Here is a 144179-nt window from a genome sequence, read left to right on the forward strand (position 1 = left end):
CATTCATTGTTATATATTTTTAAGAAAATTTTTATTATAACTACCATGTGATATAAGAATATAATATATTATATTATATGACGCTATAATTTAATTTGTTTTCATTTTTAGTCTGTAATACTGTAGTGTTATACAATTTGAATACCTTTAAATTAGTTATCGTTGTTATAACTAATTGCTTTTAAATCGATGTTTTACTTAATCAAGTAGCCTTTTTGTAAATAAGCTGTGCCGCTTAGGAGTATGAAAAATTAATCTAAAATCGTTTATATAGTACAGTGCGTGTAATTAAGTTACGTGTTGTTATAATATATTACCTATAACCATTGCAAACATTATCTTCAAAGGGAAAATGTTTACGGACTAACCGATTTACCAATTATAAAAGGGTTCGAAAAGCACATAGTCAAGGGAAATCGGAAGTTCGTTTTAATTACAACCCGTACTAAATACGTTGGCCCCAGTGAGACTTGTAAAGCTGTTTTAAAAACCAATAAAACGACACGGAGTATAAATTTGATTGTTAACGTACCGAATCGAAAAGTCTCTATCTACGTTGAGGGTATGCAACGGTCGATCACACACTGGAAAAACGAGTAAAAGTTGCACATGCAGTGTTGTAAAAACTACGATGGCGTTACTCACTTGTCACATTATTTAACAAACTTCACTGTACTCAGTGTTTATTCCGAACTCCGAACTTCATTCCGCTTTTTGTATTTATAATACTATTAATGCTATTACTGTGATTTATATAGAATATTTTGTACAATTTGTATTTAATAAAAATTTGAATTAGTTTTGATAATTCTATATAGTCTTTACTTATCTACTTAGAAATATGAACTACGGTGTAATTAATAAATGTCATTTAAAGAAATATTATTAAGCTATTATTAGGTACCTATGAATGTTATTACTTATAAAGCACATACTAGTTTATTTTCTTTCTTATATAACTATATCGTACCATATTATACTCGTTTACGCTTCATTTAAGTCCGTACCATCTTAAGTACAGGGTATTTTTATTTTAAATTTTTATTTTACTGTCAACATTTTCATCATTCATCATATTATTAATATTTTTTCTTCCTTCTTATGTTAATTATCAATGTTCTCCCCACTACCCCAATTCAGAACGACTGCCTTTTTTCATTCGCTGACTGAGCGTTTTATACACCACGTCTAATGTTAAGCACTAGTCTCTAGTTGACGTTGATGGATAACCAACGGTGAAAAAAAATTCACAAAAGAAACCTTTTGAGTCTTTTGTTGTGCTGAGTTATAACGTAGTCTAGTAGAAGCATTTTGGCCGGTCATTCCAAATAAAAACGTCGATCACGCGTTAGAAACCACAGTTATAAATCCAAAGTTCTGTGTAGATGTGAGAGGTGCATGGTTCTGAAGTTAAAATAGTTAGGCGCGTAAACATTATAGAGGCGTTTTATCACGATTTTTTACAGCATTTACGTGCTTTTTGGACAATAGCCAGATAAAAAAAATAAATACGTTTCAGCAAGAAAAGGAAACAATGTAGACGGCAAAAGAAACCGGTAAAAGGGTTGTGATGTATTTTGTTTTTTTTTACAAAGGGTAGTTTTTTGTAATTAACAAAAAGAACAAGGGTGTCTCTGGTCTGATATCGATATCTGATATTACGTCTACCCTTTTCACTGATGTTCGTTTAGACTTGTGGTTTGGCACCTTATCACCAAAACAGCATATATTTTTTTGACTTAGTTTTACCCTTTTTCATTTTTTCATGTCCTATTTTCATTCTGACCATTCATATACATTAGTTGTATTATGTAAGTATATATACATTTTAATCATCGAAAATTTTGTACATACGTACAATTATATTTATATATTTTTACAGTTTAAGTACGATTGAATTAGAAAAAAGTTTTACTTCGAAATAAATAATAAATATTTTAGATTTTGCTCAAATAGGATTTATATGGAATTAAAATCGATTGACATACACATAATATTATAATGTATTGAGATTAAAATGTGAATTTTTCACATTTGTGTGATTGATGAATTATCATTTTTGCCTCCCTGAGTACAAAATACTTTTAATAGTAAAGTATAATATATTTTTAGGGTTCTTTGGACTAAGTGTCACAAACGGTTGAAGAGGGCTTGACATTTAACTAAGTATCTTGTGCGCATAATAAGGGTAGGTTACCTATCTTAAAGTATGCGCTGATTTCCCTCGTGTCCAGTGCACGGTGAAAAATAACTTACGTCCATGTTTCGAAATCATTTGGTCGTGCGCTGTTTTTACTCAAAGACTAAATAGAAAATCACATTTCTCTAACCCTTGGTTATGAGAATTATAAAATTCGTGTGCAGCTTTTACGTTCGGCTGGTCTTTTTGATAATTCCAGGAGGTTTTAACCTTTAAGCGCGTGAGCCCTAACTGACATTTAACCATATAATAATAGTATCACGTCTAATTGACATTTAACTTTAGTTGCGCTACGTTGATTTTTCATGTCGATACTACACTTAAATAAAACAACTTTTGAATATTATGAATTACTAAAGGTATATAAAGAACAAACATTGTTTTTTGTACATAAAATATAGTAAACAATGAATATAATTTGTGCACAAGTCGTAAAACCAATTTATTTTTTTGTTAATTGGTATTTTATTATTTTATTTTTCGTTTTAAATTTTTTAAGCGTTTTATTTAAAATCAATATTATTTTGATACTAGATTCATCTACTTATTATATATTTATACATATAATTATTTTTTAATTAAAATGATATTATTTATTTTTTCTAATATCATAGAAATATGATATCTTATGTAAAATACACCAATTCATTAATTTATTTTAGTGACGACTAGTGAACATAAAGTTTATATAAGTCATTCCTGACATAATTCCTTTATTAAAAACACGAGGCATAATACAAAAATATGATTAATTAATTAATATTATAACATCATGAAGACTGGCATACTAAATCGTTCTTAACCATAAAATTAAAACAATTTAATAATAAAAAAACAGCAGTGATACAGAAAAATGTTTTTATTCCCTTATGTGTTCTAGCACTGAAGATAAATAATTAATCAAATAAATTGAATTCATTTTTTTTATGTTATTTAGAAATTTTGTAATATCGTGTATAAAGAAAATGATATATTTTTGTTGTGTTGATGGGCCCAGATTTATTCAAAATAAGTAAAAAAATATATGTTTATGAAAAGTTGGTATTATCAGAATAACAATACAAAATATAGATTGCCATAATACATATTTAAATAGATACTTACTAGATAATATAGATAATATATTTTTGATATTAATTACATTCGATGACTTAAGGATATTTTAGGGATTCTTAATTAAGTAGTATCACACGAGTTTTTTAATTAAAATCTTTTAGTTTTTCTACAATTGCAAATTGTATAAAACACATTTATAATTCATGAGTTGAAAATAAATCTTTCTTCAGAATACTAAACTTAGTGCTTAGGAGTGATTATTTTTGATGTTTTATGCTTGATTGACTCAAATTAAATTTTTTTAGTCAGTCAATTTATTTCAAATGAAATATTTTATGTTATTGATTTGTAATAATTAGGCATTAGAAACACAAACATACCTACCACTCACTTTAAAATAGTTAAATTTGTACAGGATAAATAATTTATATTATAATATATTTTGTTTTTGACAAAGTTAAATAGTTTTAGGATATACGGTTAATGGGTAAAAGAGTACTGGTATAAACATTTGTCGAATTTTGCACTTTCCACATGTAGTGTAGGTAGGTATGTTGTAATGTAACAATCGTTAACTGAAACTTTGTCGGGCTTTGTCCGTGGCCGGCAACTGCGGTACCAAACTAAACAAAAGCGGAATTTCAAAATAGAGAGACGACAGTATAAAATGACGGTGCGGAAAGATGGGTAGAATGGAGATAACTGTTGTGCGTGGAACTAACAGTACAACAAGCATTGTAGAAACTTTGAACGATACCGCCGAACGCGCGTGTGAAAAATGATAATTCGACTGTTTTGGCATTGTCGAATAATTTACACGTTTTGGATTCTAACAATTATTAGCACAATGTACTGTACTAACCGATGATTTAAAACAACTGATTATATTATACAGGGACAACGCAAGATGGGTAATTGATAACATCTGCAGTCCTGCAGCACATTATTTTAGTCGTATAAGTTCGCTCTAATTGGTTTGTACAAAAGGTATTTTTAAATGAACAATATACATAAATTATAATTGTGTAAAATACTTTAATTTCATCTTTTTCACATAAAATATAAATACAAAATATCTTATATTAAAAATGATAAGTAAATGTGCTGATTACAATCAGAGACGAATAAAAAGTTAGATGGCTGGACGGAAAAGTGTCTTTAAAGTTTAAAGAGACTACTTAAAAGTTTAGAATATAATTATTGAATACTATCATCGATTAAAGTGTTTATAATCTATGATATGTAGTATAATACTAAGTTTGCTACTATACGGTAAGAATTCATGTCATATATAAACTACTGTTGAAGATACATACTTTTGTTGTAGAGATGTCTGTATCGAGCAAGTATACGTTTAGCAATATTATTAGGTTTTGAGCGAATCAATGAATGTATTGATTTTACAGTGATGTGTGTGCATTTTTTATTGTATCTGTTATAAACACGGTAAGTAAATAAAATGCTTTGATTTCCGAAATTGTGGGTGGTTTTTGTTAACGAATTGGATTTAGTTGGTACTTTGAAGGGTCAAAATTAAAAAATAAATATTTTTCCTTATATACTAATTGAGTCCCAATGACTGAAGGGGAAAAAAATATTCTAATTGAGTCTTGGGTATAAACGAGAAATGTACCTACTACTTGAGTCCGAGGATTATTTTATTAAAATTAGAAGTATTCATATTATTATTACAAAAAATGTTATAAAAAATAAAGAAAAGAAATTGAAGAACAAATGTAGTTGTTGCATTCAAAGAAAATAACACGATTTGAACTTCATGTATAATGTTTATCACATACATTTTTACCAATATAAAAATGTAATTTTATTATCATTTATATTCATTTAATTATTATACACAAGTAACATTTAAATTATTCATATCATACAATAGCCATACATTATTATATTATAAAATATTAAAAAAAAAAAAAACATTTTTTAACCATATCTGTTGGCTATAACAATATAGAATAGACAGACTTAAGTCTGAAAAAAATGGGAATGAAAATGTTTTATTATAAAGTTTTACGAGTCTTAATAAGTATACCTAGCCTAACCTATACCTTAAAATAATCAGATAAAACATTTTTTTTAAATTAATAATATGTTTTAATATTATCATGTATTTAGATTCTGAGCGATAAATCATAAATGTATTGATTTTCAATGATGAATGTTTTCAATTTTTTTTATATACATCATTTATCACTTTTTAGAGAAGTACACTGATCTTTAACTATTAGCTCAGGTTCTGATAAAATATCGGTTCTATTGGTGCCTATTATGGAGGGTCAGAGTAAAAAATATGAAAAGTAGATATCTATTCTACAGTAGGCGTTGATTATACTTTATCATTGTAATATATGTGTTTAATTTAAATTTAATGATGAATTATTGCATACAAAAAATGATTCTGAGATGAAGACGGTCTATCAAACTATATAATTGAGTATATTTTATGATACATAAAAATGACTAATACCTACTGGTAAATTAATTTATTTTATTTTAAAAAATGTGGTAGATTAAAATAATTTTTAAAAAAAAAATTATTTATTATACCATATTATTTAATTAAGTACTATAATAGTATAATATATAAATATTTATATCATATATTATTATTATTAAGTCAATATATTGACTTACCGTATAACAATGAGAATAGGCTCGTGGTATAAATAGACAATAGCATAAAATTAATCCAAATGTTTTGAAAATTTTATTGTGTAGGTAAATAAATAGTATATAATAATTTACCTAAAAGTTTCAAACCTAAAAAGCGTTAATTTTTATGTTTACATCTAATTTCTTTTACATTTTAACTTAAAATGTTTTTAAAAAAAAATTGTGCTTTTATGTTTTTTAAATTTTTGGTTTCAGAATAAACTAATCATGGGAAACTTTATACACAATTTTTAAATATTAGCTTTACATTTTTAACTACAAATTTACTAGGTTTCTCTTAAATAGCTCATACAAAATTCGTAGTCTAAAATAAAGAAATGCAGATTTAAAAATTTAGTAAATTTAGTTTATGATAATCAACGTTTTTAGTTTTTTTATGCAATTCAAAAAATATTATTATACCTGAGGGTCTAAATTGAAATAAATATTTAAAAAATGTATATGTTTAAATATGTATGTAGTATTGATATATTAAATGAAATGTAGAAAAAATGTAAAGTATAAACATTAAAAAAAAAATAGTTTTATTTTATCGAACAATTGTGATATAAAAGCTGTACAGACGTAAAACCACTACACATAAACCGACACGGATGAATGAGCCACCAACTCGCTTAATGTGTATGTTTTCAAAGTTTGTGAAAAACGCTCGTTTGTTTTTCCGGTAAAAGTGCCAAACAACAGCAGTTATTTATTATTTCGGCACTGAAGGAAAACGAAACACGTGTGCATTTCAAAACAAAAACTCAACCACAAAGCTGCTCCTAAATGATGACTGCCTCTTTATTATCATTATTAAAGTTTATAATTTATATTTTAATACAATTTGTAAAAATCTAAATTAATTAAGTGCAATTAAAACATATGAATCTATGTTTTACATAGTATGAGTGTGATTTTATTTTAATTTTGAAATTTAAACTTTGTAAGCTAGTAAGCTACTCAATATTGTAAAAGAACTTGTAAATTATTATAAGAGGAGTTAAATGTATTATAATAATCAATGTTTTATTTATGTAAGTTGTATAAATAAGTCTTAACAAATTGATTTTTAGTAATACGTTCATTATTATAAAACTTATATATTAACATTTGTATTTAACAACATGATTACTAATCATAATATACTCATACATATTATAAGATAATTATATTTAGTTTTTACAATTATTTTTACATCTATCTTCGATTCTTATAATTAATATTGATAATGAAAATTTTTCTATAAAATATAGTGAGTACCATACATAATTTTGATTAAAAAAGCAGATGTTTCAGGTATAGTATATGAATCTAAAGTATTTTATAATAAAATAGGATATGAATAACATTTTTATTATATATAATATTATATGAATTCTATAACATAAATACCTATATAAGATACATATAACATCAAACATTTTATAAAAATTAACATCGAGGTAGTTATATTCATCGGTTACTACTTAATCATTTATTTAACTTCTTACCCGAAATATGTTTAAATTTTAAAACATTTCGTTTGCGAGACTTTAAGTAAACCTAAAACAAAAACAAACCAAAAATGAGACGCGTTCTCTCTTCATCAGAGACGCTTACTGTGCAGTGAATTATAAACGGTAGAGCAGTTTTTCGAGATTCGTTTTTCGGTTTCCGTGCGTTTTGGATATAATTAGCTGGGACCAAGTGTTCGTGTTCTCACTCAATTTAATTTCTCACTGTGCAGGTTAACCGATGTAGTATATATGATTATATATAGTAAGGACGAGGGGGTGACGGTGGACTCTGTTGTAACTATATGACCCTCGTTATCTTATATCGTTATATCGTCGTGGTCAATTGTCTATAATGTTACAAATGTTTTCCAATTATTTTTTCCCTGCATGTCGAAATTCTTCATTGCGATTTTTACCTCATTCGAGGTTTCAGAAAACAACTGTAATTTTTCAGACCCGTGTTTCGGTTCTCGCCACGATAAAGACATTCTAAAGCGTTTATTTACAACCATTTATCTACGTCGGTTGGGTTTGAAACTGCAAATGCGCGTGTTACAGTATAATACGTTGCGGGGAAAAAGTTTGTGTAATACGATTACTCTACGCAGATTAAAGTAAATGAGTAAATAAAATCTAAAAAATTAAATGTTTTCCAACTTTCATAATATGTCTTTCTATATAAATGATTTTGTGTTTATTAGTTGCTAATCTCTGTGGAACCACGTATCCGATTGTCACCAAATTTTTCACACATACTCGTATTAATTGAGACTCAAGGAGTTATTATAGCTTTGTTTTTTCATCTATACAGGTTCCCTTTCCCACAAGGAATTTGATTTTGGATCATAAACATTGAATACATTTATGTTTTATATTAGAGTCTTATACCCGTTGGTTACAAAAAAGGAAATTTTATAATATAGTATTTTTAAATCCCGATTTGGATAAAAATTTCAAAAATTGTTATTAGATTCTTAGAGATACTTATCAGTAAAGTTTAGAGAGTAGAATTTAAACTACGTTAAAAATAAACCTATAATTTTTTATCCGATCTTCTACGAAAGGTAGACCACCTTGATCGAATAAGTTCATAAGTTCACAATGCCAAGTACACTGATGTCGATTTTCTTGAGAACAAAGAAGCACTAAAATCTGGTTACACAAACAATAGTATATAAATTACATAATACGACTGCCACTATCTTTCAACAGATTCAACATTTTTAGTAAAATATTAGTTGTAGTTTAAATTGTACTTTAAATTAATTATACTTTTTTCTTATTATATTTTTTAGAACTTATTTAGTTTTGATTTATATTTACAATAAAAATAAATCATGAATTATGATTTTAAAATACAATAGACTATAAAGGACTACATTCAATCAAATGTCAAGTTTAATTTCAGGTTAGCAGGTGGATAAATAGCGTGAGCCAAATCGAGTTTACGGGTTTTAATAATTGTTCGTGAGTAGTACTCATCAGGGTTTATCTGTCATAAATATAACGATGAAGTTTATTTTTAAGATTTGCTGCTCTTTTTACTCCAACAATTATTGTTATGTGCATATTCACGCAGTGCAGATATTCTAATTTAATGCGGATTAAGATAGTACCTTATTAGTTATTAGTTATTGTATAAATAATGATATCTTTTATAAATAGTTATCATTGTGAGATGATTTTTTTTTGTGTTTATCAAAATATTATTGATAACTCAATGAGGCTGTCTATGCTATAAATTTTGCGATGAGCCCACCCTCTTCATCCTCTTAGCTATGGCCTCAAGTCATGTACAATTTATACGATTTATATAATAGGATTAGGTGGTTCCCGAGACGCGCTGATACCAATAAGCAATATTTGCATTGTTACGAATTATGAGCGTACGGGATCGGGAGCGGGACCGTCTTGTTTTGTTTAACCGGTAACAAATTATTGCTGGTTTTTGGATACGTAATGTATATATATATATAGTATTTTACTTAACACCGCGCGTGGAAGACGCCGATAGGGCATGGGATATCACAGTCTGTGTAAAGGTCAACTTCGTGTAGGGGGTAGAGGTTGAAATTATTATACATACACAAACGCATTTATATATATTTTACGTGCGATGATAATACGACCGTTTTAGAGCAGAGGGTATGTTTGTGTGTGTGTGTTTTGTAACTAAGAGGATGATGACGGTCGGTAGAAGGGATGTTTTATAAGACGCTCGCGCAGTCGGTTTGCCGCGTCCGAAGGATTGTTGATATTTCATTATAATATATACGCACATATACACATACACATATTATGCTGAGACGACGACGGCATCGGATGAGAGATAGAGGATATTTTCCGAAGATATACACTAGCTATAATCCTCTGGTCGTGTATATACATACTGATATAATGGTGTAAGGTACTTATATATATATTATATGTATATGTATATAAACTGCCTCGGACGCGCATCGTAAGTCGTTATATACACTACACCTGTATAGATATAGAATACCTTTATGTATAATAATATATTACCGCTATATATACACCGCGACCGACGACTTTGAATATTAATTGGTCGGTTGATAATCCGCGGACGCCACCACCGCCACGACCACTTCCGAGCCGCCGCCGCGATCGTTTAAGACTCGCCACTTTGCATTATTTAATTGGTTCCGCACCGACCCCGCCACAGCTAGTTTATGTGGAGGGTTGAATTTGCTTTATAACGGTTATCAGTGTAAATCGCATCGTGAAGTTTACTTATCGACTTAAATATTATACTCGTCGTATACCGGATCCTGTGCAGTGTTCTGTAACGTATATATATATATATTATATAATATAGAATAAATATGATAAAGGTTATTCGCGTCTAGGACGTATCCGAGTTGCATCTGAAAAAAATATATTTCAAACTGAAAAATAGTGTTCGTGATCTCCCACGGTAGATATTAGTTTTTTGACGAAATGTCATCTAATTGTGGCCCAAAGTGACCACCTCTCCTTTTTAAAATCCCAATTGTGGTTCGTACAAAATAGTTAAAAAATACTATTTTTGTTGTTTATTAAAACTAAATACATTTCCGGTTACGTCTTTACGTATTATGATTTAAATAAAATATAGTTCATTTTGAATATTTTATTGATTTGTGTAGTAGATGTATGTAAAATTCAATTATTTTAAGTATGATAATTTAATTTATTTAATATCCTTATATCGATAAAAAAACTTCGCGATTTAAATTTTGTTAATTATTTTGAATGTAACAGTTGTATTTTTTTTTTAGTTTTCTCCTTTTCGCTTATGATATTTTTCTTTTATTAATTATTTGATAACTATTTGTTTTTACATACACATTACACAATTTTAATTTCTATAATATGATAGTCATATAAATAAATTATAAGTACAATATTATATAGTTGAATTTGTATTAAACGTATACGCAGTTGATTTATGTATACTTTATTTTCTTCGAGGGTGGACTCAATTATTACTTTTATTATTTTTTTCCATTGTAGTATGGTGCCTAATATTAGTATGCGCTGATCCGGTGATATTTACTTACTAATCTACAAAAATAGATTTCGAAAATGTTAGGACATCCCATTTGATAATTGATAGTTATAAAACCTAAATTGTTCCCAATGATTTATATTTTGACAAATAATTATCAGTTCAGACTTAGGTATATAGGTATATCTGATAAATTGTGGACACCTAATACATATTATCATAATATTATATATATATATATCATTATTATTATATTAATATTATTAATTTCTTGTTACCATGATGTATACATTTTTTTGAACATGTTTAGTATTAAGTTCTAAAACATATTATAATCATTGTCTTTAAAAAAAAAAAATATATTAAAGTTTAATCTTTAAGAATAATCTTTTCCCCATCTATTTTACCATTATTTTATTACGATCGATTTTTAATATTACCCTTAGCAACATATAACAGACAAATATGAAAAATATTCAATATTTCAATACATTAGTAAATTATCTACTTTCAGACTTTGTTGAACTTTATTTATTTTTATTTATTTTCACCGAGAGAAATTTTTTAACTTAAGTTCTTGCAAATAAACTGCAATAGCACAAACTTATATTAACAAACATTTTTCGAGTAAAGAATGTCTAGCTTGTATAGTTAGATAAAGTTAGAACGAAACTATACTTTATAGTATAGGTAACTATACTTTCCAAGATTTTTTCTTGAACACATTATTTTCGCTTAACCGTATTCAACAAAATTGGATTGCAATTTTTTACTGGTGAAAAATTTTGCTAACATAAAATTGTGCTATTAGTAGCTGAAACTTAAGTTTTACTAGAAAGAATAGAGTCCAATAAAATGACCTCAATATAGTTTATTAACTTTATGATGGTTTTGATATTTTATTTTATTTGAATAGTCTTTTATTTCACAAAAATTATTCTAGGGAAGACTAAAATAGTGAATAATTTTGAAGTATACGTCTTAAGGCGAGACTAAAAATTATGTTTGATTTATAACAATAATAATAATAACAGACCACAACTATATACTATATTTATATAATTCTCTTAAATAATATCTCTATATTTTTCTCTTCTAGCTTTTATTATTTTTTTTTATAACATATATTGATATTAAAACACTATTTATTTTATTATATTTTTATTCAGTTCGTAGTTGAAAAATTATCTACCATTAATTCATTCAGCTATTGCAGCTGTAGTATTGAGTTTTTGAAAATCGTCCATAAGGCAAAAATACATTTATAGCCATATACATTTGCCACGAGTGTATATTTTATAAATAGGTCTAATCTAGTGTTTATCGAAAACTTAATTTAACTTTGATTGTATAACAGCTGAAGGTTTATGCGAATTTCAAATTAAATTAGAACACAACAATTAACTACTAAGAATTGTATAATATATTCTAAAGGGATTATCTCGAAACCACGTTATCTTGTCGCCGTCGTGAGGGAGTGGCAAGGAACAGGGGAACCGTTAAGATGAACGAGTAGTTGTCAAGTATGTCAGTCCCTGTGTGTGTTATCAGCCAGCCGAGGTTCGTTGAAACAATATTCGGTCTATATTATAATATTTCCACCCAGCTGTGTTATATGCGAATGAAGAGCTGACGGCCTGGGAATAATAATTAACAAACTTAATTTCATTGTTTCCTACACACCAAACGCTAATCTTAGAATCACCGCAGCCATATTATAACCTCTATACGGTTTGAAACACTGTTTTCATATCTGAATATTTGTCGGTTCAAGTGGCAAGTTTTAAATTAAATTTATAACCCTCCGGATTTACTTACTATGCTCCTGGAATAAACATGTCTACGTTGTAGGTATGCAAATCAATTTTTGTACCTAAAATATTCCTTACAGCGGATTCATAGATAATATAATTTAAGAACTAAACTTGTGCATGGAGCATTGACGTAAATAAAGAGTGTATAAGTCTTTTATATTTTTTTATCACTCACGATTAATACTTTATTAATCTAAATACATTATTAAACATAGAACAATATATAACATAATTTGTTAAGTCTACTTCATAGCGTAATCCTAAGTGGATTGTATTAGTGAAACAGTAGGTACATACATTTTTTTTTAAGTATCGATGTCGGTTCATATACATCGATATCATACCCGTCATACCACGATACCGGTATTATATTTTGTATGTAATATCATTTTATAAAAAATAAATCTATTTGTATGAGTATGTGTTTTTTACACACAAAATAAAAAGTTGTATACAATTATTATTTTATAATACCTACATCCTAAACAATAATAATAAAAAAAAAACATTATATTAAATAAAAATAATATACGTAGAATAATTTATGTATACATTAAAATAATTAAAATATAAATAATGACAACTTATATATTTTACTTTAGATAACGTTGGTGAAAACTCATTAAATCGTTCAATTTATTTTCTGTCAAAATATAAATCTTAATAATATAAAATATATTGGTTAATTTGTTCGATATTTTTATCAACATCATTCTGCATCATACAATCTTGTATACACGCGCCTATTGCAAATGCCAAATATTATAATATAATTCGAGATACCTTGTATAAGTACATCTGTGAATTTTTATAGATGTAATTCACGGTTATTATATAATTTTGTTTTATTTAAAAAAAAAAAAATTTTATACATAGAGCCATAGAGCCCATAGAGGTATCTTATTTTATTCAATAAGTTGCTAGCTAATTTATATTTATTTTTAAATTACAAGAATTATTCAAAACGTGTCATACTATTAGTTTTAATTTCGTTTTAAGATGGCTGATGAGTTGCGATAGTATAATAATAGAACAAATTATATCGAACTTATCTACGTTGTACTTATATTGTTTTGTGTAGATTGTACTAATGTTATTTAAAGTTATATTCAACCTAACTCAAATATACACATAATTGAGTTAATTTTCTAGGTTTCGTGTTATAGCTATTGTAACCGTTATTGGAAATATTTTCAGTGGGACATGTTTATATAATATTATATACTAAAACTACAGCATGACATTATACATGGTAATAAATATATATTATATATATGTTTGTTTGATTACGATCTAGCTATAGTCCGTTTTATATAATATGTCGGTTAGAAAATCTCAAAACGGACACTATAATATTCAAAACTTAACAATGGAGAATGGAAACTGTGAAAGTCGAAGCAGGGAACCCTTCAACAATAATAAATTGATAAGCTCAGTGTATTGTGTTGTGACAATTAAACGCCGTCGTTGTCGATTGAAGTCCTTTTGTCCTGTCGAACAGGTGACAAGTCTGATGGCTGAGTAGGTCCCCCACTCCTCGTAATTTAATTATCCTTTCCCCACCACCCCAAATACGCGCTTGACGTCTTAATGCGTTTATCTCAAGTTATAACCTTCCTAGCTATTGTTGCACGACGCCGCGATACAATATAATATATAATACACCCGATAACATTATACAAACGCTGCAATGACACAGTCAACAAATGAGTTTCGTGGCATTTTCCACTTAACAACCTACGTTAATGAAATAGGTATGCATACGACTTTTGTATCTACATATTATAATGTGTGAGCGTTTCAGATGTTAAAAACGAGTAATAATTTTAAAATATTAAAAATAACAATAACAATATCAGTATTGTGTGCAAAAATGTATTTTCTGAATATTTTTTGTTAGACACATTCCGTTTTTATTATTTATTGGCCAATAAAATAATTGCGTGAATATTTATTGCGTTATATACTCTATTATACAATAATAATTAATTTGAACCACCATATGAGTATGATATGTCTTTCATGCGTTATAATAATCTGTTTTTTATCGAATAAAATAAAGATTTTCGTTAAACAAATATATTTTGATTAAACTATAAAAGATTAGATCCGCTGATAGGTCCGTTTTAAATCAATTAAATGTGATATTATGAACATAACGAATTGTAATTTGTAAAAGTTAAGTATAAATAGTATAATGAATAGTTTAATTAAATAAATTATTAATCAATAGAGTATAGCGCTAGTGTTCAATTTTGTTTGGTGGAAAACTGTGCTCGTGTTTATCATATAATAACATAATTAATATAAATGTTCGAATAAAATCAAACACTGTCGTCATATTTTTTTTATTTCATATATAGAACTACAGAACTATATGTAATATATGGTATATGGTATAATGGTATATATACAGAGCTGCACGTAAAAACACACGCGTCTTACACATAAATGGAGTACATGTAACATTTGCAGGCACTGGGAACAAAAATAATAACATCATCTGTAAAGAGTTAACAGTGGTTTATTGCCCTGATGTCTTGAAAGGATCGTTAAAATCGCTTGCGTGTGTAATATCCGGAAAGCTCCGCTCTGTCGCGCCGTCAACGTATTTTTTTCGTTCACATTTCCGGTGCGAAAAGAAATTTCCGTATAGTGTTCGCGCATTTGAGAAGTTTTCATGCATTTTTGAACGAGTTCGATTTAGCTCGTATTCTCGTAGACAAACAGAGAAAAAATATGTATAAGGGGTGAGGCATTTGAAGCGACGGGACACGTATAAGCGCAGTACATCACTGGGGTTACTTCTCGGAAGTCACGTAACAATGGGCGGGCGCGATAAACCAGACTATAGTATATGGAACGCTGATAAAAAATAATGTACGGTCGGTTTATCATTTTTACGAGGCCGCAAAAACTTCGATGGTAAACTTATCGTTTTTGTGAGCGGTAAATGGCCTCAAACTCACGTAACAAATCAACTGAGCAAATGGTAATTTTGAATAATGTGCTCACTGCGAGGCAGAATATATATATATATATATATATATGCATGATAGGCACATCCTGTTAAACTTCTTAAACAACCAATGAATAAATTAAGTACATGTTTAACATAATTTACTGTATACGTCATAAAATTAAAATTGTAGATACTTTATATTAAGTTAAGAAAAACAAAGATTTTGTTCATAAACAGTATATTTAGAGATAACGAAGTATTGCTTAAGGTGTTTTTAAAGAGCATATAAGCTTGCTATTCACTTTGTAAACTTGCTTTAAACATTGTATAAGTCACAATATAAACGCATAGAATACTCGTTGTCTCGTTGTATTAAAAAATGGCGACGTTCAAATAAATTGTATAAGTCAGAAAAAATAGATTTTGTTTAACTTAAAGTAATGGATTATGTGTAGGAAATCAAATATTACCTAAATAAATAAATTAAATGACTATATACGATATACGCACATATAATGGTACCAACGAAATAATGTTATATTTGTTTTTAATCACGCACATTATTATTATAATACACATGTACATATTATAAAATATAGGTACCTAGTACCTACTATCAGTGTTTTGACTTATGGTTAAATATTATAATAAAATTGAAAACAATACAAAGGTAACTTAGAACATTATTTAAAACAACGAGAGATCCTTTATATAAGGGTTAAATTAATAATAAATACATACTTACAAGTACTTAACACTAAACTAGTTTAATACTATATTATATAATATAATGTATAGTTTGGTAAAGATTATTTTGTTTTCATATATTTCGATATTTGGACAAAAGGAATAATTTTAAATCATGTTATTGAAATGTTTAACATAATTATTTTTATATAAATATTAAAGACAGTAAATAGACACTATTTAATTGGTGTCATTTAAGCAACAAAATAATAACCATAAAAACATTAATGGGTAATTACTAATTAGGTTAACACCTTATTGTTCTAATTGCACGAAATTTAAGTTGATTTTTGCATTTAAGTTTGTAGACAAATTTGAAACAAAATTATAATTTTGTTCTACGAATAATCTCTTATCGCTGTGACTAGCCAAACAGAAAGATCTGTCTGTAACGATTTTTATTCGTTAAAAAATCTAATAATATTATACTTAATTAAATCAAAATACTTGTGGGCAATTAATAACGAAATAGTTCTAAAATTAAAAGAGAGCGTCTTTTTAAGAAATAACAAATTTTTATGTTATCATTTTACGTCATATAATTGAAGTTGAGACTGATCACCGTTCGTAGTGGCGCTTGATCCACCGTACTGATGTCCATTAGTGGTGGGTGCTCCGTGATGGTGCGCATGATGGTGATGTCCATGGTGGTGTGAATCAGTTGGCGTGGCTCTACGATCTCCAGTACCGTTGCTCCCTGCCGTCATTGGAAGATCTGCTCTACCACCTCCACCAACCTACAACATAATAATCACCATATGAAATTGTTTACACACTTTATCGAAAATAAAAGAAAACGTAGAAAACATAATGCATTTAGTTGACCAATTTCACAAGTTCACAACATACTAGGAAACTACCAATACAATATTATACTCTATTTAAAATAAAAATCTAAACAAAATGTACTAGTATAATGTGTTGACCATATTGTTGTCTAGTTCTAATTGAAAAAATTTCTTTCCACTGTACTTATTATAATTGATTAAGATGCGCAGGAATAAGACTGTACATTTTAGTTAGTTAAGTTAGTGGCAAATAGTATAAAAATAAATAGTATTAATAATATTGTTTATTGTTCTTTTAAATAAATCCCCAAAATAATAGCAATTATGAGTTGAATTACTATTATACAAATTTTAGTGAAGATAGTATATGAGTTTTTGAAATAGGTAATTATAATATAATGTATAACAGTTTTTAAATTTGCATGATAATTATTTCTAGTTTTTAGAAAATATATTTTATTTTGTTCAAGTACAATTTTATTATTTGCTTCTTAAAATTAATCTTTATGTAGGTACATACCGCGGGTGGTATGTGTGTGGCGTGACGTTTCAACTGAGCCAAAGTAGCTGGGTTATAAGCCATGTTTGCAAACACCATTCTCTCCTCGAAATCGTATTCACATAATATTTTGTTTTCACACAAGTAAAAGCGGTCTCCGACACAAAATCTGAAAATCAACATTAAATACAATATTAAACAATATCCAACTGTTTTTATCACGTGTAAGTGCACATAATTTGATTAAAATAATTTGGATTAATCATTAAATAAATCAATTGTAAAATTTCGATGCTAAACATGATGAAAACCTAAAAAGCTAAAAATAATAATTACTGAAAATAAGGCTTAGATAAAAGAGATGATCTTAAAATGTAATATTATGCGTGCATGTTAATGATCAGTTTGTTTAAAATACCTGTACAGATAATACATTAATTAGTAATAGAATAATAGTTTGGAAATTAATTTAAAATCGATTAAGATAAAAGGATTATTGCAATAATATAAATTAAGGGTTATGATTTTGATTAATACTGTATTGAATTATTCGAATTACTATAAATATTTTAAAACATATTGCGTAAACAAATACCAAGTATGTATATATATGCAGTAATTTATGACTGTTTTCATCGTTTTGTTTGAGTTCTATTTAATTCAAATAATATTATTATAACACTTAAAATAATTGACGAAAAAAAAAATCAAACGATATAATAATAAATTTTCTCAGTCTGCAAGTACCATTCAAACTCTAATAATAAAGTTTTGTTTTTAAATTAATGTGTTACAAGTAAATAAAATCGATTCCAGTAGAAATCTTAAATGTAGGGTGTATAATATACGAGAGAAATAACATTTTTTTAATAAATCATATTTGGGGAGTTCGTCTTCTAACGTCCTTCATATACATCATTACTAAGGGTGTACGTTTCCGGCGGATTGTTTATTTGAAGTTATTTGTTTTACCATAGCTTTTGAAAATCTTTAAATCAAGTTTATGAGGAAACAGTTTATGAGTGTAGCTCGATTAGATTTATAAGTCATTTAAAGGTCGTGCCCAGAGCAGTTATGTCACGGTCCGAAGGCGCCCTGGATTATGTCTTTATTGTGTCGATAAATTAAAGAAACTTTGGCTCCCACTTTTTGCTACTTAATAACATTGTTTTCGATGGAAAAAACTTAAGATTAATAACTAATTTATAAAAGTTTTAAAAGATTATTATTACACTAACATCCAAACATTTGTCTCTTGTTTTTTCATTGAATTAGCAGTTAAACTCTTTTATTTTACATAAACCTTGATAGCTGAGAAAGTGATTACATGTCAAAGGAAGTTTTTATATCGGAAATTATAATAAATTTTCAACACATTCAATGAAACAGACTAAAGGAAGTATTATTATAAAAGACATATCATATTTTTTATATAACTAATAGTTAATGGACTGTGATTATCTTGTATACTGATAGTATTTGAGTATTCTGTAAAATTCAATGTAAAAACAGTAATATAACTTTAAATAATAAAAAAAAAAACTATAATAATTTTAAAAAGCTACAAAATTAAGAAAAAAAATATTACGTACTACATAATTATATTTCACGGCATTTTATTTATTTTTAATTTAAACTTGAACATAATACATTTGCAATTTTAAAAATAAACTAATTCAACTGCAATGAGTAGAAGTTCTTTCAGAAAATCTTAAAAAAAACCTTGACCGTTATTCGTGATATATAAGGTCTGACGAACTCTACTTGAGAATAATTATTTAAGCTCGTATACTCGACTCGACTCAAACTATCCACCTGCTGCACTCTCCTGCTATCTTCTCACTACTTCTACAGTTCGACGTCACAGGATACGCGTGTGTTCCTCGCAAAAGCGAGTTTTCCCTCTCACCGCGCCTTATCGTTCGACTTCTCTCACACGGAAATCCTTTCACTCGGATGGCGACAATTTAAAAACAAAAACCTCTCTTCCAGTTTCTCGGCTTGATGCGCGTCTGTACCCGTCGAATAATTAATCAGTATATTATATATACATAATATATATGCGCGTTTTCACGTCCTCCCACCCCTGTATATAATATAATATATACGTATATGCACCATATTATACCCCTCAATCCACTACTGTATAAAATCAAGTTTCGTTCGCATTTAAAGTTGCATGAATAACTTTTAACACATTCGTCCTCCGCTCCACCGACACCGCTCACAGATCGTCGCTCTTTCCCTATATTATATTTAACGTAACTTCTGCTGCTTTTACTACTATAGCTGTTACGTCTAAGGCACTTTACGGTGAATAATCATTAGGTAACAACAGATGACGTTTTGGCTAAACGGAGAATACATTATCCAGAGACGCGTGTTTTAACGAATTCCCAGTGTATACTGTTTATGCATAACACTCAAAAACGGTAAATCCCTGCAGCATCAAATGCGTCATTCTGCGCTCGATTTTGTTTTTATCACGTGGCAACAGCGATTCCGTCGAAATAAATTAGTCCCACGCTAGTCGGTATTAATTATATAGTGTTATGATAATATAATATCGACTTGGAAATTATATGATTTATACCTGTATAGTGTATATAATATAATAAATCTTATACGTCGTATAAGTTTGTGTGGATAAAAATGTTTTTAAGAAATGATTATACCTAAGTGTAGTTATATATTATTAGAATTTTATCAAACAACTAAAGCATTATAAAAGTACTTTTAATATTCGTGTCGTAAGTAAAAAAAATAATAATTTTAATGTTTGGTTTACATAAATATTTTATATCGTAAGCCATTTTTATGTAAATATAAATTATTGAATATTATTAGCCTGTACATAGTTTCTATAGGTATCAATTATATTTTGGAATGACTAGAATGACTAGAATGACTATAAAACCAAATTAAATGTTGATAATTTATGTAATTAATTAAAATTTTTTCTAATGGCACATATTCATGATGGTTATATTATTATGCAGACATGAAATAATCGATAATGTGGTAGAGTATAATATTATAACATGCTTGATATATAGGTATTATATTAATAGGGAAAGATAACTAAAAATTATTTCTCTGTTTTATTCATAGAATTTCTGTTTACGACTTTCAATAATTTTTACTCATGTTCTAGTGACTTTTTAATTGTAATATTAAAGTGTAGTAATAAAAGTTGCTTAAAAAAAAATCAAAATCATAATGATTTGATCGTGTGAAGGACCACTAATGTAATGACGTTACTTAATTAAACCTTCTCGGGTGTTTATTGATGCTGATTTTGTTCACATACTGTAGTATAGAAAAAAGACTGATTATTATATATACATATACACAATGTACCGCAAAAAAAGTTATAATTTTAAATTAGTATATTCCCTTGTGTTAGAGTCAGATTGAGTAAAGTTGCCTCGGAGGGTTTGAGTGAAAACAAAATTAATTCATGTTAGTGTTTAAACTTAAAGTGTGTCTTTAGTTTTTAATAAATTATGAAATATGGCTCAGAAGTACTTATGCATATTTTAGACTATTTATTTTTGGTTACTCAATGACTTTGTATATTAATGTGGTTATACCTACTTAAATGATTTTTTTAGTAACTAAATTTAGAAAATGATTAATTTTAAGCTTATTTTGGTATACAGCTGGTATACAGTATGTTTTACTGGTTTAGTAATTTTTCATAACAATTTATGTAATATAAGTTTTATCTTATTTTTCATTTTTCATTCAACAGTATTTTTTTGAATAGTTAATTTATAAAAAAAAATTTCGCACAAATAAGTCAATAATTGATAATAAATATTGTATTACTTTTATTTACGATAGTATAAAAAACCAATTTAATAGTACAGTTTATAGTTAAAAATCTAAAATTGCTAATAATACCATGACTTAGATTTTAAATATTCTGACCGAGTTTAATTAAATAAAATCTGGGTCCAGCCAGTCTTAAGTTTTATTTTCAAAAGTCTAGCTCTTATAGATTTGTTCAAAATATATTATATAAAATAATATGTCGTATAATATAATGATACTATATTAATGCCAACAATATTGGGAATTGGTATTATGTGATATCTTGAAATCAATAAAAATAGCTTAAATTTTTTTTTTTTAGATTTCAATTTAGATAATTTAATACATTTAGTATCAGTGCAATTGAAATTCATGGAGAATAAAAGATTCAATCACAAAAATAATTACGCGCATAAAAAAAACAATTTTTGATTAGCTATTACTTTTTATGTGATACAAAAAAAAAATAAATTTATATATAATATTAATCCACTACATGAAGTGTTGGTCTTTTGTGGTTCATCAGCGTATACTATATAGGCGTATACATTGGGAAGATTTCAACCCCTGCAACAGTGATAAAACGAAACGATGAACATCATAGAGGAGGGAAAATAAAAAAGAGAAATGTTATCAGTTAAAGACTTTTTTTTCGAATTCTTTTTATGAGTCTCTCACGTTTTCCGTCTTCTCCGTCATGCACAAGAATTATTACCCTTATCTAAACACGCTGTTGTCATTAGTGTGGGTGCAATTTCCGAATTTCATCTCGGTCGTGTTGCTTTTTTTCGATTCTTTTAAATCGAAAGCAATTCTTATAAACTCCTCCTTTTTAGTGTAGTAAAAAAAAACACGGAAAACAATCACTCACGCAAAAAAAATGTATACTACCAATTGTAAATATTTATAATATGTAACGTCAAACTTTGAATCTAATATCATTGTTTTTAAATATATCTGCAATAATAAATTATCATTCCAACAGTTCACTTTAAATTTAATTAATTAAATATGTTTTGTACTTCATTTAAAATAACTAGCATTTTATATTAAAATACAAATATAAATTTTGCTTATTGGTTTATTCTATATTTCATTAGATTTTTATGCACCTACTGTAAAAAATGCACACAAGTTGGAAAAAAACTAATCGAGTACTGTAGTAGTGCTGCAGTAGTTGTATTTATCGGTACCACTGGAGTAATTGTCAAGTCATAAAACGTTTTATAAATGTTTGAAGAGATCAACGTCGTCACTGCACGTGTTAAAGTGTCGTCAAGCAGGGAAATGGAGAAAAACTCAGGGAGGTAACTGGGATATATATATATACAAATGGTGTTAGCCACGTAAAGACGCTTATCGAGAGTTCGGTAATCGCTTTACACTGATTTTTAGTCTTCACCTGCGCTTGTTGCCTTCGCTCGGATTATATGTGCGTCTCAATGGTGTATCAGACCCAGTGGGTACAGCGATAAGCCAAGCAGACATCGAATTAAGAAGACGACACGTGATAAAGTACACAGATTTGGAAGAGACGACGACGAATTAGAACCTTTATTATGCTGCCGGAGTTTGTAATTTAAGTCTTTAATCCTTCGTGTGTATATATATATATATTTATAGGAAGAACGTTCCAGGGGGAGGAAAGGAAGAGCGACTACGCTGCAGAATAAGACCCTTCCGGATTATGACGGCAGTTTTGTAGCCGAATTTGCCCACTCTCTGCCCTGTTTATACCTTGTACGCTATAAGTCTCACGCGAGTTTATTTTAAGTTTCTCTGATAAAAACTGTTTAACTTGTTCTTTTCTTTGTCCTGGAATTCGTTCTATGACGTGCATAATATTAATTAAAATTTCATATTTTGTAAAATAAAAAAAATACAAAATAATTTATATTTTTAAGTATAATATATTTAATTATTTTTAAAACTAGTTAACAATTATGAAATTTCCAAGAAATGAAACATTTACATTGCAAATAAGCTTTATAAAAATTATATTTCTTACTTAAATTTTTAAATATAATATTTTGTTACTATTGTTATGCATTGTATATTGCTATATGTAAAACATTATATGTTGGGTATTATTTATTTATATTTTTAGTAAGTATCATTTTAAGATTGTAATACCATTTTAAATAGAAATAAGAACAAATTATTAGAGATACATTAAAAGTAATTTTTAATAATAATTTTGATACACTTTTAATTAAATAATATATGTATTAATGAAATTATAAAGTCGTACTATAAAACATTTTGATTTTGATTTGTTCACTTTCAAAATTATGAAAAACAAAACTATAAAATTAAAAGTCACTAAAATGTTACAAAATATATCTTAAGAGAGTATTTCGTACGGTTATATGTCTACAATTAATCGTAATAATATGTACGCATAAAATTATATTTCGTATTATTTAATATTTTTTAATAGATATTTAAATGTTTCATGTTGAGCATCTATTATCAATCACCTAAAACCAGCTAAACAAATTAAGTAAATTCTAATTTCCAACATTACACATTTATTATAATTTATAAGAAACGTAGTAAGTGTTCGTAATTAAAAGAATTTAAGTTTCTTTAATTGAACATTGTAACTTATTGGAATTTTAATATCGAGTTTATAAATTGTTCACTTTCTATAAAAACAGTCGATATTTAAAAATAGTATTCATTAAAATACTTTACACATCTATACGTAAATATTATAGCGCTTTCTGATAATTTACAGAAATTTAAAAGTTTAAGTTATTATAACTTATAAGTATAGTTATAGTTATTTGTTTATTAAATGTGTTTATTAAGTTTTTAATTTCAAATTATAATAAAAGTATGGAATCATGGTAATTTTTAATATTGCTGAATTTATTGGTGCTGTTCGTTCATTTGAATTTCATAGTATTAAAATAAACGTTATACTCAATAACCTTAGCGGTGTTAAATATGTTACAAAATGAGTATAGCTCGTGTGTATAGTGCTGACCGAAACAGATTTAATTCACTAGTTTTCAGAAATGAGGCGCCCACGCGGCCGTAAGGATTTCCCCTTTTATGCGTTATAGTGATTGTATACATATTATATCGTCCCTCTTTTGTCGCCCATTCGTGAGTTGTAAGTATAGATAGGATTATATTATCCGTTTTCCCGATACCATTATAAATATATGCATAAAGCTGATTTACATTGGTAAAATATTCATGTAACTTATAAGTTTCTTTTATCGTCACGGAATATGGTTTTTGCGAAAAATCTTTATTGACTTTTGGCACTCGACTGCATTCAGATCGACCGAACAAAGTTTTTAAAGTCCTCCGTATTTTTTGTTTATTTATTTTTTTAACGTTCATAATTACATTAAAGTTAATTTTGCAAATTATGGTTTTATCCATGGGGGTGGATATTTGGATCATTTCAAAAATGTGAAAAATGCTCTTCGACGATAAATATCCACTGTCATACTGACGGAGTTTTCAATGTTTCCATTTATTCATGCAAGTAAGAAAATGAAACTGATGGAGTTTATATTAAACCTTTTCATTATTTTTTGAACAATTCGTTTGTGTACAACGAAAATCGTTGAAAACCCGCCTAACCTTAAGTCCTTAACCTACCAATTTTGATTTGAAAATGATGACTAATTTGCATATAACTATTAAAACTTATTCCCAATTTAGATTAATATTAAACTTTAGTTATCTAATATAAGATAATGATACGATTTATCTTACACATTTAGATACGATATCGTATTAGTTGAATTTAGGTAATCAAATTTAATTTTTAGCGGTAATCATTCGACCTTGTTTGAATTATTATAGATGTCTACACTCTTATTTTAGTTGAACTTGTGATGTTAACGAGACATGAGTTATTATTTTACCCATGATTTAAGCTCTTTATAAGTTTTTTTGAGTTTTGGTTTATTTTTGCTATGATTTGTGTACACAAAAGAGTTCTATACATATTTCTGAGCCATTTAACGCAAGTATTATAAATTCGCGTACGCAATCGAGTTATACATTTATGCTCAAACTGTTTGTAAAAAAGGTAAATGTAAGCAAACAGGTATTGCCCATAATATTGTTAATATTCGATCAAACTCGACTTTTGAAAATAATTTAGAATCAAATAACAAGAGTTTAAAAAATGCGTTTTGTAATTTCATGTTTTCAAAATTTTAATCGTCTAAACAAACGAGCTCGAAATGTTGATTTCGTCATCAATTAATAATACATATTTTACTTGTATCAGAATCATTAATGTTTTAATTATTTTTGTAGTTTTTCATAAACTATTGTGTATATAGGCACATGTTAAATGTTGTACAGTATTAATAAACGCTAGAATAAAACATCAACAAAGCGTTTTAATAATAATACAGTCCGTAGGTATAATATTATAATATTATTATTATTATTATAAAAGAGCATCGAACACACGTTACGATTTTACGATTAAATAATTAATTTTGTGAATAATTACGTAGAAATTTTATTAAATTATTTTGTTTGTAAAATTATTTTAGTCTAATGAATGTTATTATTTCCATTCATACATTTTTTTGATATAGGTTATAGGTAGATACTAATGATTTTATAACCTTTACTGTTGTTTATTGTGAGTTATTATTTATTTATTTTTTAATTACCAGTTGGCGAACGTAATTTGTTTTTAATTGAACCTGTCTGAACATACAGAGGCTAAAATATCTAAATATTCGTATTACACACTTTAAATGAGACACATATTCCATCGTAATACAACCGTTGTTGTCATTAAAAGTACAAGACTGTTATTATTCAAGTTCAAAAATAATAAAGATTGTAGTACATATTATTTCAATATATTGCTAAACAATCATTTAAAACAAAATCAAAACTTTATATAGGTGACTATATTGACTAATCAATAATACCTAGTGAATTACATTTACTAAATTTCATAATTATTTATAACACACTTCTTGATTTTTTTCTGTATAAACTCAATATTTCTTACTACACAAAGTGTGTCGTACTCTCGTATTACTCTTTATAATTTTAGTTTCATCCAATATACGGAGAAATTTTTCCTTTCGTTATGTAATATCATACTACGCTTGCGAAGCGATCGACGAGGATTTGGTCGTCGTACGTCAGTGTGGTTTATTGGTTCTGTCTCTTATATGGAAGAAATGGGTTTCAGATTTAAGACAAAAAACGGAAAACGACATAGTCATGCGGAAAACGAATTGTGTAACGAACGCTGAGTATTTATAAAATATTCGTTAGTGTATTGTTGAGGGTGGCGTAAGGGGTGAATTATTATTATTATTTTTTGTCATACAAACAAACATGAAATTATAGCGAAAAAAATAATAAAATGAGAAGTCTTCTCGGTCGTGCTATTATGCGAGTGGCGGAAAAGGTTATGTGTTTTTTTTTATCGTTTCGTTACTGCATGGAAAACGGTAACATTGCATTTGCCCGATTTGACAATCGTTTCATATCGGCGGTGTGGGGAAATGCCGTAAAATTAGCTCTCACGAGTTGCCAGTGACAATTCAATTATGTATAAACCATCCACCCTGCCATCGTTGCCGCCCCTCGATTATCACTCTTGTCGGTCGGTGGGCTCGTTTTTTCCACCTGTCTGAACCGATTATCACACACACAACGCACACGCGACGAGCGCGCCCGCCGACGACGACGTTTGCACAAGCTTCAGCGAGGGTCCTTTATTTTGTGTCTAGCCCCGGACGGATGGACGCACGCGGAACACCACACCGCACCCGCCTGGCAATTTACGTTATCCGACCGCAACATCTCTACGGTCGTTGGTCGTCGCCACAGCTTCCGTAAATATTCTATTAGCGGCATCCATACGACTCGCGAGCACGCGACACTCTAAATGTAATAGGCGCAGTATAAATTATGTGTCTCACTGCGTCATTTATCAGCCGTAAATAGTTTTTTTTTCTCTTGTTTAGATAAACCAAAGTAGACTACTCATGAGATGTAAAACAACAATAAAAAATGTTCTTTGTGCATGTAGCACGTAATTTTTTCAGAATAGAAAAATTGAATAAGTTTCCCATTCGTTCATAACAGCTAAGTATTTTAAAAATTCAGGGTAATGTAATATTATCATTTGCTGCATAATAATTTACCTCATTGGAATTTCTCACATAACCAAAGGAACCTATTTTTATTTTAGAAGTTACCTGCTGTACAATGTATATAGGTCAGTATTACGGCGATAATAATAAAACAATATTTTATAAGCAACTATAGTTATAAGTAGTGAAAAAAAAATAAATGTTCATATTTTCTAGATAAAGCTTTTTGTTGTCAGTCACATATATATATATATATTTATTTTGCTTAAAATGTAAATTAATATATTAATATTTTTTTGTGGAAAAAATCCATTAGATTTCTACTGAATGACTCATAATGATAATAATAATAATAATGACATTATCGTCAAAATAAAAGGGAGGGTTGAAGACGGTAAAATGATGACTATGTGTGCTTAAGTGTAGGGGAGGAAAAGATAAGTTCTTGATTAATGACATCATCATGAAACTTGAATTTTTTTCAGTTAAAAAACCACCGTTATTTACATTAATTAATAGTATTTAAAAATATTTTTATAACAAAAGAAGATTTTGTAAACAGTTTTCTTTGAATAACATTAGTAGGGTATTTTTAAACCAGCTATAATATTAAAATTTAATGGTTGAAAATGATGATATTTTACATTATTACATACAATTAAAACCACCATCATAGTATTTTAGTATATATTTCTACAAAATATTATTTTTAAGCAAGATTTTTATAAAAAAAAATTTTAATATTGTCAAAAAGGTCCACTATGATAATATTAGGTATTAATAGTATAATATTATTGCTTAATATCTCAATAATAGTAATATAATAATTATACTAAAATATTTTTATTATAATTTATAACTTATAAGAACGACAAACAAACACCTCCGAGTGAAAAATAAAATAATTAATTTTCCAATTATTGGTAAAATTAATAAAAAATTATAGTACGAATATACACAACACACATAGGTATTTTAGTAAAATTACTATGGTATTTACTATTTAATAAATATATTAACGTTTTTTTTTCTGTTTATTTCAATGACAAATAATTAACGTAATGTTATTTTTATGATGATATAGAACACAGACAATGAAAGGAAATAAAAACTTCAACCTTTACGACTATTAGAACTTTCACAATATTGGCTCGATGACGATGATACGAAATTATATTGAAACTAGTACTCAATCGTTTTCGGGCATTTAAAATCTGTTAAACAATCGTACACTCTCCCCACGCCCAAGCCCGCTATACTAAAACTACAGGACGGAGATTGACAAAGAGTGTTTGTACTGTTGATATTAAACGGTAAACTAATAGCTCCGGGGAAATATCATTCGATTTTTATATCACGTTTTAATATATTATATTGTTCCCGGTACGATGTTCGTCCACATATAAGTTCCCTTATTGATATAGCTAAAGCGATAAAAAGTTAGGTAGTTATAGGAGTTTCTAATTTCCGTTATGACGTTTTGTTCAGAGTAGGTGTTATTTACGATAACAGCTGGGATAAAGTTTCATTTTAGTTAAAATATTAGAGAATTCCTATTATTTTATTATACAGACGTTATTAAGTCAACTATGCGATAAGTATACCAACTACTCGTACTTTAAGATTATGTCTAGTGGCATATTTAAGATGATAGTTTCTTAGAAGTGGGCCTTGATTATTTTATGTATTCATAATAATTGTATCTATATAGAGATAAAATCGTTAAATAAACAATATTAAATTAATATAACTTTTAAATTAACAATCAAGTATAATGAGCTAATGAATTTGGGCTTCGAAGGGAGCCCTTCATATCAAGAGTCGTTGTTCATCAATTTCAACAAGGTAACAAACTAATGCGAAGAAGGAGTTAGGTTAACATTTCGTATTTCCGATTATCTATAATTTAAATACCTATTAGATAAAATTAAATAACATAACCGTTCAAAATCCGATTTCAATAAATCGACATTTTAGAATAAAATTCAAGAATAAAAATTAAAAAATATATACTGTCATTAAAAAAAGTGAGAAACTTTAAAAACTAAATCATACAAATTTATTTATTTCATCAAAAATTTGGTTTTGTATAATGACTTCAAATTGTTTAAAAAATGATATTTTCAAAAAGTTTTTATACAAGGTATTCAAGGTACCATTAAAAAATCATCGTGTATTATGATAATATACGAAATGACTGCGCAATCGGTATAACAGATTATACATTTTATCATACAAAATTATGTACCCCTCGTGTACATCAAGAATAGGTAGACGGGCAAAAACGAACAGCAGCAGTATATAACCAATTCGTTCTAAACCTTTTGTTTTTCATTCGAGTACTACGCGCCAAGTGCATTAAATATATTGTAGGAACGTGTGTAGTTAATAATATTACGACTGTAATTTACATCGACACCTATTTACAGGTGCATCGGTGCAGTTGCAAGATTTGTTAACGCTCACTGTTTTCGCGGTGGATTTTTATCACCGGAAGGGTTTTTATATATTATAGGTACCTATATATAGAATAATGTTCGAGTCTCGAGTGGTATGGGTCGGGGGCGACTACGGCAGTGCATCGTCGTTTTGAAATATAATATCCGCCGTGACAAGGTGGTGTATAAATGTATGTGTACAGTGCGAGAGAGGCGAACAGTCGAAGTGGCGGCGAGAGGGTACGAACGGATGTATATATACGGACGGACGGACGAAGCGGTGATGGAATGCCCGCGTGGCGGAATAAAAGGAATCGTTTACACAGGGTTTACCGAATCTGGGGATGAAATTTAATTAATCTGCTGGCAGTGTGCGTGCGTGCGTGTGTGTACGACGAGCACTGCACAGTAGTATGACCGGCCACCCCCGCACGTACATCTGGTGTATGTGTGTGTGTGTGTGTGTGTGTGTATTAATTAATTGGAGTGAAAGGGAATAAAGAGCCGCTGCCTCCGCCGTGACAATGCCGGGCAATGCGAATATTACAATATTGTAGCGCAGCTACCCCTTTAGGCGTTACGGGGTGGAATATCGTTGCGAGTGATGTATATACATATATATATGAGTTATTGTTTTCTCATAATTGCCACTTCCACTGCCGCCGTCACTGTCGCCGCAGTTGTATGCGATTGTTATACGCGCGCTCACATATTGGACGTAAAGTATAATATATATATATATTGAATATTATGTATGTGTCACATGTCAATTAGCCACGCACATGTTGCCATATATCTACCATCGATGTAATAATATGTGTACATGTGCTACGTTCGTATCATCGTGGACGTTATATTTAATTGCTAATTCCGATAACCCTATTGTTAATAATTGTAATCGTCGTACATATTATAATGTGATATGTAGAACGTTGAAGTAGCTTATTATTTTTTTTTTATTCAAATTTATTATTTTTTCTGAAAGTTTTTATAAATTGTTTAAGCAACTATTATAAGCTTATAACCCGTTATTAAATAAAATTAAAAAAAAAAAAACAATAAAATTAAATTTTTAACAATCTTTTATGGTATTTGATATTAGTACATTATATAAATTACTTTTTTTACTAACGCCTAACACTATTACTGTGTACACATAAATATAGGTACCTACATACTATACGTAGGTATAACATACTAGGTAGTTTAGATTTTTCGTACAAAATGTGTGATATACATTAATATTATATTTTGCGATTTTCGAAGTTAAAAATTGTTGTTGTTGTCGTTTTTTTTTTTGGAGAGCGATTTTTCTACTTTGTTATAAATCATTTGAAAGTAAACTTTTTTAGGTTCACGTTGAAAGTTCGAAAACACGCCGAAATATTGTGCTTAAACTATATATAAATATATATATAATATAATATAACATAATATACTCGTTTATCTCTCTTAGTTTTCAACTGCGATGTGTAATAATACATATATTTTATTTGTTATGATAGACATATACTTACTACGATAATAATAATAATATGGGTATTGAAACATTGTATGACTGAAACTTTAAGTTATTCACGAAACCACCAGGAATTATACAATCAGTAAACGTCAAGCATTATATCATTTCGATATATTAAATGTCTAAACGAGCGAATTATAATATGTGGAATGGTATTTTAAGGGTATTAACCCCGGAGATTCGTGTACTAACTACTTGCTCTTGGATTTCGCCAAACATACAGTAATTCTTCAACATTAATATTGTCCGTCCCGCTTAATACGAATAATTCGTTTGTGAGCGGGTTAGAACGTTTAATCATGGATAACCATCACGAGTTCCTTTCCTGTATCGGGTTGTATCCTAGAGCAGTTTGGATAAGTAATTACAGCAGATTAGACGTTAGGCCTGAGGGCGATCGACCCTGTCCCAATAAATATACACTGCTGCTGTTAATGCTGCAGTAAGGGATGCTTTGGTTGGCGAATTTTAAACTCTTCGCTTCATAGGACTTTCACGTTCCAGATGAATAACGAAGAGAGTACGATACGTACAAATAATAATGACATGTAGATACTAATAATAATATAATTTCACAACAAAATAAAACAAAACGGTATTATTGTGGTTTATTACCTGTGATTGCACTGTTGGCACGCAAAACACTCCAAGTGATATACGTTGCTACGGGCCCTCATGACCATCTCGAACGCTGGTATGTCCTTGAAGCAAGCCGCGCACATGCCCTTATTGCCAAACATCCTGTAAAACCTGTCAATCAGTAATAGCATCATACGGTGTGCGACGTGTCCGCCAATAAATACCTGAAGTAATCTTTTTTGCATAATATCATGTTTGCCTTGGTGTAAAGAGTTGATCCAACTTCGCCCAGCCTACATCCGCAGCATCCACACATCAAACAGTCTTCGTGCCAAAATAAATCCAGTGCCTTCAAGAGAAATCTATAAAAAAAAAAAAAAAAAATACATAAAATGTCTATATAGTTATTCGAGCACTGAACGTTTTGTATCGCATCACATATGATATATGTAATCATATTATATAGCCAATACGTTGATAAGAGCAGATATTTGTCCTTTGTAAAAATAAAATACATTGTGATACCTATCAGTTATGTGTTTTCCACAGCCTGCACATTCTTGGCCTCCTGTCGACGCCGAAGCACCAACATTCGCACTCGACTTGGTAGCTGTGCTGGCTGCTACTTGACTGGCTTTGACGTCCATTGTCATTTTACTCCTGAAAATAAGCAAAAACAAAAGCATAATTAAAAAATAGAAATCACATAAAATATTATTCAAAAGAATTGTTAAGGCCTTATGGGTGCGTGATTTTTGTTTTAAAGTATATAATATAATTTTAACTATACTGAGTTTCAACATACAGGTATACGTTACGTACATGCCGCCGCACAAATATACATAGACTTTCTGGTTAGTTTTATGAACAATACCGCGATATTCGAAAATACTACAGGAGACTATGTTCGAATAGCTTGGTTTATGAGTTTTCGAGGCTTAAAATGCAATAACAAACATTATTATATATCCAGTTGGTTGTGGTCGCTATAAAGTTCGACTCGCAGACACCACATAGCGCTTTTTCTTATTCTTTAGAACCTAGACGTAAAGAGGTTTTTTTCGCGTTTTTTTATAGTCTTTATGATATGTATATATTGTGGGGCATGGTGGTTTTTACTTTTCTTTTTATTTTACGATCGGATCAAAAAAACCCAACGTCCCTATTTATTTATTTATTTTTTTTTTGTTTTGCTTAAAGACCGAAAGACATTTGGTATGCCGAGTTTGACGTGAAACATTAAGAACAATATCAAATAACGTTATTTTTCTGAAGGGAAGGGAGACAAAAATATGGAATTTCTTTCGAAAGACAACTTTAATGCGTTTAAGTGTCCTTATTTAGTATTCAGCCGGAAGACCTGTTGTTGCCGGCAAGATAAAAGCTCTGTTCGGAATATCAAAGCACAAATATTGTAAGGGGATGTAAAAAACTTTGTAGTAATGGAGAAGGGGAATTATATTATTTTTCTTATTACGAAAAGTACGATGTGCGATAACTGTGACAAATTAGGGGTTTGTATTTTTATTTTTTAAATAGATGCGATTTGTGTCAAAACATCTTACGAATGTTAAATTCATAATAATGTATATAAACAACAAAAGTCCCTAAAAACGTGCAGGTTAGGCGTGTCAACCTAATAAACAAAACAATATAAATTTCAAAATAAATATAAACAAAATGTGATTTTCAAATGATGACTAGAGAAGGTTATTACTTATTATATTATATAATTGATGGTTATATTTGAGCTTTGTTCACTTTAAATATACTGCATTTATACCATTTTTATGTATTATATCATATACAAGACAAATTCTAAAATACCTGTGTTATTATCAAACATGATAGCAAACATCTTCGTTGAAAATCAATTTATAAAATATTTTATTGATGGGATCGGCGTTGTTTTAGAATAAAATATCATAAAAAAATAAAAATTTAATAATATAATAATATTATACGTATTTTTTTACACGACTATACTATTTATTATATTATATATGAGAGTTTAAAAATTATCAGCTATCACTGTCATTATGTTAATAATTTATCCAAATTAATTATCTAATCGATTGTAATGATACTATGATACTTATAAGTTATATAACGATATTTTAAAGTACTACGTTTTGTATAGAAATTATTTTTGGTGTGAAGTATTATTATCTATTATCAAAGAATAATCCGCTTTTTATGAATATAATTCAACTGTCGTTTTAAATTAAAAACAATTCATCTACAGCTGGATTAATCTATATATTATAATAGCTAAGCGTCGCTTAAATGTGAAAAAAATTTTTTCACTGAGGGAATTGATTTGCTTTCTCCCACAGTTCCCTTAAGGGCGAGTAGAGTTGCAGCGGACGTTTATAACTCCAATGGTCCCGCTCATAAGAGCAGCAACCACTGCAATGCTTGCCGTGCACAGGTGTATTTTGTAACAGCCGCTCTCGGAGTACCTATTGCGGAGCATGACACGATATGTCGTTGATTTATGCACACCGGACGGTTGTCATGTGATGAAATCTGATGGTCATTTTTCACTTAACCTCCGACGCGTGTTATTGACTGAACTTTTATAATATTTCGTTTACTTTTTGATTATATACAAATCCATGCACACATAGGTGTCAGGCGTTTCTGATCGCGATGAATCAATCAAATTTCGTCGAAGAACGCGTGCGGCTCTCTGTACGATTTTATCGCCTCGAAATATTATTGTATAATATATTATTCACGAGGTTTGATTAATTATATTTAAACGGCAGCGAGTCATGGTGTTTGGGTAAATTCTGTTACGAAAACGCGACAGAAATCAGCAACGTGTACACATTGCTGTAGGGATGACGAGCGTGAACAGAAACGGAATGTTTTTGTTTTATCCCTACAGCCACTACAGTGGCGTTTATGGACCAATTTATCAAGCCGATAATAGTATATACACTACTATGGAGCGATGAGAGGTATGGGCGCTACCGCCGACTACTACATATAAATGCATAATAATAATAATAATAATAATATCATCGTTGTTTGTGAGGGTGGTGGTCGTGGTAAAGTGGTGGTGGAGGTTAGGAGTAGGGGTGAAATTGTTAATCCGACGGCCTCGGTCGTAAAGATGATAGCAGTCGTAATGCTATGGAGACGTTTTTAATTAGCTTAAAATAATCGCATGTACTTAACTTGTTTAACCGATCAATACTGCAGTTCTCGACTATGTTAAATGTGCGACGACTTCGAAAGCACTATATACCAATAATAATTTAAACTAGTCATAATGCTGTGATTTAAAATAACTGATTTGGTGTTGAAAGATGTACAGCTATTTTATATTATAGTTTAAAACTAATGATGAGGATGACAAATAATTAGCGAACGTTTTTAAACATTTAATATTGTGTATGTAAATAATGTAATAAATAATAATATTGTAGCATATTATAGTTTTTTTTTTCAATATTATCTAAATCCTTGAAGTATTGGTCGATTGTATCTATCAACATTGCAAGATTAGTTTTAAATATGTATAAAAAAATAAATACACAGACCATAAATATATGAGATAGATATCAAGTACTTTAATTAATTTTTGTATACTTATTTTAATACATTTTAGTAAATTTTTTTTTTTGTTTGGTGATCAGTGGGTGGTGGAATATTTATTTTAATTTTTTTACTTTTTTTGTAATAATTTAGTGAATATTGATTTAAAATTTCAGTTTAATTTAAAAACAACTATGGTATGTATATACTATTATTCAAATGAAAATTTTCAATTTTATAGAATTATTAGTATTTAGTTATAATATAAAAGTATAGTAAGTATGGATGACGATTGGTAAACATTTTGAGCAAATAATGTTAAAGTAATATAAAAGTATAATAATTAATAAAAAAACAGTGGTGTATCGGCATGTTTAACTTCATACGTACCCAAAATCATATGAAAGCATATAACAATAATTTATTTTAATGTTTTCACACATGCATACAAATAAAAATAATGTACTTAATTTATTGGTTTACTATTTAATTATGCCTTTAAGTAAGGAATATCACTAGATTACATTTTGTGTTACAATGATTATTATTATTATTATTATTTTTTTTTTTACAGAATTAATCATTAATTTTACTTTTAAATATAATAGTTATAAACATTAAAAAAATAAGTATGTGATTTTATATTTATTTTTATTTTAAAAAACAGATTAAACAGACAAACAACTAAAACAATATTAAAAGTATAGTTGAAATATACCTTAAAATGTCATTTGTATAAGGTTATTAACCAATTTTCACTATATTATTATTGTTTATATATATATTCTTAAATTATAAATATTTTATTTAAGATAAGTATTATTTAAGAAAAGTAAAAACATTTTTTAAAGTACCTAATTATATTCCTTACAATACTGGATCATAATATATATTGTATCAAAATTGTGAAAAAAATGTATGAACAAATTTATGTCATGAAATCAGTGACGCCGTTAACAAATATGTGAAATTTACGTAAAATGCACCGTGAATTCCAGGAGATAAAACAATATTATGATAGATGGTGGATAATTGTTGTTATACATTTTTAGCTTATAAGTTAATAACGACGTATCATAGAATGATGTGAAAAGATTCATGGTATAGGTAATAAATTATTAACGTATGATAAACATGGCGTTATTGATTTAAAAAAAAAATGAAAACTTTCCTGATCATAACATAAAATTAGTTGGTAATTTCAGAATTCAGTATTCATAAATTTATATTTAAACTTATATTCAAGCGTTTGGTTTACAGTTGTGATCAATGGTTGCGTTTAAACATTAGAACACCTACTTTAAAAACGCGTATGATTATTCACTATGACCATATGAATTCAGTTGGTACTCAACGAGCTTTTCTAATTTATAAAATAGGTACAAATGATTATTTAGAGATCAAAAAAAATAAACGAATCCTTAGGTATAAAAATATATTAATAAATGCGGATTATGCTTATAAGTAATTTAAGCATAACTTCAAATGTAATGATAATAGGTAACGGTAACAGGTATATCATATATATGCTTACACGATAGATATGTAAGTGTGGTTTAAAACATACGTCCAATGATATAACATTATATACTGTACTTATCAATATGAGAAAATTGGGTGTTACGTTGAAATTTTATAATATAATTTTTACATTCGAACACAAACCAATGTCGGGCAATGGTGGTTTTGAACAAAAAGGATAATACATAATTTACAAAAGATTATACGGTAAAGTGAACAGTGCACTGTAGATAAGCCATTGCCCCCGGTTGATTGTCGCACTCGACAGAGCCAAAGGGGTGTAAATGTATAAGTACACAAAAGTGAGCGACGGCACACGACATTCGAACAACGTCGTAATATAATCATAGGTACATGATGTGTATATATACTTATACTAGTTTGAAAACTCTCTCTTGAGTTCAAAAACGTAAATTAAATTACACCCACCGTTTTTGGAACGGTAACAAAAACACTTCATTAACACACACCCTCACTCCATCATCTTTAAGCGTTAATACACGTGATATTATATTTATTTATCAGTATTATATTATACTCACTAACATTTATACACACGAGCATCCGGCCGTTAGCTTAGAATGTAATTAATTAAAACTATATATAGATCAGGTAGGTAGTTTTGAAAGGGTATAATAATATAATATGTATAGGTATGAGTATTGTGTGTTGTGTATATATATTTGTATGCAGTAAATCTTAATTTTTTTTTTCATGTTCGTTAAAAGTGACGAAACTTCGTACGGCACGACTCGTGCGAAGGGGTACGTCGACGTCAGCGCTTTATATGTTATATTATTATCAATTATGATATTATAATTTATAATATTATACAAGAGCGAATTATTAGCTTATTAGATAAAACGTCGGGGATGAATTTTAGCTAGTGGAAAATAATAATAACAAAACAGAGTGTGTGTGAGCGTGTGTTATCCATCGTCTCTCTCTCGACACTGACAGTAGGGTATGGGCCCCATGTTGGCAGAATGGTAGTACGGTGAAGGTAAGTGTGCTCTGAGTACTGCAATATTATACATATATATGTGTGTCTATGTGTGTGTGTGTGTGTGGGTGGGTGTGTGTTTATGAGTATATTGCGTATACCATACGAGCACAAAGAAAATACACGTTTCGCCGCCGGTGTGTTGTTAAAGGCTCAAAAATGTTTTAATTAGCGTTGTAAACGATGTCGACGGCGTGGATGACGCCGGTTCCATCCCCGATAACTATTTGCTACTGCTACAACGATCTTATAACATAACAATCGTTGAGGGTGCAGATACACGCTTGAATATAATAATATGTAGAGTGGAGAAGCGCGTGCTGGAATGGACGATCGAGGTGTACGTTTTCGTTGAATTTTCAGGTTACTTTTTTGTTTATACTCGAATGAAAAATTTTTGTAATGCCAATATTATGATTTACATATATACCCCCTAGAGGCCCTAGATAACATCACCTATTTTTAAAACATTTTTGAGAGTTAATCGATTCAATGTTTATTATTAAGATATTATTATACATTTTCAGTACTACGAAGAGCTGCACATTATCAAATAATTGCTTATTTATAATAAATATTATAGGTACCTTTTTACTGCTATATAATAATCGATGTTCACGCATTCTGCATTTATTATAATACATTATATTATGGTGTCACAAAATACAATGACACCAAATCTCATTGAAGTACACTTGTTTGTCGGCAAGTTTTCGGGCTCGTACGTTGGAAAATTTTAATACATTTATTACCTATAAGTAGCCTGTTGTTCATATTTTTTATTATGTGCAAAAACTAGGAATTTATAATTTATTTTATAATAACAAGTTGATAAGCGTAAAACACTTGCAGTAGAGGCAACCCTAGATTTGCAATTTTTGGTAAGTGATCATATCATAATTATTTACATAATATTATTTATATAACATACAGTAAATAACAGTGTCGTCCCCTAATGAACTATGTCGATTTCGGGGAAAACTTTCTGAACGCATTTAATGAAGAATTCCAGACTGATTTCCAGTAATATTTTAAACTCACAGTTGGCCGCCTGTATCATATTATAATATTATCATGCCGCGGTATATTGTGGATTAGTCAAACACACTATTTTCATTTTTCAGTACCTACTTTCTGTTCAGTTTAAGGAAAATGACATCTAAATGAACTTTACCTCGTCGTCATTCAATATTATTATTATTTTTTATAATATTAATAAATATTAACTTGTGATATACTGTACTGTATAATCCGCCGCCGTTATGGTTTTTGAACGTGTACATAACAGATCATCGTCATCTCCTCCGATACGACGAACTTTCTACAATAAAATTTCACAACATTTTGTTCGTTTTCTGAAGAATAACCTACGCTCCACGTAGCTTGATAAGGTAAGACGCACATCAGATATTTTCTTTATGTACAAACTTATTGTAGGGATAGACAGTTTCATACGCCACATCTTTGATCGTTATTCAGACATTTTTATATTCACATAATATAACATAGTACCTATGTGTTAATTCTCTTATGTAGATTTGTTAATTCTAAGTGGGACCTCGGAAAATAGTATCAAGTATCTGACATTATTTAGTATACCATAATTATAATATACGATAGTTCGTTTTATTTAATAATTATTAAGGGGTTCATGTAATAATTATTCTCGTCCATAAATATACGAATCCATTGATCATCGTCTCAATGTTGAAATTAATAGTGTTATGATCGATCTTCGTTTCATACGTCGGAATAAATTCCGTGTGACATAATACGTAGGTACTACGTAGTACTCCATATGATTATATTATTAATAACTCTTCACTCATTAATTTGCCCAATGTAGCAATACGGTGATATAAACGTATTTTGAGTTCAAACATTACCTCGGCCGCGAGCCATCGTTTGCTGCCAGTCCGAGAAAATTAATCCGAACGGCGAACACCCTGAGGGGGTTAGAAATTCGCGTTCCTCTAAAGACATTGTCGCCGGCGACTACCACTAATAGCAACAATCCTTATCACGTGTATTTACGTTGGTTTAATTATGTGTGGGAGTGTGTGTGTATGTGTATGAAGTTTTGCGACGTGTCCCCCGGGGTTTCTCCTACGGAGAGATTGCTAAACAACAAAGTTATGTGCTCGGGATTTACTTGACCGTGTTCAAAAGCATTATTACATCAGAGAGTATAAATTCCGAAATTCATCGTTCAGAATCATGCAGCAGCAGAACCCTTCACTTCGTCCCCTATATAATCGAGCGCCACACCGCGTGTCTCTGTAACGAAGGCAGCGAGTGACAGCTAACCAACCCCTGTTGCCACCGAGGCCAAGTCACGGTACAGTTTGCATTCTGAATTCTTGGCATTATATAGGACACAAATAATGTCTGTAACTCACGCCTTAGACTATAGGTTGGTATAAAATTTTTTCCCATAACGCTTGCGTATATATTATTATTATGAATATATTATATTTAATTTACTTCTCCGACTAATACAGTAATATACGATACTATAATATAAATATTATGTTTAGTTATTTTTAAAAAAAATAACTTGTATTGTCTAAAGACAACACAAATTAAAGACACCATTTCAAATATGTTTTCATAAATAGTTTTAAACGGAGCCACAATAATTTATCAGAACTTTTATAAAATGTAGTATAAAAAAAAAACAGAAAATAAATGGCATGATATACATTTAAAATGTTAAAAAAGTGTTTTGAGAAAAATATTTCTAATTTAACTTCAGTGTAGAGTGGTTATTATTAAGCCTGAAAGATTAATTAAAAAAAGTTGTTCGTTTAATTTTTACAATCTGTTGTTAAAACAATACTATAAAAAAAAATATTTACTTTATTTGTTAACTAATATAATGTATACATACACTTTTTTTGTTTTTATATAATGCTCTTTTCCAAGTTATTACGTAATTATTTGGAAAAATAAATAATAAAAAAGAAAAATATGCCGTTGTTTACTCTTTAAAAAAAAAAAATATATAAAATTATATTATAATAAACGAAACAGTGTGGTGGAGGGGAAAACATAGACTGCGACTTTAACAGGTAATTAGATTTCTTTGGTGAATTAACTCAACGAGCCAAGATTGCGGGATTCAACCCTCCAAAAAAACTGAAAACTACTTGTGTTGAGGGTGTTGTAGGGTGAAAAAACGGTCGTTTGTCTTGAACGGCTGGTTACGTCGCTAAGTAAAGAACGTTAAAAAAAAAAATGAAAAAAAGATGGAAATCGAAACCTTTTGTTGCGGTGGAGACTTGTTTATATATATTAAATAACCAACGTTGAGGAAAATAGCATTTGGCCACTTTTCCTTGCTTTTTTCCTTCTACCTTTTCCTTGATCTTTACATATAGTGGTGTCAGAGAATGTCTCACATATTATATAATAATATGTAATATCTACTACTTAGCTAGTATTTACAGATAAAGAGATAAAAATGCTGTAATTAAGTGAAATAGCTATTAATTCTAAGAGTAGTGGAGTAGAGTAGTAATTATATATATAATACACATTTCTATGTATAGACGTAGCTATATAAAGTTGCGTAGTTCACTACGCCATACTAAAAGGGACGTAATGCGATGGATTTTTCCTTTGTATAATCGAGTAAAGTTTTTAAAAACTACGCACCGGAAATCCGGTCCATTGCTGCAATGCCTGCAGGGGCTGTTGTTACTTCGCCATTTTCGTCGTAGCCGTAGGTACATGGGTTATAGTACGCGCGTGACCGCCTTCTGTCATTAGATCGTTACACAGTTTTACCGTAGGTATATAATAGGCAGCCACGCCGGTAAACGCGCCCTGGGGAACGATCAAGCAACGATCCTCTTCGTTCTCAGCGACTGTGGCGGACGATTGTAATAAATAATATTATATTCGTCATTGTTACGATCGACAAAAATCTCTAGTGTCTCATCACTCCCGATCATAGAACATACACTACAATAAACGTGGTTATGTCTTGTTTATACAATAAACAGTTCAGCAAAATGAGATACCTGACAAAGTCGTATTAATGTTTTATTGAAAATGTTGGAGGGAAAAAAGTTATTTTAATAAATTTCAATGTCTTGATAACTCATCTAAAATTTTTTCTTCTATAGAATAACTAGTTTTAATTTGAAAAGTGACCTAACCTACTAATATTTGAGATTGAAACACTATTAGGTAATTCATGATATGAAAATTATGTATTTTAAAAATTTAAATGCAAATTCACTGAATATTAATAAATTAATATAAATAATATGTATTAATTAAGTATACGCAAATATTAATGTACATTCACTAAATGATGATCTATATACAAACCATAATTTCACATTATTTCCTGATTTTACAACGAAATCTAATTCGTTAACAATACCATAAATATAATAAAATTATAAATAAAAAAATATATTTTATACGCAATGATACGTAGATGGTAGATATTATGTATTCATAATTGATAATTGTATATTAATGTACTGTGAACAATTGAAACGTATCAAGCTAATATAAATTTATATGAATGTAACTACATTATAAATGTTGTTCCAATTATGTTTTTATATTATATAGCTAGTGTAAATTCAAAATTGTCATTTTTTATTTTAAAACTACATAATATTATATAGTTCATATTGCCCTTTTAGCGTTTAATAATTAATGTTAGTGTTGCCGTACCTATTATATGTATCAAACAACGTTATTTTTTATAAATAATAATTCGACGTTTAATTGTATACACAAAGGAATTCTTAGACATTTATTATTTTCATCAGATGGAAAAGAGAATATTATTATGATATTATAAAAATGTTTGTAACTGGGATACTATGTTATTGATGTATGTGTTAAATCCTCCCTATTCATCACAAAATGTCAACTATGGATATATTATAATTAAATTTGTTCATAGAGACGTTAACAGTGTTTTCAATTTGCATTGGAAATAATATCATCCACTCGTGATGTAATTAAAACATTCGGGAGGGCTTTGATAACCATTTATTAAACCGTATTATTTTATTGTAGCACCGTCGTTGGTAATTTTTGTACAATATTAATAATTAATTTTTGAACTGTCGGTTGCATTGACATATTCTACAATATTATTTTGAATATATATAGTACATCAACGGTTGGTTGTGACATATCCGATTAATTAAAGTCTATAACGGCAATTATAATTATTGTTTTAATCAGTCTATTCATTCGGAAAAAAGTATAATTAAATGGTTTCACAAAGGATTTTAAATTATATTTTATTCGGAAAAATTGAAATATAAATATTAAAATGGCTAGACGTTTTGTTTTTTGTTAGTTTAATATAGGTACATAAATAAATATACGAGTAAAATATGTATAGGTAATACATTGACGTAGTTTTTAATTATATTAATTGTATGTATTATTTCATTATATAATAATGTAATGATATTATTATTTTTATACAAACCATTCGCGTATTAAAAAAATCAAAGCCCATACTCTACTTTTGAAAATAAAATTTGCCTATAAACGTATAGGTATATTATAATATGTTTCAGTACAAGTCCGATTGGACTTTTACCATCATATTGTTGAGACTACTGTCATATTATTATAGTTATACATCACAACTATACCGCATCATCAAATAATAATATAAACAACACGGGTGTTATCGTAATAATAATATATTATGTACATATGCTGTTGGTGTTTATGGTTTAATATTCATATTGTATAAGTTAAATAAATATACCTATATATTGTAATATACTATTACGCGTTACAGTCATCGGCTTACCCTGCACGATGAGTCCCGGTCATAGAACAACTCCGACCACCTCTGCCGCTATTACTTGTACCCTAAACCACGATATATAATATATAGCATTGGGCTAAAGTCAGTTTTGGATTAAGGGTTGAGAGGAAATGGTTATTTGGGCAACGGTCAGCGACAATATAATTGAGTTAGCGCAGCCGGGATGAGTTAGTGAACTGTCCGTCGCAAACGGCCGTCGTCCGTTTTCGGGACACCGCAACAACCGATTAAGCAACAGCCGCACGCGATTTATTACATCGCCAGTGTGAATAATTAAAACGTTACTTGGAGATCGGTATAGTCGTATAGAAGAAGAGAATAACCAGCTGCAGAGGTTGACTGTTAGGGCGGTAGCTGATGGGTCGGGTGAAGGATCCAGTTCCACCACGGACCATATAAATTTTCGAGCAATGGAATGATACACATTATAGCTATGGCATAATTATACACCTGATAAATACAAGTATAATACATATATATTACAGAGTGAGATAGCGATGATGATGATGGTGGATGGTGAAGACGAAAGAAAAACATTTGGTATTCTACTGAAAACTATTTTATAAAATAAAAAATGTTAATATATTTTGCTGGTGTAATTAGCTAGAATTTAAACACAGATCAAATGTGTTTAGAGAATCAAGGGTTCTGTTCAAAATAAATGTTTAACTGTAAGCAAGGTATGTAATCAAAATATTTCCGTTAGGACCGTGTGATTTTGAAGATTCAAAGATAATTAAATAAAATGTTGAAAGCACTTGAATAATCTAACCAAATAGAATACAAACGTTTTTTATAAACCACGTGCAATAAAATTATCTAAATCTTTGGTAAAGCTTAGAAAAAAATGATATAATGTTAAACATGGACCTGTTTTAATAAAGTATAGTTGGTTTCACGCTTCTGTAATTGATGACGCAAACTGTTTTGAAAACTCATTTACGCCCATTTACCACTAATCAAAATCCGATTCTATGTGTTTAAATTTAAAATATACTTTTCAACCGTAAATGCATTGTGTTTACAATGAGTTAAATGTATTATTGTTAAACACATTAATCGTAAACGCTTAAATGTGTACCATTTTACAATAGACGTACGTTTTAATTCGTATATTTAAGTATTTATTTGCTGTAAAGTTATGCACCGTTTGAGCGGGAACTACCTTTTAAAAGTTGTAAATAGTTAACAAAACACACAGTCGTTTAACTACATTATAATATTATAATATTTTACTGCACTATTTACCATCATCAAGTATGCTTACCTCATATTTTTGGACAATACAGTTATTTAAAATTTGATTTTTGAATATTTATTTTAAAATTATTGAAAATGTTTGTACTACTTAAGGGATGCCCTGTGAAGTTATAAACTTTTGTATAATTGCTTTGAAAATTTTGATGAACTGAAAAAAAAAATTGAACGAGTGCAATTTCTTAGTTATTTAATTTTCTGTAAAGATTAAGTGATTAGGTGATAATAAGTTTAGAAGACATTGAAGCTAAATTATTACACGTATGATGATATTGAATATTTTAGTAATAAGTGTTAATCTATTAACATTTATAATCTATAAAATTTAAAAATGTATAAGTATAATAAATACAGACATACATCAATTGCGCCAGAAATCACAGGCAAGGAAAAAAAATTATGAGATTCAAAAATGTACATCGACTGCACTAGATGATATTGAGATACAAAAAAGGTTAGACATTAATTGCGTCAGCAATATTTGAAAAATAAACGATATCGTTTTGACATCATTTGTGCACACCCGTTTTCTATCTGCACGTAATATTTTAATATTTTACAATTTTTGAAATTACAATTTATTTTATATGTTATTATTCTATATGTTTGATTGTATTCATTTTAAGACTTAATAATTTAATTTAATTCTCAATAAGTATTTTTAAGGTTTTTGATAGTCACTTATAATGTTAACGTATACATTTATTATGTACTTTTTTTGTCTATTTAATTAAAATAAAATATCTAAAAATATTATAGTACCTATATAATATTATATTTTGCTGGTGCAATCGATGTACTTATACAGTTATACCTAATTAATTTGTAATAAATCCACAGTGCAAAAAATGTATAGATTTCAGGTAGTCTAGAAAAATCAGCGCAATTGACGAACACCGATAAATACTAAATCAAATATAAAATTTAATTTATATTTTGTAAAACCATTAGTATCTAATGGCAATCAATAGAATTTTTACATAATATGTACATAACAAAAATATTTTAATAACTGAAAAACCACTCATTAAAATTTTGAATTGGTAATATCAACATTAAAAAAAAAAAAAATTATACACAACGTAATTTATAGTAAAAGAGTGATTCTCATTTATAAAAATAGTTTTTAAGTATCTTAAAAAAAAATTTGAATAAATTAATTGTTAAAGAAAAAAATTAGGTGAGTACTATTATACTTGGTGAATCACAAATTTAGTATTAGTTATAGAAATATAGTTAAAAATAGTTTTTAATGGAATGGAATATTTGTATTTTTTATAGTTTTAAAAATAACTTAATTAAATTTGAAACATATTATCGACATAATTTCTCATCAAATAAACAAACTTTTCATTTTTGCGTTTGATTTTTCTTTAAATATAATCTTTTTTTAATATAACTGTTTAAATTGTTTAAAAATGTTATTGAAATGTTTATTTTTAGGCCACTTGTTCGAAAAACTCGATTTTATTTTTCATTTACATACGAAAATTGTTATGCTTAAAAATCAAAAAATATTAAACCCCTAAAATAACTTAAATAGTTTCTGAGCTAATACTATTTTGTTTTTATGTTCAATGAAAAGTTATCTCTTTCGCATCTGTTAGCAAGGCGTTTCAAAAAGGAAATTAACAAGATTATAAACTGCATAATAGTATCCATTTCATCAATAATTATTACTGTTTTGTATATAGTTTTTGAGTCTCTTTCAGATAAATGGGAATATATACTGATAAGACATTACCTACGGTAATTTAAACTGGGAATAGGTTTACATCGAATATTTAAACTTTTTGATTATACCTAATTAAATTGCTACCATAAATAACGTTTAAAATTTTAATACTAGAAGATTAAAATCAATTTTTCCTTAATATAAAAAGGGTACACAATTAGTTTATAATAGTTAAGAAAAATGTATTAAGTGCATATATTATATTGTGGTATTTCAGATAAGATATTATAACATTTTTAAATTGAATCTAAGGATTAGGTATTGATTTTTAAGTACCTATACTTTTCTTAATACCTTTATTTATTTTTAAGAAGTTTCATACCCTTAATACTAATGTCTAATTGTAACTTTTATAGGATATTTAATGTCATTTTAGTTAATAAAACTGTTAAAGTTTTGTAGATAAATGCCTTTGTTATTTTACCATTATATAAATAAATATGTTTATTAGTTTTACATACCTACCAATTGGTAGATATAGAGTATAGAAAATTCAACAAGATCATTCCCATCCGTTGAGTTACAATTTATATTGAACTGGATTTAATTATTATAAGAGTATATATTTTATCAGGCAGATTTACTATGTCTACAAATAATATACATATGTTTATAACGGGGTCACAAAAAGATATTTATCAAAATTTTGAAATCTGACTCGTCAGATGAACGTTGCTTGGCACCCCTCTACTCGTATATAATAATATATACTTTATACATTATACACACATACATACATAATATATAATATTATAATATAATAATATATGAATATGATATTTACCCTCCAGCACATTGTGTTAGATTGGCGTATAAAAGCTAATCTGATTGACTTAACGGGTCGCTATAATAATATTATTGAATAAACCATTATCGTGGTTAAAGTCGACTATATAGCACACATTCATATTTGAATTATTATACAGATGCTATATATATATATACATAACGATAGTGATATTACCTAAATATATATATATATACATAAACGGTATATATATGTCATCATTATCTTTGATCTATTTTTTGGGCGTAAAGGTGCGTGGTGGAATCTCCCTAACCGTCTACTATATACGACGCGTCTCCACTCACGAACAGAAACGAAAAAAAATAAAGCAAAATAAAAATTATAATAATAACGACAACAACAACAGCACTATAGACCGCGAAAATCCGGCAAGCGGTAATTATTACGGAGGCAACACCGCGCGCCGTGGTAATTATTAAAATTTATTACGCCGTTTTTGTATATGTTTAATAATAATAATATCAGTCACGCGTACGAGAGAGAGAGAAAGCGAGTTTAACTAGAGGGGCTTTTAATTAAATACCTTCTATATGAGTGTGTGTGTGTGAGTGTGTTTATGTGTATAAAAGGGTAATCGAGTCGAATTTTTCATTCGTGTCACTATATAGACTGGGACATGAGAAGCGAATGAAGAAAACAGCAGCGGCGTTGGTGGTGTACCGCAGCGACGTGCAAGCGGAGGGGTGGTTTGACGTAACTGGGCGCGTGTCGTGCCCAATGTAGCGGAATGCGTTTAGATAAGCTAGTCGAAACGCACTTTGTCGTTATTGTGCGCACCACTGGCAGTGTTACGTTGTAATAATAATAATCTATATAAGTATATCTTATACATAATAATATTATATATGTGTGTGTTCTCACGGTGAGACGTGTTGTGTGTGTCGTATTGTTGTCGTCATGTCTATATATGTATAACAGTGCCGTGTCAACAAAATTAATCGTCTCACTTTCAGTTTATGACTTCGCGGTTATTTTTACTACCACAGCTGTATAATATATTTTAGGAAAGGGTAATATGACAGCGTTAAAAAAAGATAACAGTCAGTTTTCACCCCCGAAATTTGGTCACTTCCGATTCTGATTTCACATCGCAATGGCCAATGCCGTTTAGTTAAATTTATAATTTTGCACGGTCTTCGATCGTGGTAGTAAGTGGGATGAAGACTGTAACTGATAATTTAAGACCTCATAACATTTCATGGACCTTTAAAAAAGTGACATTATAACATATGATGAAACCTGTCAAAATTTGGCGTTAGGGTGTAGCGACTATATAGCAACACTAATTGACCATGATCTGTGTATCAAATTCTTAAATTAAAGTTCACAAGTTATACCTACACGCATTTAGGAATGAACTACTTATTTATAACCGATCAAAACGTTGTTCAAGTCTCTAAAAGCCTCTAAAAAAATCTCGACCACGCGTCATAACTAACTATAACCTACATTGGCTATATATTAAATATAACATTTTATATTTACCATTTATGTATATAATATATATTTATAATGTATATATATACCATTATAATAATGAATATATTATTATAATATTACCGTCATTATACTACGTGTATTTCGGTCGGAACGAAATAATTACTACATAATAACCGTCTTTTAATATTATTTATACGGCCACTGAAGAAATAATTAGCTGTTTTTATTGCTATATAGGACACGTGCCATTGCATTCCATTCGGATAAAAATTATATATATTTTTTTTTTACAAGTGACTGTTGAGCAATTAACTCTAGTTAATTAAAACGCCAACGGTCTGAATAACGTAGACTTAACCAATTATGGGTTATTTGAAAACAATGTTTTCGACAAATGAAAATTATGTCATATTTTTATTTTGTTTGTAGCTTTGTTAATTCTATGTAATTTATAAAGATTTGTTCTTTTAAGTACTTATTAAGAATAACTCGAGTGTTCTAAAAGTATATTATATAATTTAATGTTTGTAAGTATTAAAGAATACATGCAATGCAATTTTATTTCAGCGGAACGCGAAATAAATTATATTTTTATATTATGTATAATACTATATAATTTGTAATTTGTATTATAATAAACGTTGCTCGGTATAAATTTATGTGAACATTAATGTTTTAAATTCATATTTTTCTTTCAGAAATCGTTTGGTGTTATACATTATTAAATTCAATGCGTCATATCTTTATATCGGACACATCATTACTCTCTCAGGTCTTTAACCATACTCTACATATATACATCACAATGACAATCGACTATATATGTAGTCGCTATCTCTTTTAGGGCGCCATCCCTACAACTAGTTGTCTATATAGATAATACTACCGCAATATCAAATGACCGTTCCCCGCGCACTTGGGTTCATTCATATGGATCGACCACGCGTGGTTATATTATGGTACAGAATATTATGATGATGAGGAGGTGTGATGCGGGGGAAGGTTCCCGGGTTTCCGGGAGTTTAACTCGATTATGATAATAGAAAAACTGATCGCGGTGTGGCCGCGTCGGCGGTCACGAACAAAACAAACTTTGGGTGATTTATCGACACCCCCGCCTTCTCAGCCCACGTCAGTTCATCCCGTATGTGACTATTTTTTTCTCATCTCGCCCCCTTACCCTCTCACATTCAAAACCAACCACCATCCCCCGGCCGTATCGTTTTTCTATTTTTATTTTACCCCGGTAAATATACGTCCTCTTAACGTTTATCTCGTATATGTAATAACCATTTAGAACACGAAAGAAAAACTCTTTTATGTTTTCGGCATTTCCATAATGCGTTTTCTTTCAAAAAGTCACGTTATTCCCTATGCGTTCGATTTGGATCTAGGGGTGGAAAACGTAGTTGGTTACAATATCTCATATACGATATATACTACTGTGTCTACATATATATTCAGAATATAACAGTAGTACATGAATCACCGTAAGATAATATTATACATACATATTATAGCGTGCGGTTAAAATAAAACAGAATAAAAAATCCGCCAAAAGTCATAAATTTTAAAGCGGAACTCAAAATACCTACCTCGTTATACGAATACTGCCGTATCATTTCTATAATTTAGTTGTTTATATTATTGTTGCTATCAAACATATCAGCGTACATGTAATAAAAGCCAATGCCTAATACAATATTGATATAGCTAATAATATATTACAATATTATTATTTGTCATGATGGTAATTGGTAGTTAATTAATAATCAGATAGGTAACTATAATATAAATATAATTGTATAATGATATACCTACTATTTTATCAATAGGTTTTCAAAATCGTTGAGTGTATTTTATTATATAATAAAGTATAACTTATAATCAATTTATAATTTATTAATTTTAAACATTTATCAATGTATAATAATAAAAATAAAAAAAAAAATGTTTGAAAATAATAACTTTAATATGTTCTTTAATATTGTGTTAAAATATATAGACACTTTGCAAGTAAATAAATTATAATAGATTAATTTAACTTACGTATAATATAATATGTCTAAACAATTCGAGTAAAAATAGTTATTTCTGTTTAAAAATTAATTGTCATAACTCATGACGATTTAAAAATAATACGTATCAAACATATTCATAATTAATATTCGTATACCGGCTGACAGTTTTAAGTACTTATTTATTGAATACCTATTACTGTAATAATAAGTATATACAAGTAAGCGTATTTCATTAAACTTGTCGTCTGCTACTCTTTTTTCAATACATATTTACACACTTATAGTTTATAATGATTGATTAAAATAGATGTAGTTGATAGGTATAATGGAAAATATTATATTTAATATAAAATTACATGTGTGTGTTATACATTAAAACGAATAATGGGTCTCTCTGCTAAGTATGTAGGTACTGTCTGTATCCATATTGTTTATATAGTCAGTTTATCAATGCTTTGAAAATGCCAAAAACAATATTTTCTTACGCGACGTCTAATGAATAGTTTACGAGAAACAGTGTTTACAATGGCTACTACAACACATGTCACACGTCGGTTATGTCAACGCCACGTGAATAGACGTGTTTATTGTGTGGCTTTCGTTTTAATTGGATTGTCATTCAGATTCCAAGTTTATAGACATTAAAAATTAAAAAAAAGTACAGATAGGGTTCTCAGGTTCGAGTCATTATTGTACCTATAATAGTCATTTGAAATTACTTAGTAGACAAACATTAAATAATCGCTTTCCAAAAACAATATTGAACCACGGTTTACTAAAAATGTTATTAAACTTATCGCGGAAGAGTTTTCCTGTCCTCTAACAAAATGTGTGATATACAATTTTATTTTTGATTTTATACTAGATATAATAATAAAATAAATAATAAATTACAAAAAGGTATAATATTAGGTAAACTATCTTTATAATTAATTTAACTATTATATTGCCACTTGCACAGTAAAGCATACGATTGAAGATTTGTATTAAATTGTTGGTTTTTCATAGAAAAACTTAAAAATTGTATTATGCCACCAATAATACAGTACTATAATAATTATCACGAAATTTTATTAATATTTTTACAGTTAGTTAAATTATATAAATAAAAATTAAACAAATATAATATTATCCCACATCCATTATACTTTCAGTTGTCATTCAAATGATATGAGGGATACCTTGGATGACTACTGTCATTGTTTATGTTGTTTTATATTAAATACATATAATAAAATTATGTATTATAATCACACGTAGCAACATTTTTGTTTCATGTTTTTGAGTGTTGTCGTTTTTAATGGAGAATTCAACGTATAGGTACTTTAATTTATGGATTTGCTTGTCTCCCAGCTGATAAATACACACTGTTGAAAATAAAATCCCTGATTTGGTAATTGATTATCATGGAAAGATTGAGCGAACAAATATTATTAATGAAGATTAATTATATTTAACAGTTAAAATTAAAAACAATTAAATATTGCAAGATTCATTCCTATAAAAATAAATGTTTAATCAAGCAGTGAAATTAATTTTAATACGAATATGCAATATTTGTGTCATTGTACTCTTTAGATTTGGTTAAATAAGTATATTTAAGAGCTAATAGGTATAATAGGGCTATTAGTATTTTAACATATAATAATTTAATTTTTGGTTTTAGTAACGTTATTAATACAAATAATATACAATTGTTTATAATATATGTATTATTCATTTTAAATACTTTTTAAAATATGTTGTCAAACCTAATTCCATTTTTACTTAAAATTAACGGCTTTGATTTGTTAATGTGAAAATAATAAATAAGTACAATGACAATTTAATTTAGTTCTCAGTTCAATATCCGAAACTATTCGTATTATGTGTATTTTTCTGTTATTTTACAATATGGCATTTTTTCCCTCTGAGACAATTTACGCACGTACAAATAATGAAAAATAATAACATAGATTGTCCGATGGTCACAACACTGCTATTATTCTTGGTTAGACTCTTGATCCTTCTGACGTAAATCCGTTACTCCAAATCCCTTAACATATCCCGTCTAGCAAATCCTATGTCGTTTGTCTGGACATTGTTTTGTATCGTATTTTTGATAAATATTAGAACCAATATATATTCCAAATTCTACGAAAATAATTTCACTTTGCTTTATATAGGCTGGCATATATAATATAGGAAGTAATATTTAACGCATTCTGCTGTAAATAATATTAAATATTTATTTTAAACATATAAAAATAATAAGTAATTCATTTTTATTTTTTTATTTTCTAAATAAACAACCACTGATTAGGCAATGATACTAATTGAAATTATAATAATTCTTAAATTGTTATAATAAATTATGGATTAGTTCCCTAAATAAATAATATTGTAATATTTCATATTCTATTTTTTTTATGTACAAACATATAAAAACAAATAAGATTTTTTTTAATTATATTTTATATTTTTAATCAAAACCACTTTGTTTGTTTTTTCATTTATTAACAAATAATATACTATATGTAGGTATATTTGTAAAGCACTTATTATTTAATTAAAATTCCTACAAGAATGTCGACTATATGAAGACTATATGAGAAGAGGATTTATAAAATACTCGTATGTTCAAGCCGAAAAGTTAAAATGCTAATACTAATGTAAATATGCAATAAGTACCAAACAATATAATTTCTTTTATGATCTCAAAAAGAAAGTATCTTCAATTTGTTTAGCAGTATAAAATCACGGGTACCGTTTATTAAAATGGGGTCTGATTTTCCTATTTCAATTTTTTAGATTGTTACTAGTTGACGTTGGCTGATTCACCGGGTAATAACATCATGGCACATTAAAGGGGAGCGTATGATTAATTAACTTCCAATGTAAACGGAGACAGGAATTTTGGACCAGCTTTGCTCATATCGGATATCACAGGCCGCAACACGAAATCGCCCCAACCTTTTCACGTTGGCGGTGGTTATTTGGACCTCATGTTCCTGCGAAGTAATTAAACAAATCCTCATAAGACCTCATACACTCGACAGGTTTCAAGCACATTGTTATAAAAGGTAAATTAATATTAGTTTATTATATTAACTAGTATGTATAGGATTCGTGTAAATACGGATGTATAATGTTCAATGATTATAATAATATAATAAAATATATGTAAAAATATAATATTGTGATACAAATAGGTAATACAAACTATATTGTTAAATTTTCATATCCATTAAATAGCATTGTTAATAAAATTAAAATATTATTGTATTATTTAAATCAATCATATTGATATTTACTTAGACAAGGAGCAACTATAGTATTAACTTCAAAATAACTCAAAAAACCATTATTGGCAAATTGAATATGCATAAGCTATTCAAGCTAAAAGTATATTTTGATAAGTTCACAGTAGCATAGAATAATTAAGTGTAATCAATTATCTACCAAGACCATTTCCCGATCCCATTTAAATCGCATTAACAACGTAAATGTAAATTAATTGTTTTATAATTGCATCCTTTCTTTATTTAGTAAAATCGTCACTGAATTATTAAACACGGTTATGAAGAGTAAATATATTATATATATATATATAATGTATAAAAATCTGTATTTGCAACAATCAACTAAAAAAAAAAATTGAAAGAACCAAAATAAGGGAAGTTAATACTAATAATACAGTATGCTAGTACTCTTATATATTTATAGCGGTAAATGCTAAATATTGAATGTTGAATCTAAAACAGGAAAATGTTATTAAAATAAACCAATTTTAAGGTTACATAAATACACAATTATGTGATGTTGAACCTCACAAAACATGCTTACACTTACATCAGTTATATTTATTTAGCTTCATAAAATAATTGGCCAAATGAGACGTAAAAGAATGACGTTTGAAAATGTAAATAGCATGAAATATAAATCGCTTTTTGACTGTTGAAAAAAAAGGATTATTTACAAACCCTAAAAACTCAAAAAAAAAAAAAACGCAGATTGGCGTTAACCATGCTCCGGGGGTTAATGAAGGTTTAAACTCGTAATTTATATGCCCATTAAAAACTGCGGTTCGATTAAAACGTAAGTCCATGTATACCATCACGAATTACTGCTTAGTTATCTGTATAATTACACAATTAATCGACACTTCCCTGTTTTCCTCGTTTGCATAATGCCGGACAGCTAAATTGTTCAGTTACTACAATGCACTACCTATAAATAATAAATAGGTATCTGTCTTAAAAGTCTACCTAATAAAATAGATGAGTGTCAGGTTATAAATTGTTAAAATTTATTCAACAACGGCTATGCAGATAGGACGGTGGTATTATAAGTTTTATTTTAATATCAAACATTTATTATATTGCATGAGTATAGTAATATAATTTAATATCATTGATGTTTCGTAATTGTGTATAATAAATTAATGGTAATTACGTTAATTATTTAATCAATTCAAACGAAGAATTAAAAAACAACATAATTTATTTGCAGAAGATAAAAAATAATATGTATCTTTTTTTATACTACTCGTATATTATTATTTTGTATATATTTTCACTGAATCAATTTATTATGTATCTAAACTATTATTAGTTTTTATATTATTCTCTAAATTTTATCTTTGCATTGTATTTATACACCAGTATTATTAATATTATATTACATAATTTTCATATACTGTAGATTTTTATAATATTAAAAAAAAACTCTTTAATCAGTATCTTTTTTTATTAATATCTTACTTCACTAGAAATTGTAAACTAGTGTATTTGACACATTGATTGACAAAAATAAATTGGTCTATTGTATGCACTTCATCGCACATATCTTATTGAATAAACAATTCACTTTCAGATCTTTTCAACAACAGGTTAGAAACGTCCAAATCCTTCTATCTTGTAAAATGTTTTAATATATAATATATGAAATATTATACCCGTTTGATATAGTTTTATAAAAGGTATTTATCTAAAAAATAATCAAATTATGTTTACTATACATAGTATCTACATATATTGTCAGTAATTACAATAGGTATTATTATGAATATTTTTAGAATTTTAGATCCTGTTTCATTCGAAATTGTATTTTAAATATAGTTTTGTTTTGAATTTAAAGAAACTATTTACGTGCCTACCTAAATATGTGTATTAGATAATCTTAATTTGTATGCGAATTAATTTATATTATCCACTGTTGAATAATATTATTTTTATTATGATTACTATTATTCATTAATTAAATATTATACTGTAGGCATGTCTATAAAATATGTCTTCTTAGTAGGCAGTCAAATATAATACGTACAGTTAGTCAAAGTTTGATATCTGAAAAATTTATAATTCTTTACATGTTGTCTTATGTATAATATTGTACACTTGTGCTTATTAATTATTACAGTTAATATTCATATGATAAAATATTACTATATTTGTTTTATAATTTTGTTGTATATTTGTCTATTATTTGATAACGGAGTATATTCATTTAGTTTTCTCCCCACTTCTGGCTGGCAAAATTCTCATTAAAGGCAATAGTAAAGACCACTTTAACAAAGAGGTTTGCTTGCACAAACACAGAACATCAAACAATCTGTATATTAATTTCTCATACTTATTCTAAAGGAAATCTTCAAGTATCTACATATAAAGTTAAGCGTTTGAACAACATTTAAACTTCAATAAGACAAGTTAAACACGGTCGTATAAAGTCAAGCATACAAGATTCGAAACAATTGAATATGAGAAATTAAATTAATTAATTATAAATTAGTTTACCTAGTAGCTACACTTCCAATTTACAGGAAGCTTCTAATATTAATTAACAGTTATAATATTTTAACACTTGAAAACTCAACACATGTTCACTTTAAGTCTATGTCATGACTTCACGATTACTACGTAGGTTGTTATAAGATTATATTATTACATTGTTTTTAACCAATCATTCACGCTCTCCAATCGAATGACAGGAGATTGATTCGGGTTGACCAATAGGTAGAAAAATCTCTCAGTGGGAAACAGAACTCAAACAAAAAAAATGACCGTAATTCGAAGGGTTAGCGATAACAGACATACCAAAAGTGTCAAGAGATAACGACAGAGCGCTATATGTATGTATGTAGACGAACATTATCGTGATTTTTTTTTTAAACAGAGGGGGTTGAGCTTAAAGTGAAAAATTATAGTTGTTTCCGACGTTTCCGGACGGCTGCGTAGACCGGACGTTCGGACTAGAATGAACGCAAATGAACCAAACGCCGAGTGAGAGACTTTTAGACTACAATCGATGTACACCTTATCCCCTATTTATTCCACATATGTATATACTATATAGATATACATTTATATAAATCTTTTCTGTCTCCCTATAGTTTTACACACCGGAAACCTCTTGTTTACGGTACGTTTGTTTGACCCTGTAAATAACGCGTATAAATGATACGGAATCTATATGTGTATATGTGTCCTCCGTTTACTGCGAATAACTGAATACTTCCCAGGAGGATAAAACCATCGTTATCGATTTCCATTAACCACCACCACCACCTCCAATTGCACATAGGTACTAAATGACAGGAGTAAATATACCTTCAGATAAAAAAAACACACAGGCACGCGTATTTTATAAGAAATAAACTTTTTAGTTTTTATATTCGTACAAGCGTTAACAGTGTTATAATATCAAAATCTTTTACTTGCAATATTCGTATAAAATACTGAAAAACATATTTTATAAACATTTGGAAAAGTAGAATTTTAATAATAATTTATTAATACAGATACAGTTCGGATTTGTATCGTATACAATATACATAGTACCTATCTTATGGTCTTATGGACTATGGATGTATTAGATTTATAATATAAACTGATTTTATTCTATTCAAATATAAAATGAATGAAAAAAGAATGTTAAATCCAAAACTACGTGTAAATAATTAAAATATCTTAAATTACAAGTTTTTTATGGTTAACATACCTATTATTTATTTTAAATTAATATGCTCCATAGTCAAAGTCAGGGTTGTTATTGACTAACTGCGTTGGACGGTTTAGAGGAGAATTATATAGATAGTTAATGGTAAAGGTAGTGAAATTTCTCAGTTGATGAGAAAGCACTCTAAAGTTGATATCCATTATCAGGGTAAGTAAATTAATATGACCAGATTACTGATAATATTATGTAAGGTACTCACGATATAAGACTGACAGTTGTATATTTTGTAAAGAAATGGAAAAACTCACCTGCAAAAAAATAACAAATAAAATTTAATTATAGATTTACATACAAAAAAAAAAAAAAATCGCGTTTGCGTTGTATGAATACTATAATATTAATACCAATTCGATCAATAAACACATACACAAATACGAGTAAATACAGACATGTATATTATATATATTGTTTATTAAAACAACTAATTTTATTTATTCAAAGTTTAATTTATATTTTAAAATAGGTACATAATTATACGTAAACCAAAGACTAAAAACTTAGTTCAAACAAGTTAGAATTTTTCTGTTCTTCAAAATATAAAATGGTGATTAGGACGATAGAATTTAATTCATGATATTAATAACTATTTTTCATTTATTTTGAGTGATTAGGTAAGAATACAATTTTTTAGACTTAATAAATAAATATAAACAATATGGATGTAGAATAAAAATTCAGTTTATATAATTATATCCCAATATACATAATATAAGAAGTATAGGTATTACATTTATTTGTAAAAGTATAATAGACATTTATCTGTATGTTTTTTTTTTTCATTTTTGGAATTGAAATTGCGTAAATTACATTTAAAGGATTTATTAAAAAAAAATGTGTATTCCAAAATATTGATTTTAAAATGTTGTTTTATACGCTCCGATAAGGTTACAGTAGGTACTCTCATTTATGACGCGAGACTCTGGTTTGTAAACAATAAAGGTAATAATATAACTAAATCATTAATATTGGTAATTCATCAAATTTCTCTGGCATTTATTTACTTACTTAGATATTATACGTAGGTACCTATTAATTATTATTATGTATTTAATATCCACCGTATATACGCAACTAGCAGAAAAATATCGTACGATTTAGTCTTGGAGTTCATACTTTGAATCTCCTACTGGTTAATTAGAGAAGCCCATTCCCTTTTTGTTCGTCCGTCTGTCGATCTAAGACACATGCAGCACACATTACTCCAAGCACGAACCCCATCGAACGGAGAAACCTTTACATTATTAATTATATTATTTACACACCGTGGCGGTGAAAACGATGTGTACAAGCGTGGGGATATTATGTACGAAATGTATATACAGTATACGCGTATAAGTATAAGTAATATGCACTTTATATATGTATATATATATGTATATTTTTGTCCCAATAAGTTTTGACTCGGTGTGTCAGGGGGTACGATGCTGGATGGGGGTGAGTTTTAGGTGTTCAGAGGAGAGAGAAAACCAGCCGATGGCGTCGTCGTCGTTGTCCCAGAGTAATATATACATGTCGCATATACATATTATATATATTATATATACATTACGGGCGCATATATATCGAGTCCCCGGCACTATTAGTGAACTGTCAGTCGCACTTGAATTATTGCGTAAATTCGTTTAATTAATGTTATATTTAGCCTGGGACACGCCGCAACACACCGCGCGCCACCATCGTTCAAATCTAAAATCTACAATAACGCACACAAGTATACACTCGCACAAGTACGTGACGCACTATGTGAACAACATATACGTAACGTAACATAATAATACGTAAATAATATAAACACTCGCGTGTGTGAGAGAGTAAACCGACCGATATCGTACGGGAAAATTAAATTATTGCACTCGGGTACCCGATGAATCGGTTTGAATTAAGTACTACAATACTATATATATATATATAGTGTCCGTGAGCGGAAAACCGCGTGTCGGCGGTATCGAGTTAAACAACGTCTTCGTCTCGCAGGCGGTCGTGGTTTTCGTGACATATTCGGTTTAGGCAGCTCAGTATGTCGACTACCATACATTGTTTTGTGTACGATATTATTGCATTATAATATAAATATTATATACTGTCAAGTCTAAATCACAAATGTCTAATTAGTTACGAGGGGTTATTTAATAGCAACAACTCGTTCTTTATTAGTAATAATAAATATTATTATTTTTATTTATGAATACAATATATCATACCTAATATAATATATAGTATAAACGCTATAAACCTATAATATTATTATTTTTTTATTTTACTTTTCAAGAAGATAATGGGCCCTATTAGACATTATATAAGTAAAATGTTAAAATATTTAATTTTTATTAAATATAAAGTATAATACCTATGTATCAATAAAATGTAAGTATAATATTATAATACGAAATAGAAAGCATGGTAATAGGGATTAGGAACTTATAGTTAACTTAGGTCTTAGACTTAACTAATAAAGTAAAGTTAGTAAACTATATTATTTGTTTTATAAGAATGTAGATAAATACCTATAGTTTGTTAAATGTTTATACTTTGCTCCTTCAGCAATTAATTCAAAAATGTATTTTTAAGATATTTATAAATATAATTTTATATTTCTAGTAACATTTCAAATATTGTTGTAACAAGGTAAGACGGTAAAGATAATATTGAATTACGTATTTATATTATATGAATTTATTTAATATTGATTAATATTGTCATATTATCATATTTTACTACACTAGAAGTTTTATAATTTTTAATGGTATAAAATATTAAAATCCCATTTTTTTTCAATTCTTTTTTACTGCTATCAATTATATTATTACTAATTAAATTTGTTATAAAGATCTTAAATGTTTTTCTAAACAACTGTTTAGCATTATAATATTATGAGTATTATGACTATGACGTTCAAGTAACCCTCAACAACATGCTTGATAGTGAATAAAAAACTCTAAATATAAGTAATTAATAAGACTTTTAATTATTTTATACACAGTTATAATGTAATTTAATAATTCAGTAGAGGCTCATGTGATAACGACTAGTTTAATCTTACGACTAAATATTCTTTTCAGAAATATTGCCACGACCAGCAATCTTATCGAATTTTTGTAAGAAAATCACTATTTCCCCCTTTTTTATTTTTACAACGCCAAGGTCCAGTTAATGTGAATAAATCATAAATAATTCGATTTTACCGGACGTCATTTTGTCAGACCCCAAGAAAATATACGACCAAGATAACTTGTTTAGATAGACACACCAAGATTTGTGGTCGCCTGACTGACCGAATGGGGTATTTGGTTTTTGTTTTGTGTATTTTTTTATGGTGGTCGTCTCACCCTCACTGCGAGTTTAAATGTATCAATTTTCGTAGGTTTATGGTGGTATCCGCGAATGTGCACACGTTATCTGTGTACACGGAAGTGTTGTGCAGTTAGTTACTATTGCCAAATTTGCATGACCCTTCCTGGTTGTCCGGGGATTTCTCCAGTGACAATAATCGAGCTTTGTTCCAACCACTGATTTACGAGCCACCGCGATTCAGGTGGCGATATAACCCTGATAAAAGCACACATAAAAGTCACGGATTCGCGCGTCCGGCCGAACCGGAAACCGGATGCGATGTAAATCATGGCGTTTTCTTTTCGTCCCATAATAATATCTCGTGTACCGTATAATATAATGGTTATCTATATAACACTATAGGTCAGACTGTGTTAAATTGTTAAATTAATAATTGTTGGCTGTTATACAAAAATATAATTAGACACGCGGCTTTTTTGAATTAAAAAATGAACGCTTTTAGTTCAAATTATGTTAGTACAAATAGAGTTGAAATTACTAAAAAATAAAGTTTAAATAAAGATATTTAAGACTGAAGATTTTTGACTAGCCAATTTTAATTCCATACTTTTTTGTTTTTCCATTTACACTAATTGCATAATAAGGATTATTTTTTGAATGGTAAACAAACAAAACTTAATTAATTGATTATTATATTAAAACTCTATGAACATATTTTACTGTAATACATTTTTACTTATATTTATTAAAAAAAATATAATATTATAAACATTTAAAAATGTAATAATAAGCAGTGGCGTATACCGGGGGGAAGGGGTTCAAACCCCCCTGAAATGTATGGTTGGTATGGGCATTGATTTCGATTGTTATAATATATATAATATTATCATATATTTTTTTTTAACCACCTCCGAAATTAACTTCTACAAACGCCACTGATAATAAGTATAGTTAATTTCGGTTTATTGTTTTATTGATTATATAGCTTATAGATATTATTTTATTGATAATATATATATATATATTATTATATAAGCAAATTTAGAATTTATTATTTTATTCTGTAACGAGAAAAATGATTTGTATATAAGTATATATTACGATTCGTAGAAAAAAAGTAGTTTAGGTACTAAAAAAAATGTTAAGAACTCGCCCTTTCCAGACTAATCCCCATTTATATTCCTGTGATTTTTCTATATTATCCTGTTTATCACATTTTTTCTTTCGCTGGTTATGGGGTTCCGTAAATAATACGTTTATTTATATTATATCACTTCTAGCAGGGGTCGAATGCATTTTTCATAAAAACGGTATATAGTCGGACGCGTGCAAAACTACGCATGTATACATATATACATTTTATTCGTGTAATCCACGGGTCTGTGGCGACGGTGACTTATACTCCGCCGCCACTCTTGTCCGTTTTTCCTCCCACACTCTGCACCTTGTAGCGCCCACACCCATTAATAATACATGATCTGCTGCCACTGTGGAGGCTGAGGGTAGTTTACTATATTACCCAAGAAACCGTGCGTATATATAGAAAACGATTGGGTGTATACACACAGAATGTCAGAATGTCTATCTCGGTTTTCCACCCCCATCGCGTCATCATCCCCGCAGAAGCGTTCTCATCATCCTTATACCACCAACACTTATCCCGCGGTACAATAATACATGGCGATGGTACGTTTTAATTTATTCATAGAAACGATTATCGCGGTCGTGGCGCGGCTGCTTGTGATGAATGCTTGGGGACTTAGGATGCGACCGAAAATATATATATAAGTATATGTTTGTGGAAACAAACCGTGTAATTCGACTGCAATTGTGTATAAGCGGATTTTCAAACTTCCGTAAATAAAGATTTTGGCGTTCTGATTATCCCGGGGAGGCGACAAAGACGAGATTGTTCATATTTAGTCGTTATACGATGGGTGAGGTGGTAGGGTAGTTCGTCGTCGAATGCGCACGTTACGTGAGTAATACAATGACGAATACTTACGTATATTTTAATTCAGGATGGTTGTCAGTGTAGCTGTGTAAGAATAAAAACAACCGAAGTAATGGCTATTAAATTTCACAAAACGAATGAAATAGGTAATTTTTTTACGATGTATTTACTATATACAGTCAGTCGAATTTATAAATTAAACAAACCACAAATTACAGTCTAAACTGTAAAAATAAAATACTTTCGATAAAACAAATGATACAATTATGTGTATTACATAATGTTTTTATTTTTTTTAATTTATCACATTCTTCATAAAATGTATGTATTAAAAATAATTTAATACGTGCGTATTATAGTATATATTATGTAATGCACGTGTATCACTGTAAAACATTTTATCGTTGGTTCTAACAATAATATTATAGTAGTCATAGTGTTTTGTAACTTACTTTTTCGAGTAATAAAATAAAAATATTAAACATTTATTATTGAATGGAAAGAATATAACAAAACACATATGAACAATACGTTATGGCCTACAAGAATAACCTTTACGCTTTTGAAAAATAAAAAAAAAAGTATACTTGTGTATAATCCACAAGGTTTCGTTGATATTAAAACCCCAAAACTGAGAATGGCCAACTGGCAACTGCGTACTCTAAAACTAAACCCTACACTTTAAACAACAATCGGTAGTTAAAAAAAAAAATGTAACCGGGGATGAAAAAATAAAACGAGTGGGTATTATTCAGTTTTGGTATTATTTTATTTTTTTTCCGTTTAACCGGGATTTACATAAAACTATATCTTGAATGACATTGCACCTCACCGGAATAAATCAACCATGAAAAGATTCATATTCAAGTCACGGCGAGGAATCCAACCCAAATGTTTTTTCCCATAATGTGTAATTGAAGCTTTTAATATTGTTATATACATGTGTGTGGTTTTTTTTCACATTTTTTTCTCTTGCCCTCTCCCTCACGTCTACGCTTATATCCCATAACCCTTTCTGATACATAGAATACGTGTGTATCCTCTCACTCTCCTACCCCCTTCCGCTAAACGCTCAGCTTAATTACTCATCCTTGGGCAAAACCCCTGGCGTCCCTTTAATGCTCACATCTCATGTGGATTCACGACCTGGCAAACAACCGTCGGCTGCGGGGTAAAACATTGGCATGTCCCGACGGTAAATGGTTTAAAGTGAAAACATTTTCCAGATAGTTAGCTTAAAATATTTCATTTTTTATTTAAATAAAAACTCCAGAGTTTTTTCATACCTTTAGTAAAAAAAAAAAAAACTTCAGCAATAATAATTATTATTTTGTAAGTTACAATATGTAGTATAGAAACAAACATTGTGATGGAAAAATGTTGATTAAAGTTGAAATATTTACATTTTTATCGATTATTTATAAAACAATATTTTAAATATATATTCCTTAAATTAACTACTTTTTAAATTATAGATATAACTTTAAGTTATATTATGTAATTATGCAACATTTAGATTTATATAAACGCTCAAAAATATTAAAAATTACCTTATAAAAATATAATAAATTTAATACACGATGGTACAAATAATATCCTTGCTTTAAATTGCTTATATAATAAAAGAGATTATATATCGATTAAATCGGCCAATAATAATTCAAATATTTCTTAAGTATAATAATTATATGGCATATGCTTTTAAATCGTTAACAATAAAGAGCAATATAATAAAAATTACAAAGCAAGATAAATAATATTGAAACCAAAATAGCCCTTAGTTATATTATGTATCAATGTTAAATTATGATATGAGTAATTTATAAATGATGTACTATAGTCTATAATCATACAAATTAGGAAATTGTTTACATTATAATTAAATATCATAATAGTATTAATATTAGTATATATATTATTTTACTTTTTATTACAATATCAAGGTCAAATTATATTTACAAATAGATACAAATACAGTTAAATTCTAACTTAATCGTTTTGAAAATTATAGACATTTTAAAATACAAGAATCTGATAGTATATTATGTAATTAATTAATTTATCAAACACTCTGATCCTATTCTTAATTTTAATGGAATATATTTTAATAATTATTAAGCATTTTATAAATAAGCTTCGGTTATTTCATTATCATTCTGTATAGGTACCCGTTCATACTATATATTGTTGTAAGTTGCACTTACGTACTTCAAGACTAATATTTGAACGACCTTAATGTCTGACCATTGACTAAATAATATTTTTAAACAAAATTACATTAGATAATACACTAATATAAAATGATTATCATTTCAGCGGTATTAAATATTGTAATAATTTTACAATTTCAATTTTCAATTGTACATTAAAATAATTGTAATAATATCTGTTTACATGATGTGTGGAAGTGTAAAATGTATATACCTAGTGTTATAAACGCTTTTAAAGTGTGGGAAGTAATATTTATTACCTCTACAATTCTACATAATATATTAATATATATTTGTTTAAACAATTGCCTGTTATACTTTTTGTTTCTACGTCTCTTACGATATCAACTATTATGTTTAATTAAATTAATCAAAATCGTGGATTTCATTATTTTTATAATACCATAAAATATGTCGTTTATAAATTTAATAATTTATCTTAATTATTACATATTTATTAATCATAAATATTTTGACAAGTGATTTATTTAGTAAAATTGTTTTCATATTATGTAGGAGTTTATTATGGTGACTATTTGTCAAAAAGTTACTATAAATATTACATTTTACAAATATTTATTATTATAATAATAGTGAGCTAGTACTCGTACTTAACTCAACCAAGATTTGAAACAAACTTTAAAACTCTTAGGGATAGGTACCGGACAATGATGGGTAACCCTGTGGCGGTTTGCATTTGTGGGATTTGTGGCTAGTCCACTATCTCTCGAAACTCTTAAACGTTTTCAGAGTATCAAAATTATATTTACAGTACTAGAATACTTAATATTATACTTCGATAATAAAAGTCTGATATAATAACTGAACGTCGTTGTTGTTGATTTTTTTTTATACTATTTAGTAAACAAAAGTATAGTACTTATGTATTATATTATGTTTATTTATTTAATATTTTACAATATCATTAAAATGGTCTATTATTATTTATCTTATGATTTTTTTTTTTATTATATTATTTTAAAACGTAATGCTTTAATTATTTATTTGATGCTAATAATTATGCGTGTATACAAAAGTTATAAGAAGATCTTCTTATATAGTGGTAAGGAGTATTCAGTGTAAGGGGGTTGGGGGGAGATAAAACTTGCCAAGAAGTTGGATGGCCAGACACGACTCTGTACTTTGAATAATCCCTAAACCCGACGAAAACTTCACACTACTCTCTCACTGAGCTTCCCAAGACAGTATTTAGTCAATGCACATACCCACCCGCCTTCCATTCATCACGAACGCCCTAGCCCTAGGTAAGTTCAAGAGGGTGCGATACGACGTCCTTAATTGAAGTGCCTCGTTCAATGTCCTCTATAATAATACCATAAGACGAGGAGGGTCCTTCACTTTGTGGGAATTCGAACCTGACGGCCGCAAACTTGCCGATAAACTAAATTTTATAATTCCCTGGGCATGACCCGCACACTTTCTCGTCCGCTATTCCTTACACTTAACTACGTATATTAAACATCACATTCATTAAAATTCCAAACTTGTTAGACCAATACATTATTATATTTGAAGATTTATAGGTGAATTAGTTTTTTGAAACAAATGTATCAGCATAATCATATTGCGAATGTTAGTTAAATATGCATTTTTTAATAAATACCCAAAATGTATAACATTATAATAACCTGTTAAGAAATGTTTAAAATATAATTGAGCAAAAAAAAAAAAAATTGCTTACACAAATTAAATTATTTAAAATTAGTTATTTATAGCATGTTTACTGTTTATCTATATTTAAATATATGTTCTCTCCAAATAATACATTATTTTGTAGGTTTTTATTTTTTATTTTAGGGTATCGGTATTTAAATGACATTACATGATTTATATAAAAACCCTATAAGAAAGTTATTCTATTATTTTAAATTACGAGTACAAAGACAACATTAAATAATAGTAGATAATATTATTCTCCTTAAAACCCTAAGCTTTCAATAACACAAAGTTATTTAAGTAAATACAAATTATAAATATATTGTACAGTTAAGCAGTTTCAATGTGGTGTGGGTATGAGAAAAATATAAATAGTCCTCAATATTAATATAAATTTGTATGAAAGCAAATTTACTTGTAAAATAAAATATAAATAGGTTTATTAGCAAGTTTTATGATAATAATATACACGAGTTGGCATGTACATTGTACATATTATACGCAGTTTTATTAGTATTTCTATGTAGTAGGTACAATATATTATATTATATTCGTTGATTGTAAATGAAATACCCGAGCGCGAACAATATAATATGAAATCATATCTCGACGCACTCGCAGACTTAAATGTCATAAACACGTTCTTATACACAATCTCTGGTCTAATCTAAACTTCTTACAGTTAGCGAAGTGACTTAAAAGTAGTTATAGAAGGAATGCGGTGATGCCCAATGTAGCGCGTATATATATATGATAATAATATTATACATATTATATAATCGTACGCATAATAATAATATATTGTAATCGGATCCCAAAGCATTGGCGTAAGAAAGGGGGAGAGGAGAAGGACCACCATCACCGCCACTAAACGGCCGAGGATATTGGGATACGGTCCGGAGCTTGGATACCGTGGCCGGGCGGGGGAGGCGGCGTAATTAGCGCAGTCTGGCTTTTACATTCCCTGCGTTATCTAACTGTTACAGCGAGAAGTCCGGGGCATTGTCAACAAACTGGGATGGAGTGGAGTAGTATATGGGTGGATAGGGCTACAGGACACAAGAAGGGAGGAAAAGGACCGTACAACAGATAACGACCTCTCTATTAACACCCTCCATCGAGGGCCTAAATACAAATTAAACTCGCCCGTATCGGTCACCAAGGATTATGCGCTACGTTTTCATTTTCAAATTAGATACAACCCGGTACCCCGTCCTACTTCTCGTACACCCGACCATTCCTGTGTAACTACGGTTTTATCGGGATAGAATTTGTATAGGTTGAATAAAAATGCATTTTTTTCTTTCTTTTTTTTTTTGTATTCATTTTTAAATTAAAATATAATATAATATGCAGATAAGTTCAATTTCAGTATTTCACCCTTTCTCTCGTTGTTTAACTGGAAAATTGAAAATTATAAAAAAAAATAATGATAGCTGCAGAAGAGAGCATGCACACTGTAAACAGAGAGATAAAGCTTCCTTTAATTTACTTTTGATGCATTATTGTTTTTTTTTTTTCAGGAATTGTCACATCATTTTTAGTCATTAAAATGATGCGTATAATATATTTGATTTGATTTTTTCACAATAAAAGTTTAAAACTTTAAAATTATCGAATCATCTTTGTTATGTGTGTTGTATAACATGGCAAACATGCACACATAATAAACTAAGAATATCAGTTGTATATAAAATCTACATATTATTATGTAAATTTAATATTATTCGATTTCGTTTCCTGCAATAAATATTTTTATATCGATGCATTAGACGACGCGTGTAGCATATGTGTAAAAATATTATTATACCTAACTATCTAAAGGTATTCTTTTTGTAATTCGTGTATTTTATATTGATAGCAATAACAATACTCGCGGCCGGTCGTGTGTATACAATAATAACAACGATATAATACAGCAGAAGCACCGCCGCAGACGTGTCAAGACGATATTCGCCCTGCGACATAGAGCTGAATATTGAGGGGAGAGAGTAGAATATCGCAATGGTATATTACAAAATATATATATACACACGCACGATGATATGCGTCGTTTTTCATTCAGAGTTTTTATATTGTATATGTGCATCGGACGCAATACAATATAATACATAAAAATACGTATAGATAGTGTATTATTATAATGGTCACACGCGTGTTCTACAAATGTCACATCCCTCCCTCTAACACCACCATCCAACGGCCAATATACCAATATATATATACCTACACAATCGATGCGTGTATATTTATATAGTGCCCTGCGACAAGACGCATAGCAGTAATGCGTATTATACTGCATTATAATATACGATCTCTTCACCGACCCCACCTCCGCGATACGAGATTTGAATTACAATATCTATCGGCAAACAATATATAATGAATAACTACTGGCGACGGTGGGGTAGTGTTGGAAGCGTCACGATAGTAATAATAATGTTCGCTGCGTTGCCGTAGTTTACAGCACCTGTGACTGCCCCGCGAGTCAGTCGCCCTTGCTCGTATATTATAATATGTATGTATACACAACAGGGGTCACATACTGGACACGTATACCGGTATATAGGTTCTCCTTCACCCTCTCACATACATACCATGCCACTTAATATAGGTATATAACAATAACAATATATATATATATATATACTTAATAATAATATAATATAGTGTCTTTTCGATTTTCACAATTTTAACGGGAACTATATTATTTTCACCCGAGTTCCTGTAATATTCGCAAGACTTAATACTGAGATTCTCCAACAATAATTTGACCCACAGTTGGATTAAAGATAAATAGTTATAAGTTATAATACGATAAAACGTTATGTCTCTCTTATGATAGATAATAAAAATAAGTATTAGATTAATTTGCAAACTAAGTTCTTCCCGCAGATTTCTTTGAGACCAATAAAATTTTAGACCGATAACTGAAAAAAAAACACTAGTACGACATAAAGGTATATAATATCATGAACCGACTAGTAAATTACAATTTAAACACGTGAGTTACGATCAACTATACATTGACGTAATATTGTATAAATTATAACACAACAATATAGTCCCTCATCGAATAGATAACTATTGTGCACGCACAAAACTGACGATTCTTCGGTTAACATAATATAACCCACCAACGTCAGTAAATATAATATTATTATTACAAAACATGATATCATTCAAACGCACGCTGCTGTCCGATTTCCATATTGTGAGTAATGATTTATACGACTCGTCTGGGGTGCTGTTGTAGTCTGCACCCTCACCACTCGTTTCAGATGTGTTACACTCACCAGTCGCCGTTAAACATATTATTTTACAGTCATTCAAAATTTGCTTCAAAGACCGGTGGAAATTATATTATATCATTGGGGGTTCTTACACACTCGACAACTGTTAATTTAAATAGTAGGTAACGTGACATTCAGACTATATTTAGACTCTGAAGACATATCGGAACATTTTCATTACGTTTTGGGTAGATTGACGTAAATCATGACGATAAACAGAGCTAAATATTAAGGCAATTAGAAGTTAGAACCATAATATGTATTTCACATTAAATGAGTGGTCTTCAAACTTTTTTGGCAACAGGCCATTTTCTCACAGGTCACATTAATTGTACTAAAAACATTTACTAAAATAATTAAAAACGTATAAGAAAATATAAAATTAACTCAAAAAATGTGATAAATAAAGACAAGATTTTATTAATTTATTAACCCAGATAGAAGATCACTATACTGAAATGGTATACAACAGTGTAATTTTATTTTTTTTTTTAAATAATACCAGATTTGATTATTATAGTACCCACAACATTTTTCACGTACGTATTCGTCCAAATTTTTTTTAGATCATATAAACTATCTGCTATTTTATGTCCCCTTTAATTCAGCTCAACCAAAAATAATAAAATAGACATTGAGAGTGGTTTCTTTGCCGAGAGAACAGTCTATATAAATAAATCGCTCACGAAAACATTCAACTGCGTGACGTGTGTCGACACTCGACACATGGAATAAATGTGTATAATATACGCTTCCTATTATGAAGTATTCAATGGCTTTCAAACAATGACTCAGGCGCGCTTTAATCTTATATTTTTTGTAGTCTTACTATTGAAACTAAATTATATTTCATATATCGTCCCGACAAAAACATGCGTAATTTTGACGAATTTTGAGTAGAAAAACTTCTAAAATACCTACATTACTCAATGATAAAAATATTCAATAGTTACCCCCACAGTGTATATATCTAGTGATATTATTAGATTTGTTGGTTGGAAGTTAGAAAGGTAGAACTAGGGCTAGTACCGAATTTATTTCCTGGCTCCTACACCACTAGCCGAATCGTTTTCCATAAAAAAAAAAAAGGTTAGGTGAGCTGGATTGGTTCCCATTTTTGATTTTGTTAAGTATACTGTTACCAAACTGATATTATTAAAATATAATGATTATTTGTGATATAAAGTCATATGTATATGTACTTAAAAACTATACGGCAGATTACGTTAATATGGGACACTCACGAAATTAAATTATGTGAAAAATAGGAAGGTAAATGAGCGTTCTCGGGCACTCGACCATCTTATTGCTAAAAACGGGAACTAACTCAACCATTACTGGGATACATCACAAATTTAAAAAAGAACCAATTCAGCAAATCTCAATAAAATATTTTTTTTTTCAAATCAAAATCGGCCAAACGTGAATCATTTCAGCTACACTGAGAACGGGAAATATACATAATTATTATGTAGTATGAAGATGAACAAATAAAACATTCTAGAGTTATTGTTTTTTTTTTTTTTTTTTGTCACATCGTCTGAAATGATTGTATACCGTACAATAGATACTCAATATAAAATATAATATATAACACAAACAAAGGTGAATGTATTTTAATATCATTTTTCGATAAACTATTGCATATTTTATACTATACGTATAGCATGCGCCACTGATGATAATAATAATAATAATACGCTCTGCTTTCGGCGAGCACATCGAACCGTTATATAGATATATTAATATTGTAATAGCAGATATCATATGATTTTATATAATATTATACAGTCACACGCACGCGCTGTTCGTTTTCATATTATTAATATACGTATACTTTATTACCGTGGGGGTGTTAGCTGTGGGTCATTTATATCGGATACGCTCGGGTTTATCGAGAAATGATGTACAGGATCGTGTGTGATACATATATATACATACTCACAATATAATAACTATAGTTTTTATACGAATGGCTGTAGGTGCGTATTATATATTATATATTATATTGGCAGCTGTTGTCGGCCGAGCGGGACGAAAAAGCTACACAAAACACGGTATAATCCTGCAGCATCAAATATTATTATTATCATTTCGTTGTTAAATCTCTCGCCGTGGTACCTGAAATATTATTATTATTATGATGTATTCGAGAGCTGGCGTCGAAGGGGTCACGTTTTCAAGTCATTATCAGCGTGTTTAATGTATATATTATATTGTATATTGAAGTATTAATAATCCATAATCCTCGCACCCGTCCGTTCGGTTGTGCGTTCGATTTTTGATACTCGAAAACGGTAGGAATGTATTTAATATTATACATATTATAATGTTTATGTGTATTATTGTTTTTATTTCACCGACAGCCCGAACGATTAAATCGACATAGCCGTACAGTAATATGTTATAACAATGCTTTACATTATTCGGTAGGTACTTATGCATTGCCCGTAAATATCGACATTAATTCACCGGCTAGGTACTCATATTATTATGATACTAGCTATATATACCGTTACCTGCGAGTATTTTGATATATATCCATTTCGTTTGCATAATAATATAATATTATAATTACGTTTTACGTACCTATACAACGAAAGTATATTATGGTACAACGTTATTTAATCCAAAATAATAAAAATTTAATAAAAAATATAGACCTTTTAATTAGATTGGGCCATTTTATTGGGTCAAAGAGTCACAACGGAAAGATACAGTAAGAAATTTTATCGATTTCAGTTCTGCTCTTAGGAGTTTATTTGAAGTTTTAATTTTTAAACTATTCTCCTATATAATATCTACAATATACTTAAAAGTTTATACTTAACTAATATTTTAATTGTCGATTTGATAAAAATGTAAATTATTAGAAAATATTTATTTAACATAAATATAGTGCATTTTCTAGTATTTTTTTTTTTTTTTTGGCCATCTTCAAATATTCAAATAACGTTGTAAATAATGTTTGTAAAGACAAGCGAATCAAACGAATAGATTATTGTTTAGATAATTAGATATAATATTACTGTGTTGTTTTCAAAGTTACGTTATTAAGAACACTCATTAATAGAGTTAGGATGTTGATGACTTTTGCATTTTTTTTCCTTTAATTCTATACGATGCTATCTTAGTTAAAAATTTGTTTCATGTTCCCCTGATGCAGAATATTCTAATTTTATTTTGCATTATTTTGCATATTTGGGCATTTTTAGCTATAAATGCATTTTTGGTGTTTTTTTACGTCATTTTTCAACATTTTTAAGTCATTTTTTCATAATTTTGGTCTTTTTTGTAGTTTTTGTACAATGTGGAGTCATTTTTCTCAAATTTTAAATTTTAAAGAAAATTTGTATAACATTAAAAAAAATAATGGATATTTTAGAATTGAAAATGATTCTTTGTATTTTATATTTCTATGATATTTCTAAATTTATAAAAAAATTTCACTATACTGTAGTAAATACACAAATACTTATTATCTGTACAATATCGGTCGTAAATGTAATTATATTGGCTAGGTGTTACCACTGGGTAACTTTCCTAATCTTAAGACTCATCATTGTTATTTATTGTCACTTATCAAACTTATTCATTGTACAAAACTGTATAGATTTTAGATTACTTAAGTAAAAAAATATAAAAAAGATGTTAGTACGATTAGATATGTATATTAAAAATACAACGTGATAGTCGCGTGACAGACGGGGGAATCGTTGCGCCGAGAGTGCCGCTGTGCCTTTTGTCAGTTGCTCAGTTTTTAACCGTTGTTACCGCACAATTGTAACCGCGATGGCGGTATCGTGTGAAAATTAGAATATCGCGCATGTTAAATGGTCTGGAAATGCCTGCGTTATGTGGTGTTGCTATATGTATATTATTTACACAGCATAGTACAATAACGTCGCTGCAGCGATATATGTATGTGAGTGTGTTTGTGTAGGTACAGACCATCGCAACCGATACAGTCGTAGTTGTACGAGTAAAAGGGTTGACTTTAATTTGGTTTTTTTTTTATTTTCACCCGTTCTTCCATTTGGCCCGCGATGCGTTTTATTAAACGCGAAAGGGTTGGCGTTCGCCCGTTTATGCGATTGTCCCGCCGATAAAAATCAGCAATTAAAGCGCCTTCATTAAGACTCCGGAACACGCTATATACATATACGTACACCACAGTAATATAATATATATATATATCAGCCGAGTATTGGACTTATGCGTCTTTGTTATCATTGCACATACTAATCCCGTGAGAGACATGCGATCGAACTATTTGAATAGAGGGTGTAAAAGAATATTTTCGACTCCGCGTGACATAGTCGTATTTTTAATACATACTGTGCTGTGTAAAATCTATGAATAAGAAAATGGATTGGATGTTAAAATCATAAGCCATATAGAAATAAAAATTAAACATTTAACATTTCAAATGTAAAAATAATTTAATGATAAACCATAAATCCGTTAAATATTAAATGGTGCGTATATTCTGGTTAGAATAATTTAGAACATTTTTTTTTTATAAATTAACTAAAAAAAATAAGGAATATGTTGAATATATATATATATATATATATATGAAAAAAATGTTTTTAAATCATGATGTAGATATTGTTATACATTGTATAAATTATTGATTATGCATTTATGCGGTAAAAAAAAAAATACAAAAAATTGACCAATTATAATACTGTTTAAATATACAAATTGCAGTAACTATTTAATATATATATATATATATATATTATATGAATTAATTTTGTACGTAAAAAAATAAGTACGGGTTACACTACTATACATTTATTCATTAGAGTTTAACAGTTAAAAATCATAATGATATTATGTTAAATTTAAATATTATAAGTTTTATTTTTTTTGTTGGTAAATACAAAATTTCAATCTGTCAAAAACAATATATTTATAATTCATAAGCTGTAAAGTGAAGTGATAGAGTTTCCAATTGTATAACAATATTGCAAATACACAATTTTGTGTTACTATATTATAGATTCTATATTTTTTTTTAAAAATTTCATTAAATGGTCTAAACATATTATCTACCTTTTATTACACTTATATATATTATAATGACTTTTAAATGTAATGCAAGGCCGCATATATCATTTATATTTCACAAATCGATTAATTTTAGTTTAGTAATTAAAGATTTAACGTCTCATTATTATTATCTAACAGCGAGGATCAATTATATTATTTATATATATATATATATATATAGTTATTCAACGTTAGTGTCATCATTCATTCAATATTATGCGTGCGACAGTAAAAATTTGATGTTATTGCTGTCTGTCTGCTTTTCAAATGGCCTATTTTTACAGCTATATTAACGCTATATGCCATTAATTTAATTGCAGCATTCATATAAATAGTAATTGTCGAAAATAACTAGTGATTTAATTCCAAAACAAACTATCTTGAGATTAACTTTTTAATTATTATATAGTAACCAACTAAAAGTCATTCGATAAACTACCATAACGTTATAATGCAATTTTTCAATAATTGCAGTCGTGAACATTTTCACGTCATAAACAAGCATCATGATAGTTCAAAAACATGGTAAACATTCCTAGAAAATTGAACAACGCGCATTAAACCGTTTAGAACAATTAATCTTGATTTATGAAGCGTTCTTAAAAATATTACGACTAAACCCTGCGAGGATAATATGAGGATAATACTAATCACGGGAAAATGACGTTCACATAAAACAACATGGGATTTATACTTCCTTTTTCCGGATTTTACGGTTGGCGAAGTTAAGAAACGGAATGGAATCATTATATTTAGCTTAAATATATATAGGTACATAAAAGGATTAAAGGATATTTTTGACTAACCGATTGAAACCACAATCGGTCACGTAGATATTGAGTGTATTCCTGTCGTGTGTTATTAATCTTGACAATTATTTTTGTAAAAAAGTAAAGGGAGTTGTTTTTAAAATAAAAAAATAGAGCGTATTTATTGTTATTATTATTATTATTATACATAATACACGTTAAAATGAAATGCTGTTTCTACCTTGCCTTCACAAATCGTTCAATACATATATTAATTTTGTTTTAGGGTGCAGTGTTGTTTTTTTCATCCTAACCGATGTTAATGTGACGTTAATTTGTTGACATGGGTTACCCTTTTTCTTAACATCAGGTGAAAACCTTTCCTGACGACTGCAGTTGTAACGCTGCACCAAATGTAGATTAAAACGTATATGGAAAAGTAAAAGTGCGGGGTTTTTGGCAATCAAAAAATAAAAAAAACAGTAAGACTTTAAACCTACAAGTATGATTCGTGTTATAGGAATTTGGAAAAATTCTAATTGAAAACTCTCTAGAATAAGGATACTGTCGACAAAGGGGGCAATTTGTATTACTCTGAGTATGTCTATTTTCTATTTTTGTATAAAATATGCATTATTGTTGTTTATTAGTATTAGTTTCAGTTTACGAGTATATTAAACTATATTATAAATTTATGTCAATCTATATGATAACTAAGCTGAGAATGTAAAAACTTTAAAATATTATATATTACTGAATCATAGTGGCATAGTGTATAGAATCTTAAATTTTAGGAAAAAAGTTATTTTGGTATTCAAAAATCAAAGTTAAAATTGTTTAAATTATTTAACTCAATCAAAAATATTAACGTTTATAAAATTATAATATACTTTTAAAGATAAAATAACAATAACTTATAAATAATTAATAAAGAACAAATTGTTCAAAAGTATCTAGATATATACTATACATTATGTTTAATATAAATACCCGCAAAGACAAAACACTGCAAATATTTTATATGAATACTAAATAATGAAATTACTGTTAAAAACAATGTTATATACCTATTTACCTAAAAAATAAAAATATTAATCGCTAAACTTTTTTCTATCATAATAATAGTTGGTTTTAATCTATATTAATTTTTATTTTATATAATAAATACTTGAGATCCGTCATATATAAAGTATTTTGTAAGTAAATAATTACTTTGTATGTACTTAGATACCTAGTTTAACACTAAAATATTCAAATAAATTTCAAATTATAATCTATTAGTGTGTGTAACTATAATACCTATTTTTAATACGTTAAATTATTTTACAAACTGATAAAGTATTGAATAATAATAAGTTATTTATGTAATTATAAATATTATTATCGTATTTGTGAATAAAAAGACAATAAGTTAGTTATAGTTTATAAACCAAAAACTACTCAACCGATTTTAACGAGATTAAAGGTTGGTTTTTAGAGATATTAAAAAAGTATTGAGAGTAGTTTGAACCCACGTCTAATATGTGGTGTTGAACAAACTTTTTTATTTTTATGTTGATTTCATAATTTACTATAGGTAAAAAGAATTATATTTTAAAATGGTTAATTGTTGCTAGCGAAGGTACACCTGAAACCGATAAGCTACACTTCAATTAAAATACACCATGCGTTGAATCTAATCTGACATAGGTAAATTGCCTACATCAAGTTTGGCCACAAAGCGAGATCACTAAAACCAAAATGTTATAAATTTTATATCGAATGCCGTATTTTATAATTGTTGTTAAATTATCTCGGATTAAGTCAGGTAATACAACTAGCTTTAGACAAATTAACATTCATAATAAATATTATAATATTCATTATTTAATTTAGTTTATTGTTGTACTCGTATTATAATATTTGTCATATGAGTCAAGACAATAAAAAAAACCTTATTTGCACTTCTAACATTATAATATATATATTATATTATATATGTTAAAAATAATTGTTGAAAATTTAAAATGTTATCCAATTTGTTTTTAATGAGTATCCTATAAATTAATTTAAATTTAATAATCTGTATGATATAATTTTATTAATTTTCTCGAAACAGTGGCACTATCTTTAAAGTTATACTGAAAAACTGTATATTACTATTGAAAATGGATTTGTTAGTAAATAAATAAAACTAAAATAATAAATAATGTCTAACATTTTTTTTCAAATTACATTTGTATACAATAAATATTATATTGTTTGACCTTTGAATAAAAATTCAATGATATATATAGTTAAAATAATAATATGTATTATTTTATACATTCTAATAAAAGAATTAAAGTTTCATAGATTAGATATAGTGAAAATTCTGGGTAGTATATTAATACTCAAGTTAGATTTTTAAAAACTGACATTTGATTTTAATTTTCTTTCGGACATTATTGAAAATTAAATACATCATGACTAGGTTAGTGGAGTATATATTATCAAAAACAATACCACTACGAAGAATTTTGCTTTAGTACGATGTTTTCTATAAATTTTTTTTCATGCCATACTATGAATGATAGTTTTTAATTTTATTAAAAATATTAAATGTATTATTATACATTTTAAATGATCTTTTAATTTTTATAAAATTACATATCGTATTTAATTTTAAAGTCGTTTTTTGAATGTTTCACAGTAAAATATAGTGCGTCTTTGAATTATAAAATATATTTAATAGTTTATGAATTTATATTTAATATCCAATAAAATCCAAATAGCGGTAATCAATTTAATTTAAATACAATTATTACTTTAATACCATGTAATAAAAAAATTCTATTTGCACAAATTCAATAAAACGAAATGCCTGTACTAAAGTTTCGTCTAGACCATTCAAACTCTACGACATTGGTGACACTGTTAAAATATTTGTAAAAACAAATACTAGAAATATTTTTTTTAATATTTAGTTTCTACTTACCGATGCGTAAAATAAATCTAAATAAATTTTACCGTCATTATATTTATTTTAATACCTTAATAGGCTTAATATGTCTACAATATATACTAATTAACTCTTTAAATATCCTAGAAAATAGTTGGCCGGCTAATAAGATAACCCGTAATTCATTACGATATAAAAAATATTTAACTTCGAAATATTTCTGAACACGCGTTATAACATTTTTTCATATTAAACCGAAAACGATTTTGAGGCAGAGTTTTGATAGTTCTACTGTTTGTTTTTGATCTATTCAATATTTAAAAATCAGTTTTTTTTTATATATAGAACATTATTATTTTTTTTTAACTCGATGAAAAAAATAGGTATACATTTTTCCAATTTTACTACGAAAAATTACAGATACAAAATATACACCTTATTTTTAAAAACAAAATTATTTTATAAAATATATAGCTATGGACATATGAATTAAAGCATTTTTATTAAAAAAAAAAATCACGCATATAGTTTTATGAGTTGTATAAGTTATCAATAGTTAAATTTTTACAATTAAACCATAAAAATTACAGTCACTAATACACAAAATAATACTTAAATAATGTTTTTTACTGTGATCTTACTGATTTACTATCCATACAACGCTAACATTTCTAACTCAGATTTAATAAATGTGTTAATTTGAAGACATAAAATAGAAATATACGATTTATAACATTAAAGTGTTTATTACAAATTGTTCATGATCAATATCATTATTAAGACAAAATAGGTATAAAATATAAATGAATTAAAGAGTATTATAAATAAACGTCATGTATAACTGCATCCTATTGCGTATCAAAAATCATTCATAAATCATATTTTAAATACACCTATATAGTGACTGGTGCAATTATTATAAAATAATAAGGTTGATATACTAAAAATACCATTAACTCTTGTACGGAGACCAAAAGTCTTATACTACTGACTAAATTTCTAACGATACTCAAAACTACCCGGGGACTAAATGTCATTACTCAGTACCATATTATCTAGGTGGGTTATATGTACTAAGGGTGCAAAAAAAGATTATGACACAAAATCCAACCTGAATAATGCATATAATTTTCATGCAAAAAAATTATAAAGCATTTATAACAGGTTAGGTATCAAATTATATTAAAATAATATAATATTGTCGAACGAATTAGAAAAATAATGGTCATATATTTTTAAAACCTAAGAATTTTAGATGTTGGTTATTTATAACATAATTTTTATATATCGGTAGAATAAAAGCAAATACACTGCAAAAAAGAGTAGGTACAATATATACCCATAACGTGTTCGTATAAGTGGTAACTGGTAAGACATTTAGACATTTTTAAAACGGTCACACAATAAATAAAAACCAATAACAATAGATAGAAATATGTAAAGCTCACCTGGTTTTGTTATAAATATAGTAATATAATATTTTTTATTAAAGTTTTGCGAGTCTATGCCTCTCGGAACGTGTGAGTTTGGCAGTCAGCTGTGTCGTGAAGGCGCAGGCCGCGTGCCGTCCAAACAGCGTGCCGGCGATTACTGCGGTCACCGGACCGACGCGCCTTCGTCGCGCACTTTTGTCGAAGCCCACACGATGGGCGTAACCCCGAGACGGCGAGCGCGGGCGCCTTGACACGCTCATGCTCCGCCCGGCTGGCCCACGTGTACCGCGGCGTCGCGGACCGTCTAGCGCCGGGTGACCCACATCCCGCGGTTCCCGTGGGCGAGTTTTCACCCAGTACCCGAGTTTCGGGGCACCTCCTTTTCTTCCGCCCAAACCCCCCCAATACCACCACCCCCACCCACCCCACTTGTCTATAATTCCCCCCCTAACACCAGTCGTGGGGGATGCGCGCACTCCCCACTATACACATACACGCACACGCACACACACACACACACACACACACAAGCATACACACACGCGCACGCAAACGCTCGCCTAACCGCCTACAGCTTTTTTTCATTCTCTGGCTTATATATTATCTTTACGTTATTTTACGACGAACTTCATAATAATATAATACTGCTTTTATACCATGTCTATTATACTGCTAAATCTTTTCGTATTATATTATTTTTTGTTTCAGCGACTAATAGGGTGTGGCTTATATAATATTAAAAACACCCTGGATCGATTTAGACGAAAAGCAATGAGAATATTTCAACTAAAACAAAACGGAAAGGATAGATAATAATATAGATTATTATCTATTATTATCTATAAATCAACTGATGTAAATATTCAAAAATAATATTTATAATATTTCGAATAGGTATTATATTTGGGTTAGGTATATCTAATTGACGTTTAAGCTAATTCACAATTTTCGACTAATTAACACCAAATTGTGTACGCATATTATTATAGAGATCTCAGACTAAATTTTACACACATATATTCTTTAAGACTTGAGGAGTGTAAAGTTTCATTTTTTTAACGCATGTAGCTTTGGGTGACTCATACTGAAATTTAGTTTTGACTCATGAAAATTTCTGGATTATATTATATGTGGTAGCATATTATATGTACAGAAATAAAAGAAACATATATTATAATCTATACACATAAATTAATGGATATTTTTAGTTTATATACTTAAAAAGTACTCGACAGAGTTTGACGAAAATTTAAGATATTGTTCTTAGAGACATCATGAAACTACTTAGAGTAGTTTTAACTACGATTGAAATTATACCAACTTCTATATCTAATCCGCCAAAGGCAATTTCTCATGTCAGTCGAATTTGTTCATAAAGCGAGCTACATCTATTACGCTTCGTCCATGAATTCTACACTAAAACTGATAATCATCTGTATCACTATATTTTGTTAGTTTTAGCATTTAGTTTCCTTAGTAAAATTGGGTTATACAACTTAAATATTATTATTATAAATATAACATTTTAATGGTTAAACCTAGATTTATTTATTTTGTGTATAGAAAATTATTAAAAATGTTGATTTATAGAATTTGTAGGTTTAATTTTCCTAACATTCAACACAAAAATTCTTATATAATTTTTATCAAGTAGTATAAGAAAGATAAAAATGATTATTAACTATTAATAACTCAAAGTATTATTTCCCTTTCAACCACAGATCTGTAAAGAATTTATTGAATCTATTATAGCTGATTTCTGATAGTAAAGCAACTCATTGTTTTTAATTTTAAATATACATATATAAAAAAAAATCTTTAAAATAAGTATAAATATTTTATAAACAATGATATCAACGGTATTCAAAAAAAAAAAAAACAGGCTCTTTTATGAAATAATAATGTGCAACATTTTTGGACATCATTTTTTGATATGCAATTTGTATATACTACACGGGCCTCATGACCTCATTCAATTATTCTGATAAAAATTCCTCAATCGAAGTATAAACAGTAATAAATTACTGTTTTTTTTTTTACAAACGAAAATTTTATCATTTTCACATTTAACTCGTATGACATTGATATTAGAGGTATTTTTTTTGAATCGATACCTAGTATTTTCTTATAATAATATTTATATATATTATTAACTTCTATGTATTTTAAAATTTAAACATATTCATATATATTCGTATGTAAATAGTAAATACATGTTTAATGAAACATGCTATACGTACCTTCGTTCTCGTATACCTTAATATTATTATACTATAGAGAAAACGTTAATGTAATAAAGAACCTACAGTAGTTGTACACTCGACAAATTTGTCTAATATTTATAATGAATTTTTCGAACCATTTATTATATATTATATAACTCTATAAATTTGTTCAACGATATGAAAACATTAAAATGATTATTTGAATTTTTTATTTTAAAACTATTTTGTAAAACTCACTATTTTTGTTATTTAAATTATTGTTACTTAGTCATCATTTTATATAACTTACTATTTATAAAAAAAAAATAGCCAATTATTAGTGGTATTCCAAATATTGTTTTCCTAAATTAGAGTAAAATTTTTTTAATCTATATTTTCTGGTAGGTGTGTAAATTATTATATGTTACGATTGTTAATTTTTGGATCCATATTTAAATTAATTTGTAATATATTTTACATAATGTTAATGTCAGTGCAACTATTATACTTTCAATAATAGTCTAATCGGTAGGTATATTTCAATTTATAATAAATTGTACCTATAATAAACATAACTATTTTTATGTTCTTAGGTATATGGTATCGAAGAACCAGCGTAATTGCAAACTAGTATGATTTAGCATAGACTTATCCATTGTAAAAATCTATAATCTCCAATTTTAACATTATTTTTGAAAAATATTAGTTATTTAAAAGGTTAATAATATCTAGTGTTACTGAATTTTAAACTAAATATTGATATTTCAAACTTTTGAAGTCAATATTTTTATTTATATGTTTTGTAATAATTAGTGTATTTACAATAGAAAACTATTTTGGACCAATACTTGACCATTGATCAATCTACACTCTGCAGTGAACAAATATGTTTTTACCGATTTTTAAATGGTTTTGGAATTACGCAACAACCAAAATAATAGGTACAACCATTATTAATAATTGGACCTTTTATAAATTAGATGCTTTGAAATAATCTTTACATTCATTTAAATAATAAAATATTGAATTGTTGATAGTATATACAATTGCCTGAAAACTGCTTGCACCGACTTCCTCGAATCGACTGCGTTGTACATCAGGTTACGTCGAATTTAAAACATTTAATTTCTAACAGCGAATTTCACGTCAAGTTTTCCAACAAATTCAAACTCTCGTCGTGAAAACGCGCCGACCAGTCTCAGTAAGCTCTCAAAAGGGGTGGGTGGGTGGGGCTGGTATATACTGTATATTATTATCATTGCGTACCGGATGTACCGGATGGCGGGCCGCTGCGGTACGCATATATACGATATTATAACGTACGAGCTGGTCGTTATTCATCGAATTAATTGCCGTTCGCGGACACTTTGGTGCGCCAGCCGGTCAAACTTGGGCCATAAAGTCGGGCGGCGCGATGAGGGATTCGAAACTCGCTCGACGGAAATTACGACGGTGAATATCATCGTCATCGTTATTATAATAATAATTATTACAATTATTATTGTTATATTCACGAGATTTCAGTCGAGAAGGAGAGTTGCAAGCACACCTTTAAACTACCGCCAAATAATCATCGCATCTCGAGTAAGTTTTTATGTGTGTGTGCGTGATGGGTGGGGGTGAGTGTGTTCGTGGGTGCTGGTATGCGTTAACGACGCGTAATAATAACGTGGCACTTCGTTTATAACATAAATACGCGACGCTCTCGTAATTATACACGGAGACACGCGTTCCCATTAATCAACTACGCGAAAATAACGTTGAGTCGGTGCTAATTTTTTAATTGTTAATTATTATGCTTCTGGTTCCGGACTTACAAAACTTTCGTCTACACGCGCATCGTCTCGTTTATTATTACCAAAAGTCTATATTAGATACCGCTACGATTCGAGACCTTTAGGTATATACATTTTTATTTGATTTTGTGTATAGTATTCAAAGCTCACCTCCACCCATCTATTTCTCTGATATATACTATCTTTAGCTTTACTTCTGGTACTTCACTTTAATTATAGTTAAACACTTACATTTACGGTAAAAATTAAATTTTATTGTATTAACTATAAAATAATCATGCATCTTTATTTGAATACAGTATAATACATAAATGAATATATATATCATTATTTTGGTCGCCTGTAATTCTTTTTCCTTTCACTGCAGTTCAATGAAAATTACTATGATGCAGTTGACGCATAATAATTTATAAAGTCTAAACTTGTTTTGATTTATCATGATGAAGATGTGATGTGCACTGTCAATAATATTGTTATGTAAATATTATTACATTCTACAATTAAAAATAAAATACTTCCGTACGATAAGAACCTACACATAGTAAACACGCATAATAGTTAATAATAATGTAATAATAATAATTGGGAACTGCTTAAATTTTAAATACCTAAACACAGTTTTTCCAAAACTTCATAATTAAACATTATTATTACAATACTTCCTATATTAATTAATTAATCTACATACTGGGTATTGCAACAAACGCATAGCTATGAAACATTTACTGAAAATATAAATACACGATTATTATATTATTATTATTATCGCAGATCCATAATCGTTTTACTGACTTTTACTTAAATTGTATAACACCTATGACTTATTATTTAAACAATATAAATTCTTATAATTTGTTTTCAATTTTTCAAGGCACTAAGCTAGTGCTGTTACCCGCAAGTATATAAAAAACATAATGTTTGTTTAATTATTTATTTATATTAAGGAAAATGGCATTTAACAGTATTACATGGATTAACGATAATGAACACGTAATAAAAATATAAAATAGCTAAAGGTAAACAGAGTACTTAAATAACAAAGGTTTCTGGAAAGCTAAACTAAAGCTTTAGCATTTGAGTTACAGTTAAAGTATGGACGTTAATTTGAGTTATATACTTATATTTCTATTTTTTTTTTAGTTTGTAGAATATTATTTAAAATATTATTTTATTTCAAAAAACATGACTAATATGTTTCCCCCGTAGGTCGAGTACAATACGTACCTACACTCGTATTATTTAATCGTAATATTACACAATTATTGTGTATACATATAATGTGTATCATTTTAAATAACACAATATCTAAAACATCGTAACTAAATATTTGTATTTTATATCATTTATAATTTTTAATGTTTACGTTTGTAGCCTTCAATTCATAAATTGTATGACCCGACGTACCACCTGCACATACGAAAATTACCTATGTATAATTATGTAAATCTCTGAAAAAAAAAATATGTAAAAAAATTTAACGTAAATATAATAATTGCAATTAAAAGCGGTTAAGTATATTTTTTTAATACACAGGTTCTCATTATAAATCATATTATTATATGAATAGTTTAACGCTTGTATACTATATCTACCTACGTAAGTTACAGTATTTTTATACACGTATATAATCATGTAATGGATATAGTGCTTAATCGATTTCAAAATAAATATACGGTAATATTGCTGTTTTCCGCTATAATATACTACATAGCTTTACAGAATTTAGTATGTGTAGTTATCGATTCAAGTGTATTACATAATAATATAGCATTTACTAATTATTATTTACTATACAAAATAATAACATATACCTAAATGAACGTGTAAAACGAATAACGATTAAAATATGTTACGATATAGAAACTAATGTATACCTAAGTATGTTTCAGATAAATTAAAATTTGTATTTTTTTAAAATAAAATAATAAAATATTATAATAATAAATATAACATACGCGGTGGAACACAGGGATAACCATTTGCACACTGCACATGTTAGGTATCAATTTGTCTATACTTATGAAGATATTAATATTTTCAATATTAACAATAATTTTACATAATTGTATATTTACGATGGATTAAAAAAAAACATTTACTATTTATAGTAATCTTTATAGATACATTATATATTATCTGCATTAATATGTAATTAATAATACTGAAAATAGATAACCATTAAGATCTAAAAATCACAATAAATATTTAATTCAGATTTTTACACATGGGTAGGAATTTAAAAATATATTTTTTAAATAATATCCAAACGTAAACAAAAAACTTGTAATTCTAAAAAGTCACCAAATGTGTACTTCAACAACCAAAATTAAAATCAAAATTTTTTTTCATATATTATTATAATGAATTTATTTTATTTAAATACAACTTACACTATCTGTCATATGTTATTCAGTAATATATATTTATAAATCAAATTAATAAGTGGGAAATCAATTTAATAGGCAATCTTCAAGCACTTCTAGGATAATTTACGGAAAAATGCACAACATTACATCTAGTTAACAATCGTATTATGATAAAAATTTTAATTTAATTTAAATTCAACAATTTTGGTTCTATATGAAATAAAATTAAGACATCGTTGGAAAAAATTATTAATTAATTTAAAACGTGTATCAAAAAGTATAAAATATATTAAATATACCCCCGTAAAAGCTAAATTACCTATCTCAAAAAATGCATTTATTTGAAAATTAAAATTACAAAACTAACTGTATTAGCTTAAAGTGTATTTTTTTCTTATTTTGTCATTTTTATGATTTTACAAAATATATATACAAATGCTACAAGTCTTCTGTCCTTATAATAATTGTATAACATAATATTACGTTACTATAATATATAGTTTGAATTAGCATAAACATTTTAATAAAATCGTAATTAAAATAAATATGTATTCTAATGAATCTTGTTTGCACATATTTTTATAATAAAATTAATAACTGTGCTGTTTTCTAGGAAATTGTTCAATATCTACATGCAGGTATACGAAAACGTAATAATGTACATACAAGTACTAAAGTAAAGATACATTTTTTTAACGACGGCGCGTTGTATATGCAACTTTCCTACGTGTACACGATTTATAGTCTTTCAAATATTATAATATTATAATACAATTACCTACCTATTCTGAATCAATAGTCATCAATCGTTATAATTTTACGTATATTTAATTTAATCATTTCATTTAAATAACACATAAACTATTAATATTTGCATGGATAGTTGGGTATAGTTTATAAAAATTAAGTATATATATATATATTATATAAAATATATGTCTAAAAAGGTTTTTTGTCAGTAATACGGCAATAATGCCAAAACATAGTTTAACAGAAGAAATAATATTTTTGAAAATTTGTTTTCTCTGCAGTACATATATTGAAATAAATATATAAAATGTCTTCAGACTACAATACACAAACATATATAGTTTGTTAACATATTATATTGTATACTTATCAGACAATGGCCTTTTTTTTAATTTGAACTTAATTAGTTACAAATTTACATATATATTATATTCATACTATTTTATACAGTTTTCACTTACGGAACAGTTTTTAAATTTCCTTAGTTAAGTTGATCTTATAACTTATGTGTCTCGTCCTATATTGATAATATTATATTCAAATTATGTTGATAATAACAATAACAGTGCCAACTCTCAACTGAAAAGTGTGCGCTTGAATCATGAAGGACTAATACATAAGAGTATATGATGAGTTTGCGGAAGTTTTCCCCTCTACTCGTATAACGGTGTTTAATGTGTTTACATGAGGCTGTCATTCTTTCGGATTATACAAAGCTCACTCCAACGGCATCTCTCGGCTTTCGTTGCGTGTTGATCCAGAGCTATCGTATAAATTACGATTAATTTAAACTTTTTGTCATACCCGAAATTGGTGGTAAGCCGGACGAAGAATTTTTTCTTGTTTTCCTTTACATTTTTCACGATTATAGCGTCGAGCGTAAAAGAACAACAAGCATTTAGCTCCTGAAAACCACAATACCACACTCTTTAAAATTAGGCACCACAGGATAAGGAAAACTGTCAGAGAAACGTATAGTGAAGATTTATGGCGTAATTTCAGTGGTCAGATGCATAGTTTAAGTATACCTATATCATAATAAAATAGTATTATATTTATTTTAAACCTGGTGTACCATTCTCTTAAAGTGATTCTTTTATCATGAACCAGACAATATCTTAGAAAATAATATCTTACATTATAGATTCTTATAAAGAAGCAATAAATAACATACCTATTGATTTTATAATGATATATGTTATATGTATCACATTCTGATCATAACAATGAACGTATTGACTTTAAAATGATGTGTGATTTTTTTTTTATATCATCGACTTTTGAAATTGTAAAAACGTAATTCAATATCTTTTATGAAAAGAAACATTACCAAATTCATACTTAGGAGGACTAAAAGTACAAAAAAATTACACTGATATTTTTTTTAATTTGTCATTAGGAAGAACAAGTACATTTAAGAAAAAAATATATGATAACAGTATAACACTGAGTAATTATGCTATATTTAACTATACACTTATATCGTGAGTAACTTTTCCTCGTGTTATAATAAAATTATAATGATATTATACGACTATATTAGTATATGATTAATTGTTGAATACCACATTAAAATAATTATATGACTCTATACCTTGCAGTATTGTATTGATTTCAATTTTTTTTAAATACTATTTTTGATTGGAAATTTCTATTCTATACACTGTATAGTGTATATAAGAAAAAGAAACTATACACAACAGCAAGGTGTTCGTTGTGTTTAATGTTGTCGCGTATACACGTATGCTTATGTATTATATTATAATATAATATAACATATAATTATATATAATATATTACTATTGTAAATACTTGCATTTTACTGCAAACAAACATTCCATGATTTGAAGTCCTCATAAGATATAAAACAATATTCTTAAAAATCCTAAAACTATTATGACCTACTTAAGAAAATTTAAGTTTAATTTTTGGTTAGATCAATTTAATTAAAGTTGATGTTTTTAATATATTAACGATTATTTTAATGTTAATAAGCGTCTTAAAGAACTTTTGATAAATATGTTATTTTTTACAACGAATTTATTATGTTGCTTTAATGTGAAAAGTAATAATATTTATATTTGTATCACTATACAGAGTGGAAATTAGAGAGATTGAAATGTTTAATCTTTATATAGTATTAGTATTACTGTTGGGTAAATGGTGAAAAAAAATATGTACTTTTATTTGATTGTAATATTATTTTACGAATTTCGTTTTATATTTATTTAAAATTAATTAATTAGTTTTAATTACATCTGGAATTAACACAAAACATACAAATGATTGGAATTTGTATTATTTGAATCCTTCTACTCATATTTGTACCCTTTATATTACTTACAATACCATCGGATGTATCAAAATATTTTGAATCGTTTCACATAAAATGTAATAAAAATACCTGACATACTAATTATTGCAGTAAAATTAAAAACTAATGATCTTATTCCTGGATATTAATTAAAACACAAAAACATTATCAAATTATGTAAAATGTAAAATACACGATTTGTGTGTGTATATACTACCCACAATTACTATATTATAATATTAAATGCAAGCTTTTGAACATCTTATACTATTCTGTTTATTCAAACGTGAAATGTAGATATCTAATATACTATTTTATTCAAAATGTTGTTATGGATTGTCCGATTTATTTGTTGTCTATGATGTTAACATAATAATTTTACTATATGCATGAAATTATATTTTATCCAGTTTTCAATTGAATATAATTTACATATTATTAAAAACCAAGATATAAAGTGCAGTATTTTTAACGAAATCGTTGTATAGGATATAATATCATAGTGAAAACATTTTATTTTAAAAGTACCTACTTAGTTACAGGATGATAAATGTTTTAAAAATACGATGGCCAACAATTAAAGTGAAAATGTTTAACAAAATCCCTGTTTTTACAATAATTTTATACTCTTTGTTAAATTGTTCGTCTAAAACGACGGTTTCAGGTTTATTAAAAATATATTATTACTGAGTGAAACACTATAAATACACGTTTGCATTACAAATATAGTATGATTTTAAAGTATGATAAATTGAGAAATACATACAATATTATCATACTGGTAGCGTACGAGTATACGTAGACATTATAGAGGTTTATAGGCATATTATATATCAGTATATCACATATTTCTCTGAGGGTTCGTTGATTAAAATTAGCGGTGAGCAATTCGGACAAAAGGACGGGCGCTGTTAAAGGATTTTCGCAATATTTAGTGGCAGTATGAAATCATTCCCCTATATATATATTATATATACTATATAGACTATAGAAAGATCAATTTTACGTAAGACACTTATTATTCCAAAAAAACACTAATGTCTTAGAAAATAATTAAATGACATAATTATAAGTCGCTACAAAACTACATTTTAGTAGAAAAAAAAATGATATTTTAAGTATTTTTATCGTTATAATAAAATTATTAAGTTTTTTACTGTTTTGAATGACACATACATATTTTAGATTATGATAAGCGCAATAAATGTATTGGTCTTAAAATTATTTGAGTTTTTTTTTTTTTTTTTGGTATGCCTGTCATATGTTATGTGTATACGTGTTTCCATTAAAAAAAAAATAAAAAATTATAATAATAACAAATAATATGAATCATAATTTTTTCGAAGAATGATTTTTTAAATACTTACAATAGTTATGTAAAAAATATTTAAATGTTCATAGTTTTCGAAATATTACGTATCTTACAATAAATTGATTATTCAATATAATAAGTATAATATACAAATTACCTACATAATATGTTATCATGAAAATACGAAATATTAAATTAACATCCATAATAATACAACATTTTATTTAATAATGAAGTACCTATCTATTGTGTAATTCAAAATAGGTACTACTAAACTACTAAAGTCATTCTTATAATATTTATAGTAGACATACCATTGTTCCATATTCAAAGTATAAGCAGTTTATAAATTAACTAAATTTGTAAAATATTGTAAAGAAATTTGTGTAGGTATTTTTTTATATTGTTTATATTTTAATGTATTCTTACTGAAATCGTCAAATTGTGTAAGTATCTTTTTTGTTTAGATTTTCATTTTATCTAAATGTATGTAAACAATGTTTCAAATTTCAAATATATTATTATTCTTAGATTCTATTGGCTATTAATATTAATTAATATTTTTTAGAAAAAAAAATAATGATTTTATACCTAATAAATATGTAACTATAGTTAATTATGCGTATTCTTAATTGAGGATTGTATAGCATAACTTGTTTTATACAATTTTTAGATATAATACCCATTTATTTTAATGTAAATACTAAAGGAGCTTATTAAATTATAAAATAATAACAGATTTCATACTTAAACGGTAATAACATGTATTATACACATTACACACGCACACAGTATATGCGTAAGTACTGCAGATGGCATAACGCGTGTATAGGTACTTGCAGACATGTTTTATACTTTAGTAAAGGCCTTTAAAACGGCCTCGGAAAATGTTGCTATTTTTTTTCCTCTATACACACCCCCTAACATTCGTTTTCAAGTCCTTTGTCGTGTCAAATTTTTGGTCTGACCTCGGCGGGTTAATTATAAACTGTGAGACCTCTATAATAATACAATTCACTGGTAAATGTTGAAGTTTCCGTTTACGCGTATATAGTAATTATTATTACTCGTCAACAAAATTACAAGTTATATTCAGACCAATACCCCCTCCGGGGTTCGTAGGACCTTTTATTCATGCGTCATAACATTATGGTCACGTGGATTGTCGCAATCTGAGTCTCCTTTCACGCTATATCACCGTAATATTATACGACGTTATAATAATATTATACCGGAGACTACGGCTTACCTACCTACAATTATTATATGGTCAGCATAGTACGCGTGTGCCTTTGAAATGGTACAGAAACAACGTCGTGTGTAGTTTGTATTTATTATTATACAGCTACAATTATATTATACAATATATTACGTATGTGCGTATACGGAGTGATCCATTTAACGTAGACAGTAGCTATTAATTTATTTAGTTAACTTATGTATACATAATCTATCATAATCTATAATGTAAAAAGGATGAAATTACGTTTTATCCCAACATCATACCTAATAGCTATACACCAGGTTTTTAGGTTGATTTTGTAATAAGAACTTTACTAGGTGTTTAATAAAAGTAATAATAAAAACTATTATCATATATTTATAAGCTAGGTAATTCTAAATTTTCTTTCCTACTCATCATCTCTTGTCACATAATATATACTGTTGTACTATACAATTTACATCAATTCATAAAACAATTTAATAATAATATAGACACTATACCTACTAGTTACAGTATGCTTAAACTAACATTGTGAGTTTTTCTCTGAAACATCAAGATTTTTATGCTTTTCACACGGCAGCGTTATTTAGATATTTCTTGAAGTTACAACTGTTATAACTTACAAGTATAAGTCTTACTACAATAATGATAGCCAATTTGAGGAATAATAAACAAATCCGTTGTAAAATGAAATGCATTTAATTAATTTTTAATTTTGTATGAATTAAAAAGAATTCGTGTCTCGATCTGTTACTTCATCCAAAATCATTCTTTCATCATCAGATCATATAGTATGTTTAAATTACAAATTGTTTGATATGAGGCACAAATATTCTAACTCGTTTTTTTATATCTCATTTTTTATCTCTTGTGAACCTTACCCTGACCATCAGCATATCATTAAAATAATATCTTATATAATTATATTATAAAATGATTTAAATTGTTTTAGAGTAATATATTTTATTTTAACTATTTTATTCTTTTCGGTATAGCATGAATAACGTGAATATGTAATAATTTGTGTTTGTTTTACAGATAGGTTGGTCAAGTTCAGAATTTTTTTTTTATTAGTATTCATTAATAAAAATTAACACAATACATTATTTTAAATTATTTATTTATAAAACTTTTTATAAACTTTTTTTAAGCAAGATTCCTTAAGAAAGATAGAGAGTAATACAAAATTGATTATTTTATACAAATGAATTAAAAAAACTACAGATATGGGTACATTCAAATAAAATATATGAACAAATAATATTGATTAAAACTAAATTGAATAATTATATTAAAAATAATTAAAATGATAATACACTTATTAAAAAATAATTTAAACATGTGATTACTAAAGCTTTAGCACAAATCTAAAAATAAACATTTGTATAACAATTTTTTAACATTAAGTACGTTACATAACTTTAATTTATCTTACACTGAATATTCATTGAGTTAAAATATGTAGCCATGTAGGGCTTAGATAATTAACAAATAATTGACCAAAAGATTTTTTTGCATATTTAATCGGGATATCATATGCTATGCTCTCTCTTTTATTAATAAAAAGATTGACTACAAACAATAAAGCAACTTTTTCAATTGGCAATACACTATACAAAGTTATAAAAAAATATATTCATCAGAAGGAAACCAATATTTCTTTAATACATACAAATATATAATTTCTCATTCTACACTGAAAAAAAACAACTAGGTACTAAGGAGTAGGTATACGTATCATATCAACGCTACTCCGGGACCAATAGTGTATGTGTAATTCCGTAGTGTGTCATAATCTACATAATTTATGCAGTTTTGACACTTTTTATACTTTCAAATTTTCAAAATATCAAAAAAAAAAAGAACAGTCATATTAACAGATTATCGCGCGAATATACGCACCGAACGCTGCCTTCGGGGTTAAGTCAGAAATTGATGACTTACTCTTCTACTCCTATATATTAACGTGGACTACAGCAGCTGCTGCTCTTGCCGGGTTAAAAACAACGCAATTTAAACGGTCGTTAGGCGGTGGGGATAAACACACGTTATGTTTATGTGTTTGGAGTGGGTATATGTGTGTGTGTGTTGTAATTAATCGGCAATAATTATATATAGAGACCGACGTGGACTTGCCTCAGCGCAAAGAGTTCGACGAGGGGTGGTGGATATTTAGCCACTAATTATAGGCCGACGTCCACCGCTGCCGCATCGTTCCGGAATTAGACTGCAGCCGGAACAGTTTGTCGGGGACCCTAGCACCGTGAGTGGTGGATGCGGTGGGTGTGATGGGGCTCGTTGGAGGGGATCATTGCAGTTTCCGTAGATTTATCGAATACCCCTTCCCTCCGACAGTCACCACTCATTATATACCTACTTCCCCGACGAAGCATCTCACCCGCTCGCCATACCCACTCGTCGTCCCGTATGCTGCTTAAACACATCCCTCGCGATACGGTCGTTAAGCGGACGCGACTACCCCGCGCATATACGTTTTCGAGATTACCACCACTCTCCTCGCATCGACGACGGCGACCGGTCACTCACCCGCTCTCCTTTGCTCACACAAACTCGCGAGTTAAACATGACGGAGAGAGGTCGAAAAAAAGTTTCGCTTAATCGTTGGACGTTTATTTCACGACTAATCACCCACGCGCGTATAGTTATACGCTCCAGAGAATGGCATCGACGCCGCTGCCCGGATATAGCCCACAGACTATTGGTGAAAACCCCTTGTTTTTGTAACAGTACCTACCTATACTACAAAGTCTACATTTTTCTTAACTGTATGCAAAATCTTTATTTTCATCATAATATAAAATAAATATACACACTGTATTGCAAATAATGATATAGGGATTGTTGAATTTTATTTCTGTCAACATGATGATGAAGAGTGGCGTAATTTTATGGACATATAATTTATACGATAATAAAAAGTAATCTTATTAAGAAATTTATAAAAATGTATTGTACATGTAATAATATAAATCTTATAATGTTATATGTAATAAAAGTAACGATTTATATTACCGTACAGTTTTAAACTGACTTATTAATAATAATAATATAACATAACATTTAATATTTAAAACATTTTTTTTCTATTATATCTATTATTATTCAGCGTATCTGGCACTAATATGACACGTTTAAATTGTTTTTCACTTTTTTATCGTAATATCATCAGAACACTAACTAAGAGCTAATAAATATGTCCCAAATAGTGAATTTCATAAAGATGTACAGTAACGTTTATTAAAAATGATAAAAAACTAAAAATATTTGACAAGTCTTATCTTAGCACTTATCTTTACAAGACTTTATAAAACTAATATAACAGATAATAAATACTACAAAATACTAAATTAAAAGTTATCTGCGAGGAGGTAGGTACCAAATTATAATTTATAACAAATAATATTTTATATTACGCTAAGATTTAAGAAATAGTATGTATACAAACAGAAAAATTGTTTTACCTATTAGCTATTGCATTATTATAGAAGATGGATGAGTGGGTACATAATATAATAAATATCTATAGTCTGTACTACCATACTATAAAAATCATTTTTAAAGAACATAAACAGGTATGTAATAATGAAAATATAATAAGCATTCATTAAAATATAATCTTGTATTTATTTATGATTTGTGAGTAATCGTGTTTCATGACGAATAATTAATGAAAATGGCGCAGTTGTACAACTACAAATTATAATATAATGTATAATAGGTAGTATAAAATATAGGTATGTATATTTTCATGCAGTGCTTTTAATTAAATTCCACAAAAACATAATATTAACCATATTATAAAGCATCTCCCATTTAATTTCGTTTAATGGTATATGAAATAATTTTTCTGTGTTGTATAATTTATTATTAGGTATATTATATACTTAGTTATTCAATTACCTTTATCCTCCAGTGTCTCAAGAGTCAAGAGAGTTGAAGTTTGGTCATAATACAGGTCGCTTTGATATTTGTTGAAAATATTTCAAAAACTATAATTGTAAACACAACAAACTGTATACAAATATATGGAAAAAAGTATCGTTTTTGTCCAGCACGACTTGAAAAAATATTATAATATGTAATTAATAATTACATTTTAACCATAATAATACATAATTATTAATTACCTACTAATTATATATTATTATGATTAAAATTCACTAAAACAGTTAAACAGGGTACTTGATTTTGCAACTAACACTGTCTGATAAGAAGTTTATAAAGCATTACAAAATCATGGTAGGTGCACTGAGTAAATGTCAAAGTTGTAAAAGTTGTGTATACTTCGTATTTTGTGAATAGTTTCGATCTTATTGTAATTATTTTAACTATAAACAACGTTGTATATGATACTGCAGATACACAATTTTTACTATCTATTATCCAATAACTCTTATTATAATAATTATAAATTAGAAGAAAAATTAATAGTAAAATTATTAAAATCTACTAAAACTTGCTTATTAGGAGGTTTCTGTTAATTCTACTATGCGTGTATTTATTTGATGCAATGATGCATAAAATGTTAACAAAACTAAAACAAAACACACCATTAAAGACATGTCCAGTGTAAATTTATTGATCGTATTTTTTCCCTCTTTCGAATTTTCCAATCGACAATAAAACTCTAGATAACGACTTTAGCTAAGTTCTAAGAGCTATATAACCACCCCCTCGATATATATAATTACCTCAATAGGCCATTACCGTTAATGAAGTTTTTGGTTTGAATATTAAAACTCCATTGACGGCTTGAAAAATATAAATTGGAATGTTGTATAAGTTTTTAACGGCTTCTAGAAACTTTTTTTTCTTACTGAGTTGATGGCATCGACGAGACTTTATCTCATTAATAGGTTCACTTACAATTATGAAGCCCAAGATTAAAGGATTGAAAAGTTTACGGATTGACGGATTTTTGCAAATGCATTAAAATAATGGGATATGCGCCATAAGTACATTATAATATGAATCCAAATATTTTGTTTGACAAGTAGATATGTATTATATTTTTGCGGTTGAGATTTTAATGAGTTAAAAATGAATTACTTATAAAAAATTAGTAATTCACTCTGCAGTCTGCTGTATAAAAGGTAGTAAATATGGAATGCATAAGTATATACTATATACCTACCTGCTAGTCATAAAGTATAGATGATTGATCATACGCTACAACATTATTATACCTGAATTGGCTAAATTTATATTGGAATAAGTATTTTACTTTTCTGAAAGTAATACGGTGAAATCAGTGAATACTAAATATTGCTTAAAAAACACATGTATTATATTGTTAACTAATTATAAAAAGTATAAAAGTATAAAAATTTTAGTATCTTTATTAAATAGGTAGGTATTATACATAATATTATATACCTATTGTAGCTTATAACTTATAAGTTATAAGTCAATATTAGTATGTACTGTATAATAGTGTAATAATTACTTATAGGTTCGTGGAATACATAGCTTAAAATTAATCTAAATACTTTGAAAATTTCATTGTGTAATGACTACCTATTAGTATAGTTGATGATTATACAAAAAAAACTATCTATTCTTTAAGAAAATAAATAGATCCTTACCAACCGTCTTCTTAGCTTAGAATTGATTTTTATTTACAATGATTTAAGATTTAACACATAACCTCATACGTGTAATTTTCATTCGATTTAATTTATTTATGTTTAAAATGCCAAAAATCAAAAATACTACAAAAAATGAATCATATAAATACAATATAATTTTATGTAAACATTTTAAAAATAATGAAAATAAAAACTTTTGTTTAATCGATTTTTTTTTTGCATTGTTTTTATTTTGTAGAGTATATTTTTACAAAATAAGAGCATAAATGCATATTTTATAGTGCATATTTCTGACATTTTTAGAGAATATGAATCCGGGCTCTAGGATTCAATCTAACGGATCCCTACTCGTATTTGTTTACAAATGAACAGTGAACAGATACCGTACGTTCGAATAATCGGGGAGAATAAACGTTACAACTCATACCGCGGCCTCACGAAAAATAGTCACTTGGGATCTTGGCCTGTTTACTATGTGATGTTTAAGGGCTTTAACTCTAAAATCATTATCATTGCGCCATCTCGTGGTTTGTGTACGTTAAATAAAGGTTATAAACGTTTTGCTTTTATTTTACATTGAAACGCAACCCAGTATACGGGGTTTCTTATCATTAATAGTCAGAAAAATAGTCACCTAACTTCACATTTGTGTAAATTAACCTTTTTATTTACGATAAGAACGGAAGACAATTCGTATATTTTGGGAGGCAACTAGTATGCGCCGGGCCACACACGATCCGTTTTATTTTGCAATACTGGTAACATAAAAAATAATACTGATTTTAAATTTTAGACTCAAGATAGAGCGATGAATGTATTTATTTTATAGCGTTTGGTGGTTTTTGTTGTTATATAAATGTGTACTCGATAAATAGTTGATAAAATGTTTCTATTTTGAATTTTGAGGATGGTTTTGGATACCAAATTTGATCTAATTTGTACTAATAGGTTTAACTTCAATTATTCTAAGTTTAAATGTTCTACTACAATTTATTTATTATAAAAACCAACAACCAAAAATCATAAATAAATTATAGGTAACATTTTCGAAAAAATGTAGCTACAATGTGGTTATTTCTGTCATTTGCTATTTTTTTTTAAAAATTGTACACATTAAAAATTGTTTTTTTGGTCTGAGAATGTACGTCAGATCGAATGGACATTTTATTCAAAACATTTTTCGCGCTCTTTCTCGGATATGTAGGTATGCAATGCAACCACAAACACGATTAAAACTCACTGAAAAGTCGTACTAAAGTCGTAAAGTTATAAACACGATTAAAGATATTATACATTTATCTAAGATATACGTATATCTTTAATTGTGAATTATATTATACGCAATAGAGTAAGTTGTAATATACAAGCGGCGACGCTGAAATGAGATAAGGATGAAGGGGACAGAGGAGTTCGAAGTTTCGTTCACCAGCCACTGGGCGCGCATTGTTTTCAACGTCCCGATTAATTACATTGCGGTTGCCTATCTAATATCTATTGAATTGGAATACTTCAAATTTCAATACTTGTCTATGCTTCACACACCACACACGTTAATATATTGTGTTCTCTTTACCGTTGTTGTGAGTTCTGCTTTTACACTTTAACTCGTAGTTGTCACTTGCCATAGTTTTAATTAATAATTTTTCAATAAAAATGTACTACTTTTTAACTACTAGACGTAAAATAGTCAAATGTTCTATAAAAAACAGTATAAGTTTGGAAGTAGATCCGTCATTAATAAGTCACTTTTCTTTTCTTAAGGAGGATCCTTCTAGGTAAGTAATTTGTATATTAATTTATTTAGCATTTCGTTAGGTAAACCGTAATAAAGCGTAACTACGTTTTTGGATAAATTAACATTAGGTTATGTTATTATGTATGTTAATCTTCTTGTGCTTTCTTTTATTCATAATATCCACATTAACCATAGATAATAAAGAATAAAGATCTTTATTATCTATTTATCTATGACATTAACCAAAAAATTAATTACTTTCCAAAACTAAAATGAGTGATATACTGATATCACGTATCATCATATTATGCAGTGGCGTATTAACGGGGGAGGGGGGGGGGGTTGAGGTTCAACCCTCTCCCCAAAACAAAAAAAAAATTACTTAATGTTAAATAAATATTTTATTACTGGTTTTCTAATAATTTAAATATGTGGATAAGATGTAGACTAAAATCTAAGACAGTGTTAGTTGGGTTACTTTGGTGTGGAGTATCACTGCATTCTCTTAATTGCAATTTGTGTCACCCAGATAAGGTTTTTAAAATTTGACCCCCCCCCCCTCCCACCAATAAATTATAGAATATACGCCACTGATCATATAAGTAATGTACAATGTAGTTTAAAATGCTCTCCTAAAAAATGATGAAAATATAGATACGTGCTATTACCTAATGATTTATAAAATGTATTTTCAATAAATATAAATATGAAATTATTCTTAGTTGTATAGATGTGAAGTTTGGATTGACAACTATGGATTGTCACATCTCAAAGAAATTGATGCATCAATTTTGAAAAAAAATTATTGGTTGTGTTCAATGTGTTTTGAAAATTGTATGTTTCGAAATAAACAACAGAATCATCTTAAACCTGATGCTATACCGACATTATTTTAAAGTACACTAAAGAAACAGGCTGTTGAAAATGTTGCCAATGATGACTATGAGACAGTGGAAGATTGCTTGCAGTCATGTTCAACACCCGGTACTTATGTTTTTTGTAAAATAATTTATGAACTATTTTAATTAAAATATTAGGTTTGAATCAAAATAGATTAAATTATTTTTAAAATTTATAATGAATTTTTGTAGTGGATGGCTATTGGGGTATTAAATTATTTAATCTAAATTAAGAATACTTTTCTATGATGTTTAAATACATTTAATCAGTGTTGAATCCAGATATACTTGGGGGGGGGGGGGTCTGACAAATGAAACTTTCAACAAAATGTACCTATTTATTAAATGCACAATACTTGATATGATTACAGTACTTAATGGCTTATAATTTATATCAATGTTTTTACAACCTAACTATTCACCAAAAAAAAAAAAGTAAGCTCCCTCTCTAGAGAAATTGTCTGGATTCAACACTGCATTCAATACATGTTTTACTTATAACTGTAACTATTTCTAAACCAAATTTTAAATACTTAACTAGACTGATTATTAAATATCTTAAATTATATTATTATTGTATTATAATATTAATAATATCTATTTAATTTTTATTGAAGATAGATCTTCTGCCTTTTTGACAATGTCCATGTCTGATGTATCGACTTCAACTCCAGCATCTCTAACAGATCGAGCTCCAATGAAAGTTAAACTCAGGAAATAACTCTTTGCAGAAACTAAAAGGAAAAAAGAATTAAAGTCTGTAATGACTTCTAATTTACAGCTAGCCGAAGATTATTCTATCATAACTTGTCTAAAGGTCTGTGAGAAATTCTGCTCACTGACTGTACGTCTTTCAGTAAAATCACAAATTAACAACTAAAAGAAAATGTCAAAATATTGTTATCAAAAATCATAAAGTATACAGCCATAAAGATAAAGTGTTCACCTAAGAAAAAGATTAAATTGTGTCTATTAAAGATAAACTTCAGCCTGTGTAAAAACTAAAAACTGGCCGGTCGCTGGTAGACCTCATCCTACAGCAGCTGGTAGAATGCATATTTTATGACAGCCGATTGTTCTCTTTGTCATTGAAATATGAATGAAAATCTTATAATAATTAGTCTTATATAGATAATATTTATTATTAGTGCTGTAGTTACTGTAGTATGATGCATGGTACCCTCTGTCCCCTTAAAGATAAACATTTTATTATTAAATTGTGATATTTAAAGCTAAAAAAATATATATATAATATTGATAACATGTGTTTTACTTGTAAATTTATTTTAAACAATAATAATGCATAAATTGCACTTAAAAATAAAGTTTTTAAACGTTTGCTTAATTTGAAAAAAAAAAATGATTTCTCAATTTTATTTTTTAATATCATGAAAAGTATTTTGCTCTTCACCCAACTTGGATGTACCTAAGCCTAAATAATTAACTATATATAATATAACTTGTTTATTTAATTCATTAATTTTTATTCATAAGCTTATAAGTAATTTAATTATTTCTTATGCATTTTTTCATGAGAGTAAATCTGAATTAGTCCATTAAAAGTATTGGAAATTGGAAAATGTTTTTTGCCACAAATCTTATAGTACAATATAAATGGGTATACTATTATAAATTTATCTGTTTTTGTATTATTATTTCAAGTATATAATTTTTTTTTCAGTAACATTTTAGTATTTAAACTAAATGTTTTTTGTATCAGAGGATTTTTAATGATAAATGTAACAATTACCTAGTAGTTTTTTATGGTAATTGGTAAAAATATCCAAATTTGTAAACACTCTATTTTCTTATAAAATTAGCTTGTTAATATTATTTAATTTCTATTATAATAACTTATAAAACACTTTATATTAAAATTTAAAGATTTTTAACAAAGCTAAAACTTTTCATCAAAAATTATAAAAAGAAACCACTATATTTTAAAAATTTCAAATCCCTTTATATATCTTCAAACGACTAAAAATCAGTGTTGATTGCAGACTCCAAAGTATGAGCATACTTATTTAATTAATTGTTATTATTATTATTATTATTATTTTTTTTTTTTTTTTGTAGAACCATATTGAACATGGAACTAAATGACCCTTATTTATTAGTTAAGAGTGTTAAAATATTGATCACTGTTCCAACTATGGATTGGGAATTTAATTTAGAAAAAAATATTTGACAAAAGCGTTTAAAATGATACAAGATGATAACGTGACTATTTTAAAAACTATTGGAAAAATAGTTAAAGTATGTTTTAGGTAAGAACTATGTTACAAGATAATATGGTAAATGAAGAACGTTTAATAAATTATATTTAAAAAAAATATATTTATACTGATGTTGGTGTAAAAAAAAAATAGAACGGCTGAAGTATTACTAAAAACCAAATTAGGATTCATAATGAGAAAACAAAAGAATGCCAATTTCCTTACTTAACTGATGTGGTTTTTAAAGATAGTGAACTCAACCAACTAAAAATTATAGCTTAGTTATGTGCATATCAGAGCCCAAATTATGGGGGTGTAGCTAAGGGGGCTGCAGCATTGAGCTTCGATATTATTTGGGGTCCCAGGCCTCTGTTGATAATTAATTATTAAAGTGGCACTGAAATTTTTTAATATTTATCAAAAAAAATTAAATTCACTGGTTCATATATCTGCTGAAAGGGAAATAACTAATACAATTAATTTTTCAGATCTAATTCAAAAGTTTAGTGAACTAAAATATAGGAAAAAACCACTTCTTTACTTATGTTTATATTTTTAATTTCATCGTTTTATTTGTATTAAATATCATTAAATAATTACTTATAGACTTATGGTATAATTTATTTATTATCTTATAAAATAAATTGAATATATAAAAAAAAGTGGTAACCTAAGTGGGTATCGCTCTGCTGTACATTAGCTGCCATATAGATCATTATTATATATTATAGGAGTGTTAATTTGAATCCAATGATATGTATCATTGTATACGAAAAACGATTCTGAACGAAGATGATTTGTCAGCCTAGGATATCATTTCAAATGGTTGGTGAAAAAGGTGGTTTATGTTTTAATGACCAGATATTTTTTGTTAGTTCAAAATGAAAAATAAAATACAATTGCAAAAAAAAAACAATTTTATCCAAAACTTAAAAAGTTAGAATTAATTTAAAATGTATAGTCCATTAGTTCCCAAAGGTCCGCTAACGATTATCGCCATACGGTTTGTATTTGCATTTTCATCCATTTTGATAACCAATGATAAGACGAGATTTTTGCGTTTACTATAAAATCTTTGATATTTAACCGATTTATTTTTTTTAAATTTCATTGGAATCGTATTTTATGTATCTACATTAAGGTATAAACGATATTAACAATCGTTTCATTTTTCGGTTGATAACAGCTAAAACGTATATATGCGACGCTAGCACTGGGCTAGTGCTTTCACCAGAACGCACATAATATGCGGTGCTAGCACTCAAAAGGCTAGCTGTAAAACCAAAATAAAAATCATGATAATCATAAATCGATGATTATTCAGAAATCTATTGATTGCAGGAAATAAATTACAACATTACTTTACCTCAGGGGTGGAGGTAGGAAAAAAATTCAAAGAGGAGAGGAGGGGATTTTGAAAAAATTAGAATTTTTTGAAGGTTCTTAAGTGAGAATAACTAGGTATGTTTGAAATTAATCATCCATTTATTTCGGAGCGGGATTTAACCCCCATAACACCCCCCTGCGACCGCTTCTGCTTTATTTTAAAATTTGGGTAGAGGCTACAGGCGATGGAACATTCAAACATTGTGTAATCTATTTCCACGTTTTATATCTAAAAGACTGGCCACTTATAGTAGCTTATAATCTTAATAACGATTGTTTATTGGACAGAGATATTCTATCAATGTGTTCTTTACAAAAAAATAAATTTAGGTACTTGAATAAAACTTTTGTTACACTATTATGTTAAACAGTTTGTTGTATGATTAAATCTTATAAGATGTATTACAATTTATAGAAACTATCTGAAATAAGCAGTGGCAATATAGTGGCATAGGTTTCCTTTTTTATGCCTTCACGGCATCACATATAGACGTAGGTATATGTAAATGACAAAAAAAAATTAAAAATTCTACGGCAATAAATTGTATTAATTTAGGTCGGTTGCATGATAAAGATGAGAGTTTAAAAATTCTAGATTTCAGTTATTGAATAGAAGTACATAAAATGATAATAATAACTAATAAGTATCTATATTGTATAGTATGTATACCTAGTATTTAACATTTCTGTGATCAAGAGACTATACAGCTGTGAAGTACAGCTATTCAAATTCTACAGCAATACTTCGCCATACGTATAAATGTATAATATACTGTTACACCAACTATATATTTTATAATATCAATTATACTATTTATTTTATATCGCACAACAGGGCGACGCCTCTTAACGTCCAATGCCTCGGATTGTTGTCTGTCTCAAAATCTATTGAACCCACGTATTTGAGATCCGTTCTCTGCGGTTTCCTATAGATTGGACACTCGTATAGTTTTGGATCTTTTCCTGCTGTGGTGTTGATGGCGAATACGTATATCACCGGCATCTGTTCGTACAGTACCTTTGGCTTGCTTTCCACCAATTTACCCGTCTTTCGGTCCAAGCTGGCGCCCTCCAAGAACATGCCGCATACATACACGCCCTCCGGCGGCGAGTCACTCAGTTCCTCTTTATTGTGGCGCGTTATCAGATTCTGAAGCACTACTGAATCCAACGCCCAGCCCCGATGTGCTCTCGTAACTTCCTACAAAACGATTAAGCGCAGGTATTACACTGGATTGTAAAACTGCAAATGCACTATAGGCACAGGTGGACAAATAAATGGAAATAATTAACTTCAGTTTATTAGAAAAAAAGTTGAAGCATATTTTACATAACATCTGAGTTAAACATATAATGATTGTGGAACTTGTAACTATTGTCTACTACAACTTTTAATATAGGTAAGTAAGTACTTGCTAGTAGCTGAATCGTTAACGGGTTATAATAAAAAAAAAAACTATATCTGAAAAATTATTATGAAAAAATATGTATAAATAATTATGAAAGTGAATGGTTCTAATACTTAAAGCATCATTAAATTTTAGTACTTAGAAATAACAGAAATGGAAAGTGATAAAACACTATAAATATTTCACCCAATCATGAATGTGGGCGCGCGAGAGTTAATTAATCAGATTACGCAACAACTAAAATTAAATTGTTATAGAGATGGAAAAGTATAAAATAATTGTTATTTTCTTTAGATTTAAGTCATGATTATAAGATTTTGTAACTTAACATTTTAATAAATTTATAATATAATATTATTAATTTATATATTAAAAATTAAATAAAACGCGTGGAAACATCTTTATTATTAAATTTAACTGTAATAGATTAAAATGAAATATCAATATTATATAACTATATTATATTAATTCAATAACTTTGGTATTTAAATTAGTAACCTATCTAGTATCTACAATTTAAAATGGGTAAATTTATTGGTGATATAATCGATTATAATTGATAATAAAATATCAAGTAAAATTTAAACTTTATTCTGGATAGGAAATAAAAAAAAGGAACGGATAGACAAATATTAAAGGCTATTTCTTAAGACAAAACTCGACGAAAATTAAATTTTGGATTTATACCAAGCTTACAACCATCTTTTGAAGTAGCATTTAATTTCAACACAGTATAATTAATTACTAATAATGATTCAACACAAAATGAAATAGTAAATACCTATGCAAGTATCAATGTCTGAACATCGTGTAGTAATATTATTAAACAATATGATAACTATAATTCCGATAATAACATAATTTAATAGGTATTCTTGAAGATGAAATTCTGAACATAAAATGCTCAATTAATGAATTTAGGTACTCAAAATCTTAACATTAATATACAATCTTCAATCCTTTAATAAAAGAAATATAGCTAACTTTGTAAATTATGTTGTCCCCACTAATCTTCTAAATGAAGCAGCATAGAGTTTGGCTATTCATTCGATTTAGACTTATAAATGATAACTTTATGATAGACAAAATGTCTTCTAAAATTTTTAGAGCATTTTCTCATTTAAAATAATTTTATTTAAATTTAAATTAATATATTATCATTAGAAGTGTACTTATATTTTATTTTTATTTGTTGTAATTATTTATTAATAAAAATTGATTTTATTGAAGGTATTCAATTTTCTGTTAAATATGGCTCGACGTTTTAAGATCGTTGACTGGCTTGTCATCTACTCTGTTCGTCACCAGCATGTATAGTATTGTATACGAGACACAGCAACACTTCAGCAGGCAGTGGCGTATTTAGGCACAGGCCCTATAGGCCCGGGCCTAGAGCGGCGACATTGGAGGGCGGCAAATTTTAACGATTTTTTTTTACAAAATTACAAAAAGTATTTTTCATTTGATGAAATCAAATTTAACTGATTTTTCGTTCACTCAAAATTAAGTAGCTATCTACATGAACCTACTATATTATACACATACGAAACACAGTACAAACCAGTAGGTTAGCTGGTTAGGTTGAAAAAAAAAATTTTAAAAGTTTTAAATATAATTAGTTTGAAATTGTAAAAAAAGATATTACGTGTTACTAATTTAATGTTCATTAGAAATGTTTCTTTTATTAGGTTAGGTTATAAAATTATAATATAACAAATTGTATATTTAAATATGTTGCGGAAAAACCTTAAATACGCCACTGACAGCAGGTTAGGCATGTCTCTACGAATCAACACAAAAAACTAATGTATCTAATAACTTTTTAAATAATTATTGATTTTGTTTAACTTTTCTCATTAAATAGGTACCTATAGTTTATTTAAACATCAAACACTTGCATTTAAAATTGTAAAACAAAAATCACGCAAATCGAATCGGTAGGACTTCAGATACAACTTTCCGACGAAATCACCTCACGTTTAAATATTATATTATATTATATTTATATAAATTCCATTTAAAATAAAAAAATAAACAAAATTAATTCAACAAAAAATAACAGTTAATTTTAAAAACCACTGTTCAGTTCTGTTCGTGCACTGTACACGAAATGATTAATTGAGTAACCGGGAAATAGTATTTATCTTTAGATATTGCGGTGTTATTATGAGTTTTATAAGTTTTATTAGAAAAACTAGTATGCTGATGACAACAATAACTTCTCAACAATAGATTTAGAAATGGAGGTTATGAACGTGTGTGTGTGTGCAGTACTGCAGTGTGCACACGGCAAGTAACGCGCGTTATTATGCAATTCCACAGGAAACTAAATATTTTCAAAAAAGTTTTGTTTAGGAACTCTTCTCATTAGATGGTTCATCTGCATACAGAGTATTAAAGTTTAAAAATAATTATGTTAACCGGTCATGTAGGACTTCATATATGACTGACTGTAGAAATCGTATCACGTTTTAATAATATAAATTATATTATAAAGATACCTATGTTAGATATTAACCATTTTATTAAACAGTCATCCTATACTTTTGCAATAATTAATACATCATTTATATTTATATATGCATAGATATTCTCCAATACCTATCGTAGTATCGTAAATAGTAGGTATAACATATTACTTGTCTCATGGCTGTCAAAAATCCTTGTGGGTTAAAAAAACCAGTCATCCAGAACACATTTGGTCGACCACTGTTTATCCATTTTCTAAACTGATTATCTCGTTCCAGTAACTCAGTAAACCAAAATCCGAGAGTAGCTGATTCCCAAGACACCTATGCATTATATATATAGATAATAATAGATACAAACAAAAAATATTTTTCGTTAGATTATATTATAGAGCTCATGCTTACTAAACCTATTAATTATATACTGATTCTATTTTATTCTGAACTAGATTATACTTCGAAAAGTTGGAAATTTAAGACATTTATAAGAAGGAAGATACTTTTATATTTTAAGATTCTGAGTGGAATGATGAATGTATTAATTTTACAGTGATGTGTATTTTTTTATAATTAGTAGGTATTTATTCTAAAAATTGAAAAAAATATTCATTAAAAATGCCTTATATTCACTGATAAATGTATTGGCATATTTCCTAGTTCATGATAAAATAATAAACATGTATTTAAAATGTGGTTATAGAATTAGTATATTCAAGTAGATATCATATTAATAATATTATTATTATAATTTTTCTTCAGATTACTTTTTGCCATTTCTGTGGTATTCTGGCGTCATACATGGCATCCAAACTTTCTCTTAGTCCCTGGCTCATAACAATTGTACCATCGATAGCCAATTTCAAATCGCACAGTGTCTTTTGTACAATTCCGATTACTTTTTTTATTCGGTCGATTTCTTGTCGTAAGAATATGTTCATGGGTAATAGGGCACCCATCCTTTGCAGAGATTCTTTTACCTGCAGACGAAAAACGATGATCACAATTATTTTAGTAATATTTTTGTTGTCAAATATAATCCTAATAATGTATTATATTATTCACCTCAAAATCTTTATACTGTTTTGGTAATTTTTTTAACATGTCATCGGCTAAATGATAGACTATACTTTCTCTAGTCTCTCCTCCTTGACTTCCACCCTGTTTTGGCTGTACGCTTAAAATCGTATCTAGTATTCCTTTCGCAGTATTTATTTGATGTCTGAAACGATTATAGTATAAGAATAAAATACTTAATTATTTTTTCATTACATAACTAAGCAGTTATTTACGTGATGTCAGCATTTGAATGAAGTCCGAACACTTCTGGAGAATCCGTTACCGGTAAACTGTTTATGTAATCAATACATCCCTAAATAATAATAATAATAATAATAGTAATAAAAGAAAATACCCTACAAATAAAAAAAAAAAGAAATCGATTTTTTACGAACTTGTATATTACGATTCACAGGAACTTTGTAGCTTTTGTAAAATTCGAAACCTGGTCTCAACAACACATCGCAAAACCACACCTAAGAATAAATTACCTATTAGAATTTGTATCACAATGAATGTGAATTAAAATTTACTTGAGTGAACGTTATTAAAAGTCTTTTATCGAAATCGTCAGTAACTCGGCCACCGTATTGTACTTCACCCAACATGTAACAAATAGTTGGCCAAGATACACCCTGCAAACAAGTTTTAATAATAATTATTATACTCTATTATAATATTATACAATATATTATGTAATTGAAACTATCATAGCTGTATTAATTGAATTACTTTTTTAGGATCCATATCGTCTAAATGATTTTGAACGAATTGAACGCTCGCAGCGAAATCGGCTTGATTGAACTCATATGGTATATTCCATCCTAACGGTCCGAATTTTCGTCTCTCTTGTACGATTGTATGAATAAATGCTACGGCATATAGTAAAATAGGCCATTGCGGTTGAGCCGAATAATCAAGCATGTCCTATCATACAAAAATATTGGAACATTTTAAGTGCTACAGTTCAAAAATGACGTTTAAAGAATAATACCACAATTTTAAATTTTGATTAGCCTACCTGACTAATGTTCTGATACGTTCTTTTCATACTTGCGCGAATACCTTGTGGAGGCTCATTTGTGAACTTAATTGCCATCTGAAAGTAAAATATATTATTATACAAATTATTATGTATATTAGTTTTATTGTTAGTACTTAAATTCAAGGTTATACCTACATTACCTACTAACGGGATAGAATTTTGTTAAGTGACATGTATGACAGTCATGGAATATTTCAATACTTTACCCAACGCTATTCTAGTATTCTATCATTATCATAGACTTTTTAGATTAGATACTATTTTGTAGGTTAAACTATAAAATATCACGACACTTTTGGTCCACCAGCATTCATATATAATTATATATATTATATGTATTATAATTATTCATGTTTATGGAAATTATTAATGAACAAGAAATAATGAGTCAATTATAAGAAAAAAAATATTTGGATGTAGCTGCAAAAATAGACAACATTATGAAACAATGTATCTACTTACAATAATAACGTACAAAAATATCTTTGCTAAAACAGTTTTTATGAAAAATATTAAATGATTATTATTACACCTACTTTAGATGGAAAATAAAATAATTATAGATAAGTAGGAGGTACCTACCTATTCAATTTTAAATACGCGTTATAGTTTTCATGACTTTTTTTTCTTGGATAGAGATTAATGTCAAATTTTTCCATACGTATACATCATTAAGTACGTTTCAAATTAATTTTTATTTTTCAATTTTATTTTTACAATGTCTGTTTATAACATTTAAAAACAGTTGTTCAAGGTACCTGGAGTAGTGCAATCGGAAACTGAGGATGTACTTCGGTGGTTATCCACATTCTAAACGTACTGTGTATTTCTTCCGAATCTGACAAAGCGTCCATAGCTTCAGTACAAAATGGCAAAGATAAATGCATGTTTTGTAAAAGCACCCAACCACCGTTTGCTATGCAATCAGATATCATATTTCTAGCATGTATTTCTTGACCTTGACCCATTGAAACAGATCGTATTTCTAAAATGAAAGTAGATTTATTAAATTATCATACCTAATATGTATGAAATAGTTAATTATTGTTATATAAATTGCATGTACATACGAATATCTTTAGATTTAGCCAGAGCGGTGATTTGTGGTGATGGATCAGAACCTATGGATAAGATACAAACGAGTGGTGTCTGTGGCTCCGATTCTTCCCAAGTTTTTTCCAAGTCTAAGATGCATGCTTCTCCATACTCTGGCCCAAGAGAATCTATAAAACACACCGGCAACACAGTTTTTTCCATGTACGGTTATCATATTTTTAATACCTAAAGATATGTAAATTTAAACTGTAATATACTAAATGGAAATAATAATATGTATTGCATTTATATTATATTATTATGCTTTGTTTGTATAATATTAATAAGTTAACAAATTCAAAGGAACGTATTGCTTTTAAAATTAAGGTATACAAATTCCAAATACAATAAACACAATAAATTCACTATATTGTATAGGTACCCATAATATATTTTCGAGACTGCGATAACGTTCTATCTGGACTCCATGACCTGACCAGCAAAAGTTTTCGAAACACATCAAGAGATTTATTATACCCACAAGGTATATCTTCTTCCTCCGGTTTCTCTTTTTCATACCAAATGCGCCATTCCTTCTCATTTTGTTTTATCTAAATCATTCAATAATATAGAATTAAGAAATATATTCCTTGTTTATATTGAAATAAAACATAAGGGTGATTGTTTATACCTAATAGCTAATCAAATTCATACTTACTTTATTTAAAAGATTTGAAAATACTGATAACTTGTTAAGTTCAACTAAATTTAACCAAGTTATGTCCAATACCCATCGGAAAGGCTTTGGAGCAACTGCATTCAAATCTAATGATGCGCCACCTTTATACGTAATTAAATTATTATTTTTTATTTATATTATATTATATTCAAGCGAATGTATGTTTAATTGTTCATTATGCATGCCTACGTTATTTATCAGATTGCTATGAAACTTTGGGAAGTTTTGAATACACTACCTCGAAGGTTTTGCCATATTACATCCTATCCTACGTATATACTTATATACATTAATGCATTTATAAAAATAGTATTCCACTAACATAAAACCCATCAGATAATTGATTTAAAAATAATACATTTACAAAATTCGAGGAAAACTGCTTGATTTTTTTTGATATTATTTTTATACGAGCTTGCGGCCATATGCGGATATTTGCTGAAATTTTGGTAAAACAATGTTGGTTGGGTCAGCTAGAACCCTTTGAGAACTTTTCTGTTACGAACCTTGGGAGCCAAGTAAAAAGAAAAAAAATTAGAAAGAACACAAAGCGAAAACAAATAACGTGGGTGGGACATGCGACACCGTGGGTCAGGCGTTGACAATGTTCAAAATGTTAATTAATGATAAAATATTATAATACAATTTTTTTTTAGCAGTTAATAATGTAAGTTAACGGTATGGATTATAATTTATAACCTTTTATAAATGTCATAAACTCTTCGTGTGTATTTGATTCTTATGACAATCAATTTTCATGGCCAGCATCAAGGTAAATAATGGCTTATGACGTTCATATAGACTTCTCATCGTGAACATCCATACTTCATAAGTTAAATATTGTAAAATGTTTATAATACGTTCTTCAGTTATCGAACTTTTTATTGATTTGTTTATAGAGTTATCAAATATCATTAAAAATTGTTTTAATGAATTTTGATACATAACGTTTACGTTGCTCATTTCAACTATCAAAAAGTATAGTATTGATCCACGAGCAGCCACTGCTCGAAATTCTTCTCTGGCCTTCATAATTTTTATTTCGGTTTGTTCTGAAACTTGAAGTTTGGCATTTACAGCTTCGGCGGTGGCTTTGGTTTCTTGGAGTACACTAATCAAATCTTCATCATCTACCAATGAACCCTTTTTTACAAAAATAATAAATTTAATATTATTATAAGTTTATCTTTTAATTTCATAGTTAATTACTTGAATTGAAGATAACTTATGCAGTAGATTACTTTCAAATTCTTTCATTGAACGTTGATTTTGTATAACTGACTCAAATAACGCCACACGTTCAGCTTCTAAGTCTGATTTTTCCATTAATATTACTCGACCTAAATACATTTATATAAATGATATAAAAAGGGGTGTTATTATTAACTTTTTTTTTTTACCTAAAAGCTGGTCTTCAAGACCTTGCATTGTAACTGTGAAATCTATAATTGAAGTTTTAGCACTAATTTCAGGTGAATATGCTGGATTAGGCAATTTGGTCGTTATATATAAGACAAACCCAGGCATAACATCTGTTTCTTTATCGCCGACAACTACCTAATATAATAATAAAAGGTATTGTAAATTTATACGTAAAATATGTATAATATTTATAAATATCTATAAATTCATTTTACTCACCTTTTCGATTGAACCAGATTTAATGAAATTCTTTTCTAATACATTATCAATTACTGGATCAAGTTCTTCGCTGACATCTTCTATTAATAATGGTCTTCCGAGAGATAAGCAATCCTCTAAATGTGTTCTAAAGTATTTATGATTCAATGAAGTGATTTGAAGTTCATTTGAAGATTCTTTATTTTTAATCCACATTTTCCCTTGGTTTTGAGGATCAATCAGAAGTGGGTATGAACTAGATTTAGTTACAATAAGTGCATTTTGTACCGATAACTCATCATTAGGAAGACCTTGTAATGTCCACTCAGATACCTTAAACATTTATAATTTTTTTTTAAATACAGTAAACAGTAATACAATATTATTTTACACTTAAATAATATTCGTACCATAGAATTGTCAATAAGCATATTTATTATATTAAGTTTCATAGTGAATGGTACTTTTTGTGTTGTTAAAATTTTCATCCAATTTTGAACTAAATTAGATCTAAATTCTTGATTATATGGCCCACAGTATGATAAAAATCCTGTTGCTAATAAAACGTCACCAACAAGTCTAGATACATAAAAAAAAAATGATTCATAAATCATACGATATACCTAACTAATATGTTTGAAAGCAGTACCTTCCAAGCTGTTTCTTGAATTCTTTACTCTGTTGAGTCCATCTTATTTTTTCACCACCTAAACCATTAATTAAAGCAGTTGCTGATGTCATTTTTCTCAGACAAACATTTGCTGCATCAGTAAGTCTTTGTTTTTCTTGCACAGCAGCATCATATTGACTTTTAACTTCATTTAACGCTACTTCTCTTTCATAAAGTTGAAGTTCAGCTCTTGATAAATCGTCCATTGCAATAGTTAGTCTAGCTTCTTGTAAAGTTAAATTTGCCTAATTACACATTATACAGTTTTTAATGTGTTTAATTTATCCACCTATAAAACGTATAATACACACTTTAAGAGGCAAAACTTCTTTATTTATACTATGAAAGAATGCCATAGCTTTAGTCCATGATAACAATCCAGCAACATCACCACAGACTCTTTTTGCGGTATCCATATTGTAATCTTCCATGTTAAAATATAGCTGCAATAATTCTACCATTTCATTCGTGATTGTATCTTTTGGATAGTTTTGTAGCTGGAGCAAAAATGTTGTACTCGCCATCATCTATAAAATTTTATACTAACAATGCCCATCGATAACGAGTGGAAATAATCTTAATTAAAAACTGAACAACTTGACGAAGATAAATTAGTAACTACAACATTAAGTAATGATCTATTGATTGACAACGGCTTAGATATTCAAAATGAAAGTGTTGTATAAAACGTTAATTAATTGAGTAATCCTATGAAGTGGCTATTCCTAACTTGTTAATATGAAATGTCATACTGTCGATGGGATAATACCGAATAATTGGTTCCCCAAAAATTTACAGAATAAATCTTACTCATAAGGCAATGTTAATATATTTCAAAACTAACAATGAAAAGAACTGTTTAATGTTTTAAATAATTTAAATTAGATAGCAATTGTAAACATTGTGACATTGTAAGAGAACATATTTTGTTGTTATAAATTATACAAAATACTTACTTTTATAAAAAAATCAACAAATATATTTTCCACAACTAGTTAATGGATTGAATATAAAACTTAACTAAAAAATCTTTGTTTGGTTACTCAAAATCAGTGAATATAATATAATCAAGAGAGCCGTGATTGGAAAAAAATTCAATACAACTTATAAATATTACCTTGTACCTCATCCTACATAATATGATATTTAGAGGTACGCCTGTTAAATTAATATTTCAACTTAATAATGGACTTTTTCTAGGCCTATTTCATCTTCTTGGGGAGTAAGATGACATTATTGCAGATCATTTATGTCTTGTATAAAAAAAAATCGAATGAAAGCATTTGCAGTAAATAAAAAAATAAAAAATAAAATAAGTCAGGTTGTTATACTAACTGTATAAAAACCACGAGGTATAATCGTAAGAGAGTTTCACGGGCAACGCCAATCTTAATGGCTATAATATAACTTAACTAACCCACTGACTGATTAACGTAAAGACTGAACATTGATAGATCGAGGGTTGCAATTTACACAGTATATTCGTACCACAAATTTAGTGTGCAATAAGAAAGCATTTTAAAGTGGGGCTTGCGCAAGTTTTTTGATATGCAAAGTGATTAATGAAAATGTCTAAGTTTTGAACACCGTTAAACTGAATATTAAATAACAAATTAAAGAATGTTAGAATCATATTATAGAATCAGCATTTTTAACGGGCAACGAAGTTCACGGGGTCAGCTATTATCGATAAAACGTGGTGTTTTGATGAAAAAAAACTAGACTTTCATATTCATCATTAGGAACTTTTTACCAATACGAAATTATACAGTTATTTTTTTTCCAAAATATTTACTTTTAACGATTCAGGCCAAGATGGTTTTGGGCATCTGACTGTTGTATCACTTATGACTGGATGGAGTTTTCGTTTAAATAATATTAAAACACAATCCATAATACGCATGATGAGATGTGGAGGTCTTCCAAGTTTACGAACAGTAGCTATATGTGCAGGCTTTATAGTGTTCAACGCTGATTCTGCTTCTTCAAGTGCTGGTCTAGCCGCTTCTAGTTTTTCTTCTGCAATAGCTTTTTCTTTTGCAATTGACTCTACTAAAGCTTCAGCTTTAACTTTTACTTTCATTACTTGATTTTTCACAATTTCCGCTTGTCTTGCACGATCAGTAACTTCAACTAACACCTGTAAATAATTTTTTTAAAATATTGTTTTTTAGTATATATTTATTTACTCACAGTTTCTGCTTTTTGAGAAGCATTTGCTAATTCTTGTTCCATATCATCTAAGTCTTTCTTCAATAATTCTACGGAAATAGAAGCTTCTTCTAGTTTTGCCAAGCCTGTGTCCATGCGGTGAGCTCCTTCTCCTAATTCTTTTTGTTTTTGATGATATATACTTTTGTATCCTCCAATAAAGTTTAAATATGATTTTGGTGTGACATGTGTAGCTCTTCGAAACCGTTGATAATAATCACTTGAAGTATGATCAACTATATCTTGGATTGTGCCCATTGCACCTACTAATTCTTGTTTAACTTCAACTGTGCACTCAATATCAAAATCTACCAAAAAATGTTCCGCTACTTGGACTAGAGCATCTTTGGGCCATGGTTGAAACCAATCTATGGTACATCCAGATACTAATGCCGGGAATCTAAGAGCTCGATTTCGAAACTTTTCTCCTACCTAAAACATATAATATGTATTATTAAAATATATAATATTATTATTAATAAAAATTATGCAAAAAAATTACAGGTGAAAAACAAAACACAACATGAAGATTTTGACAAGTTCTTGTTAAAAAATAATCCATTATAATTTCATGGTTTAAAGTTCTTTTTGAGTTTTCTCGTTTCATAATAGGAGTTAATTCCGATATAATTTCAGATTGTTCGTCTTTTGTAAATAGATTGGTAATTCCGCCTAATAATAAACATATAATAATATGTATATTTCAATGAGAAATTAAATTATGTTAATTTATATTTTTACCAGAAGATAAAATGTTATTTAAATATTCTAAGAAACCTTCTTCCTTGATATCCAAATCAGTAAAAATAAATGTTGTACCTTTTGCTTGAACACCACATGTTCTGTACAACAATTTGAGATCTTCCAAAAAATTTGTTATATTGTAGGATCTATAAACCAAAATTCATTAAAAGTTCCTTTAAAATTCAAATAACACATTTAATGATAGAGTCAAACCTAGTTAAAGCTATTTGAAACGTTTTATATCCAGCTATAAAAGAAGCCAGTCTTGTTAAAGATTGTTTACCAGAACCACCAACGCCTACTAACATTACATTTCCTCGTGGATGTCTTATAACTCTTGATATCTGTGAAAACAACTTTGTTTTATTAATTTGAATTTCAAGATAGTTAATTATAACTGACTTTAACTAAATGAAGGATAGCGTCAGGAAAAAATACTAGATCCATCCCAATACCTCGAACCATTTCATTAAATTGAGATAAAAACATTTCTAACCGCTCTCTCAATTGAGCTTCTTCCATAACAGGCTCGTATACCTTGGGAAGTTCCATGTCAGCTTCTTCGCCTTCTTCTCCTGTTGGCTCTGGAGCATCTCTTAAATATTGTTTTCAAATTATGTTTGTACTCATATTGTGTAAAAATAAAGACTACCTCATGAAATCTACAAATGGAGGATCTGTATCCAGCATAGTTATATATTGAGTGCCCAATCTAGATTCTACAACTTTGTTCAGCTCTTGATCAAACCAACTTTTGTCAGATAATGATGTAAATCTATTATAATATATCTACGTAGTATTATTGAAAAGAGGTAAATTTTATAATTTTTAAACAAACAAACCTATCAGAGAATACTCTAGTAGTCTCATGCCTCCATAACATTATTAATATTTTTGCAGAATCTATAACAGTGCTTAACGTTCCAACCATTCCTTGCCAAATCCTAGACAAATCTCTTAAGCTAAAGACATAGTGAAATTTTGCTGGTGTTGGCAATAAAGTCATCTATAATTTTGAGACCGAATTATTATTCATTAGAAAATTTTAAAAATTGATTCGAAATGCTTGATCAAAAATAAAATTATCAAAATATTAAAATTCACAAAATTTAGAATTATGTGTTATAATTTAAGGCAGCTTGTGTATGATTTTTATATAGAGTAAATTATTAATTTAAAAAAATTACCCTTGTGCTATGCCAAAGTTCTCTTGTTATAGGTGTTAATTTTTTAACTAAGTTTCGTATTTCTACTGAAAATCCTCGTTTTGCATTATAGTGCGTTTCACCAACTACTCGAAAGATTTTATCAATTGAAGCATCTGATGGCATAGTACAGTTGAATATACAAAATTGGCGTTTTAATCTAGATGGTATGTCATTTCGTCCTCCACCTTATGTCATAAAATATAATATACAATTTAAAAATTGAATAAGAAATAACTGATAAACTACGTTATTATCTTACCAGGATGTACCATAGCACCGACAAATAGAATATCATTTAGAGTATAGAATTCGCCCGGTTTTTCTAAACTATAAAATCCTTTCATATCCATTGTCTGTCTAACAATTTCGTTTGTAATTTGATCACCCCATTCATTAACTTCTGGCAAATTTATGTCATCTATGAACACTGTCATTTTTAGACCTCCAGGAGGCCCAAATGTATTTCCTAATCTTTTTTCTACATAACTTTCAATAGTTTTCTGAAATAATAAAATAATGTTTTTCCCAAATTAAGTTGTATAATTTACTATTTGTAAATGTAAATTTAATTTACTTGGAACTGATAGGGGCTAGTTGCAGATGAAAAATTGAATGATCTATTTAAATAAAGTTCCGGTTTAGCAGATCTCATGTATGATTTCATCATAACAGTTTTGCCTGAACCTTGTTCTCCGATTAATAAAACTGGATGCTCTTGTGTAGCTATGATATTTATCAAATATGTGATACGAACACTTTCTAAAATAGGAACCAATACTTGACTATAATCAGAACTTGATGATTCTGCTGGAGCAGCAGAAGACATAGCAATATTCCAGTGTTCCCACTCTCCTAATTTAACACGTATACAACTGATTAAAATTTAATTTTACAATATGGGGTGATATTATTCAATATTACTATACCTTCTTCGATTACGAAAAAATCGAATATTGTAGCATCAGGTTGATCGTCTAGCTTAGGAAGATCAAGGCTATGATTAAAATTTTCATTTAAATAATTATTAAATTTATGCCTATCTGATGTTTCCAATAAAGCTCCCAGTCCCCACACCAATGAAAAAGTATACAGACGTTGTAAATGTATTTTACTTGGCCTTCAAAAAAAATAAATTAATAAATAAATAAACAGAAATATTTCTTATTGCAATGTTCTATAGATAAAAGATATTATACAGTAAATTGTCTGGTTTGAGATAGTGGTTTTCCGTTCCTTCCGCACCATCATATTCTTCCGAAGAATTAGTGCCATCATCTTCGATTTCTTCATCTTCTTCTTCATCTTCTCCTTTCCCTTCTTCATCCGGTTTCTTTGGTATTAAACCTTGTAATAGCACTAACATCTAAATTTATATTTTATATTTTTATAAGTTATAATAATAATAAACTAGAATATTGCTTAAAAATACTTGTTGTATAGTATTGCACTGTAAGACTTTCATAGTCATGTTCAAATTTTGTGATGCCCATGTATATATATTTAAAAAAGTATTTTCAAACAATCGCCTAAATAGTTTTGATTCTCTTTTATTCCTTTTTTTTAGCCAGGCTGCCAGAACTGGATTCCAATCTAATCCAGACGAACTCATGTAAACCATACCATTACGTGATACGGTAGCTGGCGAAGCATTATCAATGTTATGGGGCTCAAATATGATTTTACAGCAAGGGGCCATTGGAAGCCTATCTCCATTAGCCAACGTCAATGTTTTATTATCATCCAGTACTGAATTTAAATTTTCAATCCATATACTGTCCACTGGTCCGTCAAGCACCAGCCACACATGTTCACCTTTTTTTAATTTCAGCGTTTTTCTCCATAGTGCAGAAAATATACCATCAGTCCAATCATTAGTGGCCACGTCTAGACGGCCGAACATTTGTGCTGCAGTGATTGCTTTGGGGTTCATTCTCATTTCTCTAGAATGTCAAATAGTTAAATAAATATTTAGACAATAGGTATTATTTATACATTTTTTACCTATGATTTTCTCCACAAATCGTTAAAGATTTCATTAAAATCTGAATACAACAGGTTTTCCCCGACCCAGTAGGGCCAAGGGTCATTATTCCATGTCTAACCCTTTGTGTTTCATATAACTGGAAATAACAATAAGTGGATATTCAATTTATATGAATTTATATTTGTAAATAATAATGTAAATTATTTATAACAATTATATTATTATTACTTGTATCAACTTCAAAACCCAAGGTGAATGATATATTAAACCATCTGCCTCTACTTGGCTTTCAATTGCTTCTTCCAATTCGGGATATGCAGTTTTTTCTAATACTTGATTAGGAAATAAATCAGTAACTAATGACAGGAAGAGTGGTTCGTCCTCGTCTATTAAAATCACAAGTTTAAAAACGTGAGCAATGACAAAATACATTTTTACATAGTTTACATAGTAATAAATTACCTATTAGTTTTGATAAATTCATATCACGCAATACTCTCATAACAATCGTACTTTCTGAATCTTTGCTATTGACTCGTTTTGCAGCACCTAGAGTTCTTAAAACTGACAAAATATTTCTCAGCCCAAAATCGTAATGGACTTGTTTTGTTAATTGTTCTTCGCACAGTTTGTATAATGTATAAAATTTACGAGCAAGCGTAATGTTTTCTAAAAATCCACAGCTGGCTAATTTAACCCTGATAATGATTTGTCTGTCTGGAACCATCATAGCCACCGTGCGGAATTGAATTTTTAAATTTTCTGGCAATTCTTTACGGCCAGCATAACCGGGATTCTAAAAAAAAAAAAATGAATGTAAACCAATTAAAAACTATGTCTGTGATTAAACTAATATACCATTGTAATAAATATGCCAAATTCAGGACAAAGGTCAATCAGATCTCCGTCAGTAAATATAAACTGTTTTTTCTTTTCTTTTTTTGCCGACAACACAACTGCTATTTGTTGTGCTGCAACCGATAATACAGGAAGTTCAATACGGTTGAATTCATCAAAACACCCCCATGTTCCGGATTGTGCTAAGCCTTTGTAAATTCTTCCCAAGCCTCGATAGTCCATCTGATCAGAGCAATTAAAAACTACCACATATTTGGCCAACGTTTTTGCCATATCTTTAACAGTTTCCGTTTTTCCAGTACCAGCTGGTCCACAAGGTGAACTGCCCATACTCATCGCTAATGCTTGAGCAAGTGTAATATAACACCTAGGGGTTAGGTAAGAATTGTAAAAACAATTGATTAGATAATGTGTATGTATTTAATAACGTTTAACACTTGCCTATCTGTAAGTGGGGTGATGACTAGACGTTCTGTACATCCTAAGTACTCATTTTGGTAATTGAAATTGACATCAGTTATAGAAATCCAAGTCTTATCCAAGTCTTCTTTAAAATAGAATCGGCATTGTTTCAACCATTCAAAGTCATTAACAGAACGTACATTGAGACGACACTAGGTGATAAACAAGTTATTATTAATAAATTTATAAATCTTCAATAGTTCTAAATAATTAGGTTAAAACTCATTGCTATTTACTTATATCAATAATATCCCCATTACTATACAATAAATATATAAATTGATTTTGTTTTTATTTGTAGTAGGCAATTCTAAATTTAATAATCGTTTAAAGTTAAAAATTACACTAAATATTTATATCAGCATATTAATCTAATCTAAATAGGGTATAATTTTCAAAATATTTTGGCGCTTTGAAATTTTTGACTTTTCAATTTATACCGATAAATTGATTTTCTTACAAAAAGAATTTCAACATATTGAATTATAAATTATCAATAGTACTAATATCCTTAGAAGTAGATGCTGTATATTTATATGTGCTTTAGATCAACATATAATATATGTATATAGTATATCAATTATTATATGGATAAGTATAATAATACTACAAATCATTACCAAAATATCAAAAATATCTCTCTGATGAACGTGTATTGTAATTAATGTTTCAAACTTGATTCTTTCAATACGCGTCAAATCTCTAGTCGTTTGATCGATCAATGTATTGAGTAATTCTAAAAATCGATTATTAGTATCGTGCATCTGCTTTCTATCCGTTCTTGCATGTATTAATGCCACCTCAGAATCTCTGGTCCAAATCATTTGAATTCCTAATATTCCAATCTGTTGATAAAATTTACACGGCGTATTGAAAATGTAAAAAACCGAAAATATTAAAAGTTGTCGATTTAATTCAATTAAAATTTATAGCATTTAATGTATATAATTTTTATTACCTGGGCGGGCATTTTTTCCAAAAAAGCTAATAAAATAAAATTATTATCATTTATCTGATGATTTGACGATCGAATAATTGAATGAATCGTTTGTTGAGATGTCTGCAATAAGCTAGTTAACCAAGTCTCTACACTGCCTTCAGCTCTTACAGCTCTTTCAAGTGGTATAGTTTCTCCTTCTGTTGAAATAATGGCTGTCATTTTATTATATTCAATTTCATGAAATTTTACAGATTTAGTATTATCAAATATTGATAACAAATGATTTTGGATTGTATGGGAATCTGAAGCTTGTCCTAAGATTTCCAATAAAGCGGGATCCGAAACAAAAAAGAATCTAGGGAACATTGTTCGTTTTCTCTCTAAATAACTGTAAGTCAATAAAATATATTTTTAATATTTTCGTTATATTTAACTATTATACAATTTTGAACTCTTACCCGCTCAAAGATTTTTGACATAGCTCTAGTTGTTCTTGTAAATGTGGTAAAAGTTGTTTTAGCATATCATCTCCAACACAACAAATAACTACGCTTGGTGTTTCATGTGCACGTTGCATAATTTTTTGCCATGACTTGTCAATTTTACTAAATCTAATCCGATAAATATATATAACATATATGATTAGTTGTTACTTTTTTTTAAAAAAATAACAATATTTTAATATTTGATTACCTTTTTGCTTCTTTGGGAAGTTGTTTGGCTATATCACCACCAACAAATACTGCTTCCAAGTATACCCACATATTTTGAACTAACAGCCAACGCTCCAGAATTTCATTTGTATTGGATAAATCATATACCCACTGTTGTATTTGTTTTCGGAATGGTGCATTATACCTAAATTGTTGAATTATAAATTAATACCACTTGTTAAAAAAAAATGTAGTTATTACCTATTTGACATTAATGAACCCAAAATCATTAAGCTATCTTCCAGTTGACCAATAGTTTCTGCTGTCGTGTCACCCCGAAGTAATAATTCTCCTCGATTATTAAATGTTAAAAATGTTAACTCTTGTACAGACCATTCATTAGTGACTTGTCTAAGTTTTGCTTCGATATCTTTTTCTTTCATTGCTGATATACATATGTCTTCTATATCTTCTTTATGTTTCAATAGAGGTGCTTCTAGAATATTTTTTAAACAAAATCCTTCACTTTCCAATTCAAAATTGTAACCAGTGATTTGCATTATTCTTTGCCAATGTCTTTGCTTCATAGCTTTATTTGCCATAAGTTCTAACAAAGGGCACATATCATTAAAATCATCAATAGTTCTTTTTAATGCATGAAAAGCTGGCCATTCTTTTAATCCTTTAGGTAATTTACGACATCTGTTTTGAAATTCCATTAATTCATTATTTATCTGCTCTATATTGACATCTCCCCAAGGAATATCATAGTAACTGCTAACCCGGTCTATCACATCATTATAAAGTTTGTACAGCTTTTGGAGAAGATTTAATTCCTTACGTATTTGGATTAGCTCAGGGTATTCTGTAGTTTCCAAACCAAACAATTCTTCTCCGCTTTGATAAGATTGTAGACGACGCCACATGCCATCAAAACGATTCTGTAAATGTAATTGTTTTTATGATTTTATTTTCAAATAAACTATTAAAAATAATAATAAGTAAATAATAAAATATTTACTTGAAACATAATAAGTCTATCCGAAGCTTCTCTAGGTGAAAGGCCAGGCATCATTGGTCCTAGTGTTCTATACTCGTGACAATACTGTACACAGTCTAATTTAAAATGTTTTAGATTCTCAGCTAACTCTGTTTGAAGTTGAGGTTGAGAATCTAATAAATATATATTCATATCCATAGCACGTGTTAATACTCTTTGCCAACAATATCTAACATTATCAACTAACTCTAAATCTTCTCTATCTACCGGTAGATCATAACGTGTTAGTACATTAAATGCTTCCTCGATCGGTTCTATTTTAAGGTCCATGTCAACTTCATTTTCTCTTATTTTTTTTAATGTTTCTATGACCATTCTAATATCATCTAAATCTCTTATAGGCCGTTCTAATTTTCTTTCCATTTCATTCATCACAGCGTATACATAATCCATTTCACGGTGGTATTTTTTGCGTAACAATTGACCGATTCGACGATTGCATGATTTTACCTCAATGGTTAGGCCATATTTTAATTTTTCTGAAATATGAATAAAATAATAATATTTTTTTTCTGATTTATGTATTATTTGAACAACTAACTCTATACTCTAACTGTTATACTCACCAACAGATACTACGACACAAGATCCAAATTCATAAGTATCTGGCTTCACTTTTAAACGTTCTAATAGTTCATGGTGTTTTTGAAGATATGCTTCTGAATCCAAAAGTGAAACTGTCGACAAATCTCGTCTTTCTGATAGATCATTATTCCACAAAATCTTATAAGGCACCCAAAGTTTTAAGAAGTCGAATAGCATCTAAAGAAATGTATTAAAATTAATAATACAATTAGAAAAATAATAAGAAAGGTAAATCAATATTACTGGTTTTAATGGTTGCACGCATGTAGAAAGTAACGATAGGGCCTTGATGATTTCTTTATTTTCAGTAACATGTGAATAGAAATTTCTGTGCATTACTGGAAATGGTGGTTTTCTCTCGGACGCTAATTTATATAACCTTCTACGTTTAGCTCTTGCATCTTCTATAGTTGGCACGGTGGCTGGTACACTCTGTTCCATATCAGAAATAACAACTTTAGAAAAAAATTTTTCTCTACGCTCGCTGCAGTCTTTCTTTAATTGATTCCAGTGTTTTCCTGCTAACACCTGCCGGAAGAAAAGCAAACGAGACGCGCACACGAAGACAAACACGTGGACAACACAAAACAATACCAAATATGTTTACCCCGAGTAAATAACATGTCTTCGCTGTGATGCTCGTGTTTTATTATTTTATATATAATCCTTATTACCTTTGTTTTTTTATTACCAGACCATTGTCCGACTCCTTTGGATACTCCTACCATAATTTTTCCTGCTTGAATCATCAACTCTTGTAATTCATTTATACTTGGTCTAATCACAATCGATGGAATCATTAGTATTGCGTGCACTTCAAAAATTGGATTTTCATCTGGATAAAATATTACATTATTTAGATCAATAAATCATTATTGGTGTACATAAAATATGACATCATTATTTCATAGTCTTACTGGATTCTTGAGAAAACTTTTTTCTCAATGCATCAATCGACTGTCTCGTTATTTTAATGAGCACATCTATAACTTTGCGGCTATAGTATCGTCTCATTTCTTTAACAGCACTATTTGCAAGGGTATAAACAGTTGGAGGCAACTCATATGCAGCCAATACAAATGGGTTATTAAAAAATTCACATACAGTACTCCAATCTGTTTGAGTTTCATTTGACTTTCCTTCTTGCTTAGCAATTTCCACATCTGCTTTATCTATAATAATCATACACGGTCAATATCATTTAAATAACTAAAGAAAACATATTATTTTTCACCCGTTTTAACTTTAAGGCTAGGTTCTTGTTCTAGTTTAGGAATAGTAACACTTTCATTAGCCTTCTGAACAAGATACAATATTTCTTCAACCGCTTCTTCAACTAGAATACTCTTTCGATTCAGCTCCTACTTGGTTATAACGTTATAGCTAAATAAATTCATTTTACTATAAAAACACTCTAATCACAAACCAAAGATGCTTGACGACACGTTTCATCTATTTTATCTAAAAACTCATCAGCGGTCCAAGTAGATCCATCGTCTGGAAAAGTATGAAGTGTAATTAACTGCATTGAAGATAGTACCTGAAGTATTCTGTTATTATAAACGTCATGGATTCTAAAATTAAGATTAAAAAAATAATAATGTAATATTTTATTTTATACTAAATACACGTTCTGTAAATTACCTGGTTACTAAAACTTGAAATTTATCTATGGCAGAGTTAGTTTTTTCAACAAAATGTCTCCACTCAGGATCTGTCCAATCAATTTTTTGCAAGCCAGGTGTCAAAAGATCCAAAAGCCATACAAGCTGTGTGACAAAAAGTGGTCTAACATCGAGGTTAATACTGCTTGCTACTTTTCTCATGTTATTTAACATACACTATTAGTAACATAAATAATGAGAATTAGTAAACAAAAACAATAAATTGTTACTCTATTTTTCTTTTTTTTTATTTACTTGTAATGTGTCACAAACTAATGTAAAGTGATCTTTTCTAAAAAATAGAGCTTTGGTGACTATTGGAACTTTTAATTCCATTTTTAACATACAACTTGACTCTAGTATAAGTAGGTTCAATCTTGGATCGAAATTAACATAAACCATATTATTAGTATTCTTAAATTTTAATAATGGTTGAACTAAACAGTACTCTATTACTTTAACCTACAAATAGATTTAATTCATAAGAGTTTGAAAAAGTTTTGTCATGGTATATGATGTAATATTTACATTGTGATTCATCCAAATATTTTTAATTTCTTCTTCGTAGTTAAGCAAAGCTACAGACATGGTAGCAAATTTTTTTTGTACTTCTGTCATTTCTGGCATTACTCTTAACACTGGATGATCTGTTGCTTCGTCCATTAGATAACTTAAACGTTGTCGTAATGACCTGACCCAGACAATACGACCTATTACAAATCCGTATTATGATATACATATTATATTAACTTTAAAATATTACATTATACAGTAAAATATAAAATATTACCAGAAAGTGGTGGAAAATTTCTAGGAACAGGAGGATTGCTTCTTCGTTTTTTAAACAGTTTTAATGTTCTATCTATTTGACTTTCACAATATTTCAGTACCCTACTATATTTTATATCCATTCGTGTCACTGGTATTTTTGTTGCAATCTATTTTAAGCAAATGAGTAATTATTACTTAGGTATCAAATTAATAAACAATATGTATTAAGTATTTACTTTTTCAAATTTATCAAGAAATTTTATTCCTTGACCTGTTTCCCAGACAGAATTAAAATTAGTTTCTATCGTGAGTGCTAATTCATCTTTCAAAGTTTGGACCATAACAAATAATGTTGTATAATCATGATCAAATTCTTTATTTTTCTGATCTAAATAATCGTAACTTTTGTTCATTACTACTAATTTGGCTTCTTCAAAAGTTCGTACTGCATTATCTAATGCTATAATTACATTGTTTTATTAGGAAATGTTGTTAAATGCAATTATTTATAGCTATCTTGTTAACTATAATGGTTAAGGTAATACTATCATCATACCATCCCCGAACATCAAACCCTCCATTCTTCGTTCAAACAGTCCATTGTAATCGTCAATTGTATCGAAAACTGTTAAAATTTTGATTAATCTATCACAAAATGCATCGAATTTACCAAATACGTAATTTTCAGAAAAACTAAATTGTCTTCCAGCGCCATGGTGATGTTTTACTCTTTCATAAGTGTTATGATATAATTTATTTAATGTAATACATTCATTCAATTTAGTCGTAAGAGTTACTCTATCTTGAGACCATATAGTGTCTTTATTTCTATTGGTAATGTGAAGTTTACAGCTTTCAATCATTTGATTTGTGATCTAGGTTAAGTACAAAAACGTGAAGTTTTACTAAACTATAATATTAGGAATTAAAAGGTATTTACTTTAACCATAAGTGATGATATTTTTTCTGTAGTATTATAGAACATCGACACATCGTGAATAAGACGTACAGTTTGAAGCATACGAACTAGCGAATTCCTCATTTTAACTGGATTATCAAGATACAACGAATGACAACATTTTTCCAACGCTTGGATATATTTTGAGTTATCTTTTGCTTCGTTATAGCACAGTGTTAAATGGTTATCTGTACGTCTCCATCGGTCAACCATTCGAGAACGTGAGAGTTGTAAGCAACAAATAGTCATGATTACCTAAATATTATATCCACTAATAAGACTTTCATTACATTTTTAGATTAGTTATTTTGATAATAATATGAAATAAATAAATAAATGCAATTAATAATTGTATACCTCTTCCCAACTAAGATTAGCAGCAATTTGTGAAAATTGTGCTCCTCGTTTTTTCCAAAACTCCAATTCATCTTGTGGCCCACTAGTATCACTTTCGTACTTCAACTTCTCGTCTTCTAGCAATATCTAATATCAAATCACAATTATTATCACTTTTTAAATGCACGTATGAATTTACTTCTCGTATTTTCCGTATCCAATTTGTTACTCGTTTCTCTAAAATCAGTATTTCATCCCTATTTGTGGCAAGATGTTTAGCCTCTCTGTAAGAAGGCACTTTTGATATTAAACTCATACCGTCAGCAAAAATATTTGGTTGATCACAAACTTCTTCACATACTAAAAATTACAAAAAAATATTAATCCATTAACTATAAGTATTTAAGAATTAAATAATAGATATATTAAATTAAGATTCCAAGATTTAAGCAGAACCAATCTTAGAAAATTAATAAAAAAAAACAACTTACTAGATCAAAAATACTTTATTAATTATTTAATAAAAAAGTGATGAGTTGTAAAATTAAGTAAACAATATTATTAGTAATTAAATGATAAATATATACATATAATATAATGGTGAATCCTAATAATTATTTTACAATGAAATATCCAATGTCATAAAAATTAGAACTTTTATCGTTTTTTAAAAAAAAATTTAACTATTGATTTTCGTAATTTTTTAATTAACGACTAGCTCTATATTAAATTTTTAAACATTTCTAATTTGCGAATAAATAATTTTAATCGACATGTTTGTGCCAAGACGATTCGGGTGAATCGCCTTATAAATTATAATGCGAAACACGTTTTATTCGTCGGACTATCGCGGTATGCTAATGATCATGACGTCGCCAACATTCTTGTTGTATCCTGTTCCTCATTATTAATTACATTATGATTATAATATTCTATTATCTTTGATTATCGTGTTGGTTAATCAAAAGTTATTTTATCTGTAGATTTTTTATATTTTTTTGATATAATCATTGTTGTCCGGTCAACGCCTTATTATTATTATTACATTATTCACCTGTTTCTTTTTTTGTTATTTCTTTTACGGATTTCAGCGAATTTTCAATCGGCAAATGTTAATTTGTCCAATAATATTAATTTTTTAAAAATGTGAAAACATTTACAATTTCTTGTATCTATAAATAGCTCAAAAATATCAAACCTATTTTAAAAGTGTTATCGTAAATAAAAAATGATAATTTTAACGTTTTGTGAAATTTTTAAGTATACAATTTTCAAATGTCCAAAATTAAATTTGGTTAAAAATTCTGGTTTTCCTTCATTTTCAATTTGTTTTTCTGATTATTTTAAAAATATACTATAATTTTGGTATTTTTAAAATACGAGTATAAACAACATCTAATTTTCTATTTAAAACCATTTTTAAAAATTGATCCATTTCAATGATTGTTTATTTTTTATCGTGTACTTATACACAAGAAAAAATATCATTGCAAAATTAATAGATTCATCGCTCTCCTCATAAATTACATGCAATGTTTTACGATGTGGGTGTTTTTTTATTGCATCGATAATTATTTGCCTATTTAGAAACATTTACTAACACTTACTGTATTATGTCTTTAAGTGGGTATAGCCGTATGGTAATACTAATAACTATAATAGTTAAATTAGGTATAAAAGATTGATTTGAACTACAGAAATTATTTTCCTGTTAAGAAGTAAAAAAAATATATATTTTCATTTAATACACAGTTACACGAATTAATTGTGTCTGGTCGATTTTTTTGAGGTATACTAGTTATATGTTCTGATGAAAAAAGGTATGTAAATTGTGTAAGTTAAACTTGTTGTCTTAACTTATGTGATGATAAATTAAAATCAAAAAATGTTATCCGTAACAATATGTTATAGATATTACTCAAGAATTGATGTTATGTATTATTTTTCTATGCTATTTTACTTTTTCCGAAAAATATTTGAATGTACCTATATTATTAAAATATCATTGCAAACCAATATTATACCTTTCAAACAGCTGCAGAATGATCTTAGCTCAGGAAGCAATTGGCTTTTGATCAACGGGCAATCTGGTTGATCTTCGGAAGGTTCGTCGCCTGTTTGTGGTATAGCCAATGCTGGTATGAACACGTATTCAATGATTTTGGCAATGCTCTTGACCAATCCTTTTTTTTCTGCGTCCAAAGTGCCACAAATCAAATCTTTGTGAAACCCTTCTTCTGGCAACTGCTTGGTGGTATTCAAACGTATGATGTAAATGCAAATTCCTGTCAATCCAACTTCCCATCCGTCTGTGAGGAAAAGTTTCTTTTTTTTCGGTTTTGACATTATGCTGAGTCGTCGTTGAAGGTTTCTGCTGCTATTAGTGGGCTTTAACTGGACCTGAATATGACAGCGAAACTAAGTTAACAGGGAAGTTTTAACAAATGTTGTAACTGTAAAAATAATTATGCGTATACGAAAAATAATATACAAATATAATATGTTAATGGTGGGAAAACTCTCTCTCTAGAAATATTTTATAAACAATTGAATACTTAAATTTCTATTATACTCTTATATTTCTATTATAGATATTCTACTAAGATTTAGGTATAAATCTATAGTACATATTACCAAATTTTTAGAAGCAAATTTCTTAGTTTATGGTTATTACATAATGCATATAGGTAAGTAATGTCAAATATTTTTGAAAACCATATTTTATTTTGCTTTCTTTAAAGGTTTTGGATGTATCCTAATATATTTACTGTTTGATTTTAGTTTTGAATAATTTAATAGCTCTTATATTTATTTTAATAATTATAGCTTCCTTGCGTTATGTCTTAAAAATTCTTTAAATACAAGCATATGATTACTCAACAAGAACATTGCATATTAATGCGATTTACCAGATATACGAGATTATAGCTCAATTTATGTATGTATCAGCTATTATCAGTATAATTTATTGTGACTATGTAACTGTAATTAATTTGGCTGAATAAAATAAATAAAATAAATTGCTGATACAAAGTGCGATGTACTCTCGATTATCGCGGAGTAGGGTGGCTTGATATCTGCGAATAATCCGCAAAATTTAAATTTAAACGAAAATATTATCATTACATACCTATATGTATTATTTAAAAAAATGAATCATGTAATTTAATAGTATTTAAGGAAAATTAAATTAGAGCATGCTATATTTTTATTTAAACATTCATATTTATTTATAATCAGGGATGGAATTTTATAGCACTTAAAATTGCATAAATATGCGCTAAAAACATACAAAAAAAGAAAATCTTACAGTAAAAATCAATAAAAAGTCCCAACAAAACAAGCAGATAACAAAAGTTAGAACCAATAAATACCTAATTCGAAATCATCGTAATAGTATATTATACCTATAATCAATATAATATTATTATAGCCGTAATTGTACGGCGTAGTATCAGCGTTATCAGCCTATCCACCTAATCTATACATTTACAAAAATCTAAAACCATGTGTTGGTAAAATATAATTTCATATAATAAGACTGATTTTGATTTAAAAAACAGGTAAACTATCAAAAAATTATCAATAAGTCCAAAAAAAGCACTAAAAATTAAAAAATCACAAAATATGTAAAAAAAAGCAAAATAAAATTTTTAATTTGAGTTCTCTGTATCATGAAACACGTTTTTAGCTTACTCTGCTATTTTTTAAGCATCTCATAAGAAATATGCAAATGTTATAAAATCCCAACCCTGCTTATAATTAAGCTTCAAAGATTTGGAATTTATGGTAACTTTTTTAATTGTCAGTTAGTCAAGTTATCTAAGTCGTTATCAAAGGTTTTCTTTATAAGTTTCGTAGTACCCCAGAGCCTCCTAGGGCTATTAATTTAATTTGCTCATACACGATTTACCGTCTGTTTTTGACTCCTCAGTTAATGTGTTAATGTTTGCCATTTTGCCAATTATAATAAATTGTATTCAACTATTAAAAACCAAGAATTACTAAATCTTCAAGCAAATTTAGATAAGTTTAGTTTTTAATGTCATCAAAATAATTAACCAGTTAATATTGATAAATACAATGATATTTCTTTCACTAAAAAAGTATCCTATAATTTTTAATTACCAAATTAATGATATTAATATTAATATAGTTGAATCGGTTAGAGATTTGGGTATTCTCTTTGATAATAGCTATCATTCTCTATTAATACAATTCATTTATATATAGAGAAAGCTTTACTATTATGTAATTCAATTTGTAACGAAGTCGATTTATTTTTTATGTCACGCGAAACTTTTAAAATAAAAGCTATATCTATATTATCAGTATTATCTATAATTGAAATTATTTATAAAAATTATTCATAAATTCTAATTATTTCACCTTTCAAACTAAATGAATTAATTATTTTGTATATGTATGGATGTTCTAGATTATTATGTATTATAACTTATATGTAAAGGATTTATCCGTTAAACCTAATAATAAATAAATGATAATACGAAAATATTTTAAGCTATATAATTATTTTTATAATTTTTGTATACCTATATTATATATATATATAAGTATGTATGTAGATAATTCTTCTGAAAACTATGAATAATCCACAAAGCGAATAATTGAGAGTACACGGTAATTATTTTCTAGTAATTATTATTTAGGTACTTAATATCTATAACTAGATATATCTAGTCATTATAAATGAATCCCTTACAACAGCGGCTCCCAATCTGGGGGTAATTACCCCACAAGGGGTAAAGACTATTTTTTATGAACTTTTTATCTATTATTATCTATTATTATTAACTCTGCATCAGTCAAGTAGAGCCTACAGCCTAGTGCCTACACTACACAACTAGTTTTTAACGGTAAAGTTGATACACTTGAGAGCGTTACCTATTTTAATTTTAATTAAATTAATTGATAAATATGTAATATAGTATGAAATATACAAATGACAGAGAAACTGGTATTTATTTAATTTTAAATTTAATAGATTTAATACATAATATGTATTTATGTTCAAATTGGTTTTTAAATAAATACATATCATAAGGTGGTTTGTGTTATTTAATATATAATATATTACCGCCATTTCGAATGATTCGGTATCTTCGACTTCGACATCTTGATAGAACCACATAAGTTTAGATCTGCCGTGTGGCAAAAATAACTCGTTGATCTGGTCCAACTTAAATATAAATGTAAAGAAAAATTGTTAAACACATTTAATTTTTTGACAGTTTCACATAAAATGTATATATATAGGCACGCAGTCGGTAATTCAATATATGTAATAGCCAATAAGTATATTATACCATGTTGGATTCGAATACATAGTCCATGACGGAATTTCTTGGTAGACCAGTGTGGTCGATGAGTAATTGAAACGTGAATTCCAGACGAGGGTCCATTTCTCCCCGTCTGGCTTTTCGCTCGCATTCTTCTCGGCGTCTCTAAAAAAAAAAATTTGGAATTTTTTTTTTTATTCAGAAGAAATTAATTATTGTTATTATGTATTTTTCGATACCAATTAACGATGAAAAAATATTAAGTCATTAAGTTTGCTTTAAATTTAACTCTAAAGACTTTTACATAAATAAGTAATAATAACATGCGTTGAATTAAAATAAAATAAATAATAAAACTATAATAGTACAAGTTTTTTTTTAAAATTCGGTTTGAACGATTTTCATTAAATAGTCCCCCTTGTCAACATGGTCCCACCGAATTAACTAGAATCAACATTTTGTAAATGTTATGAAGCTCGTTGTTTATTAGACTTTTTTTAAAATGTTTTAGCTACATTTATAATTTAGTAACATTCAATAAATCGTTATTGAAATTAATATAACATACCTAGTTATAGGTAACTAGTTAGAATTAATAATATTATCGTAATAGATTACACACATTATGTTTGATGAAACCATATAATGCCATATTATATATTATATTATAGTATTATACTGCTATAATAATAATATAAATAGTAAATTAAGAGCTTATTTATCAGTCAGAAGCTATAAGTTATGTAATTAGACTATGGCCATCATTATTTGTGTATATTGCATTGTACTGACATATTATAATAAATTAACTTGTAAATTCATAGTCGGCAATAAAAAATAAAGGAAATTCGTTTTCTACTTTGTCTCTAAGTCTTCAATGTTTTTATATACGGTTGTTCAAGTTTCGTTTAGTATACACAAAACTGACAAAACTATTGAAATCATCATTTTAATCAGACTTACTTGCAACGCTTCGTTTAATGGCAATGACGTTAAGTCTACGTCTTGCTCTTTTGATTCGGGATCGTCCTCGGTATTCGATAAAAGCATTTTGAACGATAATTTTTAACCACACTAATATAATACAATAAATATTATGTTTGGTCGTATGTACGTAGCAGCAGGACTATGTAAATGTTATGTTATTTCGCGTGGACGCTATATTGGATTCGGGCGTACAGTGGCACGGAGTCATAAGTAAATACTAAACATAATATATTGTATGTAGCCATGTAGGCGTACGACAGAGCGCGTATCGTGACGAAAAACAAATAAATAATATGATATCAATGATAAAATATGATGCATTTAAAATATATAATATATCATTGCGCGTTTGATTTCCATCGAACAATTGAACAACTTCTTGTTCCAAAAATAACATGACGTGTGCGGTTTATATTAAATTCATACACATAGCAGTAGATATATTATTAGGTTTATCCATATGAAAAGTAGACTAATAAATTATATATATATACAGTTTTCGTATTGTTTATATCGTAAACGCATACCTAGTGACTTAAGCGAAAAAAAAATTCCCATAATTTATTTTCCCAGCCGGCACGCGAATTTCCGTGTATGTACACTTGGAATACCTATCTATGTGGCGTTTTACGACGACAGTGAATAATTCGTTTATCGTTGTAAAAATGGCTATACATATATATATATACATACAGGGTGACTCACCAAGCATGCTCACTTCCATTTTTTTTCTTAAATAATAAATTAATTCAAAATCCATTTGTTTTAGATTTTAAACATAAACAGTTTCTATACATCATATTTTCAAAATATTAAGGTTTTCAGTACTACTTAATGAGTGTGCATAATATATTGTTGATAAAAACTCCTGTTCTTTCAAAAAAGAATTCTTTTTTTTTACGGTAAATGATTTAGCGAATAATTTTCTATAAATTTTAATGTATTTTATTCAAAATTCAAACGAACAGTTTTTTATTTATTAAATTATGTTAATACGTCAACATTTTCAGAAATATTATTCGTTTAACAATTAACAGTAGATAGATGGGTTCTCGTTTAAAAAACAAAAGTTTTTATGATCACAGTACTTTCTTTTACTAGTACAAAAATTTCAATAAATTAAAATAAAAGCTAGGTATATTTAAAAATTCCAAGGATCAGATTTTGAATAATTGCATTATTGAAGATAAAAATGGGTGAACAATGAACATGGTTTGTGAATCACCTTGTAGGTATATTATATATATTTATATACAACTGAATACAATAATATATGGTTTTACTGCACATATTATATTAATGAAGGTAATAGATATCAAACTTTATGAACGAAAATCATTATCTCATAGATATACTGCAAGTACTTGTATACATAGTACATACACAAAAACAGATTTATTTTATGTATTATATAAGTATTACAGTAATATATTGTACGTATATATAGTACATACGTTTACTTATATGTATAATACATATTGTTACTATTATGTCAATACACATATTATATATTGCAACAACATTATATAGATATTTTATAATAGCAAGAAAAACAGTACAAGACTAAAATCAAAGTTTGAGATCATGTATTTTATATTTTATTAAAATAATATCGTACAATTTTATTGACGTAGGAATAACGTGCAGTGTCATCAATCCGTTTTTAAATGACTTGATTAAATAAATTCTACATGCTCCCATAATTAACCACTCTAAAAATATGTTGTCATGTATTATAAATACATTATACAAAATATAATAATACTATAAGCTTGAATTTTTTTTTTTTTTATTATTATTATTATTTAATTGTAGAAAACGTAAATCGCTGAATTCCATTGAAATAAATATAAAATGTCACTGCACCGCTGTTCGGGACACGATCCACTTATCACTCGATAAACATACTCTGGTGCATTTATATCACACTTGGTGGTCGAAATCAGTGGCTTTGTATATATACTTGTGTATGTGTATACTGTATACTGACCTGGGCGTCGGAGTTTAACCTTTTGACTTTTATTCGACGCCTTTTAACGCGGTTGAAAGGCACCGCCATTGACGACATTGATTACGAAATCGAGCGAAATACGTGGTATATGTGTAAAATATTATATACTATCATACTATACAACTATAAGTTACAGTATTCGTTAACCGTACATGATATATGTATACAGTTTAAATATTGAGCCATTATACGTGCGATAAGCTCGGAAGAATAATTAATGATTTAAATAACTGTATAACAATAGCTGAATATTATACACGATGTGCTATTGTGTAAACACTTGAAAAATATTGGTTCACCTTTCGCCCCGTCCTGCTGTTGCGAAGGTGTTTTACCGATCACTCTTACTTCGTGGTATCATCTAGTTCCCATGACGACATTCGCTCAACGAATAAAAGTGTTAAACATCTAATATAATATTATATATATATTTTTTTTATTGAAACGCGAATTAAAAGGCTATTTGTTTGTATAATTACATTACGTATCATCATATTTAATATATTATTATATAAGTACATACCAATAGATAGGTACACTTTCTGCATTTTTTTTTTAAATTCTTTCAAAACAATGCATCGTTACACGTGATTATTATTTTTATTATACTATGTCCTTTTCCATTTCTTTAGAGTTTGATGTGCCTTAAATATTATCTACTGGTTATTCGTGCAGTTACTCTATAAAATCGAATAATTTGTATAACTCATACACATAACAACAACAATAACACTATACTATATTTATATATATGTATAGATACCTATAGATATTTAATTATTTAATAGTCAACTAAAGGGTTATTATAGCTTAAATCTGGATTACCTAATTGTATTTACATTTAATTAATTTGTTCATTCTTTTTTAAAAGTGATTAATTTTTTTAATATTTGAAAATTTAAAATAATCTGTTAATTTCATACAAATCTTTTAAAATGTGTAATTTTTTCCACAATTTTGTCCTCGGTCTTTTGTTAAATGTTGTCGTTTTTTATTTGAACAAATTAAATTCAAACATTTGAAAATATAGTCTTTTAAATGCATTTAAAAATTTCATAAATCAGATTTTGAATAAATGCATTATTGAAGAAAAAAGGTTGTACAATGGAGAATGTTTGACGAATAATATTGTATATTATTTCATATTATACAATATACATATACAATATTATTTATCTCATAACCAGGGTTCGGGACTTAAAATATGCGCTTATATATATGACCCGATAAAATCAAAAATATGCACTAAAAATGAAAAAAAAAGAACACTAAATACTAAAACACTAAAAGTCATTAAAAAAAGATTTATTTCATATAAATATAAAAAAAACATTGTAATTTATTTATAATTATTAATTAATAATAAAAATAATAAAAGTAAAATCTTTACAAAATATAACTAAGTATATGGTTTTCGATTTATAGTGTATTACTACACTCAAAACAAATTTTTGTAATTAATCGTTCAACATTTTAATTGATACATTTTGAAAAATAATATTATAAATCAATCGTTAAAAATTGTTAAATATTATGTAAAATAAAATTTCATATTTGAATTCTCCGTACCATAAAACGTATTTGTAAATCACAATGTTTTACATCACCTATGATGGATGGATATGCAAATGCTATAAGTCCCGAACCCTAACCGACCGTAAAAACTTAAAAACAGTAACTTAGACTTTTATTCGAGGTTCGAATAGCGGCTTCTAGTGGAGACCGCCATTTATCATTGACAGTATAGGTAGAAACCGTTTACTGGCAATATCTATTAATATTATCTTGAAATCAGTACATTTTTAAGAATTATTGAAATATATCAGTATACAAGTTAGAAAGACTAGATAATATTATTGGTTAATACCGATATCGATATGATAGATAACTTACTATTGTCGAAAATAGCCACTTATCACTGATCAGTATTGTCATCCGTCTCTGTGTAATTTTTCAGTTTAACTTAAACTACACATAATAATATACTATGAACTAGTTAGACTAGTTAGTTAGACTTAGGGCCGTTCTTGCAATGTTCGGTTAGTGCCTGATAACGCTAATCGAAAGAATTTTCTCATGTGTTAACCGATAGAATTCTACTGGTTAGTTTTGACCGACACTTAACCGGACATTGTAAGAACGGCTCTTATAATGTTTATTTAATCCTATTAATTTACTATTATTGATGATTCACTAGTCACTTTCGTTTAAATTAAATATGATCGTAATATAATATAATATATAAGTTCATCTTGCGAATATATAATACAAAAACCCCAAATTATGCGTAGAAAAAATATTGAAAAATTTAAAATTTCTTTTGAAAACAATTTCTAGAAAATATCCGTTTATATTACCTACCTATTTTATTTTCTGGACGGGTGCAAGTCATGACTAGACACCATAATTGGTTTGACGAAAAGGGCTAATGAAAGTATCGTGTTAGTGGAAGAGAATGAAGAACACGGCATTATAGCGATAAAATTCAATAGAAAAAAGATAGGTAACATTATAATAATAATAGGTAGATACATTAACATTTTATAAATTGTTATTGATGATTTAGTTAAACTATTATTATGTGTTTATTGACGATAACGACATTGTTTGCACATATTTATGAAAAAAAAGATTTTATCGTTACGCCTGAACCGAACGTTCAATTTTCCATACTGGTCGAAGTATTGGAAAATGACCTAGTTTTTTCTATCTATAACTTTTCAATGGGTGGACACGTTTTACTATCCAGATCTGATTAATACTTAAATATACGTATCGACGCTGGTTTAAGAAATAGTGAGGTTATATACCGAACACGACAAAAACAGTATTCATTATATGGTCATTATGGATTAAAATTTAAAATGTATAGCCGTATAGGAATATCGATATATAGAGTATACAGGAGGTCTCGAAAGCGATGTATGGCCGAAACTTAATAATATTTCACTTCTCATATTTGGTACACAATAATACTATTTTTTTGCCAGTCAGCAATGCAAAATAGTGCAGTGCATGTACGGATATATTAGTTTTCAGTGCTTAAATTTTAAGGTTTCAAGGAGATAGGTAGAGCACTGCAGAGTATAGTTCAGCGGAAAGCTATCAAATGTTGGTCCACGGCTATAACGCGGATTTTTATGCCCTAAAAAGCATCGAAATATGCCATATTATAATATAATACTGACAAAAGGCTGTCAGAAAACAGTGAAAAGGAAAAAATATACGAATGCATAAAAATCTGTGCTTTAGTTACAATACTCCACTTACTTATATTTTTAAATTTCGTTTAGTTTTTTCTTTCTATGAATTTCAATAAATAATTTTTTACCGGTCAAAATTCTTGAAAATATGTTACAAGATCTTACAAAATTAATTCTCATATCTGAAGAAAATCATTCAAAATTTTTAGACACAATTTCATTTTGTATATATTCATTATGGATTCGAAGTTTAAAAAAAATTGCTAACTATATTGTAATTAAAAAAGCATAAAAAATTTTAATTTTTACCTAAGTCTTGAAAATTGAAAACAAAATTCCTCACAAGTAGTTTATATTAGAACTATAAAATCTAAAAAATATATATTAATACCTAGGACAATAATTATTTTTGTAGACATTTTGACTTTTTGAGTTCCAATTTGAACATTTAAACTTTAAATAGGTAGGTAACGAAATGTTGTTTATTTTATTAAATCTATTATCTACTATAATTTTTGATTTATTTTAAAGTATTATTTATGTGTAGGTAGATATTATAAATGTATTTTTACTGTTTTACGGTATTTACAGAATGATTTAATAAATAGTGATGAGCTCTTTTTTGTTGATATAATAATAATTATGGTATACATATATATTAATATATTTTTATACTATTATAATAATTCAATATTAATAGTATAATAAATGCAACATTTTTGAAAAAAAATGTTTAAACAAACTTATGATATTAAAAGTAAAATAAATTACTATACGTAGTATATATTTTACTTATATAACCTACTATATACCAGAGAGATCTGAGATACCCACTTTATACCTACTTTTTTATTTATTGCATTTATTTGATAAATATTCAGATTTGGATTATTAAATAAAAAATGTATTTGTTACATTTAACGAAATATATATTTTTTTAAAAAGCTGAAAACTTAAGAAATGATAAAAATAAAAAATTTAAAATTTAAACAGCAATTTTAGAGAATAATAAATATGATGCTTTATATGATAATCGTTTAAATAATTACACATATTGTTATATAAGTTTATCACTCAGAGAAAAGTGTAGAAGGATTAATGAAAAACGACTGTAAATTTAAAGAAAAAGGGTGATGATTTCGAGCCTATGAAATTTCATTATAAAAATAAATCAATAATGTACAGATTTAATTCAATGAAATCTTAAGTTTTCAATAATAACACATTTATCATTGTTTCAATACATATGTTATTTGTAATAAGAAAATAATACTTTTGAAAAGAAGAAAATCAAATCATTAAATTAAAAATAAGGTACATTAAATGTTCAGCTATTATTATTTTAAAAACATTTTTACTTATAATAAAGACATAACATTTTTAAAACTAAGAAAATCTTATAATTAAGTTAAAACTATTTCATTCTAACTAATTATTCAATGTTAATTATTTTAATAGCTTTTTTACTTAAAACAAAAATATATGGTCTTTAAAAATAAGGAAATTAAATCGTAAAATTAAAAAGTATTGCTTTGTAATCAATGATATTTTTATTATTAAAATGAAGCGCATTTATTTTGTTTTAAAATTTTTATATAATATGTACCTATGTTTTAAACAAAATGAAAAATTCTGAAAAACAACTATAATAAAGTATAAAGATATTAAAAATTTAAAAATCGTTTATTTCACAAGTTCTTACCAAAAAATTAGAAATATATCTAAATTACATAACAAAAATTCATTCAAAGTTTGATTTTTTGTTATGTAATTTAGATATATTTCTATTTTTTAGGTAAGAACTTGTATTAACAATATTATGTATAGGTACTTATAACAAATTTAATAATTTATGAGTATTATTAAATGGTACCTAATTATTAAACTATAAATGAGTAATTTTAAATACTTTTTTTCAGTTTATTTGGCATATTTTCGGATATTTTGTATTTATGGTCAAAATTCTTTTTTTGTGTGTTTTAAAATTTAAATTCACAGTCCTGGCCAGTGGTTATAACAATTAGTATTAATTGTTTTATAAGCATATTAGCGGAAAAATGAATAAAAAATATTTGGACTCTTGTGGCACTTTAAACAGTTGTAATGATAAAAATAAATGAAAACATGCACATAATAATGTTATAAATCTAAATTAAACAAATTTATATGTAAAAAAATATAATTCCTTGAACACTATTACTATACAAAACAATAAGTTTTTCCTATATTTCTCCCTTAACCGTCATCCTATACGTCATATTGTAAATACTATATATTATTATTATGTTTACGACGATTATATTATTGTACACATATACCTACCTACACACGTGTACATGACAACATAATAATATCATAACATGACTTGTACACACTTAAATGTACCTACCTACCTATATTAACAACTATCACATATAATAATAATATTATACCACATACCTATAGTTTATAGCTATTATATTATACCAGAAACTAGATGAGTATAACAGTACAAATCATTTTAAATATTATGTATAGTATTGTATAAATAATATCAACTAAAATTTTAAATCATATTTTTGTCAGAGTCTGAACACTAATAGGTATACCAATACCGTAGTAGAGTACCTGGATATAATACAATATATTTAAGACCTGTACGATAACTGCAGTCTATAACATTGAACATTTTTGACAACTTACTTGATCTTGTTCGGTCATGATTTTCTTTTACGTCTTGTCCGGAAAAAATTCACTCACTTGTATTTATAATATTATAAAAAATATTATATTAATATTTTATATAATATATAATGGTAGTATCAACTAATCGTATAGGTAATGTGAAAACATTATATGTGGGACGATTGATGTGGATGGTCAGCCGTGATATTTCGCTCGTTGTTTGTGATTTTTATAAGTATATAGCTATTATTTAACATGCATAGTTTTTTTCGGATATTTATTTACACAGTTACCACGTCAATGTCTTTTAGCGCCGCACGGGTTAACCATCGTCGTCGTCGCATTACTGCGCTATATATTATTATACAATCTAAACGCCTACCCTCCGTCATCGCAGATCGTTAATGTGTCTGTATAGTATTATTGCGTACATGGAAAAAGAAAGAGAAAAAAAGAGGGGAAAAACGACCGAAAAGTCCCGAAAAGTCCCGTTAAAAATATATTCATGTCTTTTATTATTATCATGATTATTATTGTTATTATTATATTGTTTGTTTCGTTTTCAAATCGCGTGTAAACAACGTCGCGGAAAAACTAAATATAAGGTATATTACGATGATATCACTAACACAACGTTCGTGACTCTTACCTTATTCAACTGCCGTACTCGTTCCAGAAACATAAAAAACAAGCACAAAAAAAACGTCTATACAACACGAATTATTAATAATAAATATTATAAACATTCAGTTATTTATAGTATTTTTGTAATTAATATTATG

The 144179-nt window shown here is 28.2% G+C and overlaps 2 protein-coding genes and 1 long non-coding RNA gene across 4 annotated transcripts; 1 reads left to right on the forward strand and 2 right to left on the reverse strand.

The window, feature by feature from the left end:
• Positions 1 to 16225: 16225 nt before the first annotated feature.
• LOC114125706 (LIM domain transcription factor LMO4.2-like) lies at positions 16226 to 81126 on the reverse strand. Of its 2 annotated transcripts, none has more exons than XM_050210802.1 (6): positions 80960 to 81126; positions 32734 to 32868; positions 32433 to 32570; positions 32245 to 32370; positions 17768 to 17915; positions 16226 to 17196 (listed from the first exon to the last, which is right to left on the reverse strand). In XM_050210802.1, the coding sequence occupies exons 2-6, from the start codon at positions 32859 to 32861 to the stop codon at positions 16984 to 16986; spliced, it is 753 nt and encodes a 250-aa protein (XP_050066759.1). In that variant the 5' UTR covers positions 32862 to 32868; positions 80960 to 81126; the 3' UTR covers positions 16226 to 16983. The 2 variants fall into 2 exon arrangements, with proteins under 2 accessions (XP_050066759.1, XP_050066758.1); XM_050210801.1 differs by having other exon boundaries at positions 32245 to 32379.
• An 18752-nt stretch (positions 81127 to 99878) lies between these two features.
• Positions 99879 to 102417, forward strand: LOC114125714 (uncharacterized). Its single transcript, XR_003592538.2, has 3 exons — positions 99879 to 100295; positions 100978 to 101239; positions 101772 to 102417. It is a non-coding gene; the product is annotated as an uncharacterized LOC114125714 (long non-coding RNA).
• Positions 102418 to 105381: 2964 nt separating this feature from the next.
• LOC114125707 (dynein axonemal heavy chain 5) lies at positions 105382 to 135737 on the reverse strand. The gene is given in 65 exon segments (XM_027989473.2): positions 105382 to 105957; positions 108805 to 108957; positions 109398 to 109610; positions 109696 to 109852; positions 109923 to 110002; positions 110085 to 110165; positions 110223 to 110324; positions 110422 to 110616; positions 110711 to 110788; positions 111493 to 111719; positions 111805 to 111957; positions 112212 to 112380; positions 112488 to 112609; positions 113208 to 113237; positions 113240 to 113651; positions 113718 to 113848; positions 113909 to 114065; positions 114150 to 114461; positions 114539 to 114707; positions 114778 to 115043; positions 115110 to 115325; positions 116594 to 116938; positions 116992 to 117441; positions 117512 to 117681; positions 117751 to 117899; positions 117967 to 118097; positions 118156 to 118348; positions 118406 to 118528; positions 118596 to 118759; positions 118941 to 119146; positions 119221 to 119461; positions 119536 to 119813; positions 119888 to 120078; positions 120158 to 120324; positions 120391 to 120901; positions 120963 to 121081; positions 121174 to 121331; positions 121408 to 121741; positions 121804 to 122170; positions 122245 to 122417; positions 122886 to 123110; positions 123224 to 123593; positions 123664 to 123816; positions 123899 to 124063; positions 124120 to 124799; positions 124880 to 125397; positions 125485 to 125680; positions 125747 to 126031; positions 126178 to 126338; positions 126421 to 126675; positions 126738 to 126864; positions 126930 to 127077; positions 127148 to 127344; positions 127423 to 127629; positions 127696 to 127877; positions 127958 to 128105; positions 128175 to 128398; positions 128495 to 128813; positions 128879 to 129151; positions 129254 to 129379; positions 129432 to 129592; positions 131257 to 131632; positions 134331 to 134432; positions 134560 to 134697; positions 135496 to 135737. Coding segments are annotated over 65 exon segments (14103 nt in total). The 5' UTR covers positions 135583 to 135737; the 3' UTR covers positions 105382 to 105570.
• Between the last annotated feature and the right edge of the window lie 8442 nt (positions 135738 to 144179).

This window comes from Aphis gossypii, chromosome 1 (genome assembly GCF_020184175.1).
Source record: "Aphis gossypii isolate Hap1 chromosome 1, ASM2018417v2, whole genome shotgun sequence".
In the NCBI taxonomy this organism is placed as follows: Eukaryota; Metazoa; Arthropoda; class Insecta; order Hemiptera; family Aphididae; genus Aphis; species Aphis gossypii.

What these genes read in the sequence shown, in the direction of transcription:
- LOC114125706 (XM_050210801.1), bottom strand. Translation starts at nt 32,861, where the DNA reads ATGACAATGGACGTCAAAGCCAGTCAAGTAGCAGCCAGCACAGCTACC. An exon ending in TGCCAACAGTGCAATCACAG is followed by an intron (nt 17,916 to 32,244) that starts GTAATAAACCAC and finishes GTTGATTTTCAG; the next exon opens with ATTTTGTGTCGGAGACCGCT. An exon ending in CCACACACATACCACCCGCG is followed by an intron (nt 17,197 to 17,767) that starts GTATGTACCTAC and finishes ATTATGTTGTAG; the next exon opens with GTTGGTGGAGGTGGTAGAGC.